The sequence below is a fragment of the Astatotilapia calliptera genome, chromosome 2 (assembly GCF_964374335.1).
Source record: "Astatotilapia calliptera chromosome 2, fAstCal68.1, whole genome shotgun sequence".
Taxonomy (NCBI): Eukaryota; Metazoa; Chordata; class Actinopteri; order Cichliformes; family Cichlidae; genus Astatotilapia; species Astatotilapia calliptera.
Genome location: NC_137423.1, coordinates 34,536,706 through 34,670,586, shown reverse-complemented (window position 1 = coordinate 34,670,586; position 133,881 = coordinate 34,536,706). Strand labels below are relative to the sequence as shown.

General features: G+C 40.4%; 3 protein-coding genes across 11 annotated transcripts; 1 reads left to right on the top strand and 2 right to left on the bottom strand.

Moving 5' to 3' along the window:
• Positions 1–13,394: 13,394 nt before the first annotated feature.
• Positions 13,395–19,135, top strand: f9a (coagulation factor IXa). The gene is made up of 8 exons (XM_026144957.2): positions 13,395–13,553; positions 13,713–13,900; positions 13,975–13,999; positions 15,328–15,441; positions 16,319–16,453; positions 16,528–16,820; positions 16,944–17,067; positions 17,538–19,135. The coding sequence occupies exons 1-8, from the start codon at positions 13,418–13,420 to the stop codon at positions 18,125–18,127; spliced, it is 1,605 nt and encodes a 534-aa protein (XP_026000742.1). The 5' UTR covers positions 13,395–13,417; the 3' UTR covers positions 18,128–19,135.
• mcf2a (MCF.2 cell line derived transforming sequence a) lies at positions 18,573–46,383 on the bottom strand. Of its 2 annotated transcripts, XM_026144925.2 has the most exons (30): positions 45,559–46,383; positions 40,247–40,315; positions 40,053–40,167; positions 39,582–39,672; positions 37,703–37,822; positions 37,202–37,318; positions 36,698–36,847; positions 36,478–36,593; positions 36,183–36,297; positions 35,957–36,076; positions 35,497–35,688; positions 35,222–35,413; positions 34,877–35,048; positions 33,725–33,801; positions 33,467–33,552; positions 33,256–33,322; positions 32,949–33,064; positions 32,578–32,647; positions 32,382–32,474; positions 32,046–32,138; positions 31,438–31,563; positions 31,099–31,320; positions 24,051–24,143; positions 23,685–23,763; positions 23,358–23,421; positions 22,027–22,127; positions 21,486–21,598; positions 20,966–21,078; positions 20,724–20,827; positions 18,573–20,630 (listed from the first exon to the last, which is right to left on the bottom strand). In XM_026144925.2, exons 1-30 carry the CDS (start codon positions 45,671–45,673, stop codon positions 20,590–20,592), a joined length of 3,342 nt encoding a protein of 1,113 aa, XP_026000710.1. In that variant the 5' UTR covers positions 45,674–46,383; the 3' UTR covers positions 18,573–20,589. The 2 variants fall into 2 exon arrangements, with proteins under 2 accessions (XP_026000710.1, XP_026000720.1); XM_026144935.2 differs by lacking the exons at positions 39,582–39,672; positions 40,053–40,167; positions 40,247–40,315; positions 45,559–46,383 and adding an exon at positions 38,990–39,377.
• A 390-nt stretch (positions 46,384–46,773) lies between these two features.
• On the bottom strand, positions 46,774–89,455 carry atp11c (ATPase phospholipid transporting 11C (ATP11C blood group)). Of its 8 annotated transcripts, none has more exons than XM_026144875.2 (31): positions 88,889–89,455; positions 70,954–71,073; positions 69,667–69,756; positions 65,271–65,351; positions 63,597–63,704; positions 62,729–62,857; positions 62,206–62,294; positions 61,618–61,668; positions 61,139–61,203; positions 60,967–61,048; positions 60,730–60,880; positions 59,962–60,159; positions 59,261–59,431; positions 58,627–58,835; positions 58,395–58,466; positions 58,220–58,293; positions 58,009–58,112; positions 57,721–57,902; positions 56,682–56,948; positions 56,349–56,520; positions 56,134–56,236; positions 55,877–56,022; positions 55,015–55,074; positions 54,240–54,367; positions 53,592–53,727; positions 53,440–53,505; positions 53,176–53,279; positions 52,886–53,042; positions 51,692–51,782; positions 49,685–49,716; positions 46,774–49,408 (listed from the first exon to the last, which is right to left on the bottom strand). In XM_026144875.2, the coding sequence occupies exons 1-29, from the start codon at positions 88,913–88,915 to the stop codon at positions 51,693–51,695; spliced, it is 3,432 nt and encodes a 1,143-aa protein (XP_026000660.1). In that variant the 5' UTR covers positions 88,916–89,455; the 3' UTR covers positions 46,774–49,408; positions 49,685–49,716; position 51,692. The 8 variants fall into 8 exon arrangements, with proteins under 8 accessions (XP_026000660.1, XP_080164255.1, XP_026000652.1 ...); XM_080308129.1 differs by lacking the exon at positions 51,692–51,782 and adding an exon at positions 50,699–50,804; XM_026144867.2 differs by lacking the exon at positions 51,692–51,782 and adding an exon at positions 50,699–50,807 and having other exon boundaries at positions 88,889–89,454.
• Positions 89,456–133,881: the final 44,426 nt, after the last annotated feature.

The window sequence follows — 133,881 nt, the reverse complement described above, 5'->3', positions numbered from 1 at the left end:
GGATTACAGGATGGGGTCTCGATGCATAAAACACAGATGTATGCCTATATTTTTATATCTTTAGATTGTATTGACAGTGGTGATGCTACAGAATCCTTGCTATGAAGTTATGAAAAAATATAGACAGATTAATTATAGAGCTTCAGTTTAGTGATTTTTTTGTAGATTTTTTTCATAAAAACCATGTTTTTCACAGCATAGTCACTGATGAATGTGGCTGTACTTTGATGAGCTACATGAAAAGTCTGCTAATTAAGATTGCTTTAAAATATCTACTCTACCACAAGTCATTCATTTATATATAAACTATACCGAACAAGGGTCCGGAAGGTGTGTTCAGGTGGTGTGGTGTGCATATGTTTTAAATTCCACATACATGCAGAAAAAAAGCAACTGAATGTTGGTTTGCTTTCCTTTGTATCATTTTGAGTACTTGAGTATATATATACTCAAGTACTCAAAATGATACAAAGGAATGGTTATAAGGTAGAACACTGACTCCCCACCTGGATACTAGAGTGGGGTGTAGAGAGTGATGGTAAATGTCAGTGGCTTGTGTTCCCGCTGTGTGCGTGGCCTGTGGCCCCTTTTGACCTTTCCAGCAGGGCGTCACACTGTAGTGGTACATCCATTCCCAATCTGTTTAAAGCAAAGCCAGGGACCCTGTTCAATATGGTGCACACAAACTCCTGACTCACACTCTATAACCTCTGACGTCAGTTAGAGGTCATAGAGTACCAAGCTGTATCCACCCATTCTACAGAATAACCCTGAATTTCTTTTTTTTCCCCACTGATTGTAATATTTGTGGTAGAAAATCCCCTCAGATTTCATGCTGTGCCACACTCATGCAGACACGCTCAGTAAGCTGATTGATTTCATTCACTGGTGATGTGTTGAGAGCTTTGAATGCAAAAGTAGTAATAGTACAGTTTTAAAGTACTAAATTTGCACCAATATATGAAAAAGCATCCTGATTAGAGGGATTTCAATCCTGATTGGTTGATCCTGATCCTAGAGAGCTCCAACACATGAATAGAAAGGTTTGGTCAAGGGATAAAGGTTATCACACATTACAACTTGGTATTGATTATCACTGACCTGGAGGTAAACAAAAGCAAACTGAAGCCCCACCCCCTCTACGCCACAGTATAAGATGGATCCCTTCATTGTACATATGCAGAAACAGCACTGAGGCCTGTACTGTTCTCTTGCTTTACATCAGATATATACTAACAAGAATATGCTAAATGGTGATTCTGAATATTCTGAACACATCCCTGCAGGTCTTTGTCTGTTTTCTTGCATCACTGAGCACTTAAATGTACTTTCTTACTAATGAGAAGCTTTGCAACCTTACTTTACGATCTAATTTTTGACAGATTTTTATGCTGATACAGTCTCTGTCTTTTTTTTTTTTAATGCCAGATTAATACGTAAGCATCACCATCTTTAAACATGAGTTTTCCACCCTGTTTACTGAAGCATCTCCAATAGATGAGAATGCCGGTCACTTCAGACTTCTTATCAAAATGGTAACTACTTGATCTTGATTTATCCATGTTCCAACAACAAAACCTCTTTCGTGGTCACTTAGGTCTTTTTCTCTTCCCACCCTAATGTAAAATCCAAATCAAATCAGCCTGCTCAGCATTTTCTTATGCTCGGCACTAGGCAAAATTGGACTTTAACTGCTTAGCTGTAGCGTGGAGGGAGTGGGCAGAAGCCTATGCAATCACTCTGGTTCTCCAGTCAGTTATAAAGCCTTTTCCTTTAATTTGTCACATGTAAACATCAGGCAGTTTTAGTAATTTGTTGGTAATTTGCATGAGATTTACTTTTAAAGTGAAACAAGAACAATTATCTCAACTTTAAGAACAATTATCATTCCTAAAGATAAATACAAATAGCATACACACACATACACTACCCTTATTATCTTTTCCTACAGTAAACTATAGAATACCAGTGCAGTTTATTCAGCAGAGGAAGGCTTACTGTGGACTGGATTGTATGTTGCTACTCTTGTGATATTAGGTGGTTAATTGTTATTTCTATAAGTGTTATGTAAGATGATAAGATGACTCGGTATTCCAGAGAAAGATAAATCATTCAAAGCAGCACAATGGCATTTGGTGAAGAGATTGCATGTTCTGTCTTTGTTTGAGTGGGCATCTTTTGGATGGTTTCTTCCAATATTTGTGGAATGCAACATTTGCGTTGTCAGATTTGTGAAAAGCTTGTCTTTTTTTACACCAACTACTTTGATTTCCTATGCCGGTAATGAAATAATACAGTACTATGTGAAAAGTCTTGAACCAGTCCTCATTTCTTTATGTTTTGCTAGGAAAAGGGGAAATCTTTGGGAAATCTGTTTCTTAAGGACATCACTGTCACATACTGTTCATCTGCTGTAGATGTAGAAAATTCTGAGGACACCCTGCACACCACACTGAGAGATGCCATTATAGTTTTTAGCAGATACGTCTGTGGGAATCACCTTGTTGGTACAAAAGTACGACTTGATCGCGTTATTTTTGGCATTGTTTTGTTTTGGGGTTTTTTGTCAATTTGACTAAAGAAATGGAATCAAATGATGTGTTGTTGTGGCAGGCATCTGGTAACAAAGTGCCTAAAGATACAACTTGAAACTGTATTTTTTTTCTAAGTTGCCTGTATTGACACAACACTAGCCCATCCCTTGAGTTAGGTGCCCAATTAAAGCTTGAATGAGTCAAAGGTCAGTGTTACGTGGCTTAACAGGGGGAAAAAACATTCTTCTAAAAATGTTCAGTTATAAGGACTGAACATGAGTTGATACTAGTGCTTCTACTACTACTGTCAGCAATTCTTGTTTTGTGCTGTATTTTGCGTCTTAGTTTTAAGTGACTGGTCATTATTAAGTATTTTTTTTCATGGTTTTGGGGGACACAGTCTGTTTCTTTGCTCAGTGTGTGTTATTCATGGCAGGTAAAATCAATTTCCATTTACATGGACCAGCCAAACAACCCATCTGGACTCTGAGCTGGTTTATAAACCAGTTCCATCAAAAACCAGCAGTGAACAAGCTGCTTGATTTGCTGCTTGCCTGTACTTAACATCACCCAAGGTTAAACTTGTGGAGGAGTCAGTACGGGTGTTATAAGGATCAGTCCCAAAAGATCATTCTTTAGGACAGGCAGTGAGGTGGAGGGTGATTAATGCTCCAGTATTGTGCAGCTGGGTTAGTCATCTTCCCCCGATTGTAGGTGTTAGCCTGATTCAAGATGAGTGTGGCTGATAAGGTAATAAGCCTGGTGCTGTAACAGGGGTGCTGGTGACAATGTATGTTGTGTAATATGAATGGGATTTAACAAACACTAACTTCTAACAGTTCAAATGCGCCCAAACTTTTAGAGATCACTACATCTTGTAGTATTTCATGTTATCAGTGAATTGCAGGTGGACTGCTTATAGAATAATGGAGTAGTTTGGGATTTCTTTCAGTGAATTTAAGACCGGAGGATTCTAAAAAGAGATTTCATTTTAGTAGAGCAAATGATGTCATGCAGCAGAGGTCAGTGTCATCAAGGAAAGCAACTTCCATAATCATATTTTGATTGTCAGGTGAATATAATGAATAATAATGCAGCAGAGAAGCAAATGCAGGATAATAAAATCCAAGGACTGAAAATGAAACTAAAGGTGGTACTAGTCTTTGTCCATTTGTGTGTATGTGCCCATACAGTTTGCACATAAAAGTGATGGATTTCATTATAGGACTGCTGCACACGCTCGTTTATCTCTGACTCCCAAAGAGCTCCAGCACACTTACCTCAGTTCCAAAGGTCAAGATGGGGACAGCGAGTTATTTCAAAACCAAAGAGGTCAGGGTTAAAAGATGAGAAATGATGTCATATTTCTTCTACATCACACACTACATAATTGACTCGGCCACTCGCCGGATTGCATTTTTACAGTATATCTCCCATGTCACAGAGTCACAGTATATTTCAGCTGTTGGCCATGTGACCTGCGTGGAATTGGTGCAGCTGACACACATAGAGCCTTCATGTCTGTATTTGCAGGTGAATAATTATCAGCTGTTCTTTGCTTAAAGAAAAAAAAAGATTACAGATGCAAAAACTGATGCAATCAACTATCAGTTCGACCCACTTCTGCCTCATTGGCTCTGTGCAGTTTAGCTTTCTGCAAATTCTCTTCTTGACATTCATCAGGAAAACCATCATCTTCATGGACACTTTCTGACCAGGAGGGATAGGAGCTCCACTTTTAGTAACAGTGGCTGAACATCCCTGAGCCAAGAACGTCTGTCAGCTTGGCTGAATCACAGCAGTAGATTTGAGCTCTGATTTCCAGGGAACTCTGAATTTTACAGTGTTTCTGGGCCACTGTTGGGAAACAAGTGAGCCGTGGTTAAATGTCAACCTTTGGTAGAGCTTATTTTTTCCTCAGATTATTTCATAGGATGATGAAGGGATGGTTTCATAATGAAGTCATCAGTTATATATTATTATCAACAACTATAATTCATTTGTAGACTGCGTGCAACTACTTTTTCTTACATTTACTTCTTTATTACTATTTTTTTAATGGATGTATTTTGTATTTTACTCAGGAGGATTTTATCAAAAAGGCTTTCAACAGTTTAGGACTATTACACTATGAGTGGTGTTATAATCCTATAAATCCTATGAATAAAAAGACAGTTGTTAAAATGTCACTGTGTTTGCCTTAGTGGGTAGTAGTCCTGTGTGTGCAGGCATGTGGGATAATGGCCATGAAACATTAGGCTCTTAAATTACAGAAATGATTAACAGAGCAAGGCTTTCTGAAATATCACATTAATGTCAATGCGTTTATCAGAAGGAGGGGCTGACAGGGTGGGGCGGCTAGTGTGTGCTTCTTTGTACAGTTCCCTGTTGATATAACTGTAAACACTAACAAGACTGGAGTGCTGTGTGAAATGCCCTTTAACACAATTCTCCTTGCAGTCCTTGAGCATCTAGTGATGTTAATGTAAAATATGTCTCTAATAGTACAATACAGCTGCAAAGATTCAACACCTAAACCATTATCATAATATTAGACACAGTTTCAGATATGTAAACAACCAAGAGTTAAATTTGTCTTCTTTCTAGAGACTGTTTAAGCATTTCGGTCTGGAAGTATTTGGTAAGTAATAGTTTTGCAGCTCTGCCTCTGTATGCCAAAACTGTGGATTTCAAATCAACCAGCCAAGATGTAGCTGAAGTGCAAACTTGCAGATTCAGTTCAAGGGGTTTTATAAACATTTTGAATGAACTATTTAGGAATTACTGCCATTTTTATATATAGGTCCAATTTTAAGACCTTCAAAAGTAGATGGACATAGAAGCAGCAGGTTAACAGCCCTTGTTATTCCATGGCAAAACGATAAAATGACACTCCCGACTTGACCTCTGTAAGCACTTTCCTGATAAGTTTATGCTATCACACACTCATTTTTGCCCATGTTGAGTTAAAAAATTAAGTCTGTTTTGTAAATCTTCACACATGTTTCAGAATGGAGGATTATCTTTGAAGCCACTGGCTAATGAGTTGTCAGTCATATGCAAACAAGAGATGCCTTTATGAACAAACGAAGGACAACATCTGAAAGAGCTTGCACAGTTCTGGAAAATAGTTTTTGTGTTTTGGTTTTTTTTTTCATTTGTTTCCAGGAGGCAGTGAGCCTAGCTATAAACAGAGAAAATATTAACCTGAGTAGCACAAAGTAGCTGTTTCCCTACTTTCAGTCTTTATACTAAGCTAAGCTATTATGCACGGCCTCTTGGACTAAAATAAACCACCTTTGTCTCCACTTGGTATGCAGGGATCACTTTAGAAACACACACTGTTTGTTTAGGCTCCAATTTTTGTTCAGTACTTCAACAGCAGCTCTTTTTCTTCTCATTGGTCTAATTATACAAAATTGTCTCAGAGGAGAAAACGTGATCATAAACTAACCGAGACAGAGTGTTTTAGCTTCACTGTAGGTCACATTACACAAGAGTTGATCCTCTGTTTCTTATACAGTCATATAGGTACAAGTGTTATATATGACATAAAATTTTAATTTGCTATTGGAATGAATTTGAAGTGCGTGTGCGTGTGGGGGGGGGATATTTCTTTTAAATATGCGCTCACATTAGTATAACTTTAACATGAATAAGGTGTGTCCTGAAGAAGCCCTGAGCTCATGTTGTCTCACTGTAACAACTGGAAGAAATGAGTGATCTAAATAAAACATAACTCCTTCTGCTGTACCCCAGGGCATTTTCATATCATTAACATTGCATCACTGAAATGTCACGCTGTACCAACAATTTATTTTTGCACATAATGTTTCACAAACACTAATCAGTAGAAAACATGGAGTCTAATGAGTAGAAGCAAGGTCACCGTGAGGGTGAGTTTCTGCAAAGGTTAGACGGGACAAGCACAGTAGGTCCTGATTAAGACAGTCAGTGATGTCTTGACGACGAAATCCACCTTTTTGTGGGTTTTTCAGACGATCATCAACCAGATTGCAGCTCACGATCACGCAGCATCAACTGTTTGTTTACTTTTTTTCACATTTAAAAAGTAAACAACTAAAAAGTTCTGTTCAAAAAGTTTATGTTGGATCTTTTAAAAAATATTTTGGTGGTTTGGTTATCCTTTTTTACTTTCATCCAGATAATTGATTCAGTCACCACTGCATATTTAACGTACGGATCTTCCAAAATCCTGCTGCTTTTGTTTGAGCTGCACAAACATTCAGGTTGAAAACAACAGAAAAAGGTTTTACCGAAACAAAAGATAAGCCCTCAGCAAACGACAGCTTCTCCCTGGTGAAAGACTGCGGTCTAGGCTGCCTGATCTCCTGTGCTGCCCAGGAGATACTGTACAGAAACAATCAATAGCACTGAGCAAGCATCAGAGTTTTTATTATCTGCAAGGCCCTGACTCGATCCCCCACTGTAGTGACTAATCTAATTGGAGCCGACACAGACTCCCATGCTGTGTGGTGCTGCCAAAGAATGAGAGAAGACAGAGATGTCAGGAAGATCTTCATAAATCAATAGTTAGTCACAGGCAATTTTATTTCCTTCCATCCATTCATACATCCACTCCGTCCATTTAAAACAGTGTTGTTATGCTGCTTTACACACAAGTCATCACCTAAGTTGTAACATTTAAAACCATTGTTTCTATTTTCTCCTGCTCATTCTATAGTAAGCCTTGTCAATTGCCTGCAGCCATTCTGCTATTACACTAGAGTGAGACACTATGTGGAAAGAATGCCATTGGGGATATCATGCCCAAAGACTGTTCACAAAGCTCAGCAACAGACTCGCATTTAGATGCATGACTCAGTGGGGGAAGTTCAGGTGTTAATGTTTTGGACTGAAGTTGGAATACCTATCAGTAACATTCACTCAGGAAAAGTCTGGTGACTGTTGGTTCAAGCGGTCAAACTCTGGTGTGATCGAACCACTTTACTCACACACTCCTGCAGAAAAAAAAATCGAGAAGCTCTTGTATTGAGTAGACAGTGTTAATTACTCAGGTGTGAATTATTCATCCTCTCAACGATTCTGTGAAATATAAATGCCCTCAGTCGATAGTTGCCAACACTTGAGAAGATTGCAGACTCCCTGTGGGGGGATTCCAGAGCCAGTGATGGTTTTGCATCTTTTATGCCAGACCACAAAATGACACTAGAGTTAAAACTTCAGCTGGCACGGTGAATCAGCACCCTTGACTGCACGCCATGACTGCATCATCTTGATTATTCTTTGAAAATATTGAATGATTATGAAAGGCGTGAGCACAAGTGGTAAAGATCCAATACTGCACAATATTTAGAGGTTTTGACTAACACTGAAATAGAAAACTTTGAGAGATTTTGAAGAGCTTTGAGTATCTTCTCTCTGAGTTAAGTGCATGTTTGGGGATCTGAAAGAGCCGTCACTAATTCAAGTTCAAACGCTAAAATTCACCATTGGTAACAACAGGTATTTAAAGGCCAAAACTCCCATTTCATCCACTAGAGCAGGGGGGTCTCGAACCTAAACTCTGGAGCTGTATGCATCTTATTTGCTTTGTGGAGCTTTGACAAAAAACTAGATGAATATGGATGATGGTAATAAACAGTCATTTATTTATAATCTCTATAAGTTATATTCTCATACATAGTCATTTCATCTCAAATATTCAGATTTTCTTTGGCTTCTCTGTCCTGGTGTTGTTGGCTCGTGCCATTTGAAACAAAAACAAAAAAACCTTTTAAAAACACACTTCATACATTCAGTAAACTAAACGTAATAAACAGGGCTAGCAACAGCCAGAGAAGATGAACATTTAGATGAGATATGAATTTATAGACCTGTGACTGACTGAATGATTTAGATTTTTATGGTGTATTTGTATTATCTGTGAGATGTTTTGGGTTGTATGGCTGCTATCTTGACCATGTCTCTGCTGTAAAAGAGATTGAGAGCCCAGTGGGACTTCCTGGTAAAATTAAGTAATAATTTAAAGAATCCTCATAGTCTGACATTAAAAGCATATTAGGTGAGAAAGTAAAAACAAGTTGTGATGGAAAAAAGTTTTTGATCATTAGAAATATGATGAAATGCTAAGAAACGTGATAAAGACGGACGAGTATTAATAGATCTGTGAAAGTGCGTCTTCAAAGCTTAACGCGGTATTTGTTGTCTGGCTCACATAGTAACAGCTTTTATTGTCCATAGAGTCACAGCATTTCCATTAAAACCGTTTTCTTGACTACTCTTCAACTAGGAGTTGGAAAAATCTTACTAGGAAAATTAGAAACATGTTCAAACATACACGGAAATACAGTATATAAGGCAAAAAACATAGTTTGTAAACATTTGATTCGCTTGAATATATAGTAAATATTTATTTTGACCACCTTTTTTCTTAAATGTAGCCTGAAGTCTTCAACAAGCTTTCTTATCATTTCTTTAAGTAGACTTTGGGAAGAGTTTTCCAGGCTTCTTGAAGAACACTCAAGGCTTTTCTTCAGATATTGGCTTTTTTCAGTTCTGTATTACAATGATCCCACAATACTTCAATATATAATTATATTGAGGTCTTGGCTCTGTGGAGGCCAATCCATGACTGATAATGTTCCACTGTGTGTGTTTTTACTGCAGTTGGAGTGTGTTTCAGATAATGAAGCAAAGGTTTTTGCAAATAAGATGCTTTCCACACTATGCTGCATTATTAGCCTGCCATAATCATATTGTGATATCATTTTTGCAGCCTTTACATTTCCGAGTATCCACAACAACAAGAGAAGCCCAGGCATGTCTGAGAGCAAGAGCCATACATCAGCCTCCAATAACAATTTAATATTTAAATCAGCTTCAACAACTTCTGACAAAGCACAGTACTTTGCAAAAGTGTTGTTCCCCTAAAAGTGGAAAGAATAAGCTTTCACCACTTGAAGCAAAAATACTCCTTCAAGTACAACCTAGCAACAAAAGACTAGATACTATCAGCTGGTGACGTGTGGTGGACAATTGATAACATAATTTTTCCATAACAGTCCAAGGTTCTCATGTGACCCCTTGGGAAAATGAATTGTCTGCCTCTTCTATGTGAGTTATTAGTTCACATTTGGGTTGCACATCAATAGCTGCTAGTATCTAAGATTTATCCTGGTGCAGTTACATGGTGGAAAAGCAGCACTTATATCTGATTTATACTTTGTCACTATTATTGTACAGCGTGTGCCATTTATGTGGATACACTGTAATAACATGGGAATGGTTGGTGATATTAAAGTCCTGTTTGTGGCACATTAGTATATGTGAGGGGGCAAACTCCTCAAGATGGGTGGTGGCCATGGTGGCCATCTTGGATACAACTTTTGTTTTTTCAATAGGAAAAGGGCCATGTGACACATCAAACCTATTGGTAATGTCACAAGAAAAACAATGGTGTGCTTGGTTTCAACTAGAGATGGACCGATCTGATATTAAGTATCAGTATCGGTCTGATACTGACCTAAATTACTGGATCGGATATCGGAGAGAAATAAAAACTGTAATCCGATCCATTAAATATCAAAAAAGCACCTCACAAAACTTGCGACACGGCATAACTCGGCTCATAACCGTAGCACGTCGGAGCACTATGCATCACGTGATAGAGCGCTGTAGCATGGATCGGTGGTCTGGTTGAGTAACCAAACCAGACCAAACCAGCATTTCATCTCGGAGAAAGCTATTGCAGAGAGAAGTAAAGCAAATGTGTAAGTTCATCTCTGAATGTTTGTAAAGCATTCCAGTGTTAAGCTTAACAACCGATATATGGAGCGACTGCCTCTATCTACCTCCCCTCCCTCTGCTACTTCAATCGTGAAACTGATTAATGATCCGCTGATCGGCTTTTCTGTCGCGAGTCCGTCTCTCTTGTTTGTTTTTGGCCCACTTTGCACCAGAAAGAGGAAACCAGCGGCTGAACAACAGCAGCACGTTTAAGCTTGATAATCTGTTGTTAGAATTTATTTAATATTACTTTCTACACCAGGATCCTTTTCTATGTAGCTGACGGCTGGTAACTGTGCAGGGGCGGATCTAGCAAAGTTTAGCCAGCCAACTTTATTCTTTCATGAGTTATTTACAAGTTTCTGACCACTTATAAAATGTGTTCAATGTGCTGCCCATTGTGTTGCATTGTCAATGCAACCCTCTTCTCCCACTCTTCACACACTGATAGCAACACCGCAGGAGAAATGCCAGCACAGGCATCCAGTATCCGTAGTTTCAGGTGCTGCACATCTCGTATCTTCACACCATAGACAATTGCCTTCAGATGACCCCAAAGATAAAAGTCTAAGGGGGTCAGATCGGGAGACCAATCCACTTTCCAGGAAACTGTTCATCTAGGAAAGCTCGGACCTGGCACCCATAATGTGGTGGTGCACCATCTTGCTGGAAAAACTCAGGGAACGTGCCAGCTTCAGTGCATAAAGCGGGAAACACATCATCATGTGGCAATTTCAAACATCCAGTGGCCTTGAGGTTTCCATTGATGAAGAATGGACCCACTGTCGTTGTACCCCATATACCACACCATCACTTTTGTTGTTCCAACAGTCTTAGAGGGATCCATCCAATGTGAGTTAGTGTCAGACCAATAGCGGTGGTTTTGTTTGTTAACTTCACCATTCACATAAAAGTTTGCCTCATCACTGAACGAAATCTTCTGCGTGAACTGAGGGTCCTGTTCCAATTTGTTTTGTCCATTCTGCAAATTCTGTGCGCCGATCTGGGTCATCCTTGTTGAGATGCTGCAGTAGCTGGAGTTTGTAAGGGTGCTATTTGTGAGTAGCTAACATCCGCCGAAGGGATGTTCGACTAATGCCACTCTCCAGTGACATGCGGCGAGTGCTACGCTGTGGGCTCTTGCTGACTGAAGCTAGAACAGCCAATGATGTTTCTTCATTAGCGAAAGTTTTCTTGCGTCCACATTTTGGCAAATCCATCACTGAACCAGTTTCACGAAACTTAGCACGCAGTTTGCTAACTGTAGCATGGGAGATGGGTGGTCTTGTAGGGTGTCTTGCATTGAAATGACCCGGTTACTGCGTTCACCAGATATCAACACAATTTCGATCCGCTCCTCACGTGTTAACCTCTTCGACATGTCAATGGCTGTGAACAAAGATAAATTTGTAAATAACTCATGAAAGAATAAAGTTACGTTGAAACCAAGCACACCATTGTTTTTCTTGTGACATTACCAATAAGTTTGATGTGTCACATGGCCCTCTTCCTATTGAAAAAACAAAAGTTGTATCCAAGATGGCCAACTTCTAAATGGCCCACCCTTTATTATAATACTGATGCTGCTGCTGGCACTTTGTCTCAGTAAAGTCACACTTTGAATGAGGAAGTGTGTCATCAATGACAGCAGCTTATTGGAAAATGATGGAAAATACCCCTAATTTATTTACACTTATAAATGCTGTTCTTCAATTTTTGTTCTCCTTCCTCATCAGTAATATAATTTTATTAAAGTTTCTGGGAATGTAATGATATAATTAGGACCTATACAGCTTTCTCCTATCCAAGCAACATATGGTGGCATATTTCTAATTGCATCAAACCACTAGCACTGCAGACTAAAACCATGAAAGATAATGATTTGAACCAAAAATTATCAACTTGGATTCATAGCTCCCTAAGACCTGTGCCCACTGATTTTTTCACTCCACTTCTTAAGTAATCTGGCAAACCTCAACCTTTTCTGCCTTTCCGTACACTCCCTTTTCACCAGCCACCCTTCCACTGAGACCATTTCTGATGTGGTTTCAGCGAACAGTAGATGGATCAATGGAGCCCAGATGCATCTCTCAGGTCCTGTGTCAGGCCTTTATTGGATTCTTTCCTATTTGTCAAGGACATGACTTTGTGATACTGTTTGTCTGCTGTAGATAGCTTTGTTTTGTTTGTTTGGTTTTTGTCACTTAAAAAAATTACAAGCAAGCCTCGCTTATTGGAAGCACAAGAGACTTTTGTACAGTACTGTAGATTCTTCTTTTCCGTTATTTTCACTGCATTATTTATGTATTTATTTTGAAGAACTGAGTTAAAAAAAAAATACATTTAAAACTGTTTTTCAAAAAAAAAATCCAGTGATTTAGTTCCATGTTTTACATTATACGGCCTTCACACGTGTATAGTATTATGATGTTTCTTAGACTCCTGCAGTGAAGTATCGTCGTAAACCCTGTCGCCTACCTCCCTTACTGAGGTGTGTGGACGCCATCTTGTGGCGCAAAGTTTGAAGTACACTTAATAAATTAATTTCTGTGGTCTGGCCACCATCAAGTCGAGTTTCTGAAAACGGCACACAATATTGGACGGATTTTATTTCTACCTCTGTTAGGCAAATTAAATAACTGCTTATGCGTAACTGTATATAGACGAACTGGGAGAGATTTTAATGCCATGTACATGTTAATAACACGTTTTTAAATGGACTGACTAACAAATAATTAATGGACAAATCAACCTTGTGGCATGATTTTAGCACAACAATGGGTAAAATGCCATAATTTTGCACAAAGGTAATATTAGCTCAGGCTTATGACTGAGAGCTGGAGCCTGAAAATTGTCCTTGGAGCAAAGGTTAAAAACCAGGACATAAGTCATTGCAGCTGACTGGTTTCAGTACACCATTTTCAGAACCCCTGTTTCCTTAATGTAAGTAATCATTTAAATTTCTCACAGTTCTTTCATTAATAAATGACTATCCTTGTATTCAGGAGGAAATACCCAGTGTCTTTTGTGCCAGTGGATGTCGACACTCTAGTTTTTCCCTGACAGACTGTTTTTTTTTCTCTGAACAAACATTCGATTAATTGTTGGTGCACATGTGCAAACACAGATTGTACTTTGGAGTAGCAGTCGAGAGTGTTTCTGTCAGGATGGCAGAAAAATTTGGAATGGGACTCATTTCTGTGTCTTTGCTGCAATTTCTGCTTTTAAATGTTCGACTGGGTTCTGGAGGTATTGTGACATTTTAGTGATGCTCTTTAACTTTAGGTACATTTTCGTTTTGCGGACTTTTTAGCAGCATTTACTTTAAGAAGTTGTTGCTTTTGACTTACGAAATGAACCAGTGGATAAACACAAACTAGCTTTTTCTTATTCCTTTGTTTACTCTAGCTCCGGCTCCATCTGCGGATGAAGTGTTTCTGTCCGGTCAATCAGCTGACAGCATTTTGCGCAGACACAAACGTTACAACACTGGACTGTTTGAGGAGTTTCTGCAGGGAAACCTGGAGAGAGAGTGTATAGAGGAATTATGCGACCTAGAAGAGGCGAGGGAGACATTCGAGAATGATGAAAAGACAGTGAGTATTCACTTACTTTGATTTTATTTGGCTTTGCTGGCTGCACCGATCACTGACTTTACTCTGTATTGTAGATGGAATTTTGGACAGGATATACAGGTAAGAGTGTGCTTAATAAATGATTGAATGTGAGCATCTTTTTAGGTAAACTTCTTTATTCTAACTAATTACTACTTATCGTTCCTAGTTTTAAAACTTCAACACTAAAGGTTTGTCTTTTATCTTGTAACATTACCATGTTTTTCTTAGATATTCTTTATGTATATTTATGCATGTTTATCTGTAAATGCAAAATGAAATGAAATATTTTCACCTCCCTGATTTTTTAGATTTTTGTATATTTGTCACACTTACGTGTTTCAGTACATCAAACAAATTTTAATGTTAGACAAAGATAACCCAAGAAATACAAAATGCATTTTGTATTAAAAGAAAATATTTATTTTTTTTATTTTTATTTATTAAGAGGAAAAATACTATCTAAACCTGGCCCTATGTGAAGAAGAAGTCTTCCTACCCCCTCTTTAAACACATTTTGTAAAGCTGGCTTCAATTTCACTAAGCATACCCAGGCCTGATGACTGCCAGAGGTCAATAATTCTCTATCTGCCAAGCTGAAGTAGGCTAAAAGAACACATCACAATCTAACCATTTCAAAAGCATTACAAAGTCATTTTAAGGCTTTAGGGCTCTGGTAAAGCACCGTGAGAACCATTATCCAGAATTAGAAAAACTTGGATCAGAGATGAACCTTTACAGGAGTGGCCAGCCTACCAAAATTACTCCAAGAGCACATCGGCAACTCATCCAGGAGGTCACAAAAGAACCCAGAACAACATCTGAAGATCTGCAGACATCACTTGCTTCAGTTAAGGTCAGAGTTCAACAATAAGAAAGAGGCCTCTGTGTGCAAACTGCCTCTGTGGGAGAGTTCCAAGGTTAATATGACAAAACACAACACAAAAGCTCATCTCCCATTTATTTTCTTCTGTGGACAGATGAGACAAAAGCTGGAAGGTTTGCGTCTCCATCTGGCATAAAGCTAAAACATAATTTCTTAAAAAGAAGAGTCAAACAGTTAAACATGCTGGTGGTTGCGTGATGGTCTGGGGTTGCTTTGCTTCAGGACCTGGACGATTCATGCTGGGAAAAACCTCCATTATAGCTGAATTAAGACTATTCTGTGAAGAAAAGTGAGCCAAAATACCTCCGAGTGACGTCAAAGAACCTTATCAAAGGTTTGACAGTAGTTCTAAGGGTGCCCTGAGCAGCTATTAGGTTAAGGGGCCAATTACTTTTTTACTGCTTTAATATTTATGTATAATATATAATGATAATATAATATAAAATTTTTAAAATAATATAAATCAATATATGTAATATATAATATCAAATTAATTTCAAGTTCTGCGTTTGGATTTCCTCAGATGATAATCAGTGTATGTCAGGGCCATGCCTGAACCAGGGGTCATGTAAAAACATCCTGGGCTCCTACACCTGCACATGTGCATCTGGCTTCACTGGGAGGAACTGTGAGATTGGTGAGTGAATGCCATGTGACTGGATATATAAACTGTAATCAAACAAAATTGGTTTTGTAGTGACATTTCCTACATTTCGTGACAATCTGATATCAGCAGTGATCAGATCAAAGGATCAAAGGATAAACAAGCAGATGCATTTCAGTCTTCTTCTTCTTTCTAAATTAAATCAGTGTCTCGCATTCAGCATCACTCTGGTTCCAAAATTAGGTTGTTGGCTATTTTAGATATTCTAAAAGCAGCATCCCACAGACCTGGATTTACCTGAATTTTTATTTCACTTTTCAAAACAGATGGTCTGTCTTAAAATAGCTATGTGAAATGGCTATGTGAATCCCTATTTAAAGATAAAAACAAAAATTTAATTTGTTCATACTGGCTATTATAAATTAGCCACTAGACATCCATTATTGATGTAAATTATAGAGAGGAATTCACAGCTATTGTTCTGATTTAAGATGCATTTTAAGAAAGAAGTTAGGAAGAAAATATGAGGCTACAGAGTTGGTGGATGTCTAAAGTTTTATTCCCTCCACAACAGGTCAAAACTCAGGGGAATAGTTACTAATAGTTACTAGTTACTAAACTAAAAAGATTCATCAGAAAGATGAATTCTCATTTCTGCTTTGAACACATTTGTGCTCAGAATGTGGCCTACAGCGCTGAAAGCACATTTAGAAAGGTTTTATTTAAAATTTAGTATTAGCAAGTGAATAACAACATACGAAACCTATTTCAGTGATTATATAAAATATTAAATATTATTGTGTTACAAAACACACTTCTATATGATATGGTAACAACATGTATATATATTCATTAAGAGGGTTGTTTTGAATTAATTATGTTTTGCTTTTGTTTTGTTTTTTCTCCTCAGCTATAGCAAAAAGATGCGATGTGAACAATGGAGACTGTATGCACTTCTGTGACTCATTAGGAGTCTTTAGAGCAAAATGCTCCTGTGCTAGAGGATACAGGCTGATGCAGGATGGTGTCAGCTGTGAAGCAGAAGGTATCAGCTTATTCCTGCTATATTCTATATCATATTAATGACTTTGTATCAATCCTCTTTTCTCACATCACCAGTTGAATTCCCATGTGGCAGAACTGCCCTGACAGCACAGAGTGGAGTATATACAAGATCTGTGCTCCACTATGAGAATGCAAACACCACTTCACTGACCAACACGAACACTACTCCATACCCTCCCTCAACTCCAGCCACTACCACAGTATCGTTTATGGACACAAGAAATAGACGAAAGAAACTGCCCCTGTGGGTATACAGTGACACTGAGGCCCCCACTGAGGAGCCAGTTACGCCTTATAAACGTATCGTTGGAGGTGAAGTGGTCCTACCGGGAGAGATCCCATGGCAGGTACTGTAATGTCACGAAGCAGACATACCCAATGCAATTTAAGCAGTTTGCTACAGGAAGTACATACAGGAAGGAAACTCTGGTAGTGGCTTATTCTCAGCTCAGGTCTTCTCTCTTTTTCAGGTAGCCTTGGTAGCACATCCCAGTGGTCATATATTCTGTGGGGGATCCATTCTGAGCGAACACTGGGTTATCACTGCTGCTCATTGCCTGATAGAGGCACGAGGCTCCTTCTTCGTCAGAGTGGGTAAGGCTGACATACAATAAAATGGCGCTGTTTAGAGTGTTACTGCATCTACTCCACTTAACAGCTACCAGAAAACAAATGAATATTAACTATTTGTGATTACTGGCTCTCCTGTTTCTGGTTTCAACAAGATTACAAGATTTCATCCTTTTCTTTTTTTGTGATAGCAGCCTGAGCACCTTTGGATCTTGGCCCAGTGATCAGAACATAACTTTATTTTTTATTTTTTAATGGAGCCTTTTACCATTCCCTAAGCTGTTAATTAAATTATCAATAAATTAACATATAATAATAAAGAAAATAAGTGGGGTGGCAGCCCTAGTGTGGTTTTATGAATCAGATTTTGATTTTTAAAAGTTAATTTCTTGCACTTGGGAGAGGAAGTTCATCTACTTTTGAAATTCTATTTCATGCATTGTGTTGTGAAGTTTAAAAAACAATTCAACAAGATATGATATCTTTGATTATAGGGGAGAATAACATCAACATCAACGAAGGCACGGAGCAGAATCATGATGTGAAGGAGAAGCACATTCACCCACGCTACAATGCCACTCTAAGCTTATACAACCATGACATCGGCCTCCTCTATCTCAAAAGCCCCATCACCTTCTCCAAGGCAGTGCGACCCATCTGCATAGGGCCCATGACGTTCATTGAGGCTTTAGTGAAGGATTCATCCCCAGCTACAGTCAGTGGCTGGGGCAGAACACGCTTCCTTGGAGCCACGGCCAAGACGCTGCAGAAAGTCGAGGTTCCCTTCACAGATCGCACAGAGTGCACGCAGAGCAGCAGCCAAAGGATCACCCCTGTCATGTTTTGTGCAGGATACTATAATGAGGCCAAAGATGCCTGTCAGGGCGACAGTGGAGGCCCTCACGCAAACAGCATTCATAATACATGGTTCCTCACAGGCATCGTAAGCTGGGGGGAAGAATGTGCAAAACAAGGGAAATATGGTGTGTACACCCGGATCTCTCTTTATTACAAGTGGATAAACCATGTTATGGGGGTAACTAAACACAGGATGGCATTTGATTATGAAAACCCTGACCCGTAAAAATAAAAAGTATTGAAGCATTCAAACCCACTTCAGGTTGGAAAACTGCAAGCTGCTTTTTAACTGTAAGAATTTGGCATGCAAATGAATTCATATAAATACGAGTACAGCTTGTAGATGTTGTAAAGAAAGCGCAACGTTTTTTTAAAGGAGTGAAAATTATTAGACTACAAAAATTCCAGCATTCAATTCAACAACAGAAGCACAATAATCTGTAAAAATGCACATGTAAAGAGAAATACATGAATATGCTTAAATAGTGTTGAGACCTATGATTTAATATGCCCTTTCATACTATGCAAATAAATATAAGAGAAAATACCAGTTCATCTGCCCGTATCAGAACATCACTTACATGTTATGTGAATGAATTTGATAAGAAAGATGAATAAAACGAAAATCTGAAAAGCCAAACATCAAATTAAATTTGACCAAAAGCTCAACAAAAAGAGAAAATTCTGCAGTTTTATTATTTAAGACAGCTGCTACTGAAACATGACAGAAATAATAGATTAAATCAGGGTGAATGACAAAGACCGGGCTTAGTTGTGAGCCACCATATCACCGTGTCAAAACAACTATTATTTTATCACTTAAAAAACATATTATTGCAGCAAATACTTTTGCATTTGGCTTTCTTTACATAAGAAAAGCTGTACAAAAAATGCCTGTGTAGAGTGATGACTTTAATAATACAAACCAACTCATTGTTCGGTTGCCATGCATTTTTATCAAAAGAAATGTTCAGCAACTAGCGTAGGGTATATGGCTCATCAAGAGACAGAACGTCTCAAGCATGATTTTTGCTTCCCGAGCTGGAAATCTGTGCAAATTCTGCAGCATTTTGGATTGAAATGACAAACAAACAATGTGATTTTTCTCATATAAGCTAATAGAGCAAATAAAGGAGATGTTGCACAAGAATCAAGCATAGCTCCTGTAAAAATATGGGTATGTAATTTCATTTGGGACTTGACAGTAAAATAAATAAATTAACAACACAGGAAATGGCCCCTTCTGCTTTCTAGATTCATTTCCATATCAAATGCATCGTATCAAAGCCAGCCCTCCGACCGGGGGCTCAATTTGATGTGGTAAATTCATATAAGTCTGCAATCAATATTTAATTAAGTGTTCAATACAGAGGGTATATTTCATGTTGGCTGTATGATCCATTTTAAAGAGGAACCCAAGATTAACTGAGCTGTAATGCTGGCGAAGAAACAATTTGCCTCTGTGATGGCCGAGTACACGCAGCATATCATTCTCTCTCATTCTGCTTCAGGATTTCTTCCTTTGCTGCATTTGACAAGACAGCTCCCAAAAGATCATGATGAAAATGACAGTGTTTGAGGGCTCTGTGGCATGTGCCTCCCACTTGTCTATGGCACACACAGAGGAATACATTGCCATCAATCTTCATCATATTTGCCTGTGCCTTACATTACCATCTTTGACACGTCAACCGCTTCCTGCATGCAGGAGGCATGTGTCTTCCCTGCCTCCCTCATACATTCATCATACATCACAGAAGAATAAACAAAGACAATAGCATCTAGAACACAAGGAAATGCACAGTAAGAGAGGTAAAGCAGCGAGCAATGAACACATTCGGTAAACAATAGGTGGATTTTTAGTTTCCATCATTCTTCCACCATATTAAAGTGCCCATTGAATGTTTGTGAGGTCAGTTTAAAGCAAGGACAGAGTATTTGATTTTGCAAACAGTATACAAAAGACTCTACAAGAGCAAGAATAAAAAAGGCATTATGGCATGGCACAATTTGGCATTGTAACTCCCGTACTGTACAGAAGAGGACGCCTTAAGGAGCAAAATGTAAGAAAAATGCAATGACGAGATGAAACGCCGAGATACAGTAAATGTTAAAAATGACACCGCATGCGGTGGCATGTATATGTTTTAAGAAAGGTTTTTAGGCAAATCCTGGGTTAGCATCCATTCATCACATACTGAGACAGGAGCTCACACACACACACACAAACCCATAAAGTTACTTTAACCTCAAGTATTAGGATTGAAGAGTCCACAGACTGTGAAATGACCCATTGTTTAAGCAGCAAACTCGCATCCCGATTGCATGTGTTGCAAAGTGAGCGCCAGAGGGAAGAGATATTTATCACTAATGAGAAAAGAGGAAGACCAAACAAGATCCGGGGGTAGCTTGTTGATTGTCCGTAGTGGTTTCATCAGCTCCAGTGTCTTTGTGCTGGTACCTCTCCACACCTTCACTGTCAGAAAACTCTGGTTTAGGAGATTGTCAGTCAAAGCCATAGAAAAAAAACTGTTGTGTAGATTTCCATGTTTGTCTTTTTAATGACTGAACGTTGATGAAAGAAGACGGCATGGGAGGATCAGTTATGAGACAGCTATGGCTCAGTCTGCTTTCTGTCTGTTCATTCTCACCCAAAGGTAAATATAATCACAATATGTGCTTTCTTCTCTATGGGGAGCTGAGCTTTCTCACCTTCAGGTTTCCTGGGTCTACGAGAAAATACACAGACTTTTAGAGAAGAGAATCAGAGTTAAGAAATACTCAATATTATTGTGAGATGGAAGTCTAGGTCTCGTCTTTACCCCCTAGTCTGGAGGAGTTTTCGTGCCTGCTGCCTCCTATAATCAGCTGCAGGGTGGCAGCTGGTAAGAAGCCCTCTTGTTGCAGAGTCACATTTTTCACCAGCCTTTCCACCAGGATGAAGAATTGTGAGGAAAGTGTTTACAGGAGGGAAGGAAAATAACTGTATCCATTCACACGCTGGTAGTTCGGCTGATCACTAAGCCCCATTGACAGGGTTTGCTGAAAGTGGCTGAAAACTCACCAGCGCCCCCTGTTGTCTTCACATTGTAGTTGGATGACGTCTCCACGTTTGATGATGATGCTGTCTGGTCCATTTTGGAGACAGTCAGCCAAAACCCTGTATCTGCCTGGAGACTAACAGAGAAGGAAAACTGTCAAGCAGATTTATTTATACGTCGCTTCTGAAAGCAGGTGTTACAAAGTGTGGCATAAAAAAGGCACGATGAAGAAGAAAATATTAAAGAGAGCGATTAATAACAGGCACAACAGCCCCAAAATAGATTTTAAAAAAGGTTCAAAATTATCTGAAAAAGTAACAGTAATAGTCTTAAAAAGTACAATAAGTATGGTTGGGTATTTTGCAGTAAAAGATGACTTACAGGCAAAAGCAATATGGGAAATGTTTCATAATATGTGTGGGGAAATTTCAAAGAGAGATAAGACAACTTTCCTTTTTTGGCATTTAACTAGATAATAGAGGTTACAAAAAAAGCTGGGAGAATTTTAGTTTATACAGTATCTGTAGTTGCATTTGGTCTCACCAGTTGCACCAAAACCTCCTCCTCTGTGTCAGATGGATGGAAGGGGTCGCGACCTCCAGGCCACTCCTCCAGACCCTCGCAGATGTCTACGGAGTGAGGAGCTCCTGGCCAGCCTGGGACACATACATGACTTTTTTCTGTTAAAGGCATCAGCAAGCACATTCTTCCAAATACCACATCTTAAAAGGCACCACGTAGATACTTAGTAACTATGTCGACATCACAATGACCCCTTTGTCACTTACTGGGAAATTAATAAGAAGGTGGAATCAAAAGCTAATCTCAGTAGATGGACCTTTTTCCCTTGTAATCCTCGATGTACTTGTTTCTTCAGATCAAAGTACACCTGAACTGCTGAGGGGGGAAAAGTCAAATATCTATATTAGTTTACGATTTTGAAGAAAATCAGCAACAGCGGCACAACAGTGTGCAATGCAGGTATAGTTTGCAAGATTCCCTTTATTTTATTTTTTTTTGTGATTTAGTTACTAAGTATCTACTTGATTATAACATAAATGCGCAGCGATGAGATTTTACTCACTCCTACGGTTGTGCTGGTGTTTCGGGGAGTGGGGCTGGGGGTCTGGACTGCTCCTCCCAGACTCTGTCTCCTCTGAACTCACTGATGCCCTCTGCTGTTTGCTGGGAAAATAACACAAAACAACATGAGACCAAATAGTGCACAGAGTCAGAAACACTCAGGACAGGCATTATCCTCAACCATGCACTGGGGTCAGACTATGACTTCTACAGTAATAACACATGGGAAGTGTAAATGCTGCCCCAGGTGAGTCTGTTAAGAACAACTCTTTCCTGTTGTTTCTCATACACCAATGGCCTCTTAGGCACCAGCCATACAACACAGAGCACAGCAGCCATTTGCAAGCCTCTTTGTAAAGGGTGGGAAGTAGTACTTACAGACCACTGGCACAAGGAAAGATCTGGTCTCGATTTATTAAGATCCAAATGTAGAGATTTAACAACTTTATTATTGGATGCTGAATAAGACGTTTTCAGCAAAGCAAATTTCCCGGATGCTTGATCAGATCTCAAAAAACGAGGCCCATCTCAAGAAGCGGCTGTCATGAAGAAATTAAAAAATGGAATGAAACTTAAACTCTTCTTCTGTTTGTCCTTACAATTACATGCAAAATAGAAAATCTGAGGTGCAAGAAATAAGATTGTGTTAGAAACTGTATTAGAAAGCTATGATGGAACTGCTGAGACGCTGGCAGGAGTATTTGGGGATCAATTATGGACTGGAATGAGGCTTATAAAAGTGGGTGTAGCTGGCGATCAGTTTGCAAACACAGCAGCCCAGGGTTTTTAATCCTTAAGGCGGGCCACATGGGTCATGCCAGGGTGAATCAAGCCAGGCTGGGCCAAGCTGTTTACCACTGAGCGTTAACAGCAGGTCAGTGGCGCTGTGGGTAGTGGCAGGGACGTGGCCGGGGGCGTTGCCGGGGGCTTCGGGGACGGGGGCTCCGGGACCGCAGGCACAGAAACACGTCAGCTGACAGCGATACAAAGTCCAGCCCCGGCAGACAGCCCCTGGGAACCCCTCTGGACGGCCGCATGCCCCTGCAGGTAGGGGACGGGAGGAGTGGGGATAGGCAACTAGACAGCAGTGAACACAGTCGGGCATGTGCCCATTTTCATACACCGCCACACACAGCCTCCTACCAGGGCCGTGTGAAATGTCTCATTCACTCAAGCTCTATCACATGTGAAAACTCAGCAAATGCAAATGTTTTAGCACTGACTACATATGGGCGTGTTTTGCATAGGTTTGTGTGTTTGTGCAACTACAGCCTACAGTCATGCACTTACAACAGTGTAAATAACCGTCTATAGTCAGCTGTAGGCACTGACCTCTCAGAGAGTGGTGGAGAAAGTGGCATATGGTCAACGATGTGGCCGTGTTGATATGCTTCATCTGTGAGGAAAAGGTACTATATTATAGACATATAAGGAGAGATGAGCCAAGTCTGTAAGTTGACTATTAACTCAATTTCTTTCTTTTAAGAAAAGCGCAGGGTGAAGAAACTGAGCATAAAGGCTAACCCACCAACTGTGGAACTTTGAATCTGAACTCTTGCTCTCTGAGTGCTGTGAGAGTCAGTTCAAAGCTCTGACGGTTAAAGGGAACCTTTATGCTGAGAATTCTTTTTCCCATATTAACTTAAGTTGCTCTCAGACCTCTAAGCATCTTCTGCTGGTTAGTCAGGATTCTACGGAGCTCATTGAGCCAGGCCATCTTCACCTCCACTGTAGGAGCCTGAAGAAAAACACAAACAATAAACAAGAAGAGTCATTTGGATTTTAAAAAATCTGAACGTGTTTTTCTCCAGCTACGTTACCATTTCTTCTTTATTTGTAATTAATATGTGCAACAATATGATGACTTTAAATAGATATTTTAAATAAATAATAATATATCTTTTTTTTTGTTTGAATAACATCCCCAAACCATATATATCTTGCTAACTGGGAATGAATACGAGCAAAACCAACAGATTTTGCATTACAGCTTTAATTTAAATGTTTTTAAAAATGCTGCCTTACCTGAACCACATACACTTCCTCCCTGCCACTGTACCAGATCTCAAACTTCTTCACATCTCCCTTGACATTTTCTGTGATCCCCACAGCAGTCATCTGCCAAGAGACATACACTGTTTACACCGAAGCTGGGACTGGCAGGGCAAACAGCACATCATACATCAGTGTTACATCATGTTAACACATCTGTCCCGTCGCAACACAAGCATTTGCGGTCACACGCACACCTCCGCTGTGTGACTTCTTCCTTCCCACACCCTCAATAATAAATCAAGAGCTGCAGCTGTTAGTGTGACACCAACTGTGACAACTTCAACAAATCTACACACAATAAAAGAAGTGTTACAGGAACACACACATGTTGTGTGAGCAGCACATGTGCTAGGAGCTCACGATAAAGACAGTAGTATTAACTCAGCATCTTCAGATCTATTTCATCACTTTTTATTAAAACAAAAGAACAGATTAGATGTCATGGACAGACCATTTGTATCCAAAGTATTGTGATTTTTTTTAAACTATAGGTTGGCTTTGTTTCAAATTATTTTCTTCTATTTTCATCCTTAGATTTCTGGAATTCCTCAATTGTAATTTAAAAATCTATAAACTCGGAGTTCCGGTGAATATGGTAGGCTAGAAGACGTGCTTTCACTGTGCTCCCGCTCCCACCTGTACTTATCACAGTGTAATGCGCACTACTGTCTATATTTTTACCTAAACTAGTGACTGAGAGCTTTGGGAATACTCAGCAGTCCTAAATACGCTTTTTGGAAGTTAAATAATGTCGAAGCAGACGAAGATACAATCTCGAAAGACCACGGCCGTCGTGATGAACAATGCTAGCCAAACTGACATGCTAGTAGCAATGGGCGACCAGCCCTCGCCCCCGGTGGACACCGCAACTCTCGTCCGTGAGGTGACCGATAGCATCAGTGAGGTAATTGACCAAAAACTGTCTGCACTGTCGGGGACACTGGAGAAAATTTCGTCCTCGCTGGAAAACGTCTCCAAACGCGTCACGGAGGCAGAGCAGAGAATCTCAGATATGGAAGATGGGGTGACTGACCTCGCGGGGAGGCTGGCTGAAGCGGAGGGGAGGATTAAGGTTATGGCAAAAGGTTTGGACGACTTAGAGAACCGCAGCAGGCGCGACAATATTCGCATCATTAACCTGAAAGAAGGTGCGGAGGGTGAGAGCCCTACTCAGTTTTTAGAGGCTTGGCTGCCTGCCACACTCGGGCTGAGACACATCTCCGCGGGTAAAGCCCGCATTAAAGTTGACCGCGCACACCGGGGCCTCGGCCCGCGGGGTGCTCACCCCAGGCCGGTGATCATCAAGCTCCACAACTCCGGAGATAAACAGCGGATTATGGCTGCAGTGAAAGCGGCCCCCGAACTCCACCACGACGGGCAGCGGATCTTCATACATCAGGATTTCTCCTACGCGATCCGTGAGAAACGACGGGGATTTAATGCTTCTTGCCGTGCCTTAATCGACAAGGGCATCCGCTTTAGGATGCGCTATCCAGCGACGCTTGTGCTGACTTACAATGGCAATGAGCACAAGTTTGAATCGCCTAAAGATGCACAAAGTTTCATCAATGCGCTGGATTAATAGATGCTTGCCCCGTACAAACTGTGGCACTGCCGGACTTAACTGGGACCGTGTCATTAGACGCCTGAGTCCGCAGCGTTTAACGCAGTTTGAGGAGGCAGAGACGGTTTAACGGGGAAAATAGCCTAATTGTTTACTCAGTCTCTAATTTTGATTCACAACTGACAGTAACCCGATTCCATTCAGGTTTGGGGAGCGGGGGCGGGGTTTTGCTTTGTTTTTTTTTTTCTCTTTTTCTTGTCTTCTCTCTCCTTCTCTCCCGTGGAGTGAAACTTCTTTTGGCTGCACTGGGCTTGTGACACCACCCGGTGGGTGGCATTTTCATTTTTGTTTGTTTCTTGTTTGTCTGTTTTTAGTCCGTGATACCTTGACGTTTATCTTAATTCTGTTATTGTATGCAATTTGTTGTGTGGGTGAAGGTTCCTTTGCCATCTTTTTGTGATGGTTTTGTTCATGTCAGCACGGCCGGTTCAGGCCATGGGTTAAGTCTTTCACATGTCTTTTATTATGATGGCTCTTTCTGTTTGCCTTGGGTTGACGATTCTTGTCCAATGACAGATTACTTTTGCAATGAGTAACACTAAAATTATTACTCTTAATGTCAAGGGAATTAACCACGTCATTAAGAGGCGCAAGATAATTTCCTTACTCAAAAAAGATAGAGTGCAGATTGCATTACTGCAAGAGACTCACCTCACAGATTCCGAACACCTAAAACTCAAACGTGATTGGGTGGGACAAATTTATTATTCTTCCTTTAACTCTAAAAGTAGAGGCGTCGCAATATTGGTCCATAAAAATCTACCATTCACGCTACATACTATTGTAAGGGATACGGACGGACGATTTATTTTGATTACTGGGCTTCTATATGGGGAATTAATTCTATTGGGAAGTGTTTATGCACCAAATACTTTTGATAGGTCGTTCTATTCAAATTTTCTGGCAAAAACCTCCCCTGTGTGTCCGAACCACGTAATAATTGGTGGGGATTTTAACTGTGGCTTGAATCCTGAAACTGATTATAATCCACCAAAATCTCAACCATCTTCAAAAATGGCAAAGGCTACAACGGACCTCTGTTCAGATCTTGGTCTCTTTGATGCTTGGAGAGTTTGTAATCCACATGTGAAGGACTTCACATTTTTCTCACGCCCCCATTTTTCCTTTTCCAGAATTGACTACATGTTTGTTTCTGGATCTGTCCTTGACAGAACTCGGGGCTGTTTGATCCGCACATGTGCGCTTTCGGACCACTCATCAGTTTCAATGGAGCTATCACAACCTTACTATGACCCTTCGTCTAGACATTGGCGGCTAAACCCAGCTCTCCTTAGTGACCCTAAATTTGTAAAGTATTTAGAAGATCAGTGGGAACTCTATCTTTCTACAAATGACTTACCGGGGGTTAGTGCTTCTACTCTATGGGAGGCGGGTAAGGCATTTCTCAGGGGCTCCGTTATCTCTTTTACCTCGGCAAAAAAGAAGAGCAACTTAGCCAAACAATTAGTGCTTGAACGCGATATCACTGACTTGGAGAGGGAGTTTAAGAAATCCTCGTCTATTTCTGTGCTTCGGAAGTTGGATGCAGCTAGATCGGCCCTGGACCAACTGTTAACTCAGAAAGCGGAAACTGCAATATTCTATGCGAAGCATAGATTATTTGAATCAGGCAACAAACCTGGACGCTTGCTCGCCCGACTTGCCCAAGGGAAACGGGGCTCTTATGCAATACCCTCTCTAAAAGATAAGGCAGGTGTCTTACAGTTTGAGGCTAAACTTATCAGCAAAATAATGAAAGAGTTCTATCAAGACTTATATTCCCCTGAGTGTCAAAATACTGTAGACGCCAGGAAACTGTTTCTTGACACTGTTAACCTCCCTATACTGTCAGAGGAAAGTCGATTGGATCTTTGCAGCCCTATCAGGGTGCAGGAGGTCTTGGATGCAATTAAATCCTTACAGAGCGGGAAGGCTCCGGGCCCTGATGGGTTTGGGCCAGAGTTTTATAAAAAAATGGCCAAACATGTGGCGGGTCCTTTGTTGGGAATGTATACAGAATCTCTTGAGAGGGGCGTGCTTCCACCCACCCTAAACCTTGCCCATATATCCCTGATCTTAAAGAAGGATAAACCCGCGGATCTGTGTACATCCTACAGACCTATAAGTCTACTTAGTGTGGATTGTAAGATTCTGTCCAAAATTTTATCCAGACGTTTGGAGGAGGTTCTGCCGGTTCTGATAAAGCCTGACCAGACGGGATTCGTCAAGAATAGATACTCCCGCTCCAATGTCCACCGACTCATAAATGTTGCGCAGTTCTCTCAGAACACCAATTATAGGGCTCTTGCGATCTCTCTGGATGCTGAGAAAGCATTTGATCGGGTGGAGTGGGAATATCTATTTGATGTTTTGGACAGGTTTGGTTTGGGATCTGAATTTGTCAAGTGGGTCAAACTGCTGTATGGGGCCCCAGCTGCAAGGGTCTTGGTTAATGGCTCGGTCTCGGATGTCTTCCCACTGGGTAGGGGAACGCGGCAAGGATGCCCCCTCTCTCCCCTGTTGTTTGCACTTGCTTTGGAGCCACTGGCAGAGGCTATAAGAACTGATCCTGAGATCTGTGGGGTGACCTTGTCGAATACTGAATACAGGATTTCCCTTTATGCAGATGACGTGTTGCTCTTTCTCACTAAGCCAGAAACTTCTATTCCTGCACTGACACATATCATCAACCAATTTGGCCTCTTCTCAGGGTATAAGATAAATTATGATAAATCTGAAGCTTTGCCACTGGGTGACGGGGGGAGGTGGGACGCTCCTCCTAATTTCCCTTTCAGGTGGTCGACCACGGGTTTCACATATTTAGGTATCAGGGTGTCCGCAGACACAGCGGAGTTGTACAAGTTGAACTTCAAGCCGATTGTGGCCTCAATCAAGAATGACCTCAATAGGTGGTTTGACCTCCCCCTGTCTTGGACGGGTAGAATAAGTTTAATCAAGATGAATGTGCTACCCAGAATATTATACCCCATTCAAATGTTGCCTCTCAGGATCAACAGAAAAACATTCATAGAGATTGAGGGATGTCTTTCTAAATTCATATGGCGTGGGAAGAAATCTAGACTAAAGATACAGATTTTACAACTGCCCACGGATGAGGGGGGTCAGGCACTGCCTAACTTTTTATATTACTACTGGGCTTGCCATGCACAAATAATCTCAGGGTGGTTACATTCCTTCCTTCACCGGGGCGAACCATCGGTAGATGCCTGGTGCTGTGACCCTCTCTCACCTCTTAGTCTCTTATCCACTGACCTGGCGGACCTCCCTCTTGGTGTCAGAACTAATTCCGTCTTGATGCCCACTTTAAAGGTTTGGCGTGATATTACTGCCCACGTCGGAAGAAGAGGTTTCTCTAGTGCACTGCAGCCTCTAACTAGGAATAAAGCTTTCCCCCCGGGTATTGGCGTTAATATATTTGATGATTGGTATTCCAAAGGTATAAGATTTATTTGTGATCTGTTCGAAAGGGGTAGTTTTATGGCCTTTAATCAAGTTCAAGTTAAGTATAATTTACCACAGAAACACTTCTTTGGATTCCTGCAAGTAAGGCATTATGTGAACTCCCTTAAATTTCCAGCCAATCAACCAGTTTTGAACCCTGTTGAAAGCTTTCTTCTCAAAGTTAACGAGGAAATGACTACAAAAAAGAAATTTATTTCTCTTTGTTATGGGAAATTGTTGTCTTTGAACTTTATAACCACTGATAAGGCCAGGGTTCGGTGGGAAACCGACCTCGAAGCTCAGGTTGGTGCGGAAGCATGGTCCAAAACTTTCAGATCTGCCATGAAATTGTTTCCCTGTAACAGACTAAAGGAAAGCCAGTACAGAATCTTACATAGACTACAGCGTACGCCGGAGTTCCTAAATAAAATTCACCCTCAGATTTCTGCTCTTTGTGTGAAGTGCAATACGGCTGTAGGGACCTATTACCACTGCATATGGCAATGTCCTTTAATTACTAGATTTTGGAAGAATATTGCTATAGAGCTTTGCTCTATTTTCCACCGAACGATCCCACTGAACCCTATGCTGTTCGTTCTGGGTCTATCTATAGAAGGGCTCTCTCTGTCTTCTGTACAGATGCTTTTGTTAAGTAAACTTTTACATTTGGCGAGGCGATGTGTACTGTTTCAATGGATTCAGAGACGGCCTCCTACTGTTACACAGTGGTACAGAGAACTGCTCAGGGTGCTGCCGATGGAGCGCCTCAGTGCCATCATAAAGGGCAATTGTAATGCATTCTGTAGCATATGGCAGCCTCTGCTTGATCACCTACCTCATGACCTTACTGTGCTATTACATAAAGGGGACTCGCAGTTTGTTTTTAAACACACTGATTAATGTCTGTGTTTTCCCCCCCTTTTTTTTTTTTTTAATTTATTGTTTCCCTTGACTTCGAATGTGAAACGCTTTACATATTTTGTCCCAGGCGTGTGTACTGGTAACTCATATACCTGCATTTGCTTTGGTTTTTTTTGTTTTTTTTTTGGTTTTTTTTTGTGCTTGGCTGTGCTGACTTGTTGCTGTTCGTGTTGTTCTGACAAAATCAATAAATCATCGTTTCAAAAAAAAAAAAAAAAAAAAAAAAAAAATCTATAAACTCATATAAATTTTGCCTTCTGTGCACCATGTATTGCATGTTGTGGACACTATAGTGCATACATATTTAAACATAACAAATGTATAAACTAAGAAAACATACCATTTTAAGACAATACTATCTTATTTTGAATTTGATGGCAGTAAAGTGTCACAAAAAAGTTGGGAGAGGACAGCCAAAGTCTGTAAAAACAACAAAAATAAACAGCTGAAATAACTAAACAAGTTCCATGGCAACTGGTCAGCATCATGACTGGTGATTAAAAAAAGTGCATCTTAGAGAAGCAGAGGTTTTCAGCAGTAAAGGAATGCAAATATTCACCATACTGTAAAACCTGAATCTACAAATCATGGAACAAGTTTTCATTTCATTTAAAATCATAAAAAGTTTGAATATCTGATCATCTACAGTTCATAATACCATTGAAAGGTTCAGGGAATCTGGAAAAATCTCTCCTGAGATCCAGATAAGGCCAAAAATCAATATAAGATGTGTGCGATCTTTAGGCCCTGTGTTAAAAACAGGCATGACTCAGTCAAGGAAATAACTGTATGTTAACACAGTTCACTATGGCATCCACACACTGAAGGTTAGAGCTCTGGAAAACTGTTGTGTTGTCAGATTAATTGAAATTTGAAATTTTCTCATGACCCCTGCGGTGAACCAAAATGTTCTAATTTCTACTCATCAAACCATAAGAAAGCACTGATTTTCCTTAAAAAGAAGTGGCCACTCTTCCAGAAAACTACTGCATTGCTTAAAATTAGACAAACCTTGAGACAATGCTTGAAGCTGTATGAAGGGGTCTTGTCACAGCCATCTCCATGCTCCTCCCTTCGCTTGCATAAAAGTAGAGCTCTCTCGTACAAGAAGAGGTGCCGCTGCATTGGCTTGAAACGAGCCATCTCCTTCATGCGAGTGGGGCCCTTTTTATGGCTGATCCACACACTGAAGGATCCCTGCATCAGCACACGGCCCAGCTCACAAATATCACCCTGTGTATAGTAGAGGGGAGGGGATGTATGCATAAACCTTTGTTGCAAATATATTTTGGCTATTTATAATGTAGCAATTCATAGATTGTCACTCTTATCAGTCAAAATGTACTTCACCTCATATCCTGTGATTGCAATCTGGTGCATGGAGTCATTGACTGATTTGAGAAGGTCCAGCATGGCTGCTAGTGCCCCCTGGAGTTCAGAGGTGCCCTCACAGTCTGTGCTATATTTTATCAGCTCCTGAAAATACAGAAACACAGCACATGTAGGTAAATACACACACAAAAGAAAATGCATGCAAACTTACACACAAACATGGCACAAAGCTGTGCATTTGGATGGTAAAGACTGTAAGTGTTGTTGGACCTGAGCCTATTCAGCAGATTCTGTACTAAGAGTTAACGAACGCCAGCAAATTGGCACATTTGCTACAGCAGGTATTTTCAATGATATCTTTTTATTAATTATAATGAGTGCATTTAAGATGCTGTTTGCTGTATTTGCATGCTAGGATATATGAAGTGCACATTTAAAATAATCCCACATGACAGCTCTGTGTGAGCTTGTATAAAGCAAGTGTGCTGGACCATCTGAAGAACATATTTAAGGCCAGTGTTGTGGAAATAAAAGTATCCCACCTCACATGCAGATTGACTTCTAAATACATTTGAATCATATATTGACTTTCTATACATTTGCATAATATGGTTTAGCTTTCTAACCTTCAGCAGCAGCTGGTATTTTGTTAGGCGCTGGATAGGTTTCAACAGATAGGAATCCAGGCCCAGTTTGTGCTCCAGCTTTTTTTGACACTCCTTCAAAAGGAAGATAAAAAAAACATCAATCAGTGCAATGTTGCCAGTGACACATCATAGCATTTCAATTCTTACTACAATTTAAAACACATTTATTCTGAACTGGTGGTATTAAAATTGTTTCAAACGGCAGTGGTCTATGTTGTATGCTTGTGTGAACTAATAAATGAAGTGGGCACTTAAAGTAATCTTTTACATTGTGTCAAAACAGTTTAAGAATTTCTTGATGTAAAGTCAACTAACCAAAAAGAAGCCGCAATCTGAGAATTGTCTCCACAGTGCCTCTGAGCGTAGTTTATTCTGACAGTAGCTTTCGTACATTTGGAAGCTTTCTTTCTGAAGGGACAGGAAAAAAGGAACATGTCTTAAAATATGTCTGTAAATTATGTACAAATGATCAACATATAAAAAAGAAGCTGCAAAAACCCCATCATCTCACCCGCTCCAGAAAACACGCTCCCACAGCTTCAGGAGCCTCCAGGCATCCTTCCAGGTCCTGAAGGAAAACTCTGAATTCCCATAAAAGTCCAAAAGATCAAAAAATAGATGTCAAAAGCCAAAGAAAGCGGTCTAAGAACAACCATTCTACAAATTACCCTTTATACAATAACTGAAACATGAGCTCGCAGCTCACACTGCAGTAAGCACTATAGTTAAAAACAGCCTTTTACAACAGAATTATTGTGTCCCAGCATATTTGACTTGTAAATTGAACAAATATATGTCTAGATCTCATTAATCATTATTATTTGTCTTTATTTTTTCATGTTTTATCAAGTCTAAATGGGATATGAGTCCTTAATCATTCACCTGCTGTGAAAATTGTAAATCTCTGGCATGTTTCCAAAGAGAATGTCTCTCTTACTGCGAAGTATTGGGGGCAGGACCCCCGACAGAGCTGGGTTGTCCATTTCAGCCCTGTAACCCTGCATTATTTAGAGGAACATGACAGAAGAAATATATGGTTTATGAAAACAGCATTACTTATTAATCACAAAGAATCATTTGACTCAATCTGAATTCAAACGATCGTAAACATACAGTGCACACATTTAGTAGTATTTAACAAGGAGAATCTCATATTTACTTTAAATTAAAAGAAACTATGATTTCTTACCAGTAACACTGACAGCAGCTCTTCCACATAGATTCTTTCAGTTTCTATGAGTTCCCTCATTACATGACTGTGACACAAACATATACAAGCATGCAAAAGTAGAAAGAGATAGAGGACATCATTAGCACTGAACAAAGAGAATAGCTAAGTAAACAGCATCAAGAGCAGTACTGATGACAGACAGATGGGTGGACGGATGCTTCCTCCTCACCGCTTCAAGAGATCTGGGCTGTCGTCTCCATCCAGACTGTACGACACACAGCTCCGGCTCTCCTGGTAGTCGTGCATCACCTCTATCTGAACACACCACAGATGGACAGCACTGACTCTTCCATTTGGGTTTAGACAAAATTTTAATGCACTTAACAATTTATTGGGCCAAATAAGAAAAGTTACGTAATGAAATGACGAAGTTTGGAGATGGCGTGAAAATGGAAGTAAATAAGCACAACTTTTATTTGTTACGTACTTTTCGAGAGTTGGGGACCTTTCTCGATGCTCTTTTCCCAGGCAGAGAAAGATCGAATGTGAACTTCAATCCATCACCTATGAAAGCAAGATCAGCAACAACTCATCAAGAGTGGGATTCAAAAACAGTTTATTACCGAAGAGATGACTAATTAAAGCATCAACACTAAATAATACACAAGTGATTTGTGATCCACAGATTTATAATCATAATTTGCATTATGATAAGTTGTTTTCTGTAAAGGTGTGATACCAAAGCAGCATGTACAGGTTTAAAGCAGGCCTGTGAGTGTATTTGTGATCCCAGCTGAATCCCTCCACAACAGTCGAAGCTCAGCTGAGCGTTATCATCAGTTATGTGGGTATACGCATGTGTGAGGACGAAATATATATTTGAACCAGATAAAATGAATCAGATCAGATCTAACCCTCTTTTTCATTTATCTCTTTTCATACAGAGATAAAGGTGTACCGAGTATCTAAGAAGCCTCTAAGGGGCTCATAACCACTGCCGCTCTTTCTCTCATTAGTATGGTTTCCTGCTATGCAGAAAAAAACATTAAAGACATGAATGGAGAATAATCTTTTTACAGTTGCACATTCTTAAAAAACACAAACACAGACACCAGATAACACATACTATGTCAGTTGGATATGCTGCATAATGTTAGCTTTGTGCAGCCTCCCGTGAGACATAGCAGGAGAAGAAAAGTTCTTCAATGTATATGAACCACATATGGTTGTATAGCAACCAACATGACTAATAGCTTAGTCAGGCATTTCCCAGTGGACCGATTATACCTGCGACCCCTGCCCTAGCTCATTTGTAACGGGGGTGTGCTAAACCTGACGGCCATTGAGGAAAACCTAGTTGCTAGACAGTGAATGTATCTGATAATGTTACATGTCATGTGTTCAATGAATCATGGTGCCTAAAAGAAAGAAACAAGAAGGAGAGCCAACAGTGTGAGCTTATACCATACGCTGCAAATCTGGGCGTTTAATTGAGGACAAGTGATACTTCATCCAGTGTGAGAAAAAAAAAGAAAAAAAGTCATCATTTGTGTTCATAAACGGGGTGACAAATTCTCTATTTCAATAACGATTCTTCTTTTGAAGTAAGCTGGTTTGTATCTGTGTGCCTGTGCTGTACCATGTTTTGGAGAGAAGAGCGGAGACTTGGATCGTGGTGTGTTTTCAGGCCTGGGGGCCACCAGTTGGACCGGTCGTACGTGTTTATCAGCCAGCTTCCTTAGACAAGCCTGTCGATTCTGGATCATCTGCTGTACTGCTGCGTGCTTCTCAAACATTTTCCCAATCTGGGCCTACAGAGAGCCAAAAAGAAAGGGAGAGGGAGAGAGAAGAGATGTAAGGCAAAGGAGTTTTCATTTTAATGTAACAATCCAATAATGCGACTGCTTGAATTAGGTCGGAATTTCTCTCATTATACGTTTGGTTTTGTAACATTGTTTTCACATATTAGGGTCGGTTAGCTTACTTGAAAATGAGGTGTAATAACAGCCTCATATTCAGCGGTTACAATGTCAAGTCCTGAGCTCAGCATAGACGGAGCCCCTTCCAAGAGCTTCTCAATGTCCCTCAGAGCAGCCTGGGCCCCCTCCTTAGACTGAAACTTATCTACTAGCTGATTGGCCAGTAGATATGCCGCATCATCACACCAAGTCTGGGCCTGAAGACAAAGGGCGCATGCGTATCATACAAGAGATATGAGTGTGCTTGCATGTTCGTATATAAATGTGTATCTCTAAATACCTGCCCAAGACAAAGCAGCATCTGGTGTGTTTGCAGAAGACGAGTGTGTTTGGACTTGAGAGCAGCAGTGAGTGTATCACAGTAGTGACGAAGCTCATTGCAGCGTTGCATGATGAGAGCCATGGCATAGTGGTGACCAGCTGATAGCTGGTGTCCATGAAGGATGATTATCTGGGCCCGAGCTGTCACCTCCTGATCAACAGGGAATCACACCAAGGAAGGAGTCAGTTTTATTGGACGTACTATAAAAACTGAAAGATTCTGGCAACACTATACACATATACAGGTATATGCAAAAATATAGTACCTCCGGACATATTATACAGTTTAGTTATTTAAAGGAAATTTGAGTTAGAATTTGGTGCTGTAAATACACACTAAAATTACCTCATTTTAATTTAAATAGTAGCAGAGCAAAAAAAAAAAGCTTAATTTTAATTAATGTTGGAGAAACACTGACCTGTGCATTGGACTCTAGATTGTTCAGCCTTTTGAGGGCCTGTTCTGTTTCAGCCAGACTGTTCGCAGATATGCATAGTTCCCTCTCCTGAGCTGTGAGATGCTCTAGACATAACTCCATCTAAACAGAAAAGAAAAGACTAACTATAAAGCAGACCTCTGTTAGATTCCAGAGGCATTAGTCACAAAAACACAAACATAGACAGACAGGTAGATGACAACCTTACCTCCTGAAAGCTTTGCTCATATCTGAGCAACTGGAGATACTGATGGAGCTTTAGATGATGCTTCTCAAAAAAGCCGTCAAAGGCAGACTCCATGTCTCTGAGCTGGGCGAGAAGCCTAAAAACACGAAGTGCATTCCCTTTGATCTCATTTGCTTCTCCTATTAAAGCTACTGCTCAGTAAGCATTAGTTTTACACTTTGGCTAGAAGAAGGACGGTGTAGATTACAATTTTACTTTGAAATATACTTTTTTAAAACAGCTACAAGACAAAAACTGTTGCTTGAAGATAATTTACCTTTGCACAGTCTCCCAGTCCAGCTTCACGTCCCACTGGGAGTCATCCTCCTTCGCAGTGGTCTCCAGGCTGGAGAGAAGATGACGACCCTCCTTTGACACCGACCTGATTGCATCCTTCCAAAGGAGGAAAAGATTGTAGCACATAACACTAGATTAATGTCAAAGTTTTGATATTACTAAACGTATCTCAATGGAAAACATCAGTTTTCTGTACTTACTTTCAGTTTTCTGTACTTGTCCGTGTGCAACTCGAGGAGATACTCTATGGCTTTCGCCTCTTCAGGCAGCTCCGTCTCTGCCAGCTCAGTACCAAAGCCCTGTAGCATCTGTGCAATGTCTTTGACTGTTACAGCGAAACTTTCAATGGCCTGTATTGAGAAATGCAAACGCAAAAACAAAGCAATATGAGTGCATAGACAATTAATTACACTGTAGTATTCATTTGAGTAGGAAAAAAGAAGAATCTTTGACTCACTGTTCTTAATAGAGTTTTAACAGTAAAAAAGGGCCCTGATGTGACATATGCAAAGAAGCAAGACAGCACAGCCACATTAAGAGCATGCTGATGTCACTCTGGAGAGGTTTGAAAACTCAAGAATACTTTGGAAGATGACAGAATGTATATTGAATATCTGTAAAAATGTCAGCTCTGTCATAGAGGGAATGTAGAACGATAGATTTTTATTGTTTGACTGGACTGTGCTTTTGAATCTGGAGCTCACCGTCCGCAAAACAATCCAGTCACTGTGACAGTAGTCCAGAGTGCCTCCAAACTCTGACGTCAGCTGGTTCTCATCAATGTAGCGCAGCAGGTCTGTGACAGAACTCAGCATCACCACCTAAAGGTACAGACAGAAACTGAGACCTGACAGATGCTCACTTTATAACTCTTGTTTTAAAAGATATCACAGGTTGTTTTTGTAGATGAGAAAATGTCCAAATACGTCTGCCATACTGAAGATGGTATGATCAACTACTGACACATCTGTGTGGTCTGTAGCTTTCTGGCTAATGGGATTATTAGAACCATTTGGCATGCATAAGAGGTTGCTATAATTATTTAATAATAATTAGGTCAAAAGTTCATACTGAAATCAGTTCTCGGTTCTTGGTGGTGTTCACCAAAAAACATGTGACTTATGGAGCTCAAGGTTGTAATAAGAATGAGGTGTACCTCGTTTTGATGGGACACATGTTTGGTAACTGAGGAGGAGCTGCCTTACTGGCATTTTGAGCATGAAGTCCTCCTGGCTGAAGCGGAAGCCTATATCAGTAACAGTACGGTGGAAGAAGCTGGTAGGTCGGAGCACCAAGACCAGGTGGAGGTTCCCAGGAAAGGAAGCCTTGATGTGGATAAAAAAAATACAATAAAATAAAAAACAGGGGTTAGTGTATGATTGATGACGAGGCATATTTAGGAGGACTCAGTATAAATCTAAACTTTTGTAGCTAACCTCACTATGTTGGACAAAAACAAATATATGAGCTTTTTTCCAGCATCAACATAAAAACGAACGTATGCTTTATAAGCAGAGGAAGAAGGAGAGAAAGGGGTGAATGTTAATCAGTAATCGCTAGAGTGTGCCACTCAAGCAATTACTGTCAGACTGATGAATTCAAGGTTCAGTCAGTGAAGACTGCTATTTACAGGCCTCTGGATTTCATCATCAGGTTATCTGAGGTCATTGCGTGTAGGAATTTCTGCTCGGGATCTACATTTTACCTCAAATATAAGGGCTGCATTTCACCAGCATTCTAGTCAAGTCTAACTGAAGATGTGCTGAAAACCACAAGTAACTAAGGCGTATTGCATTCGAACCTAAAGGGCAAGCAAATAAAATAAATGCCTATTTTGGGGGCAGTTGGCAGTTCGTCTTCGGAAGGTTGCCGGTTCGAGCCCCCGGCTCCGACAGTCTCGGTCGTCGTGTCCTTAGGCAAGACACTTCACCCGTTGCCTACTGGTGGTGGTCAGAGGGCCCGGTGGCGCCAGTGCCCGGCAGCCTCGCCTCTGTCAGGGCAGCTGTGGCTACCATGTAGCTGCCATCACCAGTGTGTGTGAATGGGTGGATGACTGAATGTAGTGTAAAGCGCTTTGGGGTCCATAGGGACTAAGTAAAGCGCTATACAAATACAGGCCATTTATATCTTCAGGCATAGGCAAAGTACTTTACATCGTTTACATTATGTAGCTTCGAGTGGTGCAGGAGTCAACTCTGCAGCAGAGTTATTTATTTGTTTATTTTATATGCATGGGACATTTACTTGTCCCGAATCGACCTCTTACCCTCAGGATGCATGCACTACAAAAAGTCATCAGTCAAACTACACAGGGGATCGCTCAGGTATCACACACAACCGACCGCATGACTAAGCACAAAGCGCGTTCTGCACCGCAGTGCTACACTCGCCAGCACCCACAGCTGATGCCCCCGCTGCATTCGCCCTGCCCGCCTAGTAACTTCAACTTAACTCTTCACATGATGGATTAAAACAAACCAGCGGCTTATTACCGGGCTCCTCCGGATCTTCGGCATTCGTCGCCGGTAAAAGCAATCGGCCATGGTATTGGAAGCCATCTCGGCAAAGTATAAGTGCCCGCCCGATCACTGAAAATCTGTGCCAAGCTGAGGTATGCAGCTCCCTCCGGATGCCTGCCCACAGCCGCAGCACTGCTGCTGCCCGCTGCTGCCTCAGACAGCAGAGCGTGGCAGTACACTGCAACGTCTCCCCTCCCGCTCGTCTTCCTTATCCCTTCCTCTCCTCAGCATCCCGCGTCATCACTCAGTTTTTGCTTACTCACAGATTTGCAGCCCTATGCGACGGGACATTCGATACAGACCAGACCGGGGTCTTCTGCAAACTATGCACTACTCGCAAAAACATAAGAGAAAAATTAACAAATTACTATAATGAAAAAAATATTGCTTTAATAGTGCTATTCAGGTATTGTTCACGGTTTCAGTACCAGAGAGAGCAACTCCTAAATTAAATAGCAGCTTCTGGGCAACGTTGCAGCTTACAGGTGAAGATAAATAATGTATTTGTTCTGCACATCGATTAAGTTAGAAACAGTTTTTATGAAATAAAATATACGGAACTTACTGCTATCCTGGCAAGCGCCGTTTTGATAGATGCCCAAGTGTCCAGCCTTCGGTCTAAAATAATGATAAATTTGACTCCAGGTTGCCTCGTTCTGCAAGCAGTAATAGGCATTTGTATAAGTCTGTGCAATGATTGTGAATTTATTGTTTTAGAGCACACAGATACAAAATAAGCAAACATAAACAAGCACATATTTGGTACTGTAATTCCATATTATCCATATTATTCCATATTATCTAAAAATGTTTATACCAATCAAAATCATGTGTGAGGGAAAAGAAAGACCAATAATCTGATTTAAGCTTCCTTAATCTCTTGAAAGAATGAGGCTTAGAGGACACCAGAAAGGGCATTTGACCCTGAGATGATGAACGCTAAAGGCCAGTTCAGCTGTGCTCAGAATACAAGCAACTGAGGTTTTGGTGCACTGCAGTGAGTGAGAGAGTCATAAAAAAACGAGCAAGAACACACCGAGGGATGAGAGTGAGGTAGGTAAAAACTTTGGTTAGAGCTTCCTCTGGAATGTCACTGAAAGCTGAGCATTCTGGGAGAGTGATGATAACGCTGGAGTCTTCCCCACGGCCCCCTGGGAAGCACAAAAAGCAATGACTATCTTTCAAAGATACAAGATACATAACAGTAAGGAAATGATTAACAAAACTCACCTGACAGGTATGCTACCTGTTTCTCTATATAGCCTCCCACTTCCTTCATGCTCACAGGCACAGTCACCTCTGCAAGAAGGTCAGAAAAATCCAAGCTTTTAGGAAAGCAGTGCAAAAATATAAACAAGTAGTCACTTAAATGTAAAAAGCAAAAACAACAAAACAAAGCATGGATTTGTTTTGTGCTTTATCCTTAGAACACCCGTTTGGTATGTATCTAAATTAAAATTAAGTTAGTTGCATAATTTTTTGTTTTCCTGGATAATACTACAGTGGATTTTCAGTGGAAATCAACCCATGATTGAAGTGCAGACTTTTATTTTTAATTTTAAACAAAAATTTAATGTTAACTGTTAAGGGATTACAGCCATTTTTACACATAGTCTCCCATTTTCAGAGGCTCAGCCTGATTGGATGGTTAAGGATTGTTTTTAATACTGAAAATCTTTTGTAGCCTTTACTACAGCCACCTTCAGCTCCCGCTTGTTTGTGGGTCTTTTTATGTTCAGTGTTTTATTCTAATAACTGAAACGCTTGTTCTATTGGGTTGAGATCAGGTGACTGATTTGGTCAGTGTAGAATACTTTTTTTTTTCCATGAGCTGTTTCTCTCCTCCGTACTTTTCTCTTCTCATCACTGTGAGACAAAGTGTGCCGTATCATCTGTTCAAAGCTATTTTTGAATGAACTTGCAGACTTTTTTTTAGATGTTTTGTGCCAAAGTCTGATCTGAACTTCCTGTAACAAGTGGTTTGCACCTGGTTGTAAGCACTTTGTATTTTCATCCATGAAGGTGCCTCTTGATTGTACACTTTGACAAGGATACTCCTTACTCATCAAGAGTGTTCTTGACTTTGTTTGATTTTATGTAGTCATGTATTTTGAACATGGAAATAATTCTGTGATCATGCATTCATGGCTTTTTGGCCTCATATTTACAATTACCATGTAAAGCTGTAAAATACAAATTCAACACGCTGAATAAGGTTCAGATATTATTCCTGCTTCATTGTCATTTAAAAAAAAACAACAAGAAGAAGAAAATAGGTCTCATTTCACCATAAAACTGTCAGTCAAATTTCCAATTACCTTTTACTCTGAAAATGAAGGTCACAGTTAAACAGTTACTGCTATACTTTTGTTCAGCTCTTTGAATTCAAGCTGAAAGTCTGCACATCAATCACATCTGGGTTGTTTTATTTTAAATCTGCTGTGGTGGTGTGCAGAGGCCAACAAACTATGGGCCTAATCACATCAAAAAAAGTTAACTATGAGTTGCTGTTTATAAAGACAGTAACATAACACAATCACCTTTACATCAAGGAAGAAAAGAATGGCTCACTGAAACCTGACCAGCCTCTGTCTACTTGGAATTTTGCTGATGAATTATTAAACATCAGCATGTACAATCCATGGTCATGAACTTTCAGTAGCTGCCTCTGTGGTTAGATGTAAAGCCTGCATCTGAAGCCATCCTGTGAGGTGAAATTACAGCATCTGAAGTGATATTGGGGTACTTTTAAGTCTGCCTGCATATTTTATGCTCAGTGTTATTAGTGTTCTAGTCAGCCATATGTCCAGGAGGCAAACACACAGTCAATGAGTCATTGTTGTGTTGTGACTGCTAACATATGCTCACTTTTCTGTTACAGTACATCCAGTGGATCTAGTGGATGATCTCATTTATAGTGAAGCTTAATGGGGGGAAATAAGCAGCATCACCAAATAAAGCTTCCTGGCTTTCACTCCAATTATGACAAAACTGCATCCAGGAATATTACTCACATTATAAAAGGTGGTTATTTGTTAAAGCAATACTAAAGGTCACTGTGTGCTCATCTACAATGAACAGACATTAAAAATTAATTGAAGCTGCGAGAGAGAAAAATCCATCCAGAAAAAGATTAGAGAAGGCTAACCAAACAGAGGAAGAGTAAAGAAGGTGTTATTTTCCATGAGTCGACTGCAGTAACAGTGCCCGTCAGGCTGTCAGGGAGCAAGTAATGAGCTCTACTTCTACCTGCTGAATATTTGATGTGTTTCTGTAATAGAGAAGAGATAAGCCAAGCAGGCCCCTGCAGGACCAGTGATTGGACTGTGCACACGTAGATTCAGGATGAAATTACCGCCACACTGCAATAGTTATATAATGATCTTTATCTGATGCCACAACACACTCAGAAGGTTAGGACAGGTCTTAAATGAGTAGATCTTATATAATGTAAATTCATGATAAAGCACATTTTCCAACAGGTTAATGCAGCATATGTGGATATAAAACTGTGTGAGCAGGAAGAATGTAGAGGAGTGCATGATGCATTGGATTAAACCATGCAAATGTGTAAAAAGTTTAATGTAAGCAATTTTATTGTCACCCTAACATGTCCAGAGTACAAAAGTGTACACACTGCAGACTTCAGCTTTATTTGATCAAATGAGAGGTAGCCTGGGCTGCAAACTGCAGCGTGTTTAATAAACGTGCCAGTTTGTGGAAACACTGCACTCGCCCCCCCCCCCTCGCCCTCACCCTGCAAGATTACCAGCCTATCTCGTGACTGAAAGCACTTAAGAACACTGCCAAATAAAATGCCCTGTGGTCCTTCAATCAGTCCTTGTGCCTCACTGTACACCACTCAGGAAAATGTGGAAAATATAAAGCACTAATCATTGTGTACCATAACAACTATAACGAAATTTATAAATAGGTAAATCTTTGTGTACTTTACCAAAGTTATTCCTCTGAGGAAACACTGATTCTCTTTTATCTTGCGTCATGACCTTTCCAGGTGACATTAGGGTGAAAGTCAAATAACCTCTGTTTGCTCTTCTGTTCTTAGTCACAGAGAAGGAGGAATGTTTGCCAGTGTGCTGGGAAGCAGAGATTTGATACCGGTCAAGAGATCTAGACTCAGACCAATCCTCTGAGTCTGCTTGCTGAGCTGAAGGCAGAGGAGCTTATCTCTATTGTCCAAACAGATGAAATCAGTGTTGATTTCGTACCACTTCTATATAAAGCAGTCGCCGCCACTGTTCTTTTCCATTTATTAATCTTTTATAATAATGAATCGCATGCTTTTAAACAACGATTGCTGGAGGAAAATGTCACGAGTGAAAATAAATCTCTACAAAATGAGGAGTGCCTGCAGAGCACACCCTTCAATATAAGATAGCAGTATTAATATGTTGATAAAATGTCAAGTCCAATGCACTAAAGCTACTGAAGCTCTTTAAATGTGACTTTCAATTTAACACTTACTAAAATGTTCTGTAGAGAAAAGAAATGTACCACTGGTGATTTCATAATAAAGTCCAAAAAACTGTTCATATTGCCCAGTTTATTTACACAGAACAGCAATTCTTAGTAAAATATAAAAAGGCTGATTCAATGCAGAACGTGCATTCTCATGGATGATATTGTAGTCTGATATTACAGAGTCCCAAAACGTAGACACACGTAATCTCTTTCAGAGCAAGAAATCCCCTCTTAAAGATACAAACAGCTTCGCAGTACAGAGTGGCCTAGCCTCATACTGCTTTTAGGTCATGAGTTATTTCGCTAAATGAAGCTTTAAATGCTAAGGGGATTAGACTGGTGGGTGACTGCATTCTGATAGAAAAGGGTAGAAGAAAATTAAGTATTAAAGTATTCTACCCGCTGGGATACAAGCAATCTAGATTGGTTTTAAACCAGAAAGGTCTGAATTGCAGAACCTGCACAATCACAGAAAAAGGCTTCGGATTGGAAGTCCTGGTGCTTTTAATATTCACTTTGAGGATATGTGACCTGCACCAAATACTTTCAGTGATTTTGTTAGAATTTGTTATACTGTGACTGTATTTATTCTGAATATAAGAATATATATAACTGGATATATTTGCTAATGATGTGCTACATGCCATTTTACTTTGTAGTGTTCAGTCATGAGCTTCCCTTTCATATTTTATTAATCTGTGGTATCTAGAACACAGCTGCCTCTGACTCTGCAGGTATAAATGCCATAAAATTATAGATGTCTGCATGAAACTGAGTGGGAGAGACATTCCAAATTGAGGCACTTAAAGCAGCTCAAGTGTCAGTTGAAGCTGAACCTATAAAAGGGTGTTTGAGTGTCAGCTGAGATTAAAGCGACCCATCAGAAATGTCAGTCAATACTTAAGCACTAAAAGCTTCTAAACAGTCGATGGGAGAGAATTTTTCAGAAACAGAAATGTTATTATCATTGTATTCTCAGTTATAAAGTTTGGTGTCAAGAGTATGGTGGAAGATTGCAAGACAAAACTGCTTATGGAATGCTAGGGGTAAGCCTAATAAAGAAAAATGCACTTTAGCATGTATCATTAATGATAAATGCATGATTAGTTTTGTACAGCAATGTACAATAAGGAGATTATGACAATCCCAGAGAATAAAGTTTAAATGTCATCCAGGGGACAACCATTTTTGCTTGACTTAGACAGAACTTTTCCATGCTGTCTGTTATTTCCACAACCCACGGCAGACATAAGGAGACAAAGTTCCATCAATTAGGCAAAGAACTCTCGCCTCCCAAAATCCAGAAATAATCTCAGGATCCTCTGGAGAAAGGTGTTCCGGTCACAGCAGGTGCTATATATGTTCATTCCATCACCTTCTTTGTTCAGTTCACTTCTGTAAGGCAACTTCAAAATGATGATTGGCAAAAGCATTAGGGTTTGGAGATGTTATTACTATGTATTTAGTTTTTTATTATGTTCAACCTTTTCCTTTCCTCCACCAAGTGTAGTAATTAAAATTGGGTGACAACTGTAAACCATTCTGTAAACAGTAAACTAAGGGTCAACATCCAAGAAAAATTACAAGCTGCATTATGTAATTTATAAGAAATCTATTCGTGTTCTGTTTGATTTAGTTGACAGTAATGGTTTGTTTTTCGCTTCCTGCACTCCCCTACACTGATCCAAAATCCACAGTCCTCGCATATCGAGGTTACAAATCCTTACTATGGAAGAATATCCATCTGTGATGGCCTAAAATAGCCAACATAATCCCTGCAATAGCTCACTGTTGAGGCAGAGATACAGGAAATGGCACATCAATAATATTTCCTAACCCAAGAGAGTGCAGCTCTCCTGTTACCTCCCATCACGTTTCTCAGAAGTCACAAATGAACACTGTAAATCAAACCAAATGCACCCTCCTGCTACACTGTTCAGAAAGCACCAATTTGAAATGTAATAATAAGGAATTAGTTTTAGAGCAGATAGAGGATTACATTCAAAAGCCTGGTGGTTACCACAAGTCTAAAGTGGGTTGTCAGCATCACGTGTACTCACGCTGCAGAGTGCTCTCTAGCTGGGAGCCTGCCTGTAGAAGGCAGCGGTAGCTCTCCATCTCCTCCTTGGACTCTTTCCTCAGCTCTCTGTCCTCCTGCAGTGAGGCTGGGCCCATTCCCTTCGTCTCTGACACGAGATCAGCCAGAGGAGAACTGACGCTACTTTTGGGAGGTAGTGACAGTATCCCGGGCCTCACATCCTCTTCACAGCCCCATGGCTCTCCATAGCCATTTATTTAAACAAGGAAAGTTTTCCCACCTCCCTCCGCGGGTCCCAAGATCCAGATGGGACAATTCCCCGAGGCTGCCGCTGGCTGTTCCTGACCTTGAGCTGCATAGAGCGCCTCCACACTGAGCAGCACAGCTACGACAGGAGAACTGTCCACACAGGCAAACAAAACACTAGTATGTTGTCTCGTTGTCGCCCCGAGCGAGTGCAAGGTTTCCCCCTCCACCCTGCCCTGCTCTCAGCAGCAGTCAGCTACTTCAAAACAAACAGAGCTCCTCCATCTGGACACTGCTGCCTCCCTCTCCCCTCTGCACTCTCCCTCTCTCTGAACATTAATGCGTCAGCTCTGCATCGCAGGGCTCAAGAGTCCGGACCCGATATAGTGCCAACTCCCTCCCAACTTTTCTGCTCTCTCACACACACCAAGCCTTCAGCATGTCACTGACTAACAGTAGCCTGAAGTGTTAGGCTGCTTGGCTATCATGCTCATGTGCCTATTTCTCCAGTGTCACTATAATATAGATGCACAAACTGAGGAGAATAGCGCCATTGATAAAAAATTAAAATCTTCCACACCCTCAGCCAACAAGTTTGACCCTTGTGAAACAGCCTTTAATACACAACAATCACATTCAAACCGAAGAACAAATATGAAAGAGTGGCATTGTGTACATACTGTTGCAGTCTCTCTCTCTCAACCCAACTCCCCACAGCTCAGCCCACAACTCCCTGGAATAGATCAACTGCAGAGTGCAGAAAACGTGTAAATATGCATGTATGTAAATCTCTCCTATACAGTGACGGCGATTTAATGTTTTGTTTTTTTTAATCCGAGGCCATGCATGGAGCAGTGGGAGAGCAGTCACTCAGCTGATCCAGCTTAGCCTCTCAGCCCCCCCCCCCTCTCAGGCACACACATTCAGATCTTCCATCAGACAAAACCTGCTGACACAACATGTGGTGCAAAGCAGCACAAAGCAGTTTGTATATCTTCAAAACATTCTGCTTTATTAAAGAACAACATCTGGTTTTTAATATAATTTTTTTTTCAAAGAGGTACATTCAGCTTGGAGGTTTAGAGTGTTGAAGCTGGAGACCCAAAAGGCTGGAGGTGGCAAGATGTCCCTGCTGTGCAGAACTGCTGCTGTGCCCACCTCCACCCCTCACAGACAGGGTCCGCAACCACAAAGCCTCTCGTGCTTATTTTTTTTTCTTCTTTTTTTAACATTTTGATTTTATAAAAAAAAGTGGCTGGAAAAAGGTTGCATTAAAAATACAATCCATTCTTTTTACTTTTAATTTAGACAGGCAAAATTAGATTTGAACACATTTTAAGCTTCGAAAATAGCATTTCTTTTTTCCATATATATGTAACTTAAAGGTTTATATCTGGTAACAAAGCAGGCAGCCCCTTCTGTGAATCATCTTACATCCAGTTATCTCTGGCACAGGTCTTTAGGTGACCAAACAAAACAAAAACAAAACAAAACCCCTGCTTTCCATATAAATCCTTAAAGTCCCTTAGGCCTAACAGCTGCATTTGCCATTGTGCAGATGATTTTTTTTAATTTTATTTTTACAGCTATTTAGGTTACAGTCAGGGAGATTTAATACACAGCATGTTTGAGCAGAGATCAGCGAAGCAGTAGTTAAAATCATCATAAAGACATATTCTATACAGATTGGCATCTAAACATAAATAATCAGTAACAATGATCGCTTTCAACTTCAACTTGCAGTTAAACCACCAGACAAAAAGTAGTGGCATTGGGTCCGAGGCTAATTTTTGGGATGCTGAATGTCTTCACAGAGGAGGGTCTGCCTGCCTTTGTGTAGATAAAATTGACTATTTAATGACACTGGCACAGTCTCACAACAGAGCTGTAGTAAAACAGGCCAACTAAAATGACACAAAGCAGAACACGCTCCACAATTTAAAACTGAAAGTAATAAAAAATATAACATTTGTGAGTCAAATTACATTTACTTAATAAATATGCAAAGTACACAATATACACTTGTGAAGAAAAGAAAGGGGGGGAAAAGAAACAAACCAAAGCATCATCAAAAGTGTCTGAAATCATGTAATTATGTTTAAATGGAATGTATGAAGCACTACACACAAGTTAAAGGAAGAAACAAGGGGCCGAACGGTCCACTCCAGAGAGTAGAGTCTCACAGTGGCATTAACTATTCCGATGAAGCTGGTTTTCTTTAATCCCCAACTTCAGCCTGACTGAGACAAAATAAGCAAACTTGTAAATGGCTAAGAATACAAATACCTCATTTAGGCTCTAGTACATGTGTGACATTATGTGTAAGGTGGTTACTGTTCGTGTAATGTTCTTCTCTGATATGTGCGTGTGTGCGCTCAGGCATATATTCATGTGCCTTGGTGACCATCTACACAATGCAGAAACCAGTTTCCTTAATAGTGCAGAAAATGTCTAACAGAACTACATCAGTAAGGTTTCAAGTAATCCTGGTTTACATTACACACAGGCATTTGTGGCTATTCTCACCCAGTGCATTTGCCCTACACTTGTGTCACACCCATACAACAAAACATCACTTTTAGGGCACGTGAGTGCGGACAGACTCTGATCGCATTGCGTTCATGTTTTTGGCTTCGAGCAGATGCTAACAATATATCTCTATACTACTGTACATATATTAACTTTCTCATTCAAATCTGACTCTCTTGAACTATCTCTGAGGTTGGAATATTGGAGGTGACGCTCCAAGCAATGTCTCATTGCCAGAATATCCTTAAAATCTCTAATGCATTTCTTAGCCTTACATAAACACACGCAGTTTTTGGACTGAGGGTTGATATGACCTCTGCTGACCCCTCATATCTTAGTATTCAATATAAATGGCATTACTAGATACAAATAAACATCTACAACCAGAAAACCACTTTAACAGTCGTTAAGCTGATCTGAGCTGGGCTGAAATCACATTCAGTAACTTTTCATCCCAAATGATTTGGATCCGTTGAGGAGTGTGTTTACTAAAATATTTGAAACAATTTAAAACTTAACAGTTGAAAAGTGTAATAACACTAAAGTAGAATAACCTCTGAAACTGTTGATAATATATTAAAAAAGCTTGTAGAATGCAGAGACTAAACGTTGGTGGAGTTGTGTTCTTTTGAGCCTTCTTTCATGCACATTTAGCATTCTTGAAGTGGATATTTCAGCTGCTTGTTAAAACAGCAGATGAATAGAGCTACTGACAAGGCAGCCATGTATGCATTCGCTTCTATAGTAAGGTACAAAAAAAAAAAAAGAAAGAAAGAAAACTCATGCCTGGGGTCTAAGTAGATACTGTATAAAAGAATGTAGAGCACTGCTCTGTAAGCATGCATGAGAGGTGGCTGCTTTTTGAGGTTGGACAGCGAAGGACGGAGAAGGAGACACACAAGTCAAAAGCCTTTTAAACCCTCTCAAAGGACCGAACGCGTTTCTTCTGATTTTTTTCCATCTCCTCCTTTCAGATGGCAGACGTTCTTCCTTGGTACGGGACCCTGAATGAGGTTGACGTGACTGTTATGAGTCCTCGATGCCTTTTAGTCGCGCTCCTTTAGATGCTTGTACGATAGTGGCATTACTGCTGCAATCTGAAAAGGATTGGGTGAGCAGATGTTACCTGATGTCTTCGTCATAAGTTCATACCAACAAGAGGACAAGGACGAGACACCTTGAAATCACACCCCAAATGAATAAGCAGTGATTAACAACATGAAGGTCACTACAATGCCACCGGTTTCCTCCACCAGATTAAAAAAGAAATTAATAAAGGAAATGATCCCGATTTGATCCAAGTCTACTGAATTTCTGAAGCTCAGCAGAGACACTAAGCAAATACAGAAGGTTAGTGCTGACTCTTTGTTTACCTTGATGTTTGTAGGAGGGATTCCAATGATGGCTACAGGGAAAGTAGAAATGTGAGTTAAACTCTGCAAGCTGTCATACAGTCTCTTTCTAAAATTGCGCAACCAGAGACGATGGTCAATAGTGACAGATATGTGCAACATTCAGTCCTTCATCCAGGGGGTGGACAAAAACTAAATGTAAACACCTAAGGATATTTAGCACAACATCACAACACAATGGCTGCTTTTCATTATTCGCGGTGTTTACATTTTTTTGTGTTTGGTATTTTTTTCGTCTACCCCCTGTCATGAAGTAGCATTTGGGCAGAGCTTATGCCAACATCACATCATGCACCGAGTCATGCAATGCACTCACATATAAAACAGTAAGCAGACAGCCACGACCAATTAGGGTTTGGATATACACACAGAAGACAGTGACCACGACAAATGATTAAACCACATTGTTACAAACAGCACATATATTTCAGAAAATGGGGCCAAAATCATAGGCCAGCCCTGCTGTTTCACACTGTTGGGTAAAGAGGATGAAACCACCACAGACACTTCACACACAGACACTCTTACAAGGTCCAAAAATGCGAGAGGCTGAAATAAAAATTTGGATTTGAAAGCACATCTGCGCATGCAGAAAGGTAAATACAAGCTGGGCATCGAAAGGGAGGCTGAAAGGAGCACGAGCTTGCACAAAAAAAACAAACAAAAAAACAAAAAACTTTTGAAAGATTAGGTCAATGGATGCTTTCACATATCAAGTGAGTGCACCATTTGGTCAGTTTAATAGAAATGATTAAACAAAACAAGAGGCATGGGAAAAGTGCATCTCTTCAGCCAGCCAATATGAGCCTAACACAACACACAAGAACACAAAGAGTCTAAATAAATGCGGCCTTTATGCTACCGTCTTTGATTTCCTTGTTAAAACTCAAAGTTAGAGATGAGAGAGCTGCTGGACTGGTTGACTGGGGGAGCAAATCACTGATTGGCTTAAATGGCCTGAAAGTTGGCTGGTACCTGTTTAACTGACAGTATTGGACTCATCTGAAAAGGTTCTCATGAGCAGGGGCCTGGCTGACGACCGGGGTGACTGGATGCCCCCTGCGCTTGACTGAACCAGCTTCTTCTAGAAGGGTGAGGCAAGAGACACCAGTGACGACACTACGCTGATAATCACATACATACTTTGCCTTTCTCACCATCTTGTGCTCTCTTTTGCACACAGACATAAATATATAAACAAAGAACAATTAAATACATTCAGAAAGACTTCAAAGTAGACATGTAGACAATGAAAATTAATCCAGGAGCCATTTTAGACAACCCTTCTAGGAATGATCCGTTTTGGAAGCCCTTTAGTCGACTTTTTAATAGGTTCAAATAATATAGGGTTACTATTCTTGCAAATTTCACAAAATAAGTATGTCTTAAGACATATACAAACGCACACTCACACAAACACACACACACACACTGTCAGGCTTGAGGATCCAGGATGAGGTTGTGAATTTGGGCCTCATGCAGGTACGTTTGGATGCTGTGATGTGCTGCAGCCACCTGACTGGACATGCGAAGGCAGCAGGCAGTGGAGCAGCAAAGGCAGCTGGGAGGAGACACTGACTGATACAACTAGGCAGACAAGCATGGCAGACTAACAGCAAGTTTTTAGCATGGACAACCTGTCCTACTCCACACTGCTGGAAGAGATGGCAGCGTGCCATTCTTCCCAGTGTCACAAAAAAGAAAATCCCTCAAGTCAAGGTTTAAAATGGTGCCTTCCAAGGATAGCATTCCTGATATGTGACACAGTACATCAGAAATTTGAAATGTCTGACCTAATCTGTCCAAGCAAATTGGACTATTAAAATCTACAAAACAGCAGCCTGAGTTATTATAGGTGAAGAAAGGAGTCGAAACAGTGGGAGAGGAAGGACACAGAAGTAGGAAGCAGGCAAGTGGTGCACAGACACAGAAATTCTGAAGTATAAAAGCTGACAAAGAAAAAGAGACCTCAGTCACTCCATGAGAAGCTGTGAGAGCTAGCGGTCTGTGACAACATGAAGATAGTGGATGTCCCAGAGGAAGGAAGGCGATGTTTCATCTTTAGGGAGGATTGTCCAGAGAAGTAAGAGAGAAGGAAATAAGAGGGTGAGATAGTTATGAGTGTGTTAAAGAGCAAAGCATTAGCACTAGTTAGGAAAAGTAGGAAAAGTAGGAAAGGTGAAAAATGAGCCTAAAAAATAAATATATGTGCACCATACGTACGCAAGTCCTGAATATTGTACAAATCTGCAAGTTATGTGGCTCTCCACAAATATGAGCAAAACTTCTCATTCAGTTTATTACTTCTCCCCCATCCAAAAAAGGAATAAAAATCAAGTCTAGACACAATACCAAAAAACCCACAGAAAAGAGCAAGAATACCACCAATCATTTCCATCTGCTTGCAAACACATTAGAGAGCCCACTGAAATGACAAAATATGCCTCTGGCAGACTTCTGGTGGAAGTTAAATAAAAACAGCCTTCAGAAATAATTCGACAACAGGCATAATTTTAAAGATGCACAGACACTTAAAAAAATTATCTCTTGGTACACAAAATATGTTTTGGGGGTGGTTGGCTTGTTTTTTTAGGTTTCTTTTCAAACCCTTTCTTCTCTCATTAAATATATCTCTTAAAACTCTCATAGCTTTTGGCAAACATGTGCAACGTAATATATGACAAGCTAACCGACCCCCTAATATAAACCTGCATAATGTACGTCATGCTTTAAATAGCCAGCAGAGGGCTGTAATAGATCAGATATTTGTGCTTTCAAACGTCTTTTTTCCACTTCTGAATAAGGTCAGATGTAATTTACCCCTCCCACCATCTTCTTCCCAATGATCTAACACCAAAGCAAAGGAAGTGTGAAGAGAGGCAAACAGCTCTGTAAAGATCTGCATTGCTCTATGTTAGCAAAGCCATGCAAATGTTACAATCAGCAATCGCATTAAAATTCCTTGATTTAAATCCTTCCCTGAACAGTACTTCATAAACCTCTATCAGTTCAACCTAAAATATATTAAACATATGCTCCATCAACAAAAATAACCATTAGCAAAAATAATAATTAGAAAAGAACGAATAAAGGGAAGGGAGAGAGAGAAAGAGAGGGGGAGAAAAGAGAGAGGGAGACAGAGAGAGAGAGTTATAGCACTACCTGTCGAGCGTAAGGGCCGCGGGGCTTGCGGAGCACCACGTAGAGGATTTCTGGCAATAGGCTGAGCAGGATGAGCACGATGATGACCAGCCAGGCTGACACCGAGCTCAGCATGTTGGCAAACACAAAGTATAACCGTTGCTGTCTCAGGAAAGGCCTGGGGGAGAGATGACACTTCAGTTTATACTGTCTGGAGGAGATACATGTTTGACTAGAATGAAAAGGCCAACTAAAATGACTACAATAAGATTTGTTTTTTTGTTTTTTTTAATCCTCAGTTGAATTCTAACCATATTACTCCTCCCCAGAAGAAGCTGAAAAACACATAGAAAGCCAGGGAACCCCATATCACAAAGTGGTTTATCCATGTCCAGTGCCGTGTATCCAGAGCCAACTAGAATGTTGGAGAAAAGAAAGTAGTAAGAGATCTTTTAAAACACATATAAAAGAACTTTGCAAAAGACATGACTAACAAAATATCTACTTCAAACTCATATGTCCACTCTAATGATAGACGTTTTATAAATGTCAAAATAAACAGGGGTAGAGCTTACCTTTAGTGTTACAGTGAAAACAAGGATGGTGAATACAATCGTTCCATATGACCAGTTCCCAAAAGCCTAGAGTCAAAACAATAAAACAATCAGCAGTTGTAGTTAGGAGACTGTAGATATGAAACCTGTTTAGAAGTGGATTTAAATCAAACCTGGCCATTATCCTGCAGGGCTGGGTTGCTGAACAAAAACCAAACACCAAAGAAGAAGACCAAGCCGTGGAAGACTCCCAGTAATGTCCAGTAGAGAAATGGTCCCCACCGTAACATGGCATTCTTACCGATCTGTCTAAAGATTTGAAAGAGGAAAATTAACAAATTTATTTACTTACTGTGTCTTTGTGTAACATTTCCTGTTTATCACACAAAAGGACAACACCATTATATAACATATTAATGGTGGCCAAAAAAGTTACTGTGTAAATACAAATGAGCTACCATCAAAATTAGTTAACTCAACTTCACCAGAAGAACTTTGTAACCTGTTCATTAAATATTTATTTTTACTTTTTTTTACTTTTAAATTACGCCTGAACCCAAACCAGGACTTTATTTAGTAACAATATTGTATTGTATAGTAAAAGTATACAATATAATTCTGTACCTAAATTCAAAATAAACACATTAGTCTCCGGATAGTGTTACCAATTCTTTAAATAGTGAAGTGTTGCACAGACACAGAAATCCTTCCAAGTCTAGATTTAAAACCTAAGAAAAGAATCTCCTAATCTCCATTACTGTGGGATTTTTGATGAAAGGACAGAACATAACAAGCACATCTACTTTTATATCCCAGTTTACCTGTAGAGGGTAGCATTTTCCAGGAGCATCTCAATGGAAATATGCTGTTCGAAAAGACTGTAAGCCAGGATGGGCATAGAGGTGAAGCAGATGTTGTACATCGTCAGATAGGCCGCATCATACAGGGGCTGGGGAGGATGGGAGCAGGAGGAAAGGTTGACGAGGGAAGGGTTGGTAAGGAGGAGGAGGGGTTAATATCACAGAGAGGACACAACTCATACACACAACCATAACTTGAGCACAGAGCACGTCATGAGCAAGCTTATATACATCTTTCATGTGCTTGTGAAAGATCTATATCAGAGACCAGTGGCATGATGGGGAAACCAAAAAAAAAAAAAAAAAAAAACAACAAAAGAAAATAAAATCACCTTCACCTTTCACACAAAAATATAATCACTCGGTGATCTTAAAAAGGATGACAGATGTCATAAGAATAATAAAATGAATCCTTGTGCTCAAAAGAATTTCCATAAGATTTTTCCCCTATTTTAATTTTTTTTTCTAAGACTAGGAAAACAAACAAATGCCACCAGGATTCCAAAATATCCATATTGTGTCATGGTGTATTCGTGGTGGCACAACATGACCGGCATGAGTTTTGCCTATTTATATTGTATGACGATAACAAAGTGCATACATCCCAGGGACAGTGAGGAAAGGGGATTGTGAGGACAAGAGCTGAGCAATCGGGAGCACACAGAGGTGTGATTTTAGGAAACACTACTTCCTTTCATGTTCAGAATGTCTTTGAACCTCAATTAGATATACTTACTTGCTGGGAACAGCCGCAGAAGAACTGGTACAAAAACTGTGGTAAGATGAAGCAAAGATTCTGCAGGCGAACAGAGAATGAAAACAGGGTCATACAGAGTTCAACCTAAAAAAATCAGTCTCGCATGTAAGACTATATGTGTATGAGCGTGTGTGTATCCATCCATTTCCTTCTGCTTATCAAGGATTCAGGATTGCGGTGGAGCTAAAGGTTGTCGGTCTATGGCTAGACTGACAAAAAGAGACAATCACTCGTGCTCACGTTCACACCTGCCAATTTAGATTGTGGGAAAGCCAATGTATACAGTGAGAGGCCACGCACAAGCAGGGAGAACATGCAAACTCCAGTCAGCCAGTGGATCCAAACACAGAATCTTCTTGTTGTGAGGTGACAGTGCTAACCACTGCACCAGTGTAAAGATACCAAATGGCTTTTGGTGGGTACTAGATGTTGACCAATATAGGATTTTTAAGATTGAAACTGGTATTTACTGATTTACAAATCCAATGTATGGGTCAATATTTCTTTTCATTCAGGCACACGAAATGCCCACATATATCACAAACCTTTTTTATCTGACAAAATGTAACCATGCAGGTTAAACATTAGCTTGTTTTATTTCCAAATCAAGATGCTGATTAGTCATTTACACTCTGAGCACCTGATCGTTGTGTTTGTAGCATTCCAAACATGTGTTTTCACAAAGGGGAAGTTACAACTGGTGGAAAACATTGAGACCCATATTATGGTCATGTTATGCTGATACTGACATATCAGCAAAAAGCTAATATCAGTCAAACAATATATCTGTCAGGCTCTAGTGGGTGCTCCTAGTGCTCCTGGACACAGAATCTCCACTTACCTTATAAAAGAAATACTGCACCAGGTGTGCAATGCGAACATAGTAGAGATGCCCATGTCCCAACAAAAGTTTCTTGAGGTGCTTCAGTTTGGGGATGGCATAATCACTGTTCCTCACCGCCTGTCGACCCTCTTTCCCCTTAATGCCTGAAACACCAAGGCCCAAAACAAATTACACATTTCTGCACTCCACTACACATAGAAGAGTAATTAAAGATGGCTAAATCAGCTTCAGCATCACATCATCACATTTCTTACCAATGCCTACATGAGCTTCCAAAATCATGCTGACATCATTGGCTCCATCTCCAATGGAAAGGGTGATTGGGCTGCCTTTGGAGTTCTTCACCATTTTAACTATCTATATAGATTGATACAGAGGCACAACAGCTGAATAAAATCAGAAATAATCTTTCACTGTGAAAGAAATCAATTCAGTTTTATTTCTCAGCTTATTAAATCACTGTTCTGACCTGTGCCTTTTGTAAGGGAGCCATGCGGCAGCAGAGCACAGACGTGCAGTTTTGACATATCTGTAGAAATAGGTCCTTATAGTCATGTAAGTTGTTTTCAGAGGATGAGTTGAGCACCATCGACAGAGTGGCTCCATCTACTATAAAACCATAATCCTGGCTGGACCAATTCCTGCAATACAGAGTAGACAAAATAGTTTAATTGTTACTAATGTTTTTTTTTTTTTTTAAACTATTGCCCCACAACCCCCTAATAAAAAGCCAAAAAAATAAATAAAAATCAGAATAATGTCAGTACATAGCACACAGGCTTTTGTAATCTAAGGTGCCAACCTGGCAACACATGTCTTTGCTGGTGGTGCATCCTGTACAGTTTTCTTGTGGTACTCGAGCAAGAGGTCATGCAGTCGGTCCTCACGCCTTTTTCCTGGAGACTCTAGAGTACGCACTGTTAGCTCCAACAGCTCTGTGTTCCTCTTGAACAATCTGCAAGCATAGCAGGTGGATTTGGCCGTCTCCATCTTGTCTCCTGTTAAGACCCACACTTTAATACCTGCTCCCTGCAGAGCCTCCATAGTCTCTGCTGCCTCCTCTTGAAGACTGTAGAATAATAAATAGAAAAGGATCATTATGACTACTAGCAGCAAGAATGCCTACAATTATGTATAGTTTATATACATGTGTTTAAAAAAAACCAAAACAAAAAAAAAGCTAAGCTAAATTACCAAATTTCATGTCATAATGGTTTGGGAAGGCGTGGTCCTTTAAAAGTGTGAGTGTTTGTGTATTAAATGATGAATAAATGGTGATTCAGGAATATGTTTACTTCCTTTGTTATAGGCAATGCATGTGTTTTAGACCTAAACTTTTGCAATTTATGCAGTCTATTTTTAAAAGCTGGAATCTTTGATTGTAGGTCACAACTTAACCACAAGATGGCAGTGTGAGCTTAAATTAAAACGCTCTAAAAAGAAGGGCTTTTAGCTGATATCAAACTAATCAGATGAAAATAGAAAGCCAAAGTCATACATGGTGGAAAAAAGTGACAGTTGATGACATTTAAAACATCCCCAAAGGGAGGAATTAACTCATTGCAGCAACATAACAAAGAGCAAGTCCAGACAAGGCTTGGTGATATGCTCATCACAGGCTTTTGCACTCCTTTTTGTGCTTTTGCACTCACTCCTCTTCCTTTTGGCACTGATGTTTATTAAGGGGCAAGAACAGCACAAGTATGTGGATTTAAGGATATTCAGCAGGTTTCAACACGAAAAACTACGTCCAGATGAACAGAATCAACATATTTGGGGTTTCAACACAGCAGTTTCACAATTAAGAGCATCACAGTTATACATTTTGTGTGAGCACCCACCGATCTTCAACAGCAGTAGCTCCAATTAGATTCATTCCAGTCTCCACTTGGTTGTAAACAGCCATGAGCTTCTCCTCTCTGTCCTGCAGAGCCAGTCTAGCTTCCCTTAATCCTGAATCTACCTGGTCATACTCCTCAGCAGTAAGATGTTTGTAGGCCACACACAGTGTCCGGTAACCATCCTAAACAGTAAAATAGCAGCTGATGTTATAAAAGCCAAAATGTTATGCAATGAAATCATTCCAACAGTTGGAAATTTAGGAAAACGAGATGTTTTCCACCACGTACTGTTGCATTACGCTCCACATGCATGCGTATCTTTTCAACTTCCTCCTGTTTGACTCGGGGGAAGATGGAGGAGTCGGCTCCCTTACAAAAGAGCAGTGTTTCACCTGGGCACGAAGAACACACTATTATACAGACACCCAGCATCAGGGATGTGCTGGCCAACGCTATTTTATTAGCATTCCAATAACGTTGACAGTAACCTTAAGCTCACCTGATATTGATCTGACGATTACACTCATTCGCCTTCTGACTGGGTCAAAGTTCAACACATGAAGCAATTCATACCTAAAGGATGTACGCAGAGGAAATAAAAGATGTAATTTAAATACAAACAATAACTGAGATTTTAAAAAAAGAAAAGACATTCCAAGAAATGACTAACTTACATTTCAACGTCATTTGTCCTGTTGAGAATTTTCATGGTTTTACTTTCGAGGCCAAGAAATGTGAAGCCGTACCTGAGATCGAGACAAATCAAAACACAAATGGCTTTTATGTTCTCAATAAATATTATAACGAAATTATACCAGTTACATTTTCCTTAGGTTTATCAATTCCAACTGTGTGCTTGTCAAATAGCCACCTGAAATCACTGAGTCATGACACCCAACCTCTTACCTCATTGCACCCTGGACCAAAGCAATCTCATCAGGTGAGGAGGCTATAAAGCCCCTCTGCTCCTGCAGTGGAGGGACCACTTGTCCATCTACCATTAATCCATCCACCTGGTCTATCCGTCCATCTTGACCTTGACCCTGCTCTGTAGACTCCTTTACCTGGACTGTGTGGCACAGGCACAGGGCACGCAGAAACAGCTCTTCCCTTTCCTATGAAAATTACGTAAACGTGGCTTAATACTGTTAAAAAAAAAATGTAGGGCTTTACAAGTAGAAAATTCATTCATAAACCTTAAAATAAATTCATAAATCTTTTTTTTACTTAATTATTAACAACCAAACAAGGAGCTATATACAGTAGCTGGAGTTTGGATAACGCCTAGAATTTATAACCAAACTGACCCCTTATCAGCACAAGTAATTAAGTGCAATAGTCTGTGAAGTGTTATCAAGCACTCGTGTCAGGAGCATGCAGCTCCTTCCCTCCGCTATGTTATAGCGCATATGTCGACATGTCAAGGAGAATGTACCAGGGTGACCAATAAAGGGCCTTTCTGGGCATCGAGCTATGTAATGGCCATATGTTAATCCTTGTATGACTTTTACAACAGATGGCGGGACACCACAACACTCACCCTGCCAGCTTTCTGTTGTACTGTGTTCATAGGTCCATCTGTAACGCAGAATCCGTCCACTTCCGAGCTCGCATCCCTGTACTTGTATTGGTGGCCATCAATGCAGCACTCTATGAACTCCATGTTATTCTGAGTTAGGGTCCCCGTCTTGTCTGTGAAGACGTACTCCACCTACAGGCAACATGAAAATAAAAATGACACACACTTCCAAAACCATAAGAATTCAGTTTCTCGTTTAAAAGCCTCCAACAATAATATTAGGCAATTACTTCCCGGAGGAAATTACACTGCATTAATCAGTTTAACGGAGCATCACCTTTAACTCAAATAATCATCTGGCAAACCAAGTGTGACTGATCTATGGCAGCGCCCTTTAAGTCAGCAGTGCCATAATAAAAATGAAACAAGGAAAATTCATTTTAAAGAAGCACTTACATTAGTCTCGGGTAGAAGTTTTGCTTTTTAAAATACACAAAATTCAGTATAAAATATAAACTTGTTTGGATGGAAAACTACATCATAGTGCTAGTGATTGTTCTACAGATTACATCTGGACATCGTTCAGAGATGCTGGAGATGAAATGTTCAGGAAAAGCTTTAGAGTTTTTATAAACAATAGAGGAATTTAGTTAATATAATTGAAAATTTTTGGACACAGAAATGCAGAGTTTACAGAAAGCATAATGACAGATATTTCTGACCTGTCCCAGCTCTTCATTGAGGTCCGAGGTGTTGACCAGTGCCCCTTCCTCAATTTCACTGTCAAAGAAATCTTTATCCCAGGATATGAAAAACGATCCCAAAAACTTCTGCATTTCAACGGTCACATACATGGACACTGGAATGATGAAGTTGAAGAGCACCATGAAGGACAGGAAGTCGGTGAACATGTTAAGGTACTGTTGGTAAAAAAACAAAGAGGCACATAATATATTTACACATATATAGAGAGATATATATACACACTGTATTTATATGTATAGAGAGAGAAAGAGTGAGTTGCGGTTTGCATCATTTTCTCCATAACCTAAGCAATTCTAAGAAACCATTCTGCAGTCCTAGACGTCACTGTTTATACTTGCAACAAAAATGAGGAAATGGCAGTCACAATGTTGAATGCGGGCTAAAGCAGAAGGTTAACAGATGACATGAAACGGACTACATCATATGGCAACAGTGGCCATTTTGCTCATTTTATAAGAACTTTAAAACTATGTATAGAGTTCCCTCAGCAGCCCTTTAAGGATTATAATAATTACTATTGAATTAACATAGGCCTCAGTATGTATGTATGTATGAAGTACACAATAACAGTATGATGAAACTTATCTAACAAGCCATATTAGCCATTTTTCTTGCAACAGCTGTTCTTCTAGTTCTGCTTTAGACATGTTTTATTTTCCTCAGTCACTTTTCCTTTTTTTTCCTATAATGTTTGTTTTCATTAGTTTTCTAAAATGCAAACTCACCAGATTGGTTTCCTTTTCTTTCAGAGTTTTCTCGTTGTACCAGGGCTCATCCTGTCCAGGCTTGCTCTGCCATACATACTTAAGTGTAGTACACACTAAGGCCTTGCTCACTAATATGCAAAGGTAAACCAAAAGGAAGGCATTGATAGACCTGTAGACATAAAAACTCAAATTAGTGAGTATCAAATGTATTTTTTAGACTTGTTTTATACATATTGTTTTTCCCTGTAAACTTACTTTTCCACAACAGAGCGTTTCTGAGATTTTCCTTGGTAGTTAAGAGCCATCTTTGTCTCCATGCCGGTGTAAACTGCAACACCTTAAAAAAGAAAATAAGAAAAGACATCAGTCTTTAAGATATCGAGCCATCTTTAATATGGTACCAGTAAAAAAGCTATTATTGACTTACCACAGATGCTTTGAGTGTTCTTTAAAGTTGCTCCTTTCAGCAGGAGGTTTTCTGGGCCCAGTGACCTGCACAATCACATCAGTAGATCCACCTATTTAGTCATACAGTTGCTGTGGAATCCACACCTCTCTATCCTCTAAATGGAAACCTGGCAGGGAAGCTGGCATCCACTCTAATATACGCAGTGACAGTACACAGTATGCCTGCAGTCTGGGCTCACACCAGTTCCAGTGTTCTTGAGAAGGACACTGGCATTTGTTTATATGGTCATTACAAAGCAGTCAATGATAAATGCCTGTGGGAGTGCTTTGGAAGCAGTGGCTAAATCCCTGCCAGTCTGTTTTTATTTTAATGCTTGACTGCTATAAAGGATCAATGAAATAATGATTTGCTGGTTATGTAAAGGGAAACAAATAAACAACTGTTTAGATTTTGTTTCTTTAAACTATGCAGACTTGGTTGGACACGAGTGCTCTCACCTTAGCGAAGGCTCCTCATTGTTTTTGTAGATGTGCATACGACCGACAAACCTGGAACACAACGGCATATGCTCAAACAGATGAAGTGATTTGTGAGCAACTATTGTGTTAAGAGTGGAAGAGATCTGAACTTGAGGTATTCGAATCTTTTCTGAGTTCATTAATTACTCAAAGCTAAATATTCATTGACCTTAAAATCTAGAAGTTTAGAGTACTGCCTAATACTTGTAGTCAGCCATATTGTCACTTTCATTAGCTCGGAATATTCACGCCTTCATCTTCAGGTATGATTTTAAATTATAATAGTTTCACTGCTTGCCCCAAAGTTGACCTATATAGACATATTGTCTTTAGACATAGAACTACACTTAAGTAAGAATTAAGTTCGTCTTGGAGAGACCAAGTTATTATCCCATAAATGCACTATGGCTTGCCGAAACATTTTTTTTTAAACAATCTGCATGTTAATATCAGAGTGATTGAAGACATTTTTTTAAATCTGGCATTAAGTTAATCCACTCCTCAGCAGATCACAAGCACCACATGCTTGTAGTGTAAATCCGTTGGGACCACATGATGATTGCCTACTTGTAAAGGTCAGGCTGTGGCTGTTCGCACTCAATGGTGGCGTTGAGAGATTCCACATCGCGCTCTGTGTCTGGCACTGTGTAGTGTGTCTGGACAAGTAGAAGAGGCAGACCGAGAAATAGCGTGAGCTGTGACCAACTTAGGTCATTGATCGCTTTAACTTCCACTGCTTCTCACTCACACACAAAACGGAAAATTAAGAAGGAAAAAAATACCAATACACTCGAGCACAAACAGACAGGAACACAATTTTGGCAACTAAACAAAAGTGAAACCTCTTTAAAGTGAGACCAGCATTCAATGAAAATAAATCAAGATTCCCTGAATTATAACTACACAATTATGTTAACATGTATCTAGGCAAGTGCAAATGCATTCTTTACTGTTCTTCTACATCCACTCCTCCTCTCTTATTACCTAATATTAATCAAATGAACGCACATTAACTATAACTTCATCTGGAACTACTTTTAATTCAAATTCTTCTATGCAAAACGATTGAAAAGTAATACACTTATCTTACTTTATGATTCGATTCTCCATCCAGACTTGCTGTGGTAACAAAACATGTGCCATCATCTCGGCTAGACTGCAGCAATATTAAATCACAGGGAAAGGTCTCGTCTTCCTCCACCTCCAAAACATCTCCCACCTAGAGAAACACAACCAAAGACCATTTGTGAAGACACGGTGTGCTTTCTCCCTCTTTTCAGAAGAATCGCGCACAGGATGAATGGCAGAAGTTCAAACAACTTTAAATTACTTTTATCACTAAGAAGACTTATAAATACATATGACTGCCAGGTCCCTGTGAAGTTGTTGTGATCAGTGAGTAAAAACCCAGATACTAAAAGTGAAAACAAGAACAATCCATAATCTTCTTTGAGCTCAGGTTTGGACTGCCAAGCAGTGACAAAAACCTGCCTGTATTTTAAATGTTTATTTTAGCAAAAGTAGCTAGCAGTAAGCTTATGTTGGCTCCTGTGCTGGGAACAGCTGTTTTATACAACGCATAAACAACACATAACAAAGCTTTGGTATTGACAGCTGTATGCCGAGTGGTGTCAGCTGTACGAGCAGATCTCTACCGTAATAAAGTTAAATAAATAAATAAAAGATGACCAAATACAAAATTTGTTCATTTTAAAATCCTGAAAGCTACTTAAAGTGAGCCAGCCAACTATAGGTCTTTAAAAGTAGAATGCACTGGATAAATAAGTTGCCTTTACAAACATGTCTGAGCATCAGATCAGCTCAGGAGACTATGTTCTCCCTTGTGCATATATCCCAAAAAGTCCTGTATAGCTGCCAGCAGCCTTTCTCTGCATATATATTGGAGGAATTATTTTATTTTTCACTTCAGCTAGGATGCATCTGCTGCTACAAAGTACCTTGATCTTCTCACTCTCTTTTTGTATCCTCCGGCCATCTTCAAGCACTGTCACTCGGTACTTATTCACCTCATTGTCAGCCTTGTGCCGCAGCCAGTCCTCATATCCCTGTGGCAATATATCAAAATCAAAATAGCATTGCTTAGCACAACAAAAAGTAGAAACCTTTTCCGTGACATCTGTACCTATGGGACACTGACAGTTATAACTGATGTCAGAATAAAAAGGCACACAGTACAGCACTAGCTGTCAAACTAAGGGGTGTTCCCTGAATGTTTTACGGCTTCTTAATGGTGAAAGAAGTTTCAGCAGACTACAAGCGGCATCCGTCATTTCCATGGAAGAGTATAAAACATGAATGTCAATTCATACAATTAAATTTCCACATCCAGCATGTCATCATTACGTATAGAAGTGCCTACAGCAGCAGAATGAGATGGTGATTGTCCAGCAGTGCAGAGAAACAGTATAAAATGAAATAATACTGAGTCAGGTAAAAAGATAATTTCAAAGGCTGCAGCAGCAAGAGCCACAAAACCAAGTGTGGACTTTATGAGGTCTCTAAGATAGTGATGGATATGGAGGAGATGAGAATAGAGGGGTAAACCAAAATGTGTGCCAAGGCTGAGTGTGAGCCAAAAAGCAGGATTACAGGATAATAGGAGGATCAAGTCTGGTTTAGTGATGCAAAGATTCTTATTCCTATTATTATTATTATCCATATAATTTTTCAGTCAAAAATACAAACAATAATGAAGCATCTGCCATATAAATTAGTTCACACAACCAAAAATATGAGGTCTTGGTCTCTGTTAAACAAAAATTTCACTTAAATACATGAACATTTTATATAAGGTTATCGAGAATCATTTAGTTCTTAACGGGCTTCTCGTTATTCTTTTCCATGTGTTATATCGTCCTTTTCTGTTGCCAGTGCTTTGCCACACTCAGTTTGCAATAATAGGATCATCCCTCTCCTTCATCCTGGACTCAGTTTAGTTCAAAAGTCAGTTTGAAATTATTTTTCCAAACTTTCTGGCAGGAAGTATACAGCCCGAGAGGAAAGACCTATTTAAGCATGAGTAACACCTTATCTTCACCATCTCATTCACCGTCTTTATGTGTGGAGGAACTGCCTGAGCCTTGTTCACAGAACTCCACAGTATAAACCAGTGTGAAAAAATATACTAACAGCACTACCGTGAATGAACACGGACATGTGTTATCAGTGCACCCCATATATTATTGTAAGGAAATCCACCCATTATTGTGCATTTCAAAGCCGCAGCTGTAGACTAACTAAAAAGCCAATCTTAAAACAATACATCTAAAGCTGGGACAGGGAAGCAATAGAGTCAAAGAAACAGATACTCCCCTTGATAATTTGTACCTCTGAAATAGACTCTCTCTCTCTTCATTTGCTAACACTCCCCTAGAGGCTATTTCATCTACACCCCAATCAGAATTCACCAGCAGAGCACATTAATACAAAACCCAAGAGAGCATTAGGCACGTACTTTACACAAAAATCACACCAAGGCAGTTATGAAGAAAGGGGGGCTGTGTTATACAGAGAAGGAGGACAATAAGACACGGCTATTTTAAAAAAACAAAAACAAAATCACAATAAAGTGACTGCTACCAAAACTTACTCTCATTAGGAACATATCTTACCTGCTTGATAGCAGTTACTGTAATCACAAAAAATAATGGTAGGCCACTGGTGACTGGGCTGGTGGGGGTATCCACTATCACCTAATAGGAAGAAGAAAAAGAGAAACGCAATGTTAACGCTCAGCAATAAACATATGCTTTTTTGTTTCAATGCCAATGTATTACATACATCACTACAGAGTCCTCCTACAGCAGCAATGTGTGGTAACGGTTTGCATGATGAGGCAGGCCCTCTAAATGCAGGGTGTAGTCCTTTTCTACTACTTCCCATATTTGTTCATCAGTAGGGAACACAAGGGAGACATTTACATTTTGGAGGGGAGAGAAGGAGGTTCTGGACCACGGAACTTTTAATCAAGTGAGCCAGGGATAGAGTGCTTAATCTGCAGGCATTCCAACACTACTGTGTCTCTGCCAAGGCATGGAAGAGGGCCAGCAGAAAGCTTTGACAAACCGACCTTACCTGCCTGAGGATTTCGTGAGAGAATCTAGAGGTAGAGTATGGGGATCAGACTTGGTTTTTTGCATTTATAAGTCATGTATGTAATAAGAATGTGAGGATCAGGTAAACATCCAGCTTAAGAGCAGTGGCTCACAAGGCACCCAGCTAAAATCTCAGCAAACAGAAAGCTCTTTGTGTTTATGTCACCTAAACCTATCAGAAGGATTTACGCTTGCATTTCTGATCCTGCAGAATGCAGTTGGGCTCCCCATGAGCCAGACTGGATGTTACAGCACATCCAGCTCATTCATATTCTGACCAGGAGCATTACAAAGTGTCAGATAGACATCGGCTCAAGTAGGATATGTTTTGATGCAGTCTCCAGTGTTCCTCAACTGCACTTGAACTGAAAATTAAATAAAAATGGCAGCAAACTTAGTAAGCACTGTCTGACACAAACACAGATCCACATACTTTACCCATTCAAAAACACACTCATAAAAGTACAAGGGCAGTGCACTAGAAATCCATCCGAACCTTACTGTGATTACAGTTCATTAAAGGATAAATCAATTACAAAGCAGAGACAGACAAGTTCACCTCCACCATTTGAAGATTTAGAGTAGTGCATTATGTTTGTAGCTATTCTGGTGAGACAAAAGTATTAATATTGCCGCAGTGGCCTGATGTGTTGGAGAGCCAGCAATCATTCAAGAGTATTTGGGGGTATACTTTCAAGAATCTTTAGATCTTAAGACTAGATAGCTACACAGTCATGAAAGTGTCTCTTGAGAAAAGCAGCCAATGAGAACTGGACTAAAGAGAAGGTGACCCCTAAAGGCAGATGAGCTAAATCAGCTTGTTTGAGATAGTGGGTAACCTAAGGATTTGCACCAATGCCCAGTATAAGATTGCAAGTTATTTTGAGCTTTGAATTATGAAATGCTAAACTAGTAGAGATCAGTAATAAAAATATGGAGTTGAACATGAGTATAATAGGCCCCCTTTAATGTCCATCACCTCTTGTTCACATGACTGGATTTAGATTTGTCTGATCACAGAAAGAAAAATAGAAACTAACGTCTCTCTGATGCAGCAGCCAGATGGCAAAACCCAGCAAAGGTTTACCACAGTATAAAGAAAATGCTTTACAAAGCCAACTTTCAGCCTCAGAGTTGTTTGATTTTGATTTATCCTTAGCCACTGTTCAATAGAGGACTAAAAAAGAAAGAGCTGATGGTGGCATTTTATCTGTTCATCAACAAAACCCACACAAAACAACCTTAATCCCACACTATAATACAATTTCAAATCACTTGACAGGCCTCGAAGACATAGCTGTATCTAGGACAGCCTCCATTTTTGGAACAGACGGGTTTTTTACTGAAATTTAATGCATCTATATTAAACCTGCTTAAACTATTTTTGCTGTTTAGCTATAATTAAAAAAAAAATTTATTTGTGTTTAATACTAAAACCACTAAGTGGTGCTTCCTTGTTTTGGTGATTTAAAAACATCAAGGTTGTGTAGCCCCAGGTGGTTTCTGAACATACATGCAGTTTGATCTCACTCAGCACAACGTATCCATTGTCAGGAATATCATGGACAAATTCTTGGAACATTTTTGGAAAGCACGTGTGCCTCTACTTATACAACAGCAATGGCTCAGTGGCAATTTAAGTATAGCAGAACGTCACTATATACACAGCTACCCCTAAGAAAAATAAAACATTCATATACTCAACCTTTTATCAATTCATCTGCACCCATTAAGAACAACCGCCACCAACTTTATACACACTTGCCTCCACTGCACCAAATGCAAAGCCAAAAAAAAAAGAAAAAAATCACAGCAATAAGAGTGTACTGCTGCTGATGTGCTGGTGTGATATCACAGCAGCAGAACGGGGCAGCAGAAAGCCCTTCATCTGAGCCGGGAAGTGTGTCAGAGTGAGAGACAGACAGCAGTTCCCCGGGGTCCCAAAGGAGTGGGTCCTCGCATCCTCCCACCCCTTCATCCTCTCTTTTTTTTTTCCACCCTCCTCGGTCTCTCCTTTTCTCTCACCCTCTCAACACCATTTCTCCCACTCTCTCACAGTGCTCTATTCCCATTCAATCAAATTCAAGCAAAGACACGCAGGGCTATTTATAGGAGAGTGGTGCTTTTTTATCAGCCTGTGTCTATTTGTGGCACTCAGATGTACAGAGGGCTTCCTGGCTGCTGACGTCAGCAGTGCAGCGCTGCAGCGAATTGGAGGTTATGTGAGACAGAAAGACAGAAAGAAAGACACCAAATGACAATGTGAGACAAAAGGAGGATAGAACAGAGTTGGAGGATGCATGACATTTAGTTGTTGGTAGAGTATTTGCATTAAGCCTCTCGGGGGAAATGTGAAGGTTTATTTCTGTCTGTAAGATGCAAGTGCAAAATGAGCGCACAATCTGTGTACCTGTTTCACACTATCTAATATAATAGCAAGCTGCATAGGAAAGACTGAGTGGTTAGGATAAGGAACCCCTCAAGTGAAACTGGATTAGTGGAGAAATGCCAACCACACTGCAGCTTGGGTAAACACCCAGGACACCCACTGACTCATACATAACATCCGCAAGCTCACACACACATATACATTTATTCACACACAAACATTGTAAAATGAACACATCACAGGTAGAAATTCCTCATATTCACATACATACATTGATTCTTCTCACATTAATTCCATACAATAAAAATTAAAAATTCAGCATTCATACGCATTAGCTAAGACAGAATACAGAATAATATATATAATATAGAATTAATCCAGACAACTTAGAGAAGAAAGGCTGGGGGAAATGAATATTACACTTAATGTGATATTGTTTGAGATTAATCTCATTTCTGACACTGAAACATTGGGTTTCTGGGAACAGAAGCTCAGAGTCCATGACGAGAGAAAGGACTTCCTTCTTGACAAGGTCTAAAACGAGCACCTGTTTACACTAGACGGCTCCTTTGCTGCCATAGTTTAGGTTATCGCTAAAAGGAAACCAGTTAGTTTCCATTTCCATGGACCACAAAAATGGATCATTAGGAAGAGGTAATGGAAGAGCAAAAGCAGATGTATATAACAAATCTTCAGAGAGGAGAGAAGTCATTTAAGAGTACAGATGAAGTCTATTAGTTAGCGTCCTCAACCAGTTCAGTTTCCAGTAATTAAGCACGGACAAGACAAACCAAGGAAACAGTGACACAAAAAGAAATTCAGGGATTAGCATGAGAGTACTACAAACCTGTTAAAATGGGCTTCTCAGACAAAGTGAGAAGCAACTTTCAACTATTCAAATTTCTTTCCGTTTTACTTGAAAACCATGTGAGACCAGGTCTTGGATGAATGAGTTAGTTGAATTAAACTGCTGATGACGTGCCATAATGCTGAATTTTTCATGTTCTTTGAAAGTTATAAACAGGATTAAATGACAGACTGTGCATAACGCTATAACCTGAGCAGGGTGTAAGGGAGCGTAGTAAAGCAAGGCATTTAAACATGACCAATTGTACTGATCAGTGTGCCTTCAATATAAACTTTTTTTTTTACTTTCTGCAGTTCACGCAAATGAACACGCCCAGTAAGGAAATAAGGTAGAGCAGTTTCACATCTGTTATAATTGTACACACACTTATCCTGTTACTATTGCACACCTGCTATGGCTACATGCACATGGATGTAGTTTCTCACACCCCTTTTTTATGCAGGCAACACAGTCAGCATGTCGATCACTTACACTGATCTATTCAGACTTAATTTAAAAAAAAACATAATGCGGCCCGAAACTAACCTTCATACGGAGGACCTGACTACAAATTAACACCATCAAATAAACAAAAGGCACCCACGAAGTCCTTATTTTAAAAAGATTATATCACTTATCACTGTTTGAGTTGGCAGACAGACAAAGCTTGCCCTTACCTGCACCAGGAAGATGATAAGGAAGTAGAAATTGGCAATTCTTCTAAATTGTTCAAACAGGTTCTTTGGTAGAAAGTTCCATACTGTATACTGTTGGGGGAGAAAAGAGGAAGCACATATGTAAAAACATTTGTTTATTCTGTTTGAGCTGGGGAAGGAAAATAGGAAGGCAACTTCAATAGCTTATAGTCTCTGTTCTTTGCACCAACTAGGGAGACAGGCCTTGGGGGACCACAGGTATTCCACTGATTCAGATTAGATATGTATCTCTTATATTTGGCTACCCTTGAATGCAGAGTCAATGAACTTACGAGGTGGGTGACTGTTTTTGTGTTTTCTTTTTTTTTTTTTTAAGTGGCCATGACTGTTGATATCATCGGCGCTGAAGCAACACTTATCTGCAAAACTCCCTGAGAGACCTCTCAACGATACCCCGCTGGTAACCTTGTGTCAATAACAAAGCACGTCTACACAGCTTTGCACAGAAACAAGAATAAAGCCCTTTTTTGTGGAGTGCATGGGGATAGTGTTGAAATGCCACACGAGCAGAATGGATATCTCATTTCGCTAAGAAGTAAAGAGGGTGAAAGCAACGAGAAAGAGAGGTTGGAGGGTGCAGGTGCAATGAGAACATGAGAGAAGAGGCAGAGATTGGACACTGCTGGAAAGAAACAGGAAGAGCAGAGGCACAAGGGAGAATAAACACTGCAGCTGGGGTAATTAAAGATTGCTTACCCTGACATACTGGCAGAAACCAATAGATTGACCCTTCCTCGCTGAGATGCGCTGCATCACTATAAATCCTAGAGCCATTTTATTATCACTTCACTTGCTTCCCCTGATCACTTTCACTTTAGATATTCAAAGCCAGTCAGTCAGTACTTTCCCAAGCCTGCTGTTGACACAGAACTAACAGGTAGAGTAAGACTTGGGTGGTGAAGAAGGGGGGTTGTAGTCAGAGCCCAGGGGAAGCCTGAATTGCCCACCGTTCCAGTACATTAATAGCAGCCATGTATTTCCTTGCCACAGTCTGTGCTTCACTGACAGACAAATAATCGCCTTCCATTGGGAGCCAAGACAAGTATGAGGAGAAGCAGTCGGAACAGGAAACAAAGGAAGGAAGCCACTGGAATGCTGATGACTGTTCAAGAGTTCATTTTGCAAGTGTTAAATAAAAAAACTGCCTACAGGTAGATAAAACATAACACAAGCTTAGGAACAAACAAAAGTCTTGGTGCATTGCCAGACTGGAGCCCTGGCAAATGCATGGGAGTGTAATGTTTTTACCTTCGAGGACACAATCCTGTTATCACAGAACTTGGGTGGGATGAAAACTTCATTGGCAGGACACGGCCGATGACCAACATAGATAGTCCTACTGCCTACTCTTCTGTCCTCACCACCAAACTAGAGAGGAGGGATGGGGGTTAAGATAAATAGAGGAGAGAAAAAAAAGGAACAGGACATGTTAGTAATTCACTCTTCTTCCTGTCATTTAAATACTGAATTCGGGTACAAAATCAAGTGTGCACCATACAACAGTCATGAATTTGTTGGGAGAAAAAAAGTCCAAATTTTACCCATGATCTAATACAAATTTAAAAAAAATTGCATATTCTTTAATAGTTGCAGACAGAGGCAGTCTAATTATGCCTAAATTCCAGCCATATAATTATGAGATTAAAGTTTCAACTGTGAATCAGAAAATGAAGATTTGAAAAGTGGAAAACTGTTGGGCACTGGACAATATATTGTAAAATGGCTAGATAAAAATTCAATAAGGGCCAGAATCTTCAAGAGATTTCAAAATAAGGTGAAATTTATTTTCAGATTATATAAATGCATGTGCACTTTCTGTTATGTCTGTCATAGTGTCAAAATGTTCAATACAGTTAAAAAAAAAAAAAGTTAAGAAAATTAATCAAGTGAAAACAGAGAGGCCAAAACCTGCATTTTCTCGTATATCCACACAACTCCATTGGGTCCAGTTGTTACCAATAGCAATCCGTTTAATATCAAAGTGAGTGAAGCAACTTATAAACTAGGTAGCTAGACATTTCAAACTTTAGCAGATAAAGCAAGAAAAAAAAGGAAAAATAAGTGGATTTCCAAATTTTCAAATGCCAAACTTGACACTTGGGGGATGTTGCATCTTTTATATACAGCTTAGATTTTTGGATTTTTGTTCTAATGCAGTATGCACTCTAATGTGGATGTGTGTGTTAATTTAATATTTGAAAGAGAAAACATTTGAGGAACCTGTTCAGAAACCAGAGGTATACTGTGTCCTGCCAAAATGATAAAGGCACATAAGGTAAATCAAACAATGCACAGAAGCCAGGTTGTTGTCATAACTTCCATGGTGCTCACCTTACATAAATCTCAAGAGCAACTGTAAATACCAACCCAAAAAAGGAAACTCACATGAGAAATCAAAGTGATAAATTGTCAGGTAGGACAACGGTTTATTCTTCTCTGTGTGGAAAAAAAGAGAAGACCATGACTACACATCTCCCACACACAGTGAACATTATTTTATTTAAGGTTTGTTAAATATGTCACTACACTGTTCCCTAGAGAGTTACAGAACTGATTTTGCAACTTTATTATTGTTCAAGGAAATATCTAGCCAATATCCATTCCGTTAAATACAGAAAAGATCAGTGCCAAGAGTGATGATTCATTATCACTGAAAAGGAAATTGGTCTATCCAAAATCAAAACAGAGTCCAATCTCAATTTTTTTTGTCCCCAGAATGCCAAGTGTGACCTAAAAGTATTGGCCAAGCCATTAGGTGGACAGCTACAAGGGCTGGAAACAAAGCCAGTACAATGCATTAGCCAGACCTACAACAATACTTGCTTCCAATTCACATCTTTCTTATCTTCAAGGATATTCCCATCTCGCTATAGAGAGATTAGCCTGACTCTGTTGACTGTAAATAATTAACCCTATTACAATAAACAAACTGTTGACCATTTAAATTACAGTGGGGCAAAAAAGTATTTAGTCAGCCACCGATTGTGCAAGTTCCCCCACCTAAAATGATGACAGAGGTCAGTAATTTGCACCAGAGGTACACTTCAACTGTGAGAGACAGAATGTGAAAAAAAAATCCATGAATCCACATGGTAGGATTTGTAAAGAATTTATTCGTAAATCAGGGTGGAAAATAAGTATTTGGTCAATAACAAAAATACAACTCAATACTTTGTAACATAACCTTTGTTGGCAATAACAGAGGTCAAACGTTTACTATAGGTCTTTACCAGGTTTGCACACACAGTAGCTGGTATTTTGGCCCATTCCTCCATGCAGATCTTCTCGAGAGCAGTGATGTTTTGGGGCTGTCGCCGAGCAACACGGACTTTCAACTCCCGCCACAGATTTTCTATGGGGTTGAGGTCTGGAGACTGGCTAGGCCACTCCAGGACTTTCAAATGCTTCTTACGGAGCCACTCCTTTGTTGCCCGGGCGGTGTGTTTTGGATCATTGTCATGTTGGAAGACCCAGCCTCGTTTCATCTTCAAAGTTCTCACTGATGGAAGGAGGTTTTGGCTCAAAATCTCACGATACATGGCCCCATTCATTCTGTCCTTAACACGGATCAGTCGTCCTGTCCCCTTGGCAGAAAAACAGCCCCATAGCATGATGTTTCCACCCCCATGCTTCACAGTAGGTATGGTGTTCTTGGGATGCAACTCAGTATTCTTCTTCCTCCAAACACGACGAGTTGAGTTTATACCAAAAAGTTCTACTTTGGTTTCATCTGACCACATGACATTCTCCCAATCCTGTGCTGTATCATCCATGTGCTCTCTGGCAAACTTCAGACGGGCCTGGACATGCACTGGCTTCAGCAGCGGAACACGTCTGGCACTGCGGGATTTGATTCCCTGCCGTTGTAGTGTGTTACTGATGGTGACCTTTGTTACTTTGGTCCCAGCTCTCTGCAGGTCATTCACCAGGTCCCCCCGTGTGGTTCTGGGATCTTTGCTCACCGTTCTCATGATCATTTTGACCCCACGGGATGAGATCTTGCGTGGAGCCCCAGATCGAGGGAGATTATCAGTGGTCTTGTATGTCTTCCATTTTCTGATGATTGCTCCCACAGTTGATTTTTTCACACCAAGCTGCTTGCCTATTGTAGATTCACTCTTCCCAGTCTGGTGCAGGTCTACAATACTTTTCCTGGTGTCCTTCGAAAGCTCTTTGGTCTTGGCCATGGCGGAGTTTGGAGTCTGACTGTTTGAGGCTGTGGACAGGTGTCTTTTATACAGATGATGAGTTCAAACAGGTGCCATTCATACAGGTAACGAGTGGGGGACAGAAAAGCTTCTTACAGAAGACGTTACAGGTCTGTGAGAGCCAGAGATTTTCCTTGTTTGAGGTGACCAAATACTTATTTTCCACCCTAATTTATGAATAAATTCTTTACAAATCCTACCATGTGAATTCATGGATTTTTTTTTCACATTCTGTCTCTCACAGTTGAAGTGTACCTCTGGTGCAAATTACTGACCTCTGTCATCATTTTAAGTGGGGGAACTTGCACAATCGGTGGCTGACTAAATACTTTTTTGCCCCACTGTATATCTATATTGTTTGTATACCTGAATATTTTCTTTCCCATGTTAAAAGGTTAGGCTTTCCACTGAGAGCTTTAACAACATGACGAGGATGTGTAATGTCAAGAGTTTGTGAAAACTTTTAAATTCAGAGCCAAAATGATTTGGAGAGCCTTAGTGGCTTTAGTTACTACTTTAACAGTTGTCAAAATATAAGAGACAGTTGTTAACTGCTTCTTTCCCCATTTCATATTTTGACATTTCCATTTGTAACCAATACCAAAAAGGTATTGCACATGCAAAAAGCCAAATATACTGATAGACTGTGGCATTTTTTTGTGTGCAGCTGGGATTCTCAATCAAGAACAACCAGCCTTTACATTATGTCCAATCTTAACTTGTATCTCATCTTAATCGAACAGTATGTCAGAAAAATGTAGCTTACGGAACAGTTTTTGATGTATGAACTGCAAACAAACAACACCTCATAAAGCAAACCCCCAGTCACCCAGCAACTGGTCAACCAACTAAATCTGCCTTCTTAATGACGTCGGCAACTTTTCCATCTTTGGCCTGGATTGTGATTGATGCGTGGTTTCTCAGAAACCTAACAGAGTTTTTAGGTTTAACCATTAACAAACATGCTATGGGTATTTATCCCAATGCATCATTGCTAAACGACAATAATTTGAAGAATAAACATGGCTTGTGATCTTTAAGTTAAAAATTAATAGTAGATCAATGAAATATTTTATGCTTAATGATCTAGAAGTTTTGACATTTTCAGAAACATAAAAAAAAGTAAACCATGAAACCTTTTGGACTTTAGCTCGGTTTTCACAAACTGTATCACAAGATAGAGGAGATTTATGTAATACCTTTTCTGTTAAGCTTATCTGCCGTTAAACAAGCTGCATACTGTAATATGCCATTCTTTGATGTAGGAGTGAAACAAATTATCAACGACAACATACTGTATTACTACCAATATGATGCCAATATCAAGTGTTGTAATTTTTAAAATCAGCAGGTTCTATGATTCTCTATGGAGGAGCTTAGTCAACTTATTTTTATACTGTACTCATACGTTGGATAACTAGTGAATTTAACTGATTATTGGAAACCTGGCATACAGATTTAGTTTCCTGCTGGAATCACAGTGCTCTCATTTCAAAGTAGTACACACTCACCAATCAATCACTTCAACTGGGCGTTGGGTTGGATACTCAATAATGGCAGAAGTGAAACTACCTCGGGCTGTCAGATACTTAGTCTTACAGCACTATAATTCTTCAGAAAACTCATATATAATACACAGCTGACAGTGGTTTTCAGTGTACTTTCAATTTAATGTATGTAACCAATATCAAATTACCATATTTGACGCATAGTCCAAATGTACATGTCTTTGTTTAGTCCCCTTGTATTTATGTACAATTATGCACATTAACATTAATATCTAAAAAAAAAAAGAAAAAAAAAAAAAGAAAATGACCACTCTACAACCACAACAGAAAGCACTACTTGCCAGACAGACAGGCGATTCATCTCTGGGATTAATCATAAACTCTTGATATTGTGAACAAGTACTTCATTTTTACCAGCCAAATTATTTTTAAAACAAAAAACAATGATGAATGCCTACTTTCAAATGTCATTGCATAAGCAAAAAATATCAGACACTGACACAAAGAAGACACACAGAAAGAGTGTCAGAAAATACGCTTGCGTGCTGTAGTCATTTTATTTCATCGTCCAAATGAGGACTCTAGCCACATGTTTTAAAAATAGCTATATTTTCTGTTCAAGCATAAGTTGTTCTGCTAATACTGTGACTGTAAATAATTAAAGTTGTGCTGGCAGGGGATCTGCTTTATCTAATATAAAAGGCCAGTAGCATGTGGGCTGAGACGACAAATTATCATGAACATCTGATCCTGGACAAGTGCCAGGGAACATGTGAATTGCGGCCACCTGGACAGCAAACTTCCCAAAGTCTGTTTCAGACAAGGGGTTAGATCAAAGAATGGCCTCAAACACTTGAAGTCTAATTTATGCAAGTAGGGACCAAAATAAATAAATAAAAATCGCAGCATTCATAATGAATTTATGCAGCCATTTGCTTCTCATTAATAGTTGGGGGGGGGGGGGGGGGGGGGGGGGGGCTAAATAAGAACAAATTCTTAGTGTTAATTCTGTAAAAAAAAACATCCCATCTTTCCTATAGTCCAGACTAGAAAAGGGAGCCAATAGGTTTACATAATGTTCCCTTATGCATGAACAGCCACATTCACACCTCAGTATGGATGTCAACTTTAGCATCCCCCACCCGATCAGCACACAGTTACACTCCATCAGGACCGGATGCAAACAGAGTGTGAGTGGGAAGAGGAGTTTGAGAGGAAAGAAGTACAACAGGATCCAAGATTTGATGCATATCCATATCCCTCCCCCATATCAAATAGCAATAATCTGCCCCCAGGAGCAATAACCCAAGGATCTCTATACTGACTATGTGTAGAGGAAGTAACTGTGAAAGTTGTCCTATGGACTCTGAAAGAACTGTAAAAGCAAATTTTTAACTAGTAGTAAACAATAGAACACTTTTACAAAGGGCTTCTCTATCACAGCATAAAATGCAAGCAAACACACCTTCTACAACCAGAATATCATTGAATCAAAGTATTCAAGGGCTCTGGATTTTACTTTACGGGTTCATAGACCAGACAGCTAGCAATACTAGGTTACTGGCTTCTGTCCATAGTTTTAAGGTCACGGATCAGTCAGGAAAAAATGCTACTTGTAATGCAGACTAAGCCAACAATAGTGCTTAAAAGCTGTGAAAGAGCACACATAAGCAAACCCCGTCACCTCAGAGAGGGTTCTCAAAAAGAAGCGGCACCTACACAAACATAACTCATGGTGAAAACTGGAAAAAGTATTCTGTATTGAATGAGGAAATAGTCTATGCCCTACGGCACTAAAGATAAGAATAGAACTATTGAACGGCCATTGATTTAGTGGTGGAGTCACTGTAAAATATAATGAGGGTCAGATGGTGGGGGCCACTTCATTTTTGAGCAGTTACGTGATTGCAATGCTCATCTCCAAAAAAGTGAGCTAAAGCCCGTAGAAGAAATGCTAATGTAAGGAAAAACAGAACTTATTGCATTATCTCTGCTTCACTGTCAAAGGTCAAACAAATCTATTCAATGGCAGTGATGTTAGTAAGTAAAGCAGAGTCAAGTGCCAGTATGTCAATATCAAACTGTATTCACCCTTGATGATAAAGCACCAACTACCAAAAGTGAATGGAGATCAATAAAGCAAATAGCCGATGGTCAATCGAGCTGAGATGTAATTGCTCAGTCAAAAATAAATGGTGCATTAGAAAATTGAGCGGGGCTTAAAACTTTATATTAAAATATGCCCTAAATTTAATTATGCATACATTGTGAAATAAGCACAGGCTTGGACGGAGGGGGAAAGGTGCTCTGCTGAGAGCGAGGGGAATGTAAGACTGCATTCAGCTGGTGCCAAACACCCAATGATGACTCTGGTCTGATGACACTGTGCGCTGTCACACCATCTCACTATTCAGTGACTATCCTGTTTTGTCAATCTGCATGTTGTAAGCAGAACTGAGTAACCAGAAAATTACAAGGCCTATTCATTGTATCACAATCCATCAAGACCACAACTCTCTGACAGCGCAGATTTTTAAATGATTATTTCATGTATTTTTAATGCCTTTGGCACTGTATCATTGAGATGCTGATACCACTGTGGTCATTTTTCTTGTGTAGCAGTCTGAAGTATTTTATTTGACTGCATTATATTTCTTCCTCACACATACAGACACACACTCCTATATTATATTATAATAGTGATAGACCGACTGAACAGCTACTATGGTGTACCTAATAATTATTTCTGCTCTAAAAATGATACAACCAAGCCAGAAGTAGGTCAGATGTGGCTGTGTACGAGAACATGATGTTGTGCCGTTCCTGTGAGCAATACTTGCATAATTCATACCATAAGACACAAAACACTCCATAAACCAACCAACAAACTGCAAAAGACCGGGCAGACCATTTCACCACATTGTACCACAATAGACAACCGTTCACATTCACACTAGCAATGAACTAGCACTTAGTTAAAGTTAAAGGGCATTGTAGAACCTTCGGCAACACTTATTAAAAGATTTAAGTGATTGAGTGATTTGAGCCTGTTTCAATAAGTTTAACTCTATGTGGAATAGAGAAAGAGAAACAGTTTCAAGGAATCATCAAAAGCCCAAAACTCCCATGATGTTCATGCCCATGGGTGTATGTAAACTCCTGACCACAACTGTACATCAAACAATCTACAGTAAAAACCACACAATCAAGATAAACTGAGTACTTTGTGGCTGTGCTGTTATACATTCTTTCTGCACGTGATCGCTGTCTTTACATAACAGCATATGCTTGTACACTTCATTTAGAGAAAATAGCAGATTCAATACTGCTGTTTTTTCTTTGTCTTCCAGAGCAGAAATGCAAAACAGTCAGATGATCCTGAGGTGTAAATGACACGGGAATGTTAGAAGAAATCCAGTTCTTTGTCACGCTGCTTCATTGACACAAACATGTTACCATTTATGGCCAGCAAGTCTGTTACAGAGACCGCCAGAAGTGGTTTTGGGTCGCACAATTTCTCTCTCTGGACAAGAAAGTGTTTTCTGATCTTTTGCTGTTAAGCCTTCTGTCAAGGTTTAACTGAATTGTGTCTCCAACAGCTTATACGTGCATGTCTTGCAAGAAGTAAAGATGACACTGTAGTGTGCAGAAGAAAAAAAATCTACTGACAAAGTGTGACAATGGTTCAGCAAGTGCTGTTTTTCTGGACACAAATAGATTTTGTGGTCAAACTAAATCGATGCTGTAGCTTTTTCTTACTAAACTGTTGAAGCAATTTGAAAATGTAAGCCCAAAAGAATACAGTATGCTCAGCTTTGTTCTGATCAGTCTCCATTGGTGGTTTTATAACCTTGTGCAGCAGGGTTATAAAACACTAAGCTCTTCCAGTACATAATGCAAGAGCTGTGCCATTAAGCTTCAAAAAATGCACTCAGAAAAGCTACTTAAATATATTTAATGAGGTGTGAGGGAGCTTTGCAAAGAAGAGAGAGCACTAGGGACGAATGTTTGTTCTTGTTCATGCTGCATGTGTACAACCTGCACTACACTGAGAATGTCACTGAACTGAATCTTTGTTTTCTATTTTCCCCACATTGAGGAGAAAGTGTGAGCGAAACATAAAATATATGCCTAAACACCCGAAAGGATTCTGACAGTATTGGAAGGCTTTCCAGAACAAATGCTTCGTCTCTAGCAAACTGTTTTAAAAACCGTTAATGACGACAGGAAAAACATTCTAACAGAAACTTAAAACTGTGATTATGACAAGCAAAAAAAAAAAAAAAAAAAGCTGAGTAATGACTGTTTGAATAAAAGGGGAAAGATACATGGGCTGAGTTAGTGCTGTTTACCCTTGCAGCTCTCTGGCACATTGCTCCGTTACATTCTCTGTTTTTCTTGTCAGCCCACTTGCCTGTCCTATTCCAGCATGCTCACTCGGTCTCACTAATTGTAACTCTCTCAATTTTGATTACACATCAAAGTGCTCACTGCCCATACCAGAAGAATTTAGAGTGGCTACATTTTCCTTTGAGGAAAATATAGCACAAAGGCACAAAATTAAAGCTTTGTTACTACAACGACTTTGAGGAGTACTCACCTCTTTGTTGTATTTCTTGTGTGGGAAAACAATTTCTAAATCAAGCAATCTTACGTGGGCTATTTTGTCTAATTTCAGCACAAAGTCCTTTAGCTGTTTTTAAACCTAACAGATTCAAAATACAAAAAGATTTCCAGAATTGAAATCCCCATTCCTTCATCCAAAGACATTTTGAGCTATCCCGGAGTCTATGCTATGTAAGCTAGTCACATATTGGTAGTTTTACACAGTTAGCGCCACAGATTACAGGATGTGCATCCAGATTATTTAATAGCATATGTGTTTGTCACCTGTTTGATCATTCAAAGGCTGCTCAAAGGTGCTCTTCATCCTCATTTAGGCCCCTTGGCTGCTCAGTTTTGTCCAGTTTAAAAGAAAGATGATTCAATAAATAGTCCACAAATATATCAGCAACCACTGGTTACGTGGCTGATGATGCCTGCAAAATCTGAACACACTACAAAAACTCTACTGCGCCTATATTACTTTAGAATTCAAAGTCAGCTTCTTTCATCTCATTATGAGTGGAACACCTAGAATAAAAACAGTTTTACTGAAGAGACTACAAGTTCAGACAAAGTTCACTTTAAAAGTTTTTAAAAAAGGATATTTACTCTCCTAACAAAGCAGAAGAACTATTGCTTCATTCCCATACAGTGTTACATCAAATCGACTTGTCTTTGTACAGCACCATTAATTTCATGCAAAAGTGGTTTTGGGTGGTTCAGCACATAATAAAGCAATCGCACAAAAAGCTTTAAACAGCATTTGTCTCTTAAGCAGCACACTTGGACACAATGCAACACACCTGAATTTTGCAATTAAGTTAATAAAGTTCCCTCTCCAAAAATAAATAAATAAAACATTAAAAGCAGCAAATAACAGTTTCAGACAAAAGGTTACCAAATCAATAAAAGGTAGATACATTAATCCATATGATACTATAATAGGAGTTACCTCCATTATGGATTCAGCAACACTTGGCCCATGGCATTGAATTAAGGCCCCATATTAAAGGCTACTCTCTTCCTCTGTCCGCTGTTTGCACATTGTGATGAATAGCCTTCAGAGTAATAACAGTCCAACTTGAACTGCGCGCTGATCCTAAGGAGCTGTTGTGGATAGGCAAAGGCTCATTGTTCCACTAGCATGCCTGCAGCTGTACTAGACACAGAGTGTAGTGTACCATTGGCTGGTACTGACCTATATTAGACTGCATCTCTCGACAACAGGGAGGAGGGAAACTCATCATGACCTTGCACTGGGAACAACTTCCTCAAACATTTTGGTCACAGACACATATAGCGACACTTTTGGTATAGTGACAACTTATAAAATGTCTAAAAGCCATAGTTGTTTTGTGAGTAACAGGTTTCATGAGAGGCTTTTTAAAGGTCATCCCCAAGCTGAAGTATTTTCTGTGAGTAACATCAAAAAAGATGACCTTTGAAATTTAAAGAAACACAATAAAAGCCCATTAATATTAAAAACAGGAAATGCATGTGAAGTCACAAACTGCTGACAGACAACTGTGGTCGGACAATATAGACATGGATGTTTTTAACCGGTTTAGTCTTGAAACATTCATAACACATAACTTAATCCGCCTTCAGGAGTGTGAACTTTGTTCACCTATTCACTTTGTTCTCAACCAGTTAAATTAAAGTCCTGCGGAGAATGAGAAAAGCACATTATTTTCCAGGGATTTCACGGAGAAAACCTCCAGACTTCACATTTTAAGGCCTGGAAAAGCAAGCACATTTTAAACTACAGCCTAGTCACACTTAAATTTCTCTTTAATTATATATCAAAGTAGTTTAGCCTTAGATGGGGTATGGTTTTTCCAGCTAAGTGCACACTCTCTGTACTCTGTTTGCGTGTGTGTGTGTGTGTGTGTGTGTGTGTGTGTGTGTGTGTGTGTGTGTGTGTGTGTGTGTGTGTGTGTGTGTGTGTGTGTGAGACAAATCACTAGATTTAGCTACTTAGACATAAGTTCTTGATGCGGCTGCTTTTTTCCCCATGTAGAGCATGGGTTTCTAAACTGCAGTACACTACAATGGTTGCTCCCCCACACCACACTGGCAGAGAGCCATGCAACACCAACAAAAAAAAACAGCATTTACAGTATGTCCTAATGCTGACAAGCTTTAAAAAAAACTCCATCTCAGCTACAGCCCCTCTGATGACATTATCTTTAATAATGTACCAAGCTACACTGACTGTAATTACTACTCAATTAATTATCCTAAGACGCTGCATAGGAGAGCAACAAGACTAATGACAAAAATCAATGGTGGCCCTTTCCTTCCCCTGCTTCCACTGCTTAGAAGGCATGGTTGACTGTGGTATTCCTACAAAGCATTTCTTCTCAGTGAACTGTAGCCACATTAAAAAGACAAATCTTTCACCCTTTGACTAAACAACACTTCCTTCCTAGCCAGGAGTTTGCCATGAAGATAATCACTGGAGGCTGTTGCTTTACCTAAGTGATGAACGTGTAGGAGGGGACACGTTCGTCTTTCTTCCAGCATTCGTTAAATCCTAACATGCTGTTCCTCTCTCTCTGTGTCAGCGAGTACCCTATCATTTTGGGTGACGATGAAAAACTGGGATGATGAAACAGCACAGATGCTGACGTCCCCACCCGACTTCCTCCATGCGCAGACACACGGATGGAGACATAGACACGAAGCAAAAAACACAAACACCCAGAATACACACGTCTCAGTATTCTCTTCGCATCTCACAGCAAACACTCTGAGTAACGCTAGAGCTGAGCCATAGCACAGAAAATCTCTGGATGAGCCTTTATACATATATGGATGATGAGGATGCATTTTGAGTGCCACTAGCCTGGTGAGGATAGGTGGGGGTCAGGAACGGCAGGAGGAGTGTAAGGAGAATTCAAAATAAATGAAGCAACCTGAATTATTTAGAGGTACAAACTGAGAATTCAATCCAGGTTTTAAAAGGAAGTGGAAAAATTGCCAGAAAAAGCCATCCATGGTCCCTTTGTATTGAGCCTGAACTGCCCCCTCCACTATAGGAAGGCTGAAAATGTCCGTCCATTCGAAAGGAAACTGCGAGGCGCAAAGAGGCAACATATCTAACCCCCAGATTCACTACAGTTTTTCAGGCTTGAGTCACGCAGGTCTTTCCGGTCTCCCCCACTATATTTCATCAGCCCACTATCTCACAGCAGGCCGTTTATTCTTTCATGGTACCTCTCTCCCCACGCTAAATATATTTATTATCCCGCTGTGTGTTGCAGATGAGCTTCTTTGGCTGTGTTTCTATTACTGGGCAGAGTGCAAGAGATCAGACGGAGACAGGAAGGATGAGAGAAAACAGAGTAAGCAATTCTCTTCACCAGCCAGTTCACGGTTGCAAGACTAATGGCGGCAAAACTGAGCACACATAATCAATATGCATCTCCCCTAATCAAACAGGCCTGATAAATCAGATGACTTTACATGCCTTCTATGGGCTGTGGCACTTAGATGCACTGTTACCCTTACTGCTAACCAAAGAGTAACAGCTCTGTTCGGGAATTCTTGATTCTCATCAGTTACTGAAAGCCCCTAGCACGTTTCCAACAGGTGCTACTAGTTGTTAACAGTAGTCAGCATGTCAAAAGCCAGACCAGCATGGAAAAACACATCTGAAGCATTCTGAAGGACGGATAATGCTGCAATAACTGAATGCTTGTAATGCTGCAGTACCGGTAGTTGCCCCAGTACTTGCAGGCCATAAGCAGATACTGTTTTTTCTTATTGTACAGCAGCAGATAAAAACATTTCCTTTTATTGCTGAATGAGAAGTCAGCTTTTATTGAGAAAAGTGGACATGTGATAAAATCTGGAAGTTTAAAATATAGTTCACTCAAGTAGCGGTTTGACCAGAATGGAGACCTAAAGCACCTATATCAAAATTCTAAAAACACCTCAATACTTGCTTTTTTTTAGTGTCCTTTATAACAAAGGCAGCTTATGTATGTATGTAAATAAATCCCACCTATAATGAGATACTAATCTTATTACTTAATACAAACAGTACTGCCTTCATCTTCTCTAGCTGACATACAGCCTAACATACATACTTCACACAGTCTCTCCACTCTTTACCAGTTGAGCACTCAAACAGAAGCATGGCAAACAGAAAAGTACCTTAAAGAGTAACACCCTGGTCTTTATGGGGTATATTGTGGAGTCAGTAAAGCTTCCATTTCAACAACATATAAATAGTAACCAGTTATTGGAAACATTAACCTGTCCAGCACACATGTTAATGTCATACATGTAACTATTAGCAAATACCGGTACCCAACTGCTACCTTAGCTGTCTGTTGACTTACCATTATTTCAAACCCATCTTGTCTGGCAGCTTTTGCAATCAGAATTATGATCAAACACATTTTGTTTTTCCAAGATGAGCTCAATAAATTCTCTATAGGCTCCTCTTGTTGTGTTTCTCATGTTTCTTTTACTGGTTTACTTTTTCATTAGTGTCATTTCAGTTATTACAGTATATGCGTAGTATGACAATGTCCAAGCTGACAGGCAGGAAAACAAAAAAAGGAGGGAAAAAACTGGAGAAAATCTAATAGTGAGTATTAAGGAAATGAAACGACAACAATGATGGAGCTAAGCACCAAACATCATCAGTCCTACATTCTGTAATGTAAAGAGACAATGTTAATTTAACGAGATTAAAAAAAAATTAGCACACAACTTGTGTTACAAAATTGATTTAACATAATTATTTGTGTCTAGAAAGTGTTATGTTTCGCTTAAAAGTCACAGATTGAGGCGGAGAAAAGGTCATCAGCAACTAGACAGAAATCGTGGCCACGGGTCTCACCAGTGTCGCTGAGCCAAAAATAAACAGGACTGTAGCTAAATATACAGACAAGTGTTATTCTAATATTTATTTAAAAGACAATGGACTCTTAATTTTTAATAGTAGCACTGAGTTTGAAATTCTAATGTTGTTATAGCCCTACACTTGAGTGTGAGCAACATTAATTGCTACATAGGTTTGTGAAAGATGTGTACATTTCAAAACTGCGAGTGCTGCTGACCGACTTGCCAAACAGGTTTGCAAACCTCTGGGAATTTCCAAAGCATTTGACATGCAAACCTCGAAACCCCTGACATATAATAACATTTTCTCTCAGGAAAAGACTTGCTTTCTAGTTCTTTGGTAATGTCATGTAGTCTCAGAGTTGAGGCAGGCCTCAGATCATCATGGAAAGATTGATGAGAGATGGAGAGGTGGTTTTAGACTTCTATATTTTACAGCAGGAAGAACTTTACATATGCTAATTGTAATTTAAGGCTTTCAGTGATTTATTTGAACTGTTCTGTTGCCAGGGTGAAATGATTGTACAGCATAAATCTTTAACAAATCTCAAATACATACACTGCCACTAATATTTGATTAAAGGTCACTTAGCAAGTTGCACCTTAGCTAGCAAGATGCTTTTGGCAGTTATTTACAACCTTCTATCATAACTTTGTCAAGATACTTGAATCGGTTTAAACTGGTTGGTTTACTGGGGCATGGACACAGCTTTTCAACTTACTCCATAACTTTTTGCATATTTTTGGGAATGAAATTCCAGGATTCCGCTTTATCCATTCCAAAACCAATTTAGTATCATTTTCCTACCTAGAAAATCTAATTGTGTCTAAGCTTCAATTGTCTATCTGTTGAGGTAGGCAACTGAAGATTGTAAACGAAACTGGTGAAGCTGAAGAATTTGAAGGTGGTCCTGCTACATTTTTCTATCCACGCTGTGCAATGTAGAAGCACCACTGGCAGAACAACAGGCCTGGAACATGATGCCACACCACCATGCTTCACAGCTGGTGCAATATTGTTTGGTTTGAAAGCCTCACCTTTAATCCTCCTCCTACTTGTCATTGTAGCCAAATAGCTCAATCAAGGTCAAGTTTACTTATTTAATCAATGTCTTGTCTTTCCATAAAATCTTTTTCCTAAAGGCATTTCTGTGGGCAGCTGCAAATTTCATTCAAGCTTTAAGGTGTCAATTCTGAAACAGGGGCTTCTTCCTTGGTCAGCACCCACTAAGTCCAAGGGGGTGTAAAACTTGCATCACTGTAGACAGTGATATTTGTATTATGTAAGTTTCCAGTTCATGGCAAGAGCCTTGATGATCCCTTACCAGTTTCCCCTCATCTGACATTTTGGTGACAGTTTGGGTCTTCTTCCAGACGTTGGCACGGTGGTGACATATCGGAATAACTTGTACTTTTTTTAACTGATGATCTTAGATTCTGCATTTGTTTAGAAACGGCTGCAAAAGAAAACATAAATCTACAGTTCTTTTTTTAGATCATCACTGAGATCCTTGGACTTTCCCATTGTTCTGATCATTGGTCAGTCCAGTGAGTGCTGTCAAACAAATTCTTTTTATGCTAGTAAAGAGAAAATACCAGTTTTAGTGAAAACCTACCTCTCAGAATCAGATGGGAATTTTATTATGAACTAATCTGTCAGTTAGGTTAGTTCCTTGTCAATTTGCATATACAAGTGAAGTCCAAAGACAAAAAGCAGCAATCTGGCACTGGAGAATATTTGGTATTTTCCCAAAGAAGGATTTAAACAGCTGACTGATTTTTTAATTAAATGGAAACCTATTTTTAGCACACATTTTTTGATCGTGGAATCCAAAAACAAGTTAGCCTTGTTTATGTCTATATGGTTACTTCCTGCTTTTGTGCATACCAAAGCTTCCATTCTCTTAACTGGTGACTGCATCACATGAGGCCTCGGTGTACTTCACCACTGAGCAGAAGAAATATTTTCTACAGCACTGTAACATAATCCAAATAAAGGACTGAAACTTCACGTGCGGGGTTTTTAACCGAGCTACTGAGTAGGAGGAGATCTAGTAGTTACCATGGTGCAAAAGGAAAGGAAACTGAGGTGCTGCATGGGCAATGTTGTTTTTATTTGCTTGCACTGTTCTCCTTGAACACAAGGCAGGGCTTCCACAATAATACTATCACATTTTTGCCAGGCTCCACCTCGCACAGATCACACTGCTGCCTTCAAGGGCTTGAATGAACATCAAAGGCAACTGTGTGATTTTGCATTCCTGTCAAGAGCATTACAACCTCTGGAGCTTCCCTACTCATGAAAAGCCCCCTCGTTCCCACAGCCATCTTTAATGATTTTCTAAACACTCCGGGTTTAGTGGCACGGCACATCATAGTGTGAGAGTCAAGTAAACACACGAGGCTTCCACTGTGCCTTTTTGGTCACTCTCCCTCCTCTCCATCTTTCTCCCTCTTCATGATGCACGTGTACCTCCCGTGGGCAAGGGGAGGGTGGCAGAGAAAAATCAGGAGGAAGAGAGCCAGAGCCTCAGATACCAGCACTGCATGCATCAATGATAGTGTGGCTGGCTGCCCTGCACAAAATATTATTTACAGCTCACGCTGAAGAGAGATTACAGCAGCAATCCTCTCCTCAAGCAGGAAAACCAGCTGACCTGGCAACACTTAGAGAGAGGCCAGGAGGAGGGTCAGGAACTATAATTATTATATTGCTTCTCCCTATTCACTCTCGGTGTCTATACTGCTCACACAGCGTGTGAGGGATTCAGCTCAGTGGTGACAACAGGTTACTGGTGCATAAGAAGTGGATAAAGAGGCAGTAAAGGCGGTGTAGCATTTATAAACGCAGATACTCCACTTTCAACTAGCCCACTCATGATTAACCGATGAGAAGGGCAATGAAACCAGTGGATGAACTTTAAAGAGGCAAGCATTTATTTCACCAATTATGAAATATCATGCCTAAGCGATTAATGTTGGCAAAACACCACCTTACACCACTGAAAAAAATGTTTATGGCCAAGCACATAGCAGGGACTGTGCGATTATGCTTCCTGAGGACAAATATGCATTCATTATCTGGTTAAATTGATTTCAACTAACAGATGTGTCGTTTCACTTACACTAAGACTAACAGTATAAATTACCCACTGTATGTACAATATATATGACCAATTTTCTATATTCAAAATTTAAGAACCTGCATCAAGTGACATTCACAGCATTTATATTAACTGAATGGATGAAATAGTTGTTTTCACTAATCAATACTGAGTCAACAGATATGGACCATAAAGACAACACAAGGTGGCACACCTGGTTTGATAGATTATGTTTTGACTTACAAGTGAATAAATTTTTGGAGCCCAGAGAATAGAAACATTTCCCTGGGCATAGGTGTCTTCTCAATCGAGCTGTAGTTTCCAGGTGTTTACTGATATTATTGCTCTTGTGCATTGTTATTTATTCTTTTTTCCCCATTTTGTATTTCTGTCATTTTTTTTGCTTTTTTAGAACTTGAAAACCATTTTAAAAGGTTTCATTATCATCACTGTAATATTGAAAGTGTTAATGACGATAATAATATTGTTGCTTAGGATGACGACAGACTGTACTTCCCTTGTATCACTGCAAAACTTGCACTAAAAGTGCAGTTGACTCCCCGTTAATGCTAACTTGCATCTGTCGTGACTTCCTGGCTGGTAAGAACTTACCTAACAACCAGCTGCTTGACTAACGAGAGCCGTGAAGTGAGACAACAGCTGGTTCGTGTTATCTGGCGGTGTGAGGAAAACTGTTTGTTGCAATGTGTGTGGATTCAATCGCAATTACAACGAAGACAGCAAAGGGGAAATACATCACGCAAGGGCACGCTCAGCACTTCATTGTTATTTGGGGAGGGGAAGCAAAACCACAGCGGTTAAACGCTAGCAGTGGCAGCTGGACGTCATAAGCTAACCGTGTGTGTGCGCGCGTGTGTGTGTGTGTGTCAGGCACACATACCCAACGGTTCAGTCTTCTCCGTAGCATCTTTTCTTCCTTTAATTTCACAATGCTGATGAACTCTTCAGATTCAACAGACGCCTCCGGGCTCTGCTTCAGTTTCTCTGGTGAATAACTTTACATGTATGTTAGTAAACGTGCTAGCTCCTTGGCTATCTATTCTCTACTCTAACGTTAGTTCTAGCTATATGAAATGCCGCAGCGACGCTACATCGTTTCCATTTTGTTTGATTTCGGTATCTTCGCACCATTCGCATTCTCTCTCCCCTCTGAATATTTTCCCCGTTGCGGTGTACTAGTCGCGCTTCACGCTGCTCAAGGCTGAAACAGTGCCTGACATTTCGCTCTGAGCCCTGTTGCTTACACGCGAAGGAACCATTTGTCGCCCCCGAGTCTCGCCTTCCCGCTGACTCAAAAAGCTGGCTAACGCCACGGTAAAAACTAACTTCTCCTGCGAGTCCCCCGTGCACAGGTCGCCTCACCTCCCTGTCAAACAATTTTCACTCCAGCAGCAACAGCAGCAGCCCACCAACGTTCCCACGTTCACAAGCTCCACCCGGCGAAGGTGCGGCTTGCACTGCACTGTGGGTAATGTTGTCTAAATTCCCGTGCTGGGGGACCAGCGTGACACCAAAGGTCAGGGAGTATGGACGCCCGTCTCTAGATGGGAAGAACTTCTAGGTTTTAGTTTCATTTTACATATTTTTCTCAGCTGAATTATTTTGTGTATGTTTCTGCATTAGGCAACATCTTATACCCCCAAATAACTTAAATCAAGGCTGTTAAAGTCAGTGTACTTTGTGGGCCACACACAACCCAGGAACATTTCCTTTCTGTCAAAGGCTTAACTAAACATTTCATACCTGACTTGTCTTAATATAAGAAAAATAACTCTGTTCTTCCATATGACAAATGTATAAAATTACTGGTAGTGCATTGTCCAGACTGTTTATGAAACATTTACAACAAGTTTATGTTAATTCATAGAAAATGCAGACATTTCTATAGTGCATAGTTTAAAAACAGAAACTTTTCCTTCATTTAATTGTTTATCTATTTCTTAATACTTTGGTTTGGTGTGGGCAATGGCAATCAATAGGACAAGCTGTAAAACTTATGAAGATATAGTTACAAATGCCTTCTGTTTGACAACCCTGACCTAAATGGTATGCGCACTGGGATACAAGCAATAACATCAGCTTAGTGAAAGCACACCAACATTGACACCAATGACAGGCAGAGTGACCAGATAGGCATAGAAACAAGTTAAATTTGAGGCAAAGAATATGTTTGTGCATTATGTGACAGATACCAAAAGGCGGTTTGATGCAATGTTATTATAGTTAATTTAAAAAAAAAGTTCTCATATAAAATAATTATTTAAAAAAAATGGAAAAAATTAAAGATAACCGAAACTTTACAAACTAACTTAAATAAAATACGGAGAAAATATCCTTAGTTCTAGCGTTTGTTAGTGTGGTAAAACTTTCTAAAAATTTGCCTGATTAGGCTTTGAAAAACTTATATCGTCAGACTTTGGATGTCTACAAGGCTGTGAGTCACTGCTTTCAAAAAGTTCTGTTTTTATGGTAATATCTATACTGGTTTTCCCAAACTTGCCCATTCTGGAAAGCCTTGGGTTTCAACCCCAAATAATGAAACTAACACTGAAACTAATAAAAACTCAACTAAAAGTAGACAAAAAGAAAAACTAGGTCTAAACCAGCCAACTCCCTCAGGACACTTAAACTCAATCATGGTGAGACAGTAACTGCCATTACTGTAATTCCTCACACTCAGTAGGTGAAATACAGAAAGTATAAACAGTTGCTGATGTCTGTCGTTATGGTTTTATTCTATAGTCTTCTTACAGTCACCTCTTCTCTTTCTGTTCTAGTAACTATGAAACTGGTTGCTGTTCTGTCTGCTAATCATCTCTGTGGCTTTGTGACTTAAGTTGATTTAGAATGATTCATTCAGAATGTGGGACATGGTCTCAGTATGTGGGACATATTGTCCCTGACAGCAGCAGTCTTGAAACACCTACAGTTGTTCAGCTCAAAGAAACTCAAAAGCCTAGGACGCTCACCCACAATACTAGGTCTCCAGTACCCAACCCAAGAGCATCTCTGGGACGTGCCAGAACAAGCCCTGACTGTAGAGTCCACAGAGGATTTATTGCCAAAGTCCAAATTCCAGACAGCACAGGAGTCCCATGGAGGTCCCTCATGCCCCAACAAGTCAGAACTGTTTTGACAAAAGGCATCTGCAATCTTTTATTACTTAGAGTCAGTATTTATGAAATAAGAAAATCCCATTTGAAATCATTTTTATACACCTCATGCTGTTTGAGGCATCTCCTGATATGATTACAGGAAGTGAGCAATCTTTCAAGTTTGGAAGGAGGGGTTCTGAAAATTCTATTTTAAATGACACAAAAAATGATCCACAAAGCCAGCACTCTGACTGCATGAAAGTAAATCATAAAAGCAACGCTGAACGTATTTTGAAACTATGCAAATGAAATATTTCAGATCTTAACTAGAGCATAATCCAGTTCATGATTTCTGTCTTCAAATCTCCCATCAAATTCTCTTCCGGCCAGCCAAAAGTTATATGCTTAGGAATTTCTAACTGCTTTTAGAATCAATGGTCTATAAGAGCTACCATAGCTTAATGCCAACCCATGATTATACTAAAATAGCAAAAATAATATTAGCCAAAATAAGTTATGATTAAAGATTTTTTAAATTTATTTATTTTTATAGAATAGATCTGTATTAGATTATTAACTACTGGTGTCATGTAGTATAATGTGTTGTGTAATGGACAAGTATGCCATTGTGTCACACTTCAAAATGCAGAATACGCTTGAATCATGTTAATCAAGGAAACGGAAAGAACTAAATGTTCTTTATCTGAATCTTTGACCTTAAACGCCATCGCTCAGCATGCTCAAGCTAGATGCTACAGGGCAGTACAGTGACCCTTTAGTTCTGAAGTTCTTGTTTGTATTTGTGTGGGTCATAGCATGAGTGGTGGCCTCAGCAGATTTTTTTTGCATGTGGCATCAGATTTGCATTCTTGCTTTGGTCACTGCCCTGCTTTAAATGAAATGTGCTCATACTGAAAAGCCATGCACTTTGTGAAACCAAAGGAAGTTCATTAGAAAAAAATGCTCACACGTTATCCCTCACATGAGAAATCAGGCATGTATTTGTGTGGTTGTGAAAGAGTGTTCTGAACCAAAAGAACAAACAAGCTACTAGGTATTCACACAGTTTGTGCTTAATACTCAGTGGAAACTAGATGTCAGCTCTGACAAAGAAGTGCATAAGCTTATTTTAGTCTGAAACCACAAAAGGGCAACTCTATGAAGTTTACTTATTCTGAAACTTATGAAAAAACTTTCAGAATAAGTTTGAAAAAAATATTAACATTTTAACTTTTTTGGTATTAATGTCTAGTATTATTGCTTTAACACTTTCAATTGTATTCAAATGTATGAAACAATCCATTGGTTCAAACCTGAAAGTCTTAAATGTGCTGTACCGCTACAAGAAAAAACAGACCATTTTAGAATAACCACATGTGTGCCAAAATAACCTTTGGCTTTAATAAGTTTAAATTGTTTCTAAAGAACCTACTAAAATATGTATAACCAGTGGTTTCCTGTAAGAATTACCATATAGCTTATGAGATTACATGTTTTGAGAGATAAGCAACCATTCACCCAAGTCCCTCTGTGAGTCACTTTTTTGTTTAAAGTCTCTTCCTCTTTGGGGCTTCTTTTTTCATAAACTGCATGATCGTTCTATGTTCCAAACTGTCTCTTTTGTTTTTATTGTTGTTGCTGTTGTCTTGCTGATTTAAACATATTAGGCCCAACCAAAAGTTAATAAAAGGCAGTTCAACAGCTGCATAAAGAGGTAGTGTCTATCACAAATCGTCTCTCAATGAACAGCTCCACAGCTGTAAGTTGGACTCTATCGCCACCACGTGGCAAAAGTAACAAATTACTCATCACATTTTACTTTAATTTTTTCTCCATGTTGAATCTCAAGAAAAATGTGCACTTGTTTTGTTAGTATTTCTTGTTTCTGGAATACTAAATCAATTGTATGCGACTTATTATTTAGTCTCAAGGACTGAAGATGTTATCTTCACTAGATGGACCGGTTTCATACCTGTGAATCTGTCAAACTTAAAAAGTGGGCCTATTGTGTGTTCTTATTTTATGTCATGTATACTGTTGCAGTGGCGGATGTTCACTGTAAACACAGCAAAAGTTTTAAATAATCAAGTCAGCATATGCGCTAGTAATCAGAAGAAAGTTGGCCACATGGGAGAACACATAGGCAAAATGCAGCCTGAGGTCCTCAGTCAGGCCCTCTGTGTCCTAACAGGAAAACCAAACCAATACATCCCACAAAAAACAACAAAAGCCAGCAGTTTCTCAAGGAATCTTCTTGCATTTTAAAAAACAAACCTAGGTCTACTGGTTATGTCTAACACAATTCATGAAATTTCGTGTCATTCTGTGTTCAAGTTTCAATCTACTTGTTTATGGCTCTCAAAATTTTGCACTACCCTGCATATTAAGGTCTTCAGTATGGGACTGTAGTAACTCTAATAATACTGTGATGTTTTTTGTAGATCATACTATTTTTATTTCTGTCTGTCTGTCTTTCATACAGGGCTCTCTGAAGAAATATTACACACCAAGCTAGAGGGATCAGTACAAGATAAATAAAGATTATTATGATTTGAATCAGGAAAAGTTCCCGTGCAGAGTCTAAAAATAAGACAATGTAAAACTTCAAGTGACTACAGGGTCATAAAAGGAAATGCTCAAGGTCTGTATTAGAAGAAATGGAAGAAAGAACATATTATAAATGTATCCACAGACAAAATGGTTTTTGTTGTTTTTGCTTATTTGATGTTTTTTTCTTTTTCTTTTGCGACTCTTTGATTTTGCATGCACAACAGTGGAGCGTTTTTTTCTGTTGCTGTAATTCAATGCATGTCCACATGGTGGCAACGCCGTAACATCAATAGGATGTCACAAACCTGTTGCTCCAGGAAATGATCATTGGTGTTGTATAAAGTTTATTGCTATAAAAAATTAGTCATGTTTTTCTCTTCATTACTGTTAGCGTTTTTTAACACTCCATATGAAGTGATGAGGGAGGTTGCACATCTACATACTGAAGCATCTCTGAACACATTTTATTGGTTGTGTTTACAAGATGTAAGTATTTCAAATTTGAAATGAGAAAGGGATAAACACTGATTTCTAAATTGTAGAAAAAAGATGAAGAACATACTAGTCATTTGAGGTATAACCAGCTGTACCTTCTTGCTTCTGCAAGAAAATGTGATCTCAAAGTCAAAGTTCAGAGGATAACAAGAAAAATCCATGATTTTTTTGCAGTAGGTTCTTTTGGTCTATTTCATGACTTATTGCAGCATTCCACACGTAGCTTCTATTTTTATTTATTTTCACATCATTTAAAATATTTGTGAACATATCAAGGTAAAAACTTTGTTAAATTACTAATTATATAATGCAGTTTTATTTGTCATCCAGAGTGTGCTGCGCCTACTGCATTCTGGTCCTGCATGAAGTGTACAGTACCTGCTGAATAAAGTGGGCATTCCTGTAGTGGTTCTGCCCCTGTGTGTCTCATTCGTAGCTCTGAATTTAAACTGACAGCCCCTGTAGAGGAGTCGGGAGACTTCCCTAGCCATCTGTCTTAGAGCAGCCCCCCTTCCCTCCCTCCACACATCCCTCATTCCCACACTGGGTCTTTGTCAGCAGTTCCTGTCCCTGGACTAGGCGTGGCGTGCGCAGAGGCTGGGGCGACCGTGGGTGCTTTCAGAGGCACCTGCAGATGGGACAAAGGGCCAAGGGTGCTGGGGCTGAAGACAGATTGATGCTTTGTGCACTGAGGCTGGAGAGAGTGAGAGAGCGCAAGAGAGAGAGAGTGAGGGTGGGTATGGGGGGGTAGTTAGCTGAGAAGTTTTCAGGGAGAGGATTTTAGGGGGAACAGGGGTGGGTTGGGGTGAAGGGGGAGGTCTGTCACTCTAGTCTGTGTGAGTCCAAGCTTTGGAGGACCCAGAGAGATTGACAGCTTTTGTGGATTGCATCTCTGCACAATGGTCGGGCTTTAATGGTCGGCAAAGCTAGAGTAGAGCTTTGGGGAAGGTTTCGAGGGGAGGTGGTGCTTGGTAGTGGTTGCGATGGTGGCGGTGTGGGGAGGCTAAGAGATGGGGGGCCAAAGGCTTTACTGCTTTGCTTGGTGGGGACCAATTCATGGGTATTCAGTCCAAGGCTCGTTATTCACTGAATGCATCCAGTGGAGGAATGCAGTAGCATCAATTAGAATGTGTTAGGAGATAGCAATGCAGGGAAGAAAAACCTTTCTCTCCCTTTTGCTCACAGGACAACACAGTCCCACTATAGGAGGTGTCAGAGCCACAAAGCCTTTTTTGTGGGTCTCTCTCCATTACATTACCAGTGCAATATGTAAGGTGGGGACTCTTTTGATTTAAATTAAGTGGAAAAAACACTAAATCCTATTTTTATTCAGCAGGGATAATGGCGTTATACTCTATAAAGGTCTTTAACTACTTATCTGTGGCTTAAAATCTTCCCCAGCTCCCTTTTCACTCTATCTCAGTGTCTTACTCTCATTGGGAGCATTATATTTATTCAGTGGTGGAGGGTCAAAGACAGACTGTTAAACAAAGTTGCTTGTAGCCTTAACTGCCGCATCACTTCTAATTGTGTATCACTGGGTCAGTGGTTTGTTGTGTTGTCCCCCCGCAAGAAAGGACGAGCGGATATGAATTTAAACAGTATCTAGTAAGGCATTGTTTGGAGTGGGCTCAGGCCACCTCTTCAGAATCAGAGGGCCTTTCAGACAAAAAGAGGTGTTTTTTTTTCTCTATAACTTTTAAGACAGTTATATAAAAGGAAGGGGAAGGAGCGGAAAACAGTTTGATGGTGATCACATGTCGGGGTTGACACACCATTCTGTTTTTTTGAATGTAGAGAGGCCAGTCGTACATGCCATTCAACCTAATTAGACTGCACTTAATTGAATGCTTTTTCAACTTGCATGCAGTAAACACATTCTGTATTTGAAAACAATGAAAATAGCTTTAATTTCAATCAGCCATGTCCCTTGGGGTTTTTCTTCCTTTTCCCCACTGAAACATCCCTGTTAAATTTCTAATTCACACTCCTTGTGAGAAATTTAGAAAACAGGCATCACGTCGGGGGGAAGGGGTTACTCTGCACTGACTAACTTGAACAAACTGATTTTTAAGTTTTTCATCCATGCACTCAGCATCCATTTTGTCTCCAATTTCCTTGCTTTTAACACAAGATGATACAGATGGCACGTGTGCTGAATGTGTGCGGAATTTTTGTTCTCCTTAGGTTTAATGAGAACTAACTGGCAGGAACCTCTTGTAGAAAGGTGTGGATTTCAATATGAGCAATTATGCTTCATTTGAAGCCAAATGAGCCAAATTTGCATCCTCTGAAAAGAGAACCAGAGTTAAACTGTATGAAAAGTGCAGTAAATTGGGGCAAACATCACAACGTGCAGAAATGCATCTCCGCTGTAATTGTGTAATTGTAGAAGAGCTCTAAATGCACGGCCCAATTAAACTTGCTTCTTCTGCAAGGCAAAGAATTGGCAGGTTATTATGCAGGAAAGTATCAGCAGATCTAAATAGCTGCCTCCTTCATGGGTGGGGATGGAGGGTGAGATCATTTGCAGGAAAATGGAATATCTGATCAAATATGGACAGATGTCTTCATACATGTCGAGCGGCTGTGAATTGGATTGGAAGAGGCAGGATAGATGGATGGCCTCGTCTAAGAGATAGAGCTTCCTGCCCTGAGTACTGAGGGGGCACAAGAGGAAAAGGGGGAGAGAGGGGGAAGGTTAGGCTCGCAGTGGGGGGAGACATTTCCCTGAAACACCAGTTGATGGGTTTCTCCCACAAAGGGTGGAGTGACGCATTCTGCACTGCTGCAGAACAGCCTGGTCTCTGTCTGGATTAGGCCCTGCAGCACACAAAGGAGAGCTCAAGTAAACGGTTCATGAATGTTGATTAATTGATGCCATTTTTTGCAGTGTGCCATGGAGATTTAGAGGGTAGGGTGCATGAGGGAGGTTGTGTGTAAGCCGGGAGGGCTGCGATCTGAGGCTGGAAATGTGTTTTTGTGAGTGTATTTTTCAGATATGCAAATCTTAAATGGTCGCAATAGATCACAAACTGTCACAAGTTTGATTCATAACTTCTGTGGAGATTCCTTAGTCGTTCTGCCTTCAATGAGAACAACAGTTTGCCAGTAAAAAGTTCTAAGAGCTCAATCAAGTCGGCACGCTGTGACTCTCTTTGGTCTCTGTATGCTTTTGCTCCCAATGGTGTTGTCAGATGTGCCCAGCTGGCACAGTAAGCAGCTCAGGTGGCAGAGGCAGCGAGAAGGTTCCCACGATGGGGTTTAGGGGTACAGGTGTCCTGGGAGAATGAGGGTGGCCCGGGGCGAGGAGGGGCGAAGCACTGGCCCATAGCCCACCTCAATGGAGGGATCCCAGGGGCCAACTCAATAGCCTGGGTTCCACTTGATGGAGAGAGAAAGGAGCGTTTCAGCCGCTGCCCAGCAGGAAAGATCTGGTTGTGGGAGACCTCTTTCAGGACTCACTGTTTGTCTGAAGGCTGTCACAGCAGATGAGTACTCAGCAAACAGCGTGAACAAGGATTTGAACCAGAAAACCAACAGAGCCTTGACAATATTGTGATTGGGCCTTGTCTCTTTAGAGGGGCTGAAAGCCGAATTGAGAGCAGTAACAAGTGCACATTCACCGCAAGACGGGGATGCCTTTGGGTTGTGTTTTATGGTTTTGAGGCTTGCATGCGGTGGATAAAGCAAAATCATGTTAATCTCCCTTTTCTCTCATCTAAAAGCAGAATGGCAGTGAACCTGTGGCACTTTAATGGTCTAACTAAAGTCTTACAAAGTCATTCTTCAGTCAAATGCGAATCAGACATCTGTAATCGCTTGACCCAAAACAGAAACACTCTTTAAAAGTGTAAATAAGCACACCACAATATTTACACTGACTTTGTTCCTAAATGTGTTGCTTGTTATCAATAAAACTAAAGCCGTGGATGACACGAACGCACCCGTTGCAACAGAGACACTACCATAAATGTATGCATGTGGATAAATAGTAAGACATGTTATGTACACTTATGTGTAGATATTTACTCAATCTTTATGACTCACTCAGATGTGCAAGCCTTTGCTTGGTAGCTCATATCTAACTCTAGCGTCCTAGAGTGCAGGAGAGGAAAGAGGAACATACCAGATGCATACCGCTGTAACCACACCATAGTACCTTTAAGTGTTGTTGTGCTACAGTAGCTCAATATTAGGGATACAAATATCACTAATACCTTATTCATCATTTGGCTGTAAAATCTGTTTTGTTAATGTGGACCTGGGTGCTTTCACACCAACGGCTCTTTTAAAATCTATCCATCAGCACATGGGAAAAACCAAAATGGATAGTGGGATTCAGTAAATTCAGATTACACATAAAACAAACAAATTATATGCTTCAGTTTTGTTTCCCCTCTGACTTTGTATACATTTATTGACCGATTTATCCATTTGATGTTGAGTGAGAGGGGTATACAAAGAGCGATGTTGTCTTTTGGAGGAGTTGGGGTAACTTTGAAGGTTTCTGAAGAGAGAGGCTTGTGATGGAATGGGCCGGGAAGGACTGTGACTTCTCCATTGAGACTGGAGGGGCACGCTGGATTAGCTCGATTTGCCTGTGAATGGGTGCTTTCCATTATTCTTGTTAGGGAGCTGTCACATTGAATTGAGAAAGTGAAAACCTCCTTTTATCAACCTTTTCCAAGTGAAACTGAACAGGCAATCAATAACTGAATTCAGACTCAGGGGAAAGTCAAGCAGAATGATATGGGGCTGTTATAAAGGGAGTATTTGTCAAATTGCTAATGCGAAAAAGCGGATAACTGATGTAACTTTGGCTCCAAATGCCATTAAGTATAAGAGAACACTGAAAAAATAGAAATAAAGTCTTAACGGCACAAATAATGGTTTACTACTAATAATAATACTGTAATTACAATTGTTTCAAGCTAACACAATAACAGCCACTAACATTATTACTATCACACAATAGTAGTAATCACAACTTTCATAAAGAATTCAATTTAAAAAATAGAAAATATAAAAGTTACAAACATTTTTTTTTACTTTTCCTTGCTTTTTTTTTTTTTTTAAGAATTTTATTACAGAATAACTTAAGACCATTTGTCATATGTCAAATCGGCTTCCACAAAATGCATTTTTATTTGCAAATAATTTTACAAAGAGCTCAGTACAAGATCATGACTGTTGCAGGACTAAACAAACCGAGAGTGGCTCACATTTTATTATACGAATGACACCATATTGTTTTGGAGTTTCATTATATTGACCTTATTGTGCCATTGTGCTTGTTCTGACACCATGATAATGCCTGAATACGGAGGGAATTATGCCCTGTATAAATAGATCCCATAGTCAAAGATCGCCTCAATTATCCCTCTACACATTGACAACATGAACAGAATAAAAACTAAAGCCTTAGTCCAAGCTGGTCTCAAGGCGCTCTTCAAACATTGTTTTGGCCTTTGTAAGAGGGGCAGAGGAACATCATCGACATCAATACCAACAGAGAAAAGAAATGCATTCATCTGATACATTAAATACTTACATGTATTATAAAGAATTAACTGAGAAATCATATATATATTTATGGCAGCTCTTTAAATGCATTTGTTTTTTTTAAATAACGCAAGTCTGTTTGTTCCCTCTTTATTGTGTAATTCTTATTATGGATTTTAAACCTATTTAGCAAAAGCTATTTTTAATGTTTACTGTGTTTGCATATTAAATTGCACATACTACCACAGAGAAGGGGTTTCTGTACATGCACACCATTAATCAACACATTTTCTCATACTGCTGCTTCCAGTTTTTACGCTGAATGAAGAAAATGAATCGGATCATTTGGTCTCATCAATCAAATTGGTAATTGATGTCTTAATCGTTATACAGTTAATTGAGCACCTTGATTGTTGCCTGTCATTGTTCAGAGTATTTGGATACATTACCCAGTAGCCAGCCTGCATCAGTTTGGGGGAATTAGAACAAAGGGATTTAATTTTATTGCAATAAAAACTATACAGTTTATATAAAAGTAATGCCATATTGCATATTAAAGAATTGTATTTTAAATTTTAAAAAGATGGTTATCTGTCTCGCAAATTGTTTTAATTTTAAGAAATTAACTTAAAAATAATGATAGCATGAATCTCTTAAGTGCTCTATTCCTGCCAAAAAAGTGTATGTGAGGTTTTCATCAGTATAATTGTCATCAATCCATCTTCTGTGCACAGTGAAGTGATAACAGCTTATGAAAAATGACTCATGGCTTTAATGAGTGCCTCGCCTCTTCGTGGTAAGCAGGTTCACAGCACTCCATGAAACACCAATTCTCCATTTATTCCACTTCACTGTTTTAACTCCACCTCATATACCATCTTGCCTTCAATTTTTCACATAACGAATTCCTCTTTCTTATTGCAACCAGCGCAGAGATTAGTTAAACGAGTAAGACTCTGGGCCAGGCGAGTGATGATAGAGGCCACAGCCTATAAACACCCTTTGATCCCCTGCAGAAGGGAATAGGTGTAGGATAGCAGTTAGGGCTCAGGGGAAACTGTAGGGGAAGAGTCCTTAATTGAGTTACAGAATACTTTAATTACAACTGTTTCCCACATTCCTGCTCTTAATGGCTTGCGCACAATATGAGCCACCAAGGGGTAAAAGAAAAAAAAAACCTGCACCTAATTCAATGCCCGGAGCGCAGCTGCAAGGCAATTATCATCAAGCACCCCTGCATCTGTGTACAAACAATCTCGCAGCTGCTGCCATTGATACTGTACATGCAGAAAGGCACAGATTGACCCCAGTCTCTAGTATCGCCTCCAGACCATGACCCATTCATTTAGGAGGCTTTTGTGACACCGATGAAAACTCAACCTGTTTACAGTTTCTAATGAGTTTACATGCGCTGTTTATCATAGCGCCTTGTGTTTGTGGACATATACAGCATCGTTTAAATGTTGCATCATCGTGAAAAATGCTAGCAATAAAAATTGTTAGACGATTACTGGAAGGTCATTTGATTTTTTTAAACTTGCATTTTTATTTATAAAACATAAACATGCTTTATAGAACACAGAAGCAATTAGACTAACAATCATCACCTCTTTTCAGTCCATCCTGAATTTCCTGTTGTAGATGGAACCACACCTCACTACAGGGATATTTTCAAGTCATCTACAAGCCGGCAAGTTTTCAGGATTGGGAATTTTTAACTTTTTTAAGTGTAAATTCCTGTTCCAAATTTTTTTGGGGGATGATATGGGTGTTATTCAGTACTTCTTTAAGAAATATATGAACATATATGATCATGTAACCTCTATAATCTGCTTCTTCGTTAAACCCTCTAATAAAACGTCACTTTTCACTTTAATTTTTAGGTATCTTTAAGGACAGCCACAAAGTTTTACCATTTAACACTTGCATAAGGGATTTTCTAAATGAGCTCTTTAAAGTTACAAGATGTTTACACACCAATCAGAATTCTTTCAGTTCAGTGTTTAGATGCCCAAACTGACATATAAAGCACCTTAGTACCACTGTGGCTAAGTGCACCGTGTATTCACAGCATCTGCATGTTTTACAATACTTTTTAGTTTCCAGTTTTGTACACATATTTAAACAAATGCCACCATGGTGGGCATGTGCGTGTCTAAGCTGGATGGATGCGTGTGACCAAGAATGTGAGTGGGGTAGTGAAAGTGGGTGAGTGGGCCTATTTGTGTGAGGAGCACACCAGCGAGGGCCACTGTGGGACAGAGGGGGAAATGGAGGATGACTTTATGACACAGAGGGCATAGGATCGGAGACAGAAACAGAGAGAGCCTAGTGGAGGCGGAGGTGGTATGGGGAGAGGGGCTGCCCGAGCTGTCAGCTCTGAGGAGCTGCTGGAAGGCTCAGCGGGAGCCCAGCTTGGCCCCCAGGATGCCTTGTCACCACGGCGAGGGCCTGGAATGCACCAACACACAATGAGCTCCTGGGGCTTAGAGGGCACTCTGATTTGATAACCACATTAAAGTCCTAGCAACATCTGTTGGGGTGCAGGAGAAAGGCCTACTGGCAAGCTTTAACCCCTGAAACTGGGATCATTAACCCTCAGCCCTGTGAGAGAAGGGGGAAGACAGCCCTCTATTTGTCAGCCGCCCAGCACAGGGCTGAGGGGGCTAATATTTTACTAAAAACAGCGTGAGAAGAGAAGCAGCTCAGGGCACCATGGGGAGTGCTCCTTCACACTTTACACACAGATTAAGAGGAATGTACAGTCTGTTTTGCTTAATGGAACTAACAAAATAACATTTGCATAACCTCCAAAGTAGAGGCTTTCTGAGCATGTCACTGATTTACATGATATTGATCAAACAGCTCTGCTTGTCTCCACTAGTTTAGACTGCATTAAAAAGTTAGCATTAAAATTCATGTCACTGTTCCTTCGCTTAAATGAAAACAAAGCATCATACTATACATCAAATGCAATAAACTGTTGGTATACATTAACATAGATATGCCAGGATTATTTTCCTCTCTGATTTGTTAATGTGCAGTAAGAGGAGAGGGGGCAAAGTTGATAGAGGATGGATGGAAATAACAGGTGTCCTGTCACAAAGACATCTCGGGCTTCGGGATGCTCCGATGCTTCGTGGTCAGCTCCAAGCCTCATCCACCTCCACAGGTTTCAAAGGGAAGGCCACCTCTCTGTAATGAATAATTAGGGAAACAAAAGGCCCAGAGGGGGTGAGAGGCTAGGGAAGGAGGGGCAAGCTGTGGAGGGTTTAATGTAACTAGACCAGATGCAGAGAGGTTTTTGCCCCTGTGCTTCATAGAAAACATCATCCTAAATGTATTCCCTGGAGATGAGGGCCTGCAGGAGGTGCCCCCGATGCACAGGGTCCTCAAGTACCTCCACACAAGTAATCCCATTCACTGCAGCTCATTACATGGGCAATTAAGTGCTGGGGTAGGGGAGAGGGATGGGGTAAGGGGGTGATGGCAAAGAAGTGTGTATGCGCCTGTGTGTGTGTGCGTGTGAGAGAGAGTAAGTGTATGGAGGGTAACAGGCCCATCACTGGGTTTTAAGGATCGAAACCCCTACCAATCCAATTCCCCCTCACCCGGCTTCACCCTCACTAGCCGCCCCCTCCCGGATTCTTCACCTGGGCTGAATCTCTCTGGACACCTGCCTCTCCTAATGAAGATCCATGGCTTCATTTCCATTTCTGGAGTCATATCAGAGACGGCCAAGCACAAAACAGGCCTGTTTCCTCAGAGGCCTGGAGAGCCGGATAGAATGACACGGCTAAGTGCTCTGGCAGAGCAGGGCAGCTGCAGAGCCTGAAAATGGGATTTGGTTGGGGGTTCTGAAGTGGGGGGCTCGGATGGAGAGGACCTGATGTTTGGATTGGCCACAATGGCAGCCGTGTGCTACCTCAGCAGCTCCTTGGTACTAATGAGGCTTTCTGCAGAGATGGAAGAGAAGAGGAGAGGGCATGAGGAGGAGGAGAAGAGGAGAACAGAGTAGGAGTGTACCACTACACACCTACCTCACACACTCTCACCTCCTCTGCTGATGACAGCTATGTTAACTCTTGAGAACACACACCAAGGGTCTTCTACTACACAGAGCAGACATAAACAGGTGTCAAGACTCACACAACTACCAAAGGACCTGCTTTCTGCAGCTGCTTAAGCTCTTGTTGGCAGTAGCTGACATGACTACAAACAATTTTGGCACATGTTCTACACATTTTTTTGCATTTAGTGAAAATAGGTGGGGAAAAAAGCAGATCATATTGGCACAAACCAAGAGATCACAAACCACAAAACATGAAGAAAAATGTCGAGGTCACACAAACACATTCTCAAACTTTGTAGAAACTTTTTATTGATAAAAAAATATGACTGCATACCACTATTGAGCTTTTCCCACCCCACCCAGTTACCACCCAGCACAGCGTGCATGTGTGTCTTTCAGTACAGTGGTTAAGGCTGTGCTTGTTAACATGTTCTAGCTCACTGACTCCTCTCAGCACCTGGGGCTAGGGACTCAGAGCTGAGCCAGGTGAGGGAGATGAAGAAAGGAAAACAAACAAGCTGACACCCTAGTCTTATCACAGCTGCCTCCTTAAATGAAGAAACTTTAAGAAGCCCATGTTCTTGTTGTATTAGGTAAAAAAAACAGCCAGTTCAGGCAATGATCAAAAAGTATTTTGATTTTAATTGTCATAAATAGCCATCAGATATTAAAAGGAGATTGGGAGGGGGCCATATTATATGCATAAAGTGGCCACTATGTATAAAAAACCAGTAAAGGTCAGTGCATGAGGCATAAAAGGTGACCTGTTTGTGTAGGTACAGGACGAGCCTGTAGGGGAGGAGGGTTTAGCTAAGGACTGTGTACGGTGTCATTTTGCAGGCCCCTCTGCACTCACCTGGAACAGAGCACTTCCCCTCCCCAAGTCTTATCAGTTCCCAGAGGAAATACCTGCTGCAGGTAAACACGACCTTTCGACCCCAGGAACATCCACTCTGCCCCACTGTCAGCAGCCAGTGTCCCCGTCCTGGAGCCTGTCTCGGCCTTAATCCAAGGATTACCTCTACCTCAACTTCTAACTCCAGGCTCAGAGCCTCATAACTGCATTTAGCACCATGTTCAGACCAGGTCTTCTGACAATCCTTCAACCCCTACCCCAACTACCTGAGATGTTGTTCTTCATGCACCGGTGAGAAAAACCTTTATCCCTTCACCCCGACTCTTCCCCCATCCCCTCATCCCTCTGTCTCAAATTTAATCTTATCTACATATCACCAGGTGTAACCAAATATGCCTCTTATCAACCAAAGTGTCTTCAGCTCTGTTTTGCATTGTCACTCGAGTGATTTATTTTGGGGAGGAGAGGGGGACTGAATTAAATAATATGTCATATGTCAAAGGAATAGCTGTATTTGTGATGGAAGTTGGCTTCATTAGGGAATGAGAAATTTGATGAACTTTCAAAGTGATCGCATTAAAGAATGATCGTAATTAAAATGGAGTCTACTTTTAATGACTCTGGAGTGTAATTAATTCTTCAACTGTATCTATAACACATTTTCTAATAAATGTGTGGGTGGTGATTTATATTTAATTACTTCCTTAAGAATTTTGAAATAGGAGTTTTTCTATGAATTATGACATAGCCGGTCATAATGGTGAAGCAAATGCCACACCCTACTCATTTTAACGGCGACACATATGTATGCTCACACAAGCACCAGTGAATGAGCACAAGTAAATATGCATAGATAAATAGGTGCAGGGTGATATAACACTCACAGTGCTTGGCATTGCTGGGACTACAAAGGTGGGGGAGGCTCTGCTAATTCTATCACTAGTGTCCAGGAGTCTCCTGCCTGCCTTCAGGACATAGACTAAGAGGCTGGCAGTGCCCTAACAAAACCTTCCCTACGCTACCATCACAGGGTCAGGGTTATGCTCACACCCCTAGGTTAACCTCCATCTCTCCCAACCCCCCACTCTTCCTCCACTGTCACCTGAGCCACACAGGTGAATGCTTGACTTTATTTGATGGATGCGGTTTCCCACAGCGACAGTGATGTATGCAGGCCCATAAGCCCCTCCCCCACCGGTCAAGTCTGGAGCTAGAGTGGTGATTTTGTGCCGATAACCTCCTCGGTGCACACAGCGCCGGGCAGGGCGATGGAAACTGGAGAGGACAAGACATCCTGTGTGACGCACCTGAGCGTATGCTTCATGAAGCTGAAACAAAGGAGAATCCATTCCGAAGCCATCAGCACTCATCCGAATAACAAACTTTGGGGCTCTGTGATGATGATAATGAATAGGTATTCGTGTGTCTACATGCACAGATATTGATGTAATCCAATTACTATTTCTGAGAAGGTTGTCAAGTCATGTTACATGTTGTATGCAAAAGATTTTGTATAGGTGAAGCAAGTTCACTGCTTTTACAGAACTGCACTACACATTATTGGGTGGTGACAGTCCTTAAACTACACCTTAATTAACAATAGATTGTGTTTTTGTTCCTTATCAATGACAACACCTCCCTCTATCTCCTCCTCTCTCCTCCTCATTATTAGCAGAAGCGCTACATTAGAGATAAGCAGTAACAATGGCCGGGGTGAAGGCCTGGAACACAGTTGTTTTTATCTCTTGCTTGATCTGGAGCCTGTGGTGTCTCTGTCAGAGGATGTTGTTAAACCAGGTCAAACACTCAAACATCCTGTGGCATCTCACACAGGCACACACTTACACAGCCCTCTTTGATGGCAGTTCACACTCGTCTGGGAGCCTGGTCCATGTGGATGGTTTATAGGCCCAGTGAGGTAATTATATAAACCTAATTTTAGATAAAGACTTTCATGTATAACTCAAAAGTCAGATCAGTTAAAATTAGAAGCCATTACTTTCTCTGGGGTCTGTTTATCAAGATTTTACAAATTTAGCCCACGATGGGAGACTTGGCTGCCAGAGGACTATTCCTGGACCAGACAAGCAGAATAGAGTACTTAAAAAAAATACAAAAAAATACATAGTGGAGCAACTAGTTAAAACGAGGCCTTACACCTGAGAGCACAGGGTATGAATCATGCCCGATGCTAAAATTTATGGCAGACTTTATTTTAAAGCATGAAGCACATACATATGACCATCTTTGTTTGGTGGAGAGACCAAGGACATTATAAACGACATGTCATGAAAAAGATGGCAGTTGTCCAATCCCTGCTACCAAAACCTCAATCAGCAGCCTAAATGGGAAACATTAACAAGTCAAGTTGTTGCAGGTGCACAGCAGAAGGTCACAGCATATCTCTGTATTCACTATCATGGCAAATATGCACATATACGTTCATAAAGTGCATCAGCCGGTGCTCTCAGATGATGTCAGCACCGGAAACGAGCCATTAATAAAGCTGTTGTGGCACGTAACTTGGCACAGAAATATAACTTACAGAGAAAAATGTTTTAAAACTTTTATGAGCTGCATTTTTTTTATTATGTGCAAACAGTTAAAATAATGTTGAGGCAACACTGAGGTGTTTAAACAAGATGGGTATCGAGCAGCAAGGCACTGAAGGGACTTAGGCACCTGCAGTAGGATTGTTTATTTTAAAATTATTGCAGTTTTGTTGTTGCGTGTTTTTGTTTCCAAAATATTTAGATGATAGGTTTCATGATGAAATAAGCAACCACAGTTAGGAACACAAAATCTTTAATAACCCACAGATTCAGAAAAAGTAAAACTTTTGATCCTAAATTATAGATAAACTAGCAAAATGATATCTAATGCTTATTGTAACTATATAAAACTTACCAAGTTCAACTCAAGTAAAATTTTTAATGTGGCCCTTTTTTGACCAACTTTCATCACCACTAGCCCTCAAAATAGGCTACACGATTGCAGACACACACACACACACACACACACACACACACACACACACACACACACACACACACACACACACACACACACACACACACACCTCTGTGTGAAGGGAGGAAGCCCCGGTGCAGGCAGGTTAATATCAGGAGCACTTGACAACAATAGTGTGTTATGAGGTGCTGCAGCGGTAATAAGGTCTTTGTTGGGACTTTAGAGCACAGCCACATCACATCATTACTCATCCTGGGAGACCAGTTGCCAGTCGGCATGGCAACCGGGACTTGGCTGAAGCCAGAAGCAAGACCAGAATCTCAATGCCCAGAGGGAACACACACACAAAGGATGTTCTAGTGGAAGGAAAAAGTTTAAAAAGTGGCCACAGTGACCCCAGACCAGTGCCGTGGAGATGGGATAGAGTTAATCTAAAACCCAACATGTTAAATCAAAATTGTATTTTGTGCAGGAAAATTCTATCTTAATAAAAGCCACCAATTCAATTTCAGAGCACAGATCGAGTCAAACGTTATGTGTACATACATTTTCATATCAGGTTTTTTTTCTTTTAAGTGAAATTAAGTTGAGTTCAGATAAACAAAACTGATTGGACATCACAATCCAACAGGAAACTGCTTTATCTCCCACATGCCGAGTGTGTGAATGGACAGCTTAGGAGTGGACAGGGCGATCAGTGGAGGTATGCAGAGGTGTGATGGTTTTATCCTGCAGGTTGTTGGGAGTGTTGGGTCAGTGTAGAGCGGTCAGCAGCTGCTGCCTGGCCTAGGTCCCACAGTTCCCAGGCTGGGGGGATTGACAGGCCAGTAATAAAATAGGCGCCCCGGTTGGGCTGTGTGCGGCCTATTGTTCACCCAGCAAGGCCCGCGGCTGCTGTTTACTTTCTCCCATATGCATTATTCAACGGCACAGGAGCTCCCGGAGAAAGGGGCCCCATTCAGGGATCCTCTTGCCCTTGTTTTGTTTTGCTAATTTTCAATTAAAATAAACCATCTTTTGCCAGTGCCATGGCTGAGTGGGGAAAGAGAGAGGGACACTGTCCCTGCCACTTGGGCCCTCTGAGGAGATTAGACAGAATGCGTAAATGAGAATAAAGTGGGATGTATCATTTATACTGTCAGTGATATGTTTTTCTATAGTAGGATTTAAACGGAGACAATAAAAGGAGCTGTTGTTTCGGTTGAGACCATACGCTGGCCTCTTATTTTTGTTGTTACCAAAACATTGTCTCATTGTGACCTCGTTAAAATAAAAGAGGATTATACTAAATATATATGAGTGAAAAATCACATAGGTTAGGATTTATTTTCACCTAGTCAACAAGCACACTTTTGTTCTACGACGACAAATTTCACCATTGCAGTTGCAACAGGAGGATTCCCATATGGTGGGAGGAAAGTGTGAAGTAATCACAAAGACAATAGCTTTTCAATAATGACTCCCAGAGGTCATTAAATGAAGCCAGCCAGAGCAGCCTGGACTAATCAATAAGTGCAGTGATGGCTCTCTTTTTAGTCTTCTTATTCACACAGGAGGGGGCTGAGCCAAACTTGCGAAGAGCAGGGACAGATGCAGTGACAGTGGGGGAATAAGCAAAGTTAAAGATTCACTACACATCTGTCACTTCAAACTGAGGCGGCAGCTCATAGTCTGCCCCCGCTGATTAACTGCCTGCCTGTCGACCAGCCTGCCTGATGCCATGCCTACCTGTGGCTGGGGTCTGGTCTGTTGCTGTGGTTTGCCATATGCCTCTTCTGCCTGAATCCCCACAGTTTGCTCAGTGGCTATTAAACTTTTCCTGCCATGTAGAAAGGCAGAAAGGTCTTAGTGTTATATGTAATCAGTAAAATGGAGAAAAAAGAATATGTACAGCCACACGATGGGAATCTACCTTTTCTCCAGCGGCATGCTGCCATTTTTTTCCCCATCAAATCAGTTTTACGGCATATTTTCACCTTAGCTGGTAATCACACAACCAGTGCTCTAATTCCTTACCTTAAAATTGACCATTCTATTTCACTCGTCGTATAAAGTAAATCCCCACTAATGCCCTACACACACAAACACCTGATATTTCATATCCTCCTCTTAAATTACCCCTTGAAAAAAAATCTGGATACCAGTCCTAATTGGCTGGCTCCCAAAGCCCTCACTCTCGCTACCTGTCAAATGCTGATAATTACAGAGTCTAGCAGAAACCTGTTCTAGCCTGTTTTGTGTCTAACAGAAGTCGGCATTCACTGAACAAAATCATTTCCACAGCATATACGTGTACTGTCATCATCTAGCCTATGAACTGAGGATTTGCTCCTCACTGAGAAAGAGAAATTATTTATCTCTGGCAGACCCACGCTAGCCCGTTAGTGCCTGGTGAGTGGGCTTGTGAATGTGGAGGGCCTCTTGGCTTGGCTGGACACAGTGTGTTCTCCCGCTGAGTGCAGGTGAGCTCTCAATGCAGCCCTCAGCACCTGCCCTCTTTGTTCACTTGTTGATGGCTTTACGGCATGAAGGGGATCTGTCTGTCTGGCTCTCGTAAAGCCAGCAACGCGCGGCCTAGTAAAAGCCACACTGCTGCTGGGGCATTGTGTGGGGCCCCCCATGGCTCCCGGGGTGACCCCACCAGTCACAGAGAGAGCTCGTTTTTAGCGCCCACTGCAAATGACGCACATGCTTACAGTGTACACCTAAAAATGCAGTACACAGTTCAAATTTCAGATAGTTGTGCATGAGCATCGCCTGGTTATGCCAGCTTGTACTTTTTCTTCAGCACCAGGAGTAATATTCACCATTAAAAAGATTATAAATATTAAATAATCATATAATAAACTGGTGGACGTAAAGAATTTAATTCACCTTGATCAACTAAAAGATTGCTGTTTACACGTTATAAGGTATAACTTCTGATAAAATAATTCTATGATACAAATGCTGTGCTTTCCACCCTTTATATTTTTAGTTATGTGTTCTTTCTTGAATAAAATGTGATTTTTCTTGCGAATGGTACAAAGTTAACTAAAAAAGCAAAAGTCTAAATACAAGGGATGGCTTATATAACAACATGCAGTTTATCTAATAATATTTAATGCAGTGCTTCTCAAATATTAGGCTGCGGTCTGTGCTGAAGGCTTCACATCAAGCTGATTGACAAACACCGAGTCCCAAGCCGGATAAAGCAGCTCAATGGCCGTTGGAGGTCAGTGATTGCACAGAAATAAGCCTTACATTAATGTTTAATTTATATGATTTTCCTAGATATGAAATCTTACTGATAACTTCAAGCAAATTAAGTGACTGAAAAGAAGGCCATAAGCAGCTTGGTATTTGAGATCAGGTCTTTGAGTGGGAGCATCTTAGAAACCAATTACCAGACAAGAAATAGATCATTATTTTTTCTTTCAGGATTGGGTTGTGGGGATGTGGGGGTGGGCAAAGGTGGTTGCTAAAAGGAAGGGAGGGTTTTCTAGATTGAGGAGAGAGGGCACAATAAAGACATAATCATCTACCCTCAACTTTTCCTATCCAACTTTCAGATTTTAATTTGCTGTCTGTGAAGTGATACCTAATTTATTTTCGCCTCATCCCTTCAATGCGCCATTGTTGCCGCTGCTGAGATTCAGAGCTTCCTCTCTTAGCTCACCTCGGCGTGAAATTGGTTTAATGAAGCTGAAAGGTATGGGGCTCTCACAACACTGTGGATTCCAGTGACACTGCTTGATCCACCCACCCCTCCTCTCTGTACCCTCCACTCCTACCCCAAACCAGTTCTCTGCACACCCACATTATGGTACAATTTATAACACACCCACAAAAGATCCCTATCTGACATATTACATCAGAGCATATTACCGTCTTTTTGATAGCACCAGGCTTCGTGCAAACACCGAAGAGGGGGGAAAAAAGTGACTGGCTGATCAGCTTGCATATATAGCATGCATATGCCACTTCAAAGTATCAATCAATGCCAGTAATAAAACTGATCAGAAACAGAGGTCAAGATTAATATAAAGGGGTAAAAAGCAAAGAGGTACAAGCTTGTAAATAATCAGAGAGTAACCCTGCCTGTTTTTCCCCACCTCTTCCAATCTGACCCTGTGAAAGGTGTTCTCGTGTTACCTGTCGTCCTGGGTGTGGTTTCTAATGGGAATGAAAAGGAAGTCCCGCAGGACTATTGTGTGTGTGTGTGTTACATTAATATGATCCCCTTAAGTGATATCGTTTGCTTCTTCTTGTCCCCTTTTAGGACAATCAAATGGAAATGCATCCGTAACCGAATATTCTGGCCTGTGCCACTCATTTCTGGTTTGAGGCCCAGTTTGGAGCTGGTAGTTTTTGTACAAAAACCAACGAAAGGGGAAAGAAAGTAGACCGTGTGTGTGTGTGTATGGACAATGTAGGATATGAAAGGTTTCCTGTGGTGCTGGTTTCCCATGCTAAAAGTGAGCAGAGAGTATGATGAGCAGCTTAGAAGATGTCATAACACAGTCAGGTGCTTCTATAACTGAATCGGCTGTGGTTGCTATAATCCTCCTTCCCGAATGTGCTACGCTATGAAAAAACATGAGTTGCTGATGCACTTCCACTGTGATTTAGAACAAAAACTACAGTCTGCATTCCATGGAGATGTGTACTGAAAAGGTTTGGCTAAAGTTGCTATCAGACCTGGGTAATCCAAGTTAGTTTGATGTAAAAGTCCAAAGTTAAAGTGTCCTTTTTAATACATTTTCTGTGGAAAATAAAACACTGATTTGAAAAAAAAACAACGCATATTAGCTCAATTTAACAACAATAGAATACCAGAAGAGAAGAGAAGAGAAGAGAAGAGAAGAGAAGAGAAGAGAAGAGAAGAGAAGAGAAGAGAAGAGAAGAGAAGAGAAGAGAAGAGGCTGAGCAAGTTCAAAAACTTTAAGACAAAGAGAGAAACGCTTAGGAAAACCAGGAAATGGACAGGGCTGACTTACAAAGGTTTCTTTACACTGTAATGACATGGGCATTATGCTGAACTTTGGCTGCCGTAAGTCAAAAAGAATGAACACTTTCGCTGCTGTGGAGCTCTGGCCAGCAGCACGCACTGCTGTTTGTCTTTCAAATGCCATTGTGGGTGAGGCCACCAGTGTATGCTCAAAGTGCCTGTTACAACTTTGCATTCACCGTGGGATTGTGAAACTCACAAAGGCATGCCAAATCATCGTCCTGTAATTTTGTACAATTTTGAATGACCAACCATCATCGTCTCAGAGTTGGTAAATGATTCTTTTAAACACTTTCATGTTCCCTGTGATTACAGAGACCAGTTTTGTGATATCCTGATTGTGAATATGTGTAGCCTACACAGTACGTAACACACACGCAGACACATTTACACACGAAGTAGTGCCAAGCTGTTGTCTTTAGCTTCCCAAGTTAAAACCTAATCTGAAGTGGATGGAGATGGGAAGATTGCAGCTGAACAGAACCGCAGGAGTGCTATCTTTTATAGGTAATTACTTAATTATCAGTTAACACTGTCGCAGGAGACACAATACCACCATAACAACATGCATTCACAGATGTGAAGACGTGAAGACAGCTAGAAGCTATTACACGCACTTTCAGTGCACTCTTTCTACATGATAGGGAATGCGGTCTATGCTAAAATAATACTATAAATATGTCCTGAGTTAATCTCATTAATTGCCCTGTAGAAGTAAAACTGGTACCTCTTGTTTATCTTGATGCTAAGTAACCTGCTGTATCTCATTTTGATTTAATCCCAGTAAAACAAAAAACTTCTGTGCTATTTAATATTAAATGGTTTACAGAGCTAGACAAACACCATTCTATTTACCATTGAAGTTGAGTGTGATGGTGCTGCTTTTTACCACTAGTGGGAGCTAGTAAACAGGTGACATGCGTCTCAAAGGATGCCCTGCGGGGTCTGTCTCAGAAAAAGTTCATGTTTGAACAGTGTTGGGAACCAGCAGTGATTTTATAGGTTTGTTTAAAGACACAGGTTAAGACACAAACAGCCAGGTAGTTAAATAGATGAGTCTGAAGAGGCTGGGTGTTCGGTTACACTGTTGTAGGCTGAGCAGATGAGAAAATCCAGTCTTTTCATTGGTCTGTAAACATTTAGCCAGAATAAACAGAGCAGATAAAAACTGACACTAGACCCGAACAACTGAGTGGTGACAGAAGTGAGAAGAGGGGTGAGATTAAAAGATTTTTAACTACTAAGTTAAATTACCCTTATATTCTTTAAAAAAAAAAAAAAAAGAGTGCTGCATGTTTCCACCTGGAGCATGAAACCACACACAACCAGTCAAGGATGGAAACTCCATATGGTGTTACATGCTTTTGGTCAGTGGTCATGCACCTGCCCTAAAGCCACAGTCCTTCCCTGTGGTCCTACACTCACCACATAGGTTAACTCAGTAAAGCACCCTTCTGCACTGAAGCAGCCCTGCAGGCCTACTAAATCTCACCTGAGACAACCTGCCGTGAGGCAATGAGCATTTAGAGGGTAGGAAGGAGGTCTTAACTCCTGTTACTGTCACCCAGGAAGAGCCACAGTCCTGCGGCTATCAGTAACAACAACAGTCACCACTTAGCCAACATGTCAACACCTCACAACTAACATAACAGAAGATTTGTAAAAGAGGAGTTAGTGGAAAGGCTACTCATGTAAAAAGTAGCTTTAAATCTAAATGTGTCAGTCTGTCACACACACAAACCTCCAAACAGTCTATTAAAAGCTCATGTGTGAGTCTGGACTATTTTTACTGTACAGCTGTATCGCCTCTAGTTTTCACAGATGACACTAATGTACCATCACAAAAAAAAATCTAGCCTTTATGTGACTGTGGCTATCACTGTGCAATCCACTTCCACGTAAATGTGACATTGTGGTTCTGTGATTTGTTTTTTCAAATCCAAAGAAGAAAAACTAAAACCAGCAACTGAATAATATTTAAAAGTATGTCTACATGTCTTAAAAGCCTCATTAAATCACATTCTGTATTTGCTTACCAAAACCGATAGTGAAAAATCCCAATATTAATTGATATAAAATTCAAAATTCACTCAAGCAACGAGAAAAGTGTTTTGGTCAATAAGAATAAAAGAGGGAAGAACATGAGGTTTGTTTTGATGTGATGTTTCCACAGTACTCTGTTGACTCCAAGTGCAGTGGAATTGAACATAAACAAATGGACGCCAAATAGAAAAAGATGAATAAATACTACCAAAATAACTCGATTAACCTGCACATTAACAGACTGTATTTTCCCAGCCCCTTACTAATTTACCTTTAATGCACTTAGTTCCTGTAAAAAAGTTGATGTGACTTCTATGGCCACTCCTCATTCCAGTTTTCGCCAGGTTATACAACTTAATCTCTGCAGGCTTTCATCTACTTCTACTTTCTTATCCGTTCATAGCCTGTTCTTCAACAATACTGATAAAATTCTCCATTCTCTTCACTTCCTCATTAGGTTAAATTTAGTGACTAAAAGGTTTATATAATACTTATAGAAGTCAAAATCTTAATACTATCATGAAGAGACTGCTGAATTTATCAACTACACAAGTATGTACATGATAATGTAAGAGTGGTTTTAGCAAAGGAGTTTGATGAACACGAGGGACAAAAACTAGCTTCTGATATAATTCCATGGGACAAAAAGAAAACCAAAACAAACTAACAACGAATAATGCTCCTATGTTTGTGGTTACAGACTGGATAATGTACTACCATAAAAATTCAACATCAAACAAGCACACGCACACAGAGTCTGACTCATTCAGATGTCATGAAAACAACCACAGGATTAAGATCTGTGGCCTGAGTCACTTGCCAAATAGCTGCTAAAAAACCATCATGACTAAAGGTTTGAAGGGGTGATTCTCCTGCTCGGTGTTAACTATAACCAGTGTTACTAGTTTTTTTGATAAAGAAAAAGCTCAATAAATCTGAATAAAGGTTAAAAATATAACCCTTCTATGAATTAAGCTGGAGGACACATGCGTCACATAGTGGGGATGCACAGTCTTAACAGCGACAGATGCTGATTGACAGATACGTCGCCTTTACTGGCTCCTACTTTCAGTTAAGACAACATGGTGAGCCATCTGATAGAGGGGCCCCATGTTCAACGGATGGGCTTACACCCTATACAGGTATGTACTGTGCAATTACCAGAGTCGCTCAGAGCATGCAATAATCAGTAGGTGCTGTAAGATTAAGCACGCGGGCGGCGGTGAAAACAACTTAAAGACAGGCTACTACTGTCAGGTGTCTCACTTCACCCAACTAATTCTCCTCCCTTACAACTGTGTAGGGTGTCCTGCGATATGTGGCTAGACGAGCTGCATGACACGAGCTCCAGTAGGTGTGCCCAAGCATGGGAGAATGTGTGTAGGTGTGCTCACAGTTTTAAAAATAGGCAATACCTAAGAGACAACCGACAAACCCAGCGCATGCGTGTGTTTATGTTTGTGTTGAGTTAGACCGTGTGAATGGAGCTTGATCTTGTCTTGGTCTGACACGTGATGTGAAGACTTCATCATCAGTCAGACAGGGTGAGAATCTGCATACAGACACAAACAAGGATATAGGCACATAAGGACGGCGTTGAAAGGAAATATGAAGAAGTGAAATATACTTACATGCCTGAAAATGTAATTAAGAGATGTGAATTATTTTTAAGGTGCGCTTTTACATGTTTGCGTGTGTGTGTGTGTGTATGCGTGTGTGCTTAGCCATGTCTGCAGGGTTAGGTGGAGGCTGATGCTTTGGCAGCAGGTCTGGCACGTCTTTCAGGCCCAAACCTGCAGAGGAGAGAGAGACAGAGAGCGCGAGAAGGGAGGCCGAAAGCAAATAGGTGTGAGTCTACCTGTGATATGCTTCATTTATTCCTCGCCATCATTAAAACCTCCTGGCATTGTCAAACCAAATACAGGTCAACCTAATAATGTGTCCTGTTTACAAAGTCAGATTAAGTCATTAGTGGACGGAAGAGCACGGAAGCGAAAAACACATTAAAAATGAAATTTAGTTACCTTCACATACCCAAGAGTGAACCGTGCACACCTACCTGCACATGTCTACCTGCTGTGGTGATAACAGTGTTCACTTGACACGTGCGTTTGGGTTTTTATTCAAAACGATGTTTCTTTTTTTTCTTTTTAACCAACGAGCAATAGGCAGGCATGTGGGGCATCCTTGTTTTGCTCTGAGATTTCAGCCAGGCACAACGCTGTTGATGAATGCATTGTGTTTCAGTACCCAAGCGCTTCAGGAATGTGTTCAAAATCTATTTGCAGTGGTTTTCTAGTTAGGTTCCCCTCTAATTTTCCATAAAGTTTAGCTTGTATTTTAATTTAAGCTCCCTGAGATTCGGTTTCATGTAAGTGCATTAAAAAGCTTCTCAATCATCAGCTTGGATTTTAACACAGTGTGGTCAAGATTAAAAGGTCCATTTTGAATCAAGTAAGAACTCTCCTTCGGATATCGCTAGATAAAAGGATTTCCTGAATAATATCCAGATAATACCTCCACCTACACAGGAACACTTCTAAAGGGAGTATATGTCCCCTACGGCAGTAAGTAAATCACTGTACATTGTGACCACAGCACAAAAGTGACGTTGGAGAGTGTATCAACTCCATAACCTCAAAGGAAATCTCTATTCAGTGGCCATAAAAGAACGCCTTAGCTCACTGTCACTGTGGGGCCGGTTACAGAAAGAGAGAATGGATTAAGAGAGAAAACAGAGCGTAGAAAAGTGGATAGTGTACAGGTGAAGTCCCATGGCTATGGAGGTTTGCTCAGCTGTGCGGTATTCTTTTCTGTGCCCCACCCAGTAACCAAAGGCCAGGATATCTCTTCTCCACCCTCCCTCTCTACAGCTCTCTCTCTCTCTCGTTCATATTTGCACAGGTGAGAGGACAGCAGTCCAATGGGTGTGGGTGGGAGCCTTGAAAGTCAGGTTTGCCTGGCTGGTGGAAGGAGTTCACATGTAGACTGCAGATGGATGAAGGTCTGATGGCAAGGATCCAGCCAGCCTTTTGTCTAGAGAGACAGACAGCAAACATTCAGCGAAACAGAGAAACTCTAAATATCATCAGTCATAATGACCTGTAGTAAAATGAGAGGTTGAGGTAAGAGACACAGCCATGTAAGCAATTAAATAGTGAGATGTTGAAATGTGAAGGATACCAACCTGGCAGAAACAAACAATTCTAGAAAGATGCACGGAAGCATGCAACGAAAGAAGGAGGGACCGTAACGAGAGGGCAGAGAGCAGGTAGGCAGGTGGAGCAGTGCAGGAGTCATCAGGGTGGAGAGGTTTAGCTCCTGGGGCCAAAAGTTCAAAATGAGGCAAAGCGAGTAGGTAACTCTAGTCACCGTGTGCCAGTGTCTCACATGTTCCCCTTCATTGTCTAAACAGGCTGGAGCTCAGGTTTCTGGAACACCATGAGCTTCCTAGGAGATGAGCCCACCCCCATCTCTCCCGTCTACCCCATGTACCCGCCACCCCACCCTGCAAAGGTAAACACATACGTGCAACACATATATAGCAAGTCGACACACACAAGAGAATTAGGGAAACAAGGAGTACGTACTCAAGCCTGAGAACCGACTTTTTTGTGCCATGAGAATCAAAACCAAAGCACGTATGACTACTCCTACCCAGTGGCTAAACAGAATAAGAAGTGCAAATAACAATCCTTTTTTTTAATCACGCAGAATGACACACTAAGTGCCTCGCCTTGAAGAAAAAAAAACACAAACAGCAACCAGAGGAACAAGTTGTAAATCACAATAATTACCAATACGCCTATATCAAGAAAGACTACCTTAGACGTACGAGGCAGTAGTATCAGACATCAGGAGATGTACACCAGAGGCAATTTCCTTTCTCTTTCACTCCTGTAGAATTCCACAAGAGGATCTTTGCCTGATTCATAACTTAGCCAGTGAAATGTTAGTGTTCAGCACCCTCTGTCATTGCCCTGTTAGGTAACATCTGTGTTCAAGTTCCTACAGCTACTGCAATTTTGCATCCTATACGTAACATTTTACAGCCCAGTTTCCAAAAAATTTAAAAATATTGAGTTTTCCTGAAAAAATGTTGCAAAATTCAATCTGCTCCATTTTTGTTTTTTGGTATCGTTAGTTTGTTTCGTTTGTTTGGGATAAATACGTAACTGTAACTGGAAGCAGTTAGACTCCCACTCTTTAATACATTTTTTAATACACTTGAAAACATCCCCAAGCAATTATCCAATAAGAATACATATTATTTGTCTTGCCATATATTTTTGGCTACTCAGGCTACGTCCACACTAGCCCGAATAAATTTGAAAACGGTGTTTTCGTCTGAAAACGCTCCACGTCCACGCTATCGTCTTCAGTCGTTTTCACAGAGTTGTGCGTCCACATTGAAACAGACGAAAACGCTTAGGTTCCAGTACTGCGCATGCGTGAAACGCAAGACGATTCACCCTACCTCATTTCTGTCTGCCGTTTATTTACTTTCCAGCTCTTTGAAACTTGGCAGCAAAATGTTGAGGAAAAGCACAGAGTTTTTTAAATGGACTAATAATGAGGTGGAGTTGTTGCTGCGAGTACCACAAAAGTACAAAGTTGCAAAAGTGAGTGAGAATTAAAGAATTTGAAGAAAGGCTCTCTGAAGCATGTACAAACTGATATTAATCTTTAATAGGGCTGTCAAAATTGAAGGCAAACAAAACTGCTGTATAATGCCCTCCGCTATCTTAGTTTAATTGATAACATGACTGCATCACATGACTAAAATGTGTCATCGTTTTCGAAAAGGCTCCGGGTTCGCTGTCCACACTGCGACGCGAAAACGGTGTTTTCAAATGTATCCGTTTTGGAGAGCGTTTTCAAAACGCTGCGTTTTCCTTGACTGAAAATGCCGTCTCAGTGTGGACGGACGGCCAAAATGGAGAGAAAAAGAAAACGTATTAGTGTGGACATGGACTCGGACTCTGATGAGGAAGCAGTAGTGTTTAAACATCTGTTTTCTGAAAGAATGCCATTTTTACTTTTAGTTAGCGTAACTTGAAATACTATTTCTGGCTTCAATGAAAATACATTATATAGACAAAAATAGTGGGTCATCTAATAATTACACCTACAGGCACTGTTTGCCATGAAGCTCCCGGTGCACAGTTTAGGTACTGATGTTAATACCAGAGGAGGTTTGGAGCTGTGCAGTTACTGAGTCAACTTACACATATTATGAATATTATCACTTCAACCTCATTTTGTACATGACACTACTCTTTGCATAACTTTACATGGTGTGCCACTTTACGGCTGTCGATCCTAAAGGATTTCAGTTTGCAGTGATACTACTTACAGTTAATTGTGGTGTAAGAGGAAAGAAATTTCATCAACCAACTTGTTGCAATAGCGACATCCTATTACAGTACGATAGTTGAATTCAGTGAGAATGACCCATTCTTTCACAAATATTTCTAAAGGTAGACTGCATAGCTAGATGCTTGATTTTATACTCCACTGACAATGGGACTGAAAACATCTGAATTCAATGTTTAAAAGGTGTGGATCCATATTTTTTTGTCCCTCCAGTGTATTTTTGAGACAAGAATAGATAGTCACTCAGTTTTGTGGAGACATGATCCACAAAAAATGACTCTTTAAGATTTTAATGAATACATTCATTTTCATCCAGCACCACCAATAAATCAAAATTTGGTACTTGCCGAACTAATGGCATCGTAATCAATCTTGGCTACATTTAATGTCTAATATAAACTGAACTGGAGAACATGGTAAAATGACTGGTTCTCATATAGCACTTTTCTACTCTGAGCACTCAAAGCGCTTTTCTACAACTTGCCTCATTCACCCATTCACACCTGAATCAGAATCAGAAAGGGTTTTATTGCCAAATGTTGAGCAGGTTTACAACATTAGGAAATTGCTGCGGTGCTTCAGTGCAAACATACTGTCATAAATTGCGCTTAAATAGACATGAAAAAATAAAAGTAAGAATAAGAATTAAAAGTGCTACGTAGAAAGATATATACATGAGTGCAGGTGGTGATCAGTGCCAATCATGGAATGATGCAGTGAACACAGCGTAGGGTCATGTGTTAGTGGTGGGAACAGTCGTACGTTTATTGTTCATGTGTCCAACAGCAGAGGGGAAGAAACTGTTCTTATGGCGAGAGGTTCTGGTGCGAATGGACCGGAGCCTCCTGCCTGAGGGGAGCAGGTCAAACAGACTGTGTCCAGGGTGAGAAGGGTCAGCTGAGATCCGGGCTGCACGCCGCAGTGTCCTGGAGGTGTACAGGTCCTGCAGAGATGGGAGTCTGCAGCCAATCACCTTCTCAGCAGAGCGCACAACACGCTGCAGTCTCTGTTTGTCCCTGATAGTGGCTCCAGCGTACCACACGGTGATGGAGGAGGTGAGGATGGACTCGATGATTGCAGTGTAGAATTGCATCATCGTCCGTGTTGGCAGGTTGAATTTCTTCAGCTGCCTCAGGAAGTACATCCTCTGCTGGGCTTTCTTGATGTGGTGGGTGATGGTGGGCTCCCACTTCAGGTCCTGAGTGATGGTGGTACCCAGGAAGCGGAATGAGTCCACAGAGGTGATGGGGGTGTCAGTCAGGATGATGGGGGGGAGTGGGACTGTGTGCTTCCTGAAGTCCACAATAATCTCCACTGTCTTCTGGGCATTCAGCACCAGGTTGTTGTGGCTGCACCAAGACACCAGACGTTCAACCTCCCTCCTGTAGGCAGACTCATCCCCGTCCGAGATGAGCCCAATAACGGTGGTGTCATCTGCAAACTTGATTAGCTTGACAGACTGGTGGGTGGAGGTGCAGCAGTTGGTGTACAGGGAGAAGAGCAGAGGAGAAAGAACACAGCCCTGAGGGGAGCCGGTGCTGATGGTCCGAGAGTCCGAGACATTCTTTCCCAGCCTCACATGCTGCTTCCTGTCCGTCAGGAAGTCAGTGATCCACCGGCAGATGGGATCAGGCACATTCATCTGGGAAAGCTTGCCTTGGAGATGGTGCTGAGAAAAGGTGCTGTTCATACAAGCACCTTTTCTATGCCTGTTCTTTCTCGCATGAAGCACTCACCCAAAAGAGAAACAGACAACAGTTCACACTCACATTCACAACTACAGGCAATTGAGATTCACCAGTTAACATAACCTCACCGTCCCTTGTATGTTTTTGTTTAAGATGAACAACTTGTCATAAAGTGGAATCAATAAATTGCACAAAAATCTCAGATGCAAGAATTATACAAATTAAAACGTATATATCCAAACTGATATTTAATTGCTTTTTAAAAAAATTGTTAAAAGGTCCAAAACTTAGAACTTTCTGCCAATTATTTCTTGGTTTAGGCTTTACAGGGTTAATATGTATAAAAGAAAAGACCAGTAATATGAAAAACAGATACAAAGTACTAAGAGGTTAAGATATGGTAAGAACACAACCACATTATCCTGTTCAGGAACTCATTTGCGCACTGTAGCGTACTTGGATTAACAGTAACACCTTGTTATATTCGACACCATCACGGTCTCTCTGTATTGTTTATGCACGTTGCCTTAATCGGGGTTGACAAACTGAAACTTTCCAGTTGTTCGTGCTAATATTGTTCTCGTATTTTCCCTGTGCCACTGTACCTTCCATAGGGCAAGTATGTGCAAGAAATTCCCCCTGTACTTTAGAATATTATACATACGCGGTCACACACACACACACACACACTTTAAAACTTTTTCTTTGACTCTGTTGCTCTGTAAACATCATCTCTCATTCCTCTGCAAAAGTCAGGACCACTTTTTACATACTGCATGAAGTTGGCCTCGTGGGTGTAGTCTATAGGTTTGAGAAGTAGGTTAGTAATTTGAGTTTCCAGCTTAAGGCTGAATCCTGCCACTACCTCCTCTCTAAGATTACTTTTCTGTACACAATAGCTGAAATATTTGAAACTTAAGCTAAACAATCCCAAGAAACACAATTTCTTCCATAGCACTTAAGTTTTAGGACAGATTATGTGTTAGTGCGAATGTTCAATCAGTTGGACCATCCACAAGCAGAAATGTTGCAGAAGGTTCTGCTATACATTTGAATTCTGTGTGTTTCTCAAGTTTCTATTTATCAGAGGGTGTAAAATACTGCTATTTCGTTAGCTGTAGTTACCGAAAAATCCCAAATGTTTTCTTATGGTGTCTGTGTAGTGGCAACACGGAGAGCTCGATATCTTGGCTGCATAATTAGGTATAGGCAAAAAGATTATTTTGTTAGCGTTAGGAAAAGACTAACTTTGGTTAAAATGCACTCCTTCAAAACATAAACCCACCATACTTAGTTGGAAGTTGGAATTTAACAGCGGGTGTATATTTAAATCAAGTAATCTGGAAAAATAGTTCCTGTGGGACCAGACGGAAGTTACACGTCTGACTAGCGCTGCAACTGACTTGCCATAGCACAGATGCCATAAGACAAAACTTCATAAATGAAGAGGAGGCACTTACCACCTCTTCATTGATGAAATCATTAAATCACCAAATTTACCTGCCACTTCTACCGGATAACTCCTCTGCAAATTCCATATCCTGTTTTTTAGCTATTGTTAAAACTTGGATCTCACAAAATTCTTTAACCTTAATAAAAAAAAATTATTTGAAATAAAAAGAAAATTTTAGTGATTCGTTTCACTAATGAGCAGGCGTTTGGGGTGGCTGTAGCTCAGGTAGTAGAGCGGGTTACCTACTAACCAGAAGGTTGTTGGTTCGATCCAATTCTGCTCCAGTCTGCATGCCAATTATCCTTGGGCAAGAAACTAACCCTAGGTGGCTCTCCGATGCATTCATCGGAGTGTGAATGAGTATGAATGTTAGTTAGGTAACACTGAAAACCTAGAAAAGTGCTTGTGTGAATGGGTGAATAAACAAATGAAGTTGTATAAAGCGCTTTGAGTGCTGAGATAGAGTAGAAAAGCGCCATATAAGAACCGGTCCATTTACATTTTAAGTAGATAGCTGTTCATGTATATCCATTGATCAGCAGCTTTTACCAATTCAAAATTCCCATCTGGTTCATACAGCCAACCAGGGGTTCTCAATTACACCACCAAGCCTCTGAAATCATCCAACTTCAGATTAGGTGAGCTGTCTCAATGAAAAGAAATTGCTTCAGACTATTTTGAACTCTCTATGTTATTATTATTTATTTTTATAGCTTTAACTGCTTGTTGATCATTTTACTTGGTGTGAAGCGCTTTGGTGGTGTCTGTTGTGTTTAAATGTCATCAGATTGTCTTGATTTAATGGTATTTGGTGTCCCAGGAATGAGAATCCATCTTTTTTCACAGCTTTTTTTCCGCAGTGGGCAAGATGCATTTTTTGAAGAAATGACCCCCTCCCCAGGAGATGCTCACCATGGAAACCCATGCCAAGAAGCTCTCAGTGCACAGTTTAGGTGCTGATGCTAATGTCACAGGATGTTTGGAGTACCACAGTTATTGAGTCACTAGTTATTTATAGTGGTGACTTGGATCAACTATGTCCTTCATTACTTGGTGAATTAACTTTACATGGTCAGCCACATAATGGCTAAGCGACTATGGTTTCCAAAAGGTTCCTCTTTGCAGTGATACCCCTTACAGTTAACTGTAAGACGGTCATCCAGTTTTGTGGAGACTTTATTTACCTGCTCAGATTCTGTAAAAATAGTGCTACAATTATATTTCTTAGCTTATTATCAGGTGGGCGGGACTTTTGGAGCCAAGTGACCCTTGCACATAGCTACTGCTGCCCTGGGCAAGGAGCCAGACTCGAGGCCTTGTGAACACACGCACACCCTGAACACACAGAGCAGGAAATCACTCTGATGTCATCAGAATTCCATGAAGACTACGCAATAACCTTCTCCATGACAACATACATAACTCGTTATGGGTCAGAATGCTGCTGTATGTGCACTTGCATTACGTTGTGATGATATGGTGTTTATGGCACTCGAAGAAACCTGAAATTAAATCTCTGAGAGAATTCCAGAATAGCGGTGGTAGAAGTACCACTAGAAAACCTCATAGAAGCAAGTGTGGCCACTCAGCAGCCATCTTGGTAATGCCTCTGGGCACTTATCTGAACAGGATTCATTGAATGCGAGGTCTCCTGTGTGATGTCTGTGATTTAACTTCTGAGAAGATAAAGCCAGCAGGTTTGGCTGGGTATTGCAATGATTTAAATCTTTATGTCTCTGTGACCACTGAAATTAAAGTTGTTTTCATAATATTTTAACATAACGTCCCTAGAAAGCACCTGGAAGCCTCAGTCAGCATTATGTTCTTCAAGATGGTAAAACCAAAACTGCATGCAAGACATAAAATAGAGCCGCAAAACCCCGAACTACAAAAGAAAGTTTACATGTTACTGAGAAAAAACTGTGAGATCATCTCCATGACCATACAGCAATACTACCGGGGGTGTCATACCACAGATCGCTGTCCTCCCCATAACAGCTGCACAGACTGTAATGGATTAGCAAGTCTGGCTTCATGGGAAGCAATGTATCTGGCCTCCCCAGTCAGTGGTCACTCCCTGATTACTGTTGACAAGGTGATCAGGCTAATGGTCTCCCACTGGGAGAACAAAAGACCCCATGAGTTGAAACTACATACACTGCAGTAGGTGGGCACGTACATGTAATCTTACCTGATAAGTTTGCGAATGTGCTGGCATTATGCAGCAAGGAGAAATAAGAAAGTTAAAAATATTTTTAACGGTAATGGGACAGTAAAGTCAAAAACTCAAAGTGTGAGAAAACAAACTGCCCAAACTGTTCTTTGGGAGGAATTACATGAACTGACTGTATTTTGATTGTCCTCTTTTAAGCTCTTTTGAGCTGTTTTACCTTTTTTGTAGACACAACTTTAAAAAGTCCATTGCAGAATATAACATTTTACGAATGCTAATGGGTGGATTATGATGGAGATAAAAAAAAAATAGAATAGAATAGAATCAATAACTTTGCAACTGCAACTGCATACCTATCCTCAAAAATTATGTAAGATTTTGCATTTTTAAGGACTCAAAGAGCTCAAAGAACATATTCCTTAATAACTCAGTACTTCTACTTGTATCTGAATATGGACACTGATACTGAGACTACTGACTCATACTGACCCACACATACAGTTCTTACACACACACTGGACTTTCTGGACTTTGGTTTTGCACAACACTGGTCACTATATTCTTCATTTCCGGTTAATACTTGTACAGCTGCTGTTATTGTGTATATATTTATTTATATTTAGATTTCTTCATACATTCTTATATAGTTCTATATTGTGTATTTTGTTGTACAGTTATTTTATTTTCAACTTTAATTTATATATTTTATCTTATTCTTCCCAGTTAAATTTACCCTTCATTCTAATTTGTGTTGTACAGTTATTTCATTTTTAACCTTAATTTATATTTTATTCCTTCCTAGTTAAATTTACCCTTTTTAATTTTTCATATTTATTTCCTATCTTATTCATAGCCTTTTCCTTTTTTGTTTTCTTTAGGTCACGAGCAGTTGTCCAAGCATTTCACTACATATCGTACTGTGTATGATTGTGTACGTGACAAATAAAAATTTGAATTTGAATTTGAATTTGAGACCAAGTTGAAGAAAATACCTTGAAGCCCAATCACATTCTAAACTAATTTATTACCTAGTCAAATGAATGCGTCTCTAAATCAATCAATAGTTTGTCCTCTACTTCTGCTTCTTCTCCTTTCCTAAAAGTTATCAGTGCTATGAGTGAATACTAGTTTTCTGCATTTTGGAGTCAATGGCGAGCCCTGGGACGCTGTGAGGTGTGAATGCTAACGCGGCTCAATCTGTGTGCCACTGAGAAAAAACAATCCATGCTAATCTGCCACCACAGACAGGAGTCCAGTTAGGCCAATCAGGAGGGGAATCATCTGGAGTGGAGAGGGCTCAGAGAAGCCTAGATCAGGGCCCTGATTGCGGCAGGGTGATTTACAGCTCGAGAACAATGAGTGCTGCCTCGGTCAGCACTGATGGAGAGGCTTTGACTGCACCAGCACAGACAGTTGAAACTCACCTGACATTCATGCGCTGATGTGCATGCATGCATGAGGCCACGTGCAAGGTGCACGTGCACGCACATCAACCCAGCCCTTTAAAATACTCCCACTGGTTGACCTTGCGGGGTTTACTCTGTGACCCGAATGTGCCCCCGAGGCTTGCATTTGACCCTATGCATTTTACTAACAACGCATAAACCAAAACAACTCAGTAAGCTACTTCCTAAGAGCCCAGCACAGATAAAATGAGAAGCTGCCATTGCCCTGCAGCGCAATATGTAAATACAACGGGAAAGGAATTGAATGAAAGGAGGAGTTAGTTCAGATGTTAAGTGTGCATGGGGGAGAGGGAGAGAAAGGCAGGGAATTTGGGGGGAGGGGGGGACCATAAACTTTTCTTTGGAGCATCTCCTTTGATCTTCCTGGGCATCACTTCCGAAAAGAGGGAAGACCACAAGGGATAAAAGGTCTCTCCAAACTTTTTTTTAATTGAAAAATAAATATAGCAAATGTGGCCACCCTGATTAACTGATACAAGTACATTTTGAATATAAATTATTTTTTTAAAACTAAAGTCAAAGTTTTGAATCCTGAAATTCAAATGTAATTTACTGGGTTCTCATAGTTCGTAGAACCAGTAAGCATCAGATCCAAGAGAATACTTAGTATACAAATATAATAGCGTTCCATTTAGTGTTTTGTCATCCATGGGAACACCATCAATGCAAATACTTCCACTGTTTTAAAAAGAGTTTCACAGATGGCACAGATGGCAAATACGCAGTTCTGACAAACATAAACAGGACTGTTGTTAAAGCGCCATAATCCTGCAATGTAAAGTACTTGTTAAAATGGATCTGTTCCTGCTTGTATCTGAAGAAGGTAAAGGCATTAAGAAGGAGTTAATTCAGGATTTGTCTTGTTTGTTTGAAAGTGGCCGCACTCTTGCCCCAGGTCCTGCGTGGGAGTCGAGAGGTTGGATCTGACGTGCGATACTGCACAGACAAGATCGCTCTCAGCTTTTAGGATAGGCAGGTGAGTACATGCACAGGTGCCCCCCATGCACACACAAAAACATGGGCACGGAGTCACAGGTCACATGGTAATGTGACTCGTTGTTAGCGAGTGCAGCAGGTGGAAATTTGATATGGGCAGAGAAAAAACTAGTTCATCGTACTTAATGTAATTTTTCATGACGTTTTTGCATGTGAGTTCTATGTGGGGGGTTGGTAGCAAAGACTTCCCAGCCTGTTTTGTAAATATCTGACAGTGATACATGGGGCTTATAGGACAACTCCAACTGATGACAAAGCCTTGAAACCATGACTACAGCTGGCAAATACATCCTGTTTTAGACCTTGGGCGCATGACTCATTACACCAAAACCAACTGTTAATAGTTCGAAGGTGGTTTTAAGTTCTCTTCTTCCGTGCTTCTGGGTACAAATTATAAACTTCCAGCAGTCTGTGTACTGTACACCCCAGAGCTGAGAGAGGGAGGCCTGGTGAGGGTGAGAAGGCAAAGGGGGGAGTTGAGAAAAAAAATTTTTTTTCTTGGGTGCCTAGAGTTTTTGGGGCTGAGTGGGTCTATTTAGCCCCCAGCCGATTGCCCCCCTCTCCTTCCCTCCCCTCCTCCTCTGCCACCCATCTCCTCCCCCTGGCTTTGTGTGCCCTGAGCCCACTCCTCCCCCTTTTGTCACCCGGGCATTCCGCTTTGGTTAGCACACACAATGGGCGCTCAGTGTTCACCCTCCTGACACTGCATTCTGCCTGTGCACCAGGGAGTGGGCATGGAAGGGGGAGGGAAAGGGCTCCGGAGGAGGGTTAAGGGATGACAGCAACTCGCCCCATGTGACCACAATGCCATCAAGTATCCCCCCTCACCCTACCACCCTGACACCCTTCCTTTTTATCCCCCCCACCTTCCCCCAAAGACCATCGTCTAACTTTGCCCATCCGTGCAGATGGGCAGTAAAATTAGTGCCAGTGTGCCTGGTTGGCACTCTGAAAAACAAAACCTCGGCCCCACAAGCCAAACAAACGAACAGGTGTCTCTTATGGTTGACTGGCGATATGGAGCCCTGCCTTCATGCGCTTGCCCATGCTACACGAATGTTCCCTTCATCTTTCTACACTGCTGGGCACACATCCTAAATGGAATTTTAAGACCTTCAGAACATTTTTGTCTGAAAATTAATCCCCTGCACCGACAATGGTAAGAGTAAAATTGGCACAATTACAAGTCCAGGCTTTACTGCTTTGACATGTTTATCAAAGTTTTGGACGTCTTCCTAGCCTCCAGCAGTTTGCCCCGCAGATAGAATGGCACGGTTTGTCTCGTGCCATTTTTTTTTTTAAATGTTTGCATAGACATGTCAGAAACGGATGATCAAACATATCTGAAAGTGTGACTGGAGGTAGCAAACTCTAAACATATAAACAGAAAGACGCTAAGTGTAACAATAGCAGTTTCCTTTTTAATCTGAACAGATATGACTCCCTTTCAGACTTTTAAGTAGTACAGTACACCGTATCCTTATTACCTGAAAGTATCTCAGGTGTAAAGAGCTAAAAATAAAGTTGCCGGGCATCTACCCACTGACTTGAAATGTAATTCCTATTTAAGGAAAGCAACCAGTGGACTGGTTCTGTATGTGTGTGTGGCAGAAGCTCAGAGGCTGGTGGGGGGTTAGTTTGAGTTTCAAAGACCCTGCTTGTTCGCCCATATTTCACACCACGGTGACATCTTAAAGCCTAGACAGGCCTGGTTGCTTCGCCCTCTCTTTCACTTTCTGAGAAAAAAGGGGAATTGGGATGTGAGGGAGGGGGCACTGAGATATATGCAAATGGTCCCCCAGAGGGGATACGAATTTTATGGGTTTAGAATTTAGTTCAGCCAACCTGAATAATCAAATGTGGGAACAAAAAAACAAGCCCCCCACCATCCCACCACCACAATTCCATACCTCGAGCTTCAACCCCCACCTCAGGCCTCATCTCTGTTCCCTCCTGCCAGGTCTTCACATAAGAGGAGCTCAGTACGTCCAAACTCTTATTAGGATCCCCTTACGGTGCAGAGGAAGGGAAGAGAAATGAGGGGAGGGGGCAAGGAGGAGGGAACGAGAAGAGGGGGCTAGTGTACCTGATCAGGCAGAACTGCTGGCTAGTGATTACGACACCATTTTCTCAGCGGGCTTCCCAGCCTCATCCTGCTTCTGTGAATATGGAGCATAAGGCCAGCCAATCCCCACAGTGCTCCCTCTCATCTAATGGCAGAATTAAGACCGTTTAGAGTGATTTCCTCTGCCTTCATGGTCGCTTTCTGAAAGAGCTGAATCTTTTTCCCTTCGCGCCGATTTACAATGTGGGGGGTCTGGCATGCAACTGGTGAGAGAAAAGTTCTACATGACTGAACATAACATTACAACAGGTGGGGAATTGAACAGAGACTCTGCAGAACATGACTGAGAACAATTTTATCTTCACCTATACCTTCTTATTAAACTGAACTACTATTTCACTTTGATCTAACTTTTTTTGGCACGCTTACTTTCATGTGTGTTTGTGCTTATGCAGCTGGCTTTCTACAAACCTTTACATTAAAATACAATAAAACACTCAAATGGATTAATTTATATTTAAAGTGGGTGTTACGAGGCACTGCTTAAGGAATAAGTGCTGATGTTTTTCTTATCATTAATTGTTATGTTCAGCAGATTTGTTGGTAATATTAAAGAGAAGAGAAAATATCACAATAAGAAATAAGAAACTGTGGTTGTTCAAATGTGCTGCAGTTCATTTTGCTTTTGATTACCTTTAACGTGGTCCAGTATTATTAGTAATAATAATAATTTAACTCCTAAGTTAAAGTGTTATCTGAAAACTGTTACAGTTTTGAAAACTTTAATGAACAGAGAAGAGAAAAATGAGTTTTCTAGGTGTTAATAAGACAGAAATTTGTAAGAAATTTAAATCCAAACATAACAGAAAACAGGGAACAAATGCTTCAGTAAATGCAGGACGGACGTTGAGTTCACAATTTGCATTCAGTACAAAATATGAATGATGCTTTTCTAGTGTGAGAGAGTGACACATTCAACAAAAAAAAGCTTTTTTGAGATTTTTGTGAATAGAGTACGGACAAATATTTCTACATCCAAAATAAGGCCTGAATATTTGTACGTAGCTGTTATTGCTTTTAACTTTGCATGTTTTGCCTTTAAAAAAATAAAATAAAAGTGCTACTCTAAACAATCAAGTGTCTCATTTTGAGTTGAGGAGTTCCTTCTACTTCTTGTTCATTTACATACACGAGGCCCCTGAATAGAAGTGGCCAGGGTTGAAAGCTGATCATGAGTCATTATGATCAAACTGATTCACACTGACACTAACCAAAACAGGGTATAACTCTGGACTCAAATCTGATTAAACTCGCTCTTTCTGTGTCAAACTGCATTACATCAATCCCATCACTCTGGAATATGCCATAGCACCATATCAAAAAAAAAAAAAGAAGAAAAAATTCAGTTTGGACCTGTGGCTTTTGTTAGTTCCCATGCTGTCTAATGATCCCCCCACTTTTCCTCCAACCTCCAGCAGACAAATCCTTCAGCTTTATTGCCCAGACTCAAGGGCTGCAGGTGCACAGGCCACAAAAGGAAGGAGGAGGGGGTGCATGGAGCGTTGGGATGGGAAAGAGAATGGTCAGTCGGGAGATAAGAGGGGAAGGAACAGAACCCCCTACCCTGTTTTAACCTCTAAACCCACACATCCTTCCCCTCACCCTGCCTCCATGCCAGTGCTCCTTCTACCCTGCAACACCTCTCTGTTTTGCTCCGCTGCCTTCCCGCTCGTGAGAAGAGTGCAAACTGAATGGTGCCGCCTGGCGCTACCAGGCCTTGCTGGGTATGTGTGGCAGGGGACAGAGGGCAGGCATGGCAATCTGGCCATGTGGTGGGAGCAGCCCTTTACTTCTAAACCAGCAGAGAAGTAATGACTATGAGACTCGTCCCACCTTGTCCTGCAGTGGCCCATGAGCGACTGCTGCTGCTGGTGACCGCTATAATGTCAAAGTACTCTCCTCCAATGAATCTTTCTGAATAGCTCAAACTTGGCTTATGCCCCACTGACAAACTAAACGTGGGACAAACTGGGGATGTTGACAGTGCTGGGGGTTAGTTGAATATATCAATTTTGAATGTAACTTTTCCACCTCACTTGCTAAGTAAATATAATAAGGACAAAAAGAAGCTGAAGTTGGGTCTTACGGTTTCATGCTTAGTCTTTAAATATTCCTGTATAGTCTGTTCTCTCTGGCAACAGTCTTTGGATTTCAGTAGCGACATATCCATAGATGCATATTTTTTAATCAATTTTAAGCCAATTATGACACACTGACTATAATAAAAACCCTGCCTTTCATATGCATTGAGTAAAAGCTTTAGAAAAATGGGAGACTGTGGGTAAAGTGGGACATGCATCAAGATGTGGGACAGAGGGACAAGGAATAAAAATGTTTTGCAATACCACTTAGAGAGGCACATGTGGTCACTCTATCGGTGGATTGGTGATAGATGAGATGAAGTTGTTGTAAAATCAAGAACCAAAAGAAATGTAATAACATTTTTTAAATTAAACACACTGTAAATTTTCCATTGAGACAATGGAATATTTACTGGACATGTGCTGGATTTTTATATTTCCAGTTATAGTTCATTTATTTTTATCCCAACTAGTAAGTGGTAACATCGGACACTGTAGGACCTAATATTTCTATGCTTATCGGCTCTTTGAGTCTTTGTTGGTTAATTTTGATCATCTGCAGCATTTTAAAAAATTATATTATTCTCTTTATTGCACATACATGCATCCACACACTCGTTACTGTCAGTATTAGCCGGATGGTGTTTTCTGATCCTTAGAGGATGTGTGATCCATTTGGTAAAACAAAACAACAGATTGCATTCACTCATTCAATTACTGTTACCTCATTTATTTAATTCATATTGAATTCATTTTAAAATAGCATCTTGAGAATAAAAATGATCTCCAAAGCAAACACTTCAGCACTTTTACTAACATGCCTACAAAAAACATATAACATGACCGCTGTCACACAGAGGAAAAAATGGCAGTTAACCAAAATGAATTATGGGTGGAAATTTTGGTGAAATTTTATTTGGGGTAAAAAAAATCTCAAAGTCAATTAGTCACATATTAGAATGAGTGGTACTAAGAGCTTGAGCCACTGCTAGGAAGGGATAGAGCAATGTTTTGGTTCCATATTTTGTGCCTTGCAAGAGCCCGTTTCCAACCATTTTAAACTGTATTTGATTGAGCTTTAAGAATCCCAAAACTGAGGAGTACTGTGAAACTCTAGCAAATGCTGACTGATTAGAGTAGATGTCAGTTCACTACTATTAGCTAAATTGACTCATTTTGTTAAATCTTTTCATCTGTTAATTTAGAAATTATTAACCGGATGCCCAGCATTCCTAATTTGAAAATGTTAACAATAGCGGTACAATCAAATAAAAATGTTGACATGAAAAACAGAAAAGAAATAAATCCGTCTTCAATGTCAAGCAGGCTTTGGGATCTTGTTTGTGGTTCAATGAGTCAGTTTAATTGAAGGCCTGAACAGTACATGTCATGTGAGTAACAGAAGAACTGGTCTGGTGCCAGTGAAGAAACTCCAGTCCAGCTTAGTTTCCCCATAAAGTTATGAGTTACCATCTACACATGCAATAACTTGATTCTCTATCACACATTCATACATGAGCACTCCAAACTGCCGGTGTTACAGGAGTTGTTGTGCTGGGAACACACCCTCGTGGACAGGAATAACAGGCCACTCCAGAGCGTGAGGACATAGGAGACACAGTGGCACCATACAAGCGTGAAGACTCTTTAGCTTCTCCTTATCTCCATCCCTAAGCCTCAGTGGGCTCGCCATCCGCTACTGTTTACAACAACCACAAGTCAAGAGTAAAAGCAGAAAATGGACTTTCTTAATTTTGAATGGCTAAAGTCCACTAGAAAGCCATTGACGAAGATCTCTAGTTTGAAGGGAGCCTCGTATTGAATAAGGATTGAAATTTACATGACAACTTGGGAAAAATGCTTTTTTATTACTCATTCATCCCCTAAATCACTTTGCTCCCCCACTCTTTTCCTCTGCCTGAGCTATTAAATCACCATC

Bases quoted from the DNA above. Each gene is read 5' to 3' on its own strand.
- f9a (XM_026144957.2), top strand. From the start codon at position 13,418: ATGTGCAAACACAGATTGTACTTTGGAGTAGCAGTCGAGAGTGTTTCT. The intron at 16,821-16,943 runs GTACTGTAATGT...TCTCTTTTTCAG, and splicing joins CGGGAGAGATCCCATGGCAG to GTAGCCTTGGTAGCACATCC. The intron at 17,068-17,537 runs GTAAGGCTGACA...CTTTGATTATAG, and splicing joins CTCCTTCTTCGTCAGAGTGG to GGGAGAATAACATCAACATC.
- mcf2a (XM_026144925.2), bottom strand. From the start codon at position 45,673: ATGGGCCCAGCCTCACTGCAGGAGGACAGAGAGCTGAGGAAAGAGTCC. The intron at 33,065-33,255 runs GTAAGAAATCAT...TAAATAATGCAG, and splicing joins AGCTGCTGTCAGTGTTACTG to GGTTACAGGGCTGAAATGGA. The intron at 32,648-32,948 runs GTGAATGATTAA...ATGGGAATTCAG, and splicing joins ATTTACAATTTTCACAGCAG to AGTTTTCCTTCAGGACCTGG.
- atp11c (XM_080308126.1), bottom strand. From the start codon at position 88,915: ATGCTACGGAGAAGACTGAACCGTTGG. The intron at 62,295-62,728 runs GTAAGATAAGTG...CTACTTGTCCAG, and splicing joins ATGGAGAATCGAATCATAAA to ACACACTACACAGTGCCAGA. The intron at 58,113-58,219 runs GTGAGCTTAAGG...CTTCGTGCCCAG, and splicing joins AATCGTCAGATCAATATCAG to GTGAAACACTGCTCTTTTGT.